The sequence below is a fragment of the Glycine soja genome, chromosome 12 (assembly GCF_004193775.1).
Source record: "Glycine soja cultivar W05 chromosome 12, ASM419377v2, whole genome shotgun sequence".
Lineage (NCBI taxonomy): Eukaryota > Viridiplantae > Streptophyta > Magnoliopsida > Fabales > Fabaceae > Glycine > Glycine soja.
In genome coordinates, this window is record NC_041013.1 from 39,791,145 (window position 1) to 39,935,323 (window position 144,179).

The 144,179-nt window shown below is 30.5% G+C and overlaps 11 protein-coding genes, 2 long non-coding RNA genes and 2 pseudogenes across 18 annotated transcripts in view; 6 read left to right on the forward strand and 9 right to left on the reverse strand.

Moving 5' to 3' along the window:
• Positions 1-2,503, forward strand: part of LOC114380096 (protein usf-like) — a 4,135-nt gene extending 1,632 nt beyond the window's left edge. The window contains exons 4-5 of the mRNA XM_028339024.1: positions 849-1,040; positions 2,069-2,503. Coding sequence (XP_028194825.1) covers positions 849-1,040; positions 2,069-2,278 — 402 coding nt within the window. The 3' untranslated portion in view covers positions 2,279-2,503. The remainder of the gene's footprint in view (positions 1-848; positions 1,041-2,068) is intronic.
• Positions 2,504-7,742: 5,239 nt separating this feature from the next.
• LOC114379021 lies at positions 7,743-10,130 on the forward strand (annotated as a pseudogene).
• Positions 10,131-14,811: 4,681 nt separating this feature from the next.
• Positions 14,812-18,672, forward strand: LOC114378081 (annotated as a pseudogene).
• Positions 18,673-26,970: 8,298 nt separating this feature from the next.
• LOC114379466 (mitogen-activated protein kinase kinase kinase 18-like) lies at positions 26,971-28,277 on the forward strand. Its single transcript, XM_028338133.1, has one exon. The coding sequence runs from the start codon at positions 27,035-27,037 to the stop codon at positions 28,223-28,225; it is 1,191 nt and encodes a 396-aa protein (XP_028193934.1). The 5' UTR covers positions 26,971-27,034; the 3' UTR covers positions 28,226-28,277.
• Positions 28,278-30,523: 2,246 nt separating this feature from the next.
• On the reverse strand, positions 30,524-32,578 carry LOC114379090 (B-cell receptor-associated protein 31-like). The gene is made up of 2 exons (XM_028337652.1): positions 32,072-32,578; positions 30,524-31,145 (listed from the first exon to the last, which is right to left on the reverse strand). Exons 1-2 carry the CDS (start codon positions 32,352-32,354, stop codon positions 30,763-30,765), a joined length of 666 nt encoding a protein of 221 aa, XP_028193453.1. The 5' UTR covers positions 32,355-32,578; the 3' UTR covers positions 30,524-30,762.
• Positions 32,579-33,877: 1,299 nt separating this feature from the next.
• Positions 33,878-41,357, reverse strand: LOC114380037 (DNA repair protein RAD16-like). Of its 2 annotated transcripts, none has more exons than XM_028338940.1 (16): positions 41,133-41,357; positions 40,628-40,774; positions 39,100-40,268; positions 38,684-38,806; positions 38,514-38,587; positions 37,845-37,905; positions 37,552-37,698; positions 37,387-37,472; positions 36,943-37,012; positions 36,399-36,524; positions 36,013-36,243; positions 35,158-35,262; positions 34,930-35,082; positions 34,487-34,575; positions 34,291-34,371; positions 33,878-34,201 (listed from the first exon to the last, which is right to left on the reverse strand). In XM_028338940.1, the coding sequence occupies exons 1-16, from the start codon at positions 41,176-41,178 to the stop codon at positions 34,129-34,131; spliced, it is 2,781 nt and encodes a 926-aa protein (XP_028194741.1). In that variant the 5' UTR covers positions 41,179-41,357; the 3' UTR covers positions 33,878-34,128. The 2 variants fall into 2 exon arrangements, with proteins under 2 accessions (XP_028194741.1, XP_028194740.1); XM_028338939.1 differs by having other exon boundaries at positions 40,628-40,777.
• Positions 41,358-48,655: 7,298 nt separating this feature from the next.
• On the reverse strand, positions 48,656-52,788 carry LOC114378563 (L-ascorbate oxidase homolog). Its single transcript, XM_028337188.1, has 8 exons — positions 52,311-52,788; positions 52,083-52,192; positions 51,708-51,978; positions 51,041-51,143; positions 50,604-50,949; positions 49,814-50,179; positions 49,567-49,645; positions 48,656-49,034 (listed from the first exon to the last, which is right to left on the reverse strand). Exons 1-8 carry the CDS (start codon positions 52,446-52,448, stop codon positions 48,837-48,839), a joined length of 1,611 nt encoding a protein of 536 aa, XP_028192989.1. The 5' UTR covers positions 52,449-52,788; the 3' UTR covers positions 48,656-48,836.
• Positions 52,789-54,123: 1,335 nt separating this feature from the next.
• On the reverse strand, positions 54,124-58,654 carry LOC114378291. Of its 2 annotated transcripts, XM_028336862.1 has the most exons (5): positions 58,473-58,639; positions 58,013-58,104; positions 57,016-57,081; positions 55,601-55,790; positions 54,124-55,090 (listed from the first exon to the last, which is right to left on the reverse strand). In XM_028336862.1, the coding sequence occupies exons 1-5, from the start codon at positions 58,569-58,571 to the stop codon at positions 54,854-54,856; spliced, it is 684 nt and encodes a 227-aa protein (XP_028192663.1). In that variant the 5' UTR covers positions 58,572-58,639; the 3' UTR covers positions 54,124-54,853. The 2 variants fall into 2 exon arrangements, with proteins under 2 accessions (XP_028192663.1, XP_028192664.1); XM_028336863.1 differs by lacking the exon at positions 57,016-57,081 and having other exon boundaries at positions 58,473-58,654.
• Positions 58,655-63,632: 4,978 nt separating this feature from the next.
• Positions 63,633-69,773, reverse strand: LOC114380121 (arogenate dehydratase/prephenate dehydratase 1, chloroplastic-like). 2 transcript variants are annotated; one of them, XM_028339059.1, is made up of 11 exons: positions 69,347-69,773; positions 68,348-68,397; positions 68,151-68,243; positions 67,863-68,063; positions 67,226-67,306; positions 67,040-67,135; positions 65,620-65,697; positions 65,448-65,537; positions 65,291-65,358; positions 64,906-64,987; positions 63,633-63,986 (listed from the first exon to the last, which is right to left on the reverse strand). In XM_028339059.1, exons 1-11 carry the CDS (start codon positions 69,585-69,587, stop codon positions 63,930-63,932), a joined length of 1,137 nt encoding a protein of 378 aa, XP_028194860.1. In that variant the 5' UTR covers positions 69,588-69,773; the 3' UTR covers positions 63,633-63,929. The 2 variants fall into 2 exon arrangements, with proteins under 2 accessions (XP_028194860.1, XP_028194859.1); XM_028339058.1 differs by having other exon boundaries at positions 68,330-68,397; positions 69,347-69,772.
• A 6,952-nt stretch (positions 69,774-76,725) lies between these two features.
• LOC114379291 lies at positions 76,726-80,154 on the forward strand. Its single transcript, XR_003659454.1, has 2 exons — positions 76,726-77,157; positions 79,626-80,154. It is a non-coding gene; the product is annotated as an uncharacterized LOC114379291 (long non-coding RNA).
• A 10,417-nt stretch (positions 80,155-90,571) lies between these two features.
• LOC114378151 (transcription factor MYB101-like) lies at positions 90,572-94,560 on the forward strand. Its single transcript, XM_028336693.1, has 3 exons — positions 90,572-91,120; positions 92,367-93,237; positions 93,955-94,560. Exons 1-3 carry the CDS (start codon positions 90,794-90,796, stop codon positions 94,188-94,190), a joined length of 1,434 nt encoding a protein of 477 aa, XP_028192494.1. The 5' UTR covers positions 90,572-90,793; the 3' UTR covers positions 94,191-94,560.
• Positions 94,561-102,607: 8,047 nt separating this feature from the next.
• On the reverse strand, positions 102,608-105,280 carry LOC114379631 (2-alkenal reductase (NADP(+)-dependent)-like). Its single transcript, XM_028338318.1, has 6 exons — positions 104,922-105,280; positions 104,480-104,663; positions 104,146-104,312; positions 103,798-103,880; positions 103,551-103,677; positions 102,608-103,079 (listed from the first exon to the last, which is right to left on the reverse strand). Exons 1-6 carry the CDS (start codon positions 105,189-105,191, stop codon positions 102,822-102,824), a joined length of 1,089 nt encoding a protein of 362 aa, XP_028194119.1. The 5' UTR covers positions 105,192-105,280; the 3' UTR covers positions 102,608-102,821.
• Positions 105,281-112,642: 7,362 nt separating this feature from the next.
• Positions 112,643-122,488, reverse strand: LOC114380447 (2-alkenal reductase (NADP(+)-dependent)-like). The gene is made up of 6 exons (XM_028339515.1): positions 122,192-122,488; positions 121,930-122,113; positions 121,570-121,736; positions 119,524-119,606; positions 113,731-113,857; positions 112,643-113,072 (listed from the first exon to the last, which is right to left on the reverse strand). Exons 1-6 carry the CDS (start codon positions 122,423-122,425, stop codon positions 112,815-112,817), a joined length of 1,053 nt encoding a protein of 350 aa, XP_028195316.1. The 5' UTR covers positions 122,426-122,488; the 3' UTR covers positions 112,643-112,814.
• LOC114380448 lies at positions 114,102-119,156 on the reverse strand. Its single transcript, XR_003659715.1, has 2 exons — positions 118,038-119,156; positions 114,102-117,933 (listed from the first exon to the last, which is right to left on the reverse strand). It is a non-coding gene; the product is annotated as an uncharacterized LOC114380448 (long non-coding RNA).
• A 9,999-nt stretch (positions 122,489-132,487) lies between the features above and the next one.
• On the reverse strand, positions 132,488-137,133 carry LOC114380425 (probable beta-1,3-galactosyltransferase 2). Of its 3 annotated transcripts, none has more exons than XM_028339475.1 (11): positions 136,673-137,133; positions 135,539-135,635; positions 135,332-135,405; positions 135,029-135,240; positions 134,864-134,927; positions 134,599-134,671; positions 134,310-134,430; positions 134,029-134,116; positions 133,804-133,947; positions 133,576-133,685; positions 132,488-133,158 (listed from the first exon to the last, which is right to left on the reverse strand). In XM_028339475.1, the coding sequence occupies exons 1-11, from the start codon at positions 136,708-136,710 to the stop codon at positions 133,010-133,012; spliced, it is 1,170 nt and encodes a 389-aa protein (XP_028195276.1). In that variant the 5' UTR covers positions 136,711-137,133; the 3' UTR covers positions 132,488-133,009. The 3 variants fall into 3 exon arrangements, with proteins under 3 accessions (XP_028195276.1, XP_028195274.1, XP_028195275.1); XM_028339473.1 differs by having other exon boundaries at positions 136,654-137,133; XM_028339474.1 differs by having other exon boundaries at positions 133,804-133,929; positions 136,654-137,132.
• Between the last annotated feature and the right edge of the window lie 7,046 nt (positions 137,134-144,179).

Here is a 144,179-nt window from a genome sequence, read left to right on the forward strand (position 1 = left end):
TGTGAGGTGTAAAATGAGCTAGTGTATGGCCATTTTTGGATAAACTTCTCAATAAACACAGAAAAAGAAAATGATTCTCAATAAGCACTTATACGAAAAGAAACTATGAAGGTAAAATGAATTAATTTTCTCCCATAAGTTGAAATTAGCTTATGCATAAGCTAATTTATAGAAGCTCTCTCATTTAGTTTCTTCAAAAATCGATTTTAACGTATGACAAAAGCTTAATTTATTTTACTTTTTTTTTTCTACAAGTGTAGTTGGAGAAATTTGTCTAAACAGGACCTAAGTCTTATTTTATGAAGGAACTGAATGAGTGAAAGGGAAGTTGCTTTAGTCCCTTAAAGATAGATCCTGTTTGTAATTTACTTATGATATCTCCAGCTTTGCTACTTTTATGTTGGGGGTTTATTATAAAACTTTATTTATACTTAATATTTTGATCCAATGGCTAGTGAAATAGTGAATCTGAAAATCGTATATTATGATCGTATTTATAGGTTGGTCTAATTAAGTTCGAATTTCTTTACAGGCATTTTTTATAAAAATCTATCTTTTATATAGTACATAATTCTGCTGAGATTTTGTGTGACTTACTGTAAATGTAGGTTTCTCTCAATAGTGGTTTTTGTCATACGAGTTTGTTGGGTTAAGATAATTATTGTGGGCAGAGAGCCAAGGTGTTCTTATAAAGTTTGATATGGTTGATTATATACTTAGATTAAAGCTCCAAATAACATAGGTTTATGTGTTGCTCAATAAAGTTTAATTTGTTTAACTGTCTCAATATTAGCAGTACACATTTTGTGTTAATTATAAAAATATTTCCTCATCATTTATTGCAACAGGCTGGTGTAACTGGATTTTGTATGGGAGGTGCTCTCTCTATTGCCAGTTCTGTCTTGGTTCAAGAGGTTGACGCTTCTGTAGCATTCTATGGAGTTCCTGCTTCTCAACTTGCTGACCCAGCACAAGCCAAGGCTCCTGTTCAGGCTCATTTTGGAGAGCTGGACAATTTTGTTGGCTTTTCAGATGTTACAGTATGAGAGTTTATTTGCAATTTATATCTTAATTTCACTCATATTTCAATTAGTAAGACATGCAAAATAATTTTCATTCATGAGATTTTCACTTTCTTGATAATATCATTGAGCAAAAGCAAAACCTTTCTCCCCATAACTTTTTATTCCCCACTCTGTCTTTCATCTTCCCATCATCAACCTCTTATACCAAGCATACCCAGACACCCTAAATAAAATTGAGGAAATTTTGAAGCTTAAATGATCCAGATTTCAATTTTCCCAAGTGTGGGTGTCTTTTAAGTGAGAAAACTGTTGTGATACAAAACCTTTATAAACTGGGTCTCTGACCTTTCTATCACTCAGCTGTTGCCATTGCGTTCATCTTGTGAAACATATTTTTTTTCATTGTTTTCATAATAACTAACATCAAAATTGTAACCTTGCTCTTCATTTTAGAACTTATTTGAAATATATACCCTTTATTTTGTGATGAGTATTTTGTTGGACAAGGTAAATTTCAGTCACTGATGCAGAACCAGAAAACAAAATATCGTAGATATTGTGAATGAAACATGGAGACCTTGATTGAATTGACAAGATAACAAGAACAAAGAAAAAACAGACAGGAATGGGTACCCAGTCTGTCCCAGAGCCAAGCTCCTCTATCCAAAATGATAATAATCCCCAAAAAACAGAATGATCCCCCTTCTCTCTCCAAATCTGTTACTAATAACCATAAAGATAACAAAAGGCAAAATGTCTAACTCCACACCCCAAAATACCCCTTCACTAACAATTATGACCAAATCACCCTTCTAATGTCCTTTCCTCACGTAAACATGCCCCCACCTTCCTTGGTTGCCTTCGTGTACTAAAGACTCACGTAATTCTTCACCAATGGTTGTATCAGTCACTTATTGTATTTTGTTGTTAGTAGACATCATGAATAGGAAAAGGAGAGAGAGCAGAATTGCGTTCATGTTCATAGATGAAAATGTTCAAATTTAAACCACTGAATTTTGTATTGACATTGTCTGACGTCTCAGGCGGCCAAGGCATTGGAAGAGAAGCTGAAGGCATCCGGAATTCCACATGAGGTACATATCTATCCTGGCAATGCACATGCATTCATGAACAGGTCAACTGAAGGAATCCAGAGGAGGAAGAACATGGGAATGCCTGATGAAGATGAAGCTGCAGTTCAGCTTGCTTGGTCTCGCTTTGAGACATGGATGACCCGTTATCTGTCTAGTTAGATAATTTCCTAGCTAGCTCAATTCCGAAGTCACATGCTGCATGTGTATTCCACCTTTTAAGTGGTTATATTGAACCCGTTTTAATGGCCCCACAAACTGTGGAGACCCTGCTGCTTGCTACACTTCATTTATTTCCTGAAGTTTGGATGCATGTGTGAAATTTGAGTTGGAAATAATATTGAAATATTTGTGGCTTTTCTTCAATTAAGTAAATTATTTGTGCTAGTGGTGGTGTGTTGTTCATTCTTCTTATCATTGACTTGTTTTGTGTGGTCCCCGTTACTCTCTTGTCATTCCGGTGCTGAAAAGAAGCGATGTGCATTTGGTAGAGAATGTTGTCTTGTAGAAGATGGGTTTGAAGAAGCTGTTGTACGAGATCATCTGTAGTTCATGAAACGTTGAATTCTTTGGACCAAATGTGCGTAATCACGTGATTTTGCCATTTTGGGCACCCATTTTTAACGAAGTCAAACTGCACATCTCCAATCAGCTCCGAACCAAACTGATTGCATTGTTTATTTCCATGCAATTGCATGCCATTATAATGCATTCACTAACTTTACTTTATAAACCAAATTTTAGATGAATTAAAATAAATCATATGTGTTTTGGTGAATTTGAAACATGTCGAGATACATGGTCATTGTTTTAGTTTATTAGATATGTGATATCTCTTATTTGTGGGATGAAGGTCTGATCCAAAAATAAAGCATTGTGTGCTCTTTTTTTCCTTTTTTAACAAATTTTTTTATTGACTTGAGTGTGAATAATAAAAAAATGTGTGTTTATTTAAGTATCACAATGGATGTAGAATTGTCTTTTGATATCGAAATCATAAATGCATATATTGTGATTTAAGCTTGCGGAAATAGCTTTGACTTGATTTGTTAAATCTAAAACCTATATTCAATTGTTGGATTATGGTTGGTGAGTTTTGTATATTTGACATGTGAATCAAGATTCTAATATATATTTTAAATAATTATTATATTATATCTTGTATAATATTTGGTGATTGCAATGAAAGTAAGAATAATATATCTTGATTGTCGTGTGATATTGAATTTGGTGTACATGTGATGTATTGAAATATATATTTGTTTATTATATATTGGATATAATAGTAAATTAATTTTTTTCACATATTGAAAGGTTATACAAATATAGATTAAATATGTGAATCGTAAGAAGAAGTAATATTTACTAAATGTAACATGTTTTAAGTAGCTTTGAAGATGAAAACTATTGTCTTCAACATTACTATATAAATTGATGACTTTGATATAATTGAGTATATAAAATGTTAAAATCATGAAAATGTGTCCTATTAAATGTTAATGAGTTCATTCATTTTAAGTAAAATTATATTTTGTATAATTCATAGAATGATTAAGTTCGACACTTTTCACTATAAAGTTGTTCACAAAATATACATTCAAAGATATAAAGTCAATAATATATGATATTATGTCCATGGTATGATATATATATATATATATATATATATATATATATATATAATATTTCTAATTATATATTTCTGCATAAAGATATTTGACTTACTACTTAGATTGTTATATTATATCGATAATATACATTAAAAATTTATTATATACATATTATATATATACTAAGAGTCTTTCCAATCTTCACACGTTTGAAACAAACAAAAATAAGTTACTACACTTTTTTTTAAAGGAAACACCAAAAATTTTTATTTTTCTTTTTTATTCTTTGCTTATCTCTTCAGACAGAAATTCTATTTCTATTTTAAACAACTAATACATTGAAATTTACCCTTGGGAGGGAGGTCTCCGCCATCCCATCCCAATTAAACCTTATCTTTCACAAGATGCCCCACGTCCACAAGAGATTGACTTCTTCTTCCCTGACAATATCAACAACAAAGATGACCATGAACACAACAACATATACAACCTTGACTTCATGCCTCATCTCCACTCTTGTCTATCTTGGAACCAAACTAAACCTAAGTCACTCACCCTTTGGTCTACAACAAAACACATGTCTTTTAATCATCACCCTATATGGTTACTTAATGTATCTATGTATTTATATATTGTGATGATCTTGATCGTGTGCTAGTTAATGAATTTGTGATTCTCTTAATAGACCGGTTTGAATCTTCTCACCATCCATCAATCTATGGTGGACAATGATATATCGCCTGATTGAGAAGACAAGAATAGATTTATACACTGTACTAATATACTGAAACCAATTAACCTTCCATTTGTTGTGAATAAGATCAAAGTCACCAACAAATAATGTAGAGGTGTCATCCTAAAAGAATTGGGGAAGGAAATTGAGAGGAAGGATAGTCCCTTGGATGGATGGGTGGCTGCCCTTAACAATGCTCCAAAGTTTAGTCCTCCTATAAATGTTGACCAAGAGGCTGATGACACCGTACCTAGAGTCACTTGTTGCAAGTTTTATTAATTTAAGGCCAACTTTTTTTATTTTATTTTTATTGTTTTCCTTTCAATTACGAGATTGTTGATTGTTTTATGGGGTGAACGGTGTGTCAATGAAGAAACCATTCTCCCATGTTTGGTATAGGTGGTATAGGTGTACCACCACATCAGCACACCCAATAGGAGTTAGGTGGAAGATAGACTATTACAATACAATATGAAAAATTAGGTTCTAATTATCATACTTATTATATAAAATGCTAAGTTTTTAAAGATTGACAAAATTTTAATTTGACCTTAGGTCTAATGAGTGACAACTTAGGCATTATTGTCTATACAAGTGACAAACACATAGTAGTCAAATTATATCAATAATCAAGTATAAAAAGTAAGGTATATATCGGCACAGGTGAAGCAAATCATTATCAGATAATACTAGTTACATGTTTATACATGTGACAACATATCATAGTCAAATTATATATCAATGATGTGTGGAGTGTTTGACGAAGAAAAAAAATTAATGGTCACATAAATAATAAATATTAGGAGTGATGAAGAGTAAATAAGAAAATATGTAGAATTCTTAATTAAATAATGTATAGCTTAACTCTCTTATTAGATAACACCCTCTCATGATGGCTGCAATTCTATAATGCATAACTTTAATAGTGTTGTCATAAACTTGTAGCTTACATTGTGCAAAAAAATTATAATGTCACAAATTTCTTGTGAATACATATTGTTGAATATCACAAACATTTGGTTCTATATTTGTGCATGAAAATTGTGATTACAACCACTCATGTGTGTAGTATTCATGAGTTATGTTTGCAATTAAAACATTTCTGCTGTCATTTTTGCATGCTCAGCTAACAGCATGTATTTTGTCCGGAAAAATGGAATAATAAAGTTAGTTATAATGTCTCATAATATTATTAAAAAGTATAATATTATAATTAATAAATTTAACGGTTATTTTAAAATAATTACAATATGACCACATGGTTTAGAATTTTAATTATTTCTTTTAAGATATCAAAATAATAGTAAGTTCTCACTTTTAACTGACTAAAATAATTACACTATCAACATGTAATTTCAAAAAAAATAATTCAGTTTTAAGGTTCTAAAATGATAATAAGGACTTACTTTTAAGAGATTCAAATAATAGTAAGAACTCCCTTTAAAGACTTAGATTACAGTACAAATTTGTTGGCACTAAAATAATTATACTATTAGTCGACTTTAGGACTTTTAATTTTGCCTAATAAGATTAAAATAATAACACCTAACACTTTTAAAAATGTATATCATATAGATAATAACCCTTGAATCCGTGAAACAATCATTTACTGATAATAGATTTAAGCCCTAGCTTATTGATCATTGTCCTGATAAAAAAATAATTATATTTTTTAATATTCCTATTCTGCGCATGCGCATTATATATATATATAGTTTATGCGATGTCTTATAAAGGTCTAAAAAATAAAGTTAATTATAAATGTGAAAAATAAATTTTATGAAAGTAAAGTATGTAACATTTTAACGGATTAATGATGCATTCAACTCATATACGTTAATTTTTGTTGAGGTTATTTGCTTAATTATATAAATAATTGATGACTAATTTCTTAAGAATATAACCAATTTATTTTAGAACAATCAATTATTTGATTTAAAATAAATCAATTATTTATATTATAATTATAATATTATTAATTAAAAATGAGTTATAATATCTCATAATATTAATAAAAAAAATATGATATTATAATGGCTATCTTAGAATAAGTACTGTGTGACCACGTGGTTTGGATTTTTAACCATTTAAGATATTAAAATAATAGTAAGTTCTCACTTTTACCTTACTAAAATGACTTCTTACACTTTAAAGGGACTACACTGAAATTAAGGATGGACTCTAGGAGTCTAAAATAACTACACCATGCCTAAGTGGTTTAGAATTTTAATTACTTATCTTTTAAGATATTAAAATAATTCTTTTGCATCACATTAGGAGTCATTTTTAACAACATCAGAAAACTTGAACATTAAATTGTGATAAACAAACATCACATGATCAATAAATAAAGTTAGTATATAATAGAAATTTAATGTAACACAGGCAAAGTTGAAAACAAATGTTGGCTAAGAATGTAAGTATTCAATAGATAATAGATAGGTCATTAAACACTTGTGCTTGGATTAAAAATGTATCATCGACCAAACCTTCTTTGAACAACTTGGATAAATCATTACAAATATTTTTGACTTAAAAGATTTCTCAAAGAGGGAGCTACATGGATTCTTAACCTTAACAAGAAGAAAGACCTATCAATCAAATTAGTAATTTTCTTTGAAAAAATTTCACCCAAGACCTCTCTACAACACAAAAATCCAATGATTAATATTTGGTAGGAAACAACAATCCAACATATTAAGTACCTTCTCTAAATATCACATAACTGTGATTTTAAAAAGACCTTCTGGTATGTGTCATACATATTGGCACATGACTTGTTGAAAATGATTGTAGCATACCAGATCAAAAATCACAAAAGTGGTTGAATCTGATTCATATGGTACCTAACAATGTAGACAACATATTAACTTAAACATAAATGGCATACATAGTACATGGACACATGTACACAATACATAAGGAGTTGAATAAGAGGATAAAGTAAAACATGAAAATAAGTGGCATAAATATTATGTTAAAACCACATTTGTGACATTTTTGTTGTATTTTTCACCCAAAAAAACATCTTCGAATCAAGGTACACTGACTTGTTGCATGTGCAAGTAGTATACCATCATTCCTCATCATCTACAACATGTTTCATAATACCGAAAACTACATAAGAGGTATCCTATAATTCTAAAATAAATTAGTATTAGAAATAACATAAATAATATCATTTTTTTTAATTTTATATCAATAGCTTTTACCTCAAAATAGTATTCAAGAACACCAATAGTCTTCTTAGGTGTATTATACAAAAAATCCTCTAACATACGTAATGCAGGTAAATCAATTAACTGGTTTAGACCTTGAGAAAGTAACTCAAGCATTCTTCAAAAAAATATGAAAAAAAAACATGAATAAATAAAATCAGTCCATAAAAAAACTCTAACATTACTCTATTTACCATTTTGCGCTAACATTACATTTTTGTTGATTCCTTTACTTCTTCACATTCAGCTTTACAATAACTCTTAGACAATTAGAAAACATTATTCAAGTACCTTAGAAACACTTCACTTTGGCTAGATGGACTATTACAACAACATTTTCAACTTTTCCAGATGCAAAAAATGCATTAAGTTCATTCACAAATGAACCAAACAAAGTACACTCTATGCTAAACTTTTTTTTTTTATACAAAATATGGAAAATAACAATGACTTAATAAATTTAAAACCATATAAAACACCATATAGAACTAAATAGAAAAAATTAAAAATACCACTTACCCATCAACCTCTATTTGGATGACATTCATTTTTGTCTTCCTTCAATTTTTTCTAATTTTCTCTTTCAATCCCAACACCTGTCAAAATACTCATGACATCTATGCAAATTAAACATTTTATCATTTTAACTTGTCCATATAGTATAACATCTAATTTAAAATTTTAATAAAATTTTATGATTGCAAGGAATAAAAACCTTACCAACTAAATAATCATTATCGTAACCACCTCCAACAATATCTCTTGTAGGTACAAAATCATAGGGAGAGTATGTGCATTATCCACCAATGCAACCTTAGTGGGGTATTGAAACATAATTTTGCACTTGTGGTGGATGGTTCGATATATACTGTCATTGTCAGCAACACAAAAATTGAATAGAGTACATTGAAAACATAAAGTAAAAAATTTATAAAATCATAAAATATCATAAATCAAAAAATTAAAAAAATTAAAAAATGACAAACCTTTGAGTCCACCCGCACCATCTCCATGGACAATGGTACTTTGCGTGCATATGTTTGTTTGTGGGTTGAAACATCATATGGCATCCGCAAGAGAACACCTCTAACCATGATTCTCCAACTCTCTTTCTCAGCAACAAAGTTAAACTGGTTAGACATATTTTAATTTTGACACACAACTTAATAAAAAAAAAATTCTTTATGGTTTCACGATCAACACACAAAATCAAAAATCCTAAACCATTATAAGGGTGATAGATTATGCAGACTTCACAAATAAGGCTCCAAGGTAAAAGATGTTAAATTTTAAAATATTTAAATATTAACATGGCTCTTGTCTTCACCATAAGGGTTTATAAGCTACATTTCCATTTTTGGCAATTTTTGCATCTTCTTTTACAACATGGAAAATGATGTTGCCATATGATCCTCCAAGAAGTCTTCATCCCACTTTGTCCCTTCCCTAAATGCCAAATGTAGCCCATTTGACTTTATTAGAATTCACATTTTCTTTGGATGGTGGAAGGAATTACCCATTCATGTGAAAACACTCTTCCGTATTATTAGGATCACCTCAAAAAGAGGATACATGTTTGGAACAAGAAAAGAATAAGTTGCACGCCACATATTCTTCTACTAAAAAGTATGATGAGTTTGAGATTAATTTAACAAGAGTAATAACTAATAAGTATGAAATAAAATTGAATTATGACTCATATATGATTCTTCAACACCTCAACAATAGGATAAAGTTGGCAAGTGGTTTGTATTGTTTGATATTTATAACTAGATGAGTGTGTCACTATTTATGTGTAACAGGTGCAAAGGTGTGTTGAAGACCAAACAATACTGATCACAACATATGAAGTGAATCACAACCACCCTTTGCCTCCAGTTGCTATGGCAATGGCACAAACCACTTCCTCGGCTGCAAGAATACTGCTTTCAAGATCAATGTCAAATGCTGATCGCCTGATGAAAACTTCCTCACAAGGACACTCCTCCCATGCTCCTCTGGCATAGCACCTATCTCAGTCTTAACTCCATTCCCAATTGTTACATTGGACTTGAATTAGTCTCCAAACCCATTACAGTTCCCAAAGCAACCAAGCCAATTCCAAATCTCCTTCCTTGTTGTCCCTTATAACTTTCCCAATTCACAAGCCTCATTGTTGCCTCAGATATTTGGCCAAGCACTGTATAACCAATCCAAGTTTTCTGGCCTTCAAATGTCTCGATGCAGACCCTTTCCAATTGAGTAATCAATCTCATCGGCCACCACCACACCTTGCTGACACAGTTAGTGTTGCCATTGCAGCTGACCCCAACTTCACTGCAGCTTTGGCAACAACCTTCACTTCCATTATTGGAGGTGCACAGCCGAACAACAATGCTACCAGTACTAATAATAATGGAACCACATCAAACCACACCAACAATGGCAATATTAAAACAAGCAATAACAAATAAAATCAACAATTCCAATCTTCTAAGGGAAATTGAACTAGTCATAGTTTCATAGTTCACATGTTACTCTCTTCCAATTTTTCTTCCCTTTAATTTTTTGTTTGATTAATTTGATTCCCCCCCCCCCCCCCAACCCATCAATTGGGCTCAAAATTTAGGTTGAGCTAAAGGATAGTTGATATATATTTTTTTTAAATATATGCCTCCTTAATATGCTCAAAATTGTATGTCATACATAAGCTTGAAAATAATGTTACATGTTACATATAAAAGAAAGTAGATTAGTTTCCCATGTTTTGTACGGATATGGAAATGAAAAGAAAAGGAAGGTTGGGTTTCTCTTGAATGAATCTTTTGATGCTGTTGATTCCCTTTTGTAATTTTGTTGGCTATGGAAGAGGCTAAATCTTGAAGAGAAAATAACAAGGAATAAAAGATAAAAGAAGGAAGGGTAGTAGTTGTTTTGTGTACCAAATGGTAGGATGTAGTAGGGAAGGAAAAAAAAGGGTTAAGAAAACGAGTGGTTGAAAGAGGATGTCATTCTTGGGACACGTAAAAAAGAAATTAAGATTGTATGGGAAAAGGATAAGAGACAAGGGGACATCTTCAATTTGTCTTATGTCATCCATAGCCCACTTGGTAACTTATTAGACAAGGGGACATCTCAATTTTACTTAATTATATTCTATACAATAACATGATATTAAGTTTTTTTTGTCATTTCAAATAAGATAAAATAAAATAGATTATTTTTCAATTTAATAAAATATGAAATGAAATCACTTTTATTTATTTTTTCATAAAATATTTAAATAATAAAAATATTTTATTTTATTTCATTTTTTTCAACCTAAACTCACTACGGCAAAAAAACACTTTCTACATCCGTTAAATTGCACATTCTACGTTGGTTATTAACTGTTGTTATAGGAGACGTCGTAGAAAATGTAGACTTTCTATGATGATTTCATAGACAACCATCTTAGAAAAAAATATCATTTTAAAACAGTTCTTAGTTAAAAATGATCTTAAAATAATACACTTTCTAAGAAAGTTTTCCATAAAACTATCTTAGAATGCATTTTTTTTTAAAAATTAAAATATATTGAGTATTCTAAGATGGTTTTTTGAAAAAATCGTCTTAAAATAGACATTTCAAAATGATTTTTCAGAGAACCGTCTTAGAATATTTTTTTTAAAAGAAAAAATTAAAAATATTTTGAGGATTTTAAGACGGTTCTTTAGAGAACCGTAATAGAATATGCTTTTTTTTTAAAAAAAAAAAAATTTCATATACCATTCCAGCTGAATTCTAAAATTGACTAACCAAAGGTACCTTCGATGGCCACAAAATTAAAATTTACGTATTTTGGCTCTTTAAATAACAATTGCTTTCCTTTAAATATCTTAAAATGAACTAATTCAAGTGTACATTAAATATAAGGACAAATGTACATCACATATATATATCTTTAATGCTAAAATTTTCAAACCAATGATACATGAATATGTTTTTAAAGTTTTGCAATATATTCTTAGTAAATACTATTTATAGTATTAAAAAACAAAATCAGATGTCATTATTTAATTTGATAACTTAATGACAGGAATATAAGGAACTTGATATACATTTTGTCCTAAATATAAAGCATATAATGCAAACATGCATGGGTGAGTTTGTTTGAAATTCATGCTTTTATATACTCCACTTGAGCTATATTAATTAAGGAATTCAATTCCCTTAAGCTTATACGAGAGAGAGAGAGAGCTCAATGCTTACCCAATATTCGACCAACATAACCACACTAAAGGGCAGATAATACACAAAAGCCTCGTCTGGATCATAAGTACGATAGTACCTCCCCTTTTCCATTTCATGTATGAATCTTCCCTCAGTGGCATATATGTCTTTGTTTAGACCATTGTGGAACAACGGTGACTCCCCTTCTTCATACACAAAAATCTTGAATACCTTTTCCATCTCTAGGTAACTCCTGTCAACAAATTACTAAAATTAATAGAAACTAAAGTACCACTAGTGAGATTATCAGCTCAACTTTTATATATGGCCATTTAATTTCCACTTCTTTTAGTTTTTTTTTTTCTTTCTTAATGTTCAAGAATGTGTAATTGTTCAAATACAAGGTGGTTGTCATGCAATAATTCACTCACTAAAAGAATAAAATCTCTATAGAACATGATGGTTAGCATGCATTAGTTTGATGCAGAAACTTGTGCTGGACCAAAAAATATACATTTATGTACCTATGAAATGCATTGGCGTTTCTGTAAATTGAACCTTAAGGAACATAGTCTGGATCTTGAAGGGTCGGTGTAAAATTTGGAATTTTGCTAGCTTCTATGATGGAATACCATGCTTTAGCCAATCTTGCTTCAATTCTAATAATAATAATAAAAAAAATCTGTATATTCAGTAAAGTTCATGGCAGATATCTCAACTGAGCCAGAATAAAACAAATGGAATAGGAAACTCAGACTTTACTCCATTATCCTCATTGAAGTGTTATGTTATTCATATATTTAGTTTTCTACATGATTTTTTGCAACAAGTATCTTTCTTATGGCTGAGCTATTTGGTGACTCTATTCTTCTGTAATGACCATCTCCTTCCATTATTTTTCTCTTTCCCATACATAAGAAGCATGATTTTCCATAAACTTAATTTCCTACTTTTCCACAAGGGTTAATAGTTAATACTCTCAGACAACTCCCCAAGTCAATCAGTATGCATAGATAAGCTACAAGTAGTCAATATTAAATTAGAAACAATAAGAGCTTTTCATTATCCGCAAAAGTCAAATTGCTATGAAAATGGAATTGAAAATGAAATTTCTAAATGAAGACCTAGTCAATCAGTATGCATAGAAGTGTATATGGGAGTTGTAAAGTCACATTCTTAAAAGATGATAATGCAATAATAACATTGGTGGTAGCCACCACTTTGGATAGCAAGTAAAATGACAACAAAAGCAACAAACATAATTGGTAGAATAACAAGACAATTAATACTAGTTGTTTTACTTATGATGGAGAAAGGGAAATATAGCTAACAAGTAATTATTCGTACCATTATTATGAGGAGGTGAAGAACAACGCATTTGCCTGGGCTGCAAATTTTCCTGGAGAAAGTCGAATGTGCATGAGTAAAAGTAGAAATTGTTAAAGAAAACAAAAAGTCCAAAGTTTAAAAAAAATCCTACATTTCGAATATTGTCATTTTGAATATGCAACCCCAGACATACTTTATGAATTGGCTGCCTGGGCTGTCGCAGTACTGGATGTTCAGGGCTTTTTTTCTCCTCACCTACCATAGAAACTTAATTCATGCAAACAATGAAATGAGTAACCAATACATGTAAAAGCATAAGGGGTTACATTTTCCCATCCAAAGCAAACCCACAGATTTATATCTTACTGTGACATGGAGACTCTGTAAATTCAGAAATGTTTGTGGCAGAACCATATTCAATCTAAAGAAAGAAAGAACATCAAAGTAGAGTTCTTTGTTTCATTAGCAGCACTAGGTGACACCCGAGTAGCTCTGAATTTCCTTTTCGCTTCAAAAGAAGCAAAACCTTTCAAGGCTAAGGAAAAGTTACTCTAAGGAGGAATAGAAGAAAAGGTGCTTGCTACAAGTGACAGTATGCTGTTTTCTTTCAGATGGTAGGTGACTCAACTTCTTCTTCCTCACTTCTTTCTTTCATTTTATTGTAATTATGTATCACGAAACTAACTACATCTAATAAATAATTGCGTCCCGTTACAGTGGCTTTACATACAAGTAAAGGAAGGAAGTTGAAAAACATATTCAGCTAAGCATATAACAACATTCGTGTAATTACTTGTTTCATCACTAGCAATAGTAATTCTTAGTTGATGTCAGTGTTAAGGGATTGTTGTTTGATACTTGATTATTAAGTGAAGGCTTAAGTATTTATTGGATTGTTGATCCTCCATATAATGATAATCTTTTTCTCATTGGAAGTGCATAGTTTGATCACTGTTAAAATCCATTTTGTTCAAAATTAGCAGATTTTATTCACCTAGTCTACAAGTCCAAAGGATTTTCAACTTAGGGATAAGATTAAGGATTAAATTCTGAAATTTATTTATCCAAATATTATCAACATACTAGTTTTTTTAAAAGACTTCTTTAACTAAATATGTTGACCTTTTGAGAAATATCCAAATTTTTTTTAACAAATTTATTTAGTAACTAGGAATTGTGGCGTACTCGAATTTTGTATAAGTCTTGTGGCTTCTACCTCGTAGCTAAGAGTTTTGAATTCAGGGAATGGAATAGTTATTTATTACTTTGACACAATAGTCTACCATAGAAAGAATGGAAATAAAATTATTATTGATACAAAAAGCTTACTCTATGGTATATAATGTTGACCCTGTGATTGGGAAATGATGAAGGGAGGGGGAGGGGGAAAGAGAGTGATTGCAAATTCACTGACATTTCTAACATAATTAGCAAACAACATCTACCGATAAAAATAAAAATAAAAACAAAATGCTTACTCTCTGGCAGCATATTGTATGTTTCATGCAAAAATTTTAAAAATATTACCTCACATAATATTAATAACTTGTATAGGGTGAGATTGACTTCTGTTTTCTGACTACGATATGCATTATCAACTTCTCAGCACAAAAAATGGGTTCCAAATATTGTTTGGTCGCCCTTCTCCTGTTACTTCTCCACCCTGTGGTTCTCTCAGGGCCTAGTAATTGGATAATTAGAGTTGGATAGAAAAAGAACAAATTTAATCAAAGGAAAATGCTCAAAAGAAATACTGATTCAGAAGGAGCAACATTGACAGAGGCCAGACCTTTTGGTGGCTATGAAAATTCTGATGACACAAGTATTATTCGATTAAAGAACTACATGAATGCTCAGTATTTTGGAGAGATTGGTATAGGTACTCTTCCACAGAAATTTACTGTAATATTTGACACTGGAAGTTCCAATCTTTGGGTAACTTCCTCCAAGTGTTACTTTTCAGTAAGTCTTCATAATTTCTCTACTTGATTATATTTAGTGAAAGCTTTCCTCAAAATGTAGTTTTTATTCAACTGGGTGAAAAGAAAAAAATGTGATTTCATGTTGTGTGCTGGTTGCTTGCTATTTGCACTCAAGGTACAAGTCAAGTCAATCTAGCACTTGCAATAAAAATGGTACAACCCTTCATTCTCGGTAGTTGGTTCAGGAAACTTCTCTGAAATTACCAATTCAAAATTAACATCGTGCTTTTTTCTTGCATCTCCTTTGTTCATTATGTATCTAACTACTAAACAAAAATTAAAAGTTATCCAGGTGCTCTTCTTAAACGCGATCAGATTCAGGCTTCATTCTTAATCATATTTATCTTGGAAATAGAAAGAAAGAAAAGAAAATGCAAATTTTAGACAACAGATGTAGTTATTAGTATTATCATCTATTCATTTATGTACAAGTAGGTTCATAGTACTCTTCTATATGAATAGAGGTTGTGATTGGCCTCTCAAAAAATGGCAAACCACGATTCAAATTTCCACTAAGGAGAGCGCCGACATTTAGTACTATCTAACTGTATCAACAAGCAGGACGTATGATGGGAAATTAAATAAATCATACCCTTCTATTTTAGAGTATCAAGGTGAATTTTTCATTGAAATCAGAATTTATGGAGAAATAATATACGTTTAAAAATATAATAATTGTATGATGAGGTTTTGAAACGTTTATTCCTTTGATATTTTTATGCAGGGTCATCAGCTGAAATCCATTATGGAACTGGGCATATTTCAGGTTTCTTTACCCAGGACCATGTCAAGGTTTGAGATTTGGTTGTTTATGACCAGGTAAATGTTGTTAAATACACACTTCTGTATTATTCTTCAATATAGGAAGTGTTTCATGAGTCTGTCTTTATTTAGTTTACTTGGGACTTGGCTTTAGGATTTTATTGAGGCAACTAGATGTTGGATTTCAAGAGATATCTGTTGGGAATGCTGCTCCAATCTGGTAAGTTTACGGATGCTTGCTGTTATGCAATTGAGAATAAGTAAAGTTTGAAATATACAAATGAAATTTTCAACTATCTCCTAATGGATTCATTATTAGTTGTTCTCTATTTCTCTCTAAATTGAAAAAATTGCTTTGTTTGTGTTATTGATGGTTATCATAGGTATAACATGCTTAATCAACATTTTCTCACACAGCCAGTATTTTCATTCTGGTTAAACCGTAATACTAATGAGGAACAAGGCGGCCAGATTGTATTTGGTGGAATTGATTCAGATCATTACAAGGGTGAGCACACATATGTTCCAGTTACTCAGAAAGGCTATTTGGCAGGTAACGCATAATGCAACTTTAGTAATAATATTTTTCAACATGCTATACAACTCAATGTTTTTATTTTTTCTCCCTAACTATTTTCCCTTTCGATTGCAGATTGAAATAGGAGATGTACTAATTAATGGCAAAACAACTGGTATCCATGATCTATGAACATACATAGTTAATAATATTGTTGAATGGTTTTTCATTCTTGAGAATGGAAACTATTCATTATTAATTACTGGTTAGCCTTAATTATTGATAAATCATACAAGATGTATACATTTTTCAGGATTATGTGCTGCCAAGTGCTTGGCAATTGTTGATTCTGGAACCTCTTTGTTAGCTGGCCCAACGGTATGAAAAGAAATTCCTTTTAATGTGTCAAACAAAATCAAATGTGCTTTATCTCGTTTAGAGAGCCAATAGTAATTTATTGGAATCTATAGTTAGCTCATTGATCTATTTGACTATTTCTGATCAATACATCAGTTGCTGGATATATACATCAGCCACTGGTGTGTAATGAGACGAAACTGATTCAACTTTAAACCGTTGTATATTTAAGGGGGTCATTGCTCAAATCAATCATGCAATTGGAGCGGTTGGTATTGTTAGCCAAGAATGCAAGGCATTGGTAGCTCAATATGGAAAAACCATATTGGATAAGCTGATAAATGAGGTATTTATTATTAATTTTCATATCTTTTCCATAATTCCATCCATATATTTTATACTTTTAACAACTTTTCTAAAATTCCTATTATTTCATAGGCTTTGCCACAACAGATCTGCTCTCAAATTGGTTTATGTACTTTTGATGGTACTCAAGGTGTAAGGTATGATCTGATCAACCTATTGTGTTCTGATAAATGCATTTGGATGATCAATTGTGTTGTACATGAAAGGAAAAATATTGACAAATTCTCCTATAAATTTTAGTATTGGCATCCAGAGTGTGGTTGATAAAAACATAGAGAACATCTTGTAGTTGGAATGATGCCGGATGCACAGCTTGTGAGATGGCCGCGGTATGGATGAAAAATCGTTTACGATTAAATGAGACAGAAGATCAAAATCTTAGATCATGCCAACGCGGTAAACCGTTCATCATATTCATATTTCTGGAAAATAATCAAGTCCTTTCAAGAATCTCATGCTGTGTATTCTCTATTGCATTTACAGCTCTGTGATTTGGTCCCCAGCCCAAAGGGAGAATCAGTTGTTGAATGCAATACTTTATCTGAAATGCCTAATGTTTCATTCACCATAGGGGGAGAAGTGTTTGAGCTTTCCCCAGAGCAGGTATAATCACTTCCAAGGTGTAGTATGTGGCATCTACTTGAAATTTTATTTCCTGGTTCCCCATAGTGTCTCAATTAGTTTTTATCAAGATACTAGTAACTTGCTAACAAGGCATATTGTATTTAATTTATCTTTCCCTAGCCTCCAAAAATCACACCCTCAAAATTCATGTCTTTTCTACTGTCCTATCTCAACCTCCTAGTGTTAGCCTGCCTTACTTAGCACATTTTTATTAATGAATACTTGTTACATGAATCAGTATATTCTTAAAGTGGGAAAAGGAGCCACAGCACAATGCATTAGTGGATTTATAGCTTTAGACATTGCTCCTCCTCGTGGACCTTTATGGTACGTTTCTGAATTATTTTTTTTACTTGTATGGCTGCTCTAGTCTCATAAAACATGTATAGACTCCGATTGGTAAGCATGTTACATACACTGAAAAAGGCCAACTTTTTTGGTAGTAGTTGAGAAGAAATAAAGTTTTTATGGGATGTACCAATGTTCCTTCAAATTTTAGAAATATTATGCCTATATTAATCTTTCAACTCATGAATGTTGCTTCTGAAATACAGGATTTTGGGGGACATTTTCATGGGTAGCTATCATACAGTGTTCGATTATGGCAATATGAAAGTTGGATTTGCTGAATCAGCATAAGACTGTTATATGTATTTTAAATTAATTGCTTGCTTGGGAAGAGACTATTGGTGACTTATTTCCCTAGAATATGATAAATAGCAAAGTGGGGGTAATGTATTATTTACATAGTAAAGTACAGTCTTATCCAATACATTGTGGCATGTGCCTTAGCCAGACACTATAACAAACCCTAAACTTGTCATAAATGTTTGTAAATACTCTAACTATTGTCGTGTATATTATATAATCAAGACCTTATAAAATAAAAGCTTGTTGTTTGAATGGTATTTATTCTGTTCATGCCCAAGAGATCATGGTTGGTGACTTTAGCCAGAAAGGTTGTTTTAATAGGATTGAAATAACCTGATTTTGAGTTTTTTTTTTTCATGTAGGGGAGTAAGGGAAAATAGCCTTATTCTTAGATAATCGAAGAAAAAGAGAAAATGGGAGAGGGTGATTTTACCTATTACTAAGAACTCAATAGATGGCTAAAACTTATAACTAAACTAAACTCCATTTTGTGGAAATTGTATCTCTAATAACTAATAACTGCACAAGAAGTACCTTCCTCATTTTTATAACATTTACACAAATTGCAATCTGAATATAATCAAGTTAACAATTAAGCTTGGACAATAGATAATGCTTATCATGCGTCATATTTTTTTTTTCATGAAAGCCTTTCCATTTATGTCACACCGCGACTGAATATTTTTCGAGGCTCAAGAACAACGCTCTTTTGTTGGATAGACAAAAATCGTTGAACCTTTGAAAAGGTAATGAGAACATGTAATTAGAGATCGAATATAATTGGCTAGTCACGCTTGGACATCAAATAACTTATGAGTGTCTACGACAATTTTCTATGTTGGATCCCAGAAAGATGTTCAACTATTGGAAGGACAGAGAGAAAATGAAAGTAGAGATCTCACTGAGGAAAAAGTTGAGGTGAAGGAAATACATTAAGATGACATTAGTTGTGTGGAATAACATAATTAGTTATAGACTTGCACACATAGGGCTTTGTATTTCCACATAATTAAGAAACCTTTTACTTTTATAATACAGTTTTTATATAATAAATATGTTTTCATATAAGCTACTTGTTTATGCAAATCGGCTGGAGACCCAATAAAGTTTAGGTGAGCCAATGTGTTTGAAACATTTAAAGCACTTAACTAATTTTTTTATTCATTTTTTTAGAGGCAGGGGTATCTACTAATAAAAGTAATTTTACTCAAACCGAGTGTGATTATTATAATGGCAAAACTTTTTCTTCCAATATTTAATGAAACTCAAATATATGACTTAAATTTTTTTTTTTGAAAAAATATTAATTATATTAAACCCAAAATGATACAACAATAAACAGGAGTATATTCCGTGGTTAGAGAAAATTAAAAGTCTCCATAATACAAGAAGATCTATATTAAAATATTAAAACAAATGCAACAGGTACACTTGTCTATACATAAGAAACTTAATCTTGCATTTGTTCCTGGACATTCAGATGCAATAAACTTTAATTATTATAGTTAGACAAACAAAAATTTTCATTGAACACCTTGACTTAAATTTAATATCATTATTGATTAAACTAAAACAATCCTACCTCAATTCATTCATGAGTTGGAAAGATAATTATTTGAAAATATTATAATTTTAAGTATTTCTAATTAAAAAAACTTATAAAAAAAACTATATGAAACTAATACTTGATTCTAGAATTTCCACACGTACTCCTGATGCTATATGAGAGAAGAGTGACGTGGTAACAAACTTGCAACAAGTGACGTTATACTTCAGGTGCCGCCTAGTTTGCAAAGCCCCATTTTCTCTTAAAAAGGAATAGAGAGAAAGCAATGAAGAATCGGTGATATATTATTATTCGTACTCATTTTAATAATTCCACTTTACTTTGTGAGAAAGAGAGAGAGAGAGAGACAGAATTACCTCCTTGAAGCAATTTAAGGTCCATGGCCATTGAAGAAGGGACAAAAGGAGAAACCTTTTCCGTTGGTTTCAATCGATGTTGTTTAATAACCGAACTTGGCAGTGGCACCACCATACATACCATAACGGAACGTCAAAGCAAGCATATATAAAACGTCATTCTATTCTTCTGCTACACATTTATTTATATTTGTTGCCTAACCAAGTCCATCATTGGAGGAGAGCAAAGTGGCACACTTTTTTCTTCTTTTTGGCCTTTTTTGAGTCTCACAACCAAAGCAACAACGTTCAAACTTCAAACCAAAACAATGCCCCTTTATCTATATTTCTCTTTAGTTTTTGTATATTTGAATCATTCTTTTCTTTTTCCAGTTAGAGTTAAGTAATGAGATTTAAGTGAAAAAGGAGTTAGGTTTTTTTTTTTAAAAAAAAATGTTTTGGATTTGAAGAGAGTTTTGTCCTTTGTCTTTTAGGTGATATTTAGTACAAGAAAAAAATTGTAGCATTCTTTAAAAAGTGACATAGAAATAATAAAAATATATATATTATGTTTTAATAGAATATTTTTTAAAACTAGAAAAGGTTTGGAAAATGTTAATTCATAAAGAAAAATGAATAATTTTTTTCATTTATTTTCATATGTAAGAGTAAATTTTTTCCTTAATAATTAAATGTAAAGTTATTAAACTTTTCTGTAATAATAATTTATTGTAAACATAATATTCTTATGAAAGTTTAATAGTATCCATGAAACAATTTTTGAAAGTTCTTAACCTTTTATTCCTGAAAATAGTATTCCCTAAAAAGTTGTTTAATTCAAAATGAATGATTGTTTGTACCAAAGTTATTTTAAATGAGTTTTACTAAAATCGACTAAAATTAAGGTTCATAGCGACTTTAGAGAGGCTAGAAGTATTTTTTTTCCTTTTATTTTATTCTCCTTTTTTTTCTTATTAAAATTAAATGTAACTTAAACTTCTTTTAAATTATTTTTTTATTCAAGCTGCTTAATTAGTTAATTTCCGTTTTAAAATAACTATCCTGCATTTAAAAAAGTTTTATTTTATTTTAATTTTTTAATATTTTGAAAATTAATAATATAATATTACTATGAATTTTATTCTATTTTTGATATTCTTACTAATAATTAAATAGAAAATCTTTCAAAAATATTAATAACAAATAATATATACAATGTTATTGTAATGTACTCTAATTACAAATCATTATACATGATAAATTTATTAACTTTTTGATAATTGCCTTTAGGAACTTTATTTTAATGATCATTTTGTAGGCAATTATCTTAATATGTCAATACATTTAAACTTGTTTGGCTTTGCTTATAATTAAGTTTTGAATAAATTATAATAACTTTAAAATAGTTTAAATGCTTGATTTTTCATTTAAATTTAATTTATTTTAGTGTAAGAAAGAAGATAGATGGTGTTAGGACCTAACTCAAGACCCTTATAAAGAAAAATTTTTAGGCTGGAGGGGTCAGATATGTAAGGTTCATAGCACACTTCAAGCTAAGAGAATTGTTTTCCTTGCACAGTATTTGGGCTCGGTGCACAACTCAAACTCAGCATACAGTCACTTACAACAATTCTATTTTGCATGCAAACTTAGCATATAACTTAGGCTTAGCTCATAGTCACTTAGACAAGTGCTTTTTTTGTATGCATGCTTAACGCGCAAACCATTATGTAGAAACAACAGTGCAACTTGTTTGGTCCTATTTAAGCTACAAGGTTGCAAATTTTAAGACAGATTTGTTGGGGGAGCAGTTTAGGGTTGAAGGGAAGGTTGAGAGGCTCTCTCCCTTGCTCTTCATGGCTTCCCTACCATTTCTCATTATATCTTTCATCTATTTTCTTCTTGTGGTTATGTAGTTATGTAGTTAGATTTAGTCATTTGGGGTTGGTGTAACTGAACTTATCCTTATATTTATATTTTTATTTTTAATCTATGTTTATTGTTTATAATTAAGTGTCATTTTTTATGCATTAATGTTTGTTTTTGTTTGATCACCTTTTATTTGATGTTGTGGTTGTCATTGAAAAATATTTTTGAACTTAGAAATGGACAGAAACACCTAATGGATTTTTTGTCTTAGGATAGAGCAAGGTTTGTCAATCATCTTTTAACTCATGTTCTTAAAATAAGTCACTTAGTTAGATTAGTGAATGGATTGATAATTTGATTACGGGACTTAGATTCTTTTCATACGAGGGATCAAAATTTGAGTATTTTAATGAGTTGATAATAATAATTGAGCTTTGAATTATATGAGTAACATTTGTTTTCATGAGGAGGTGATTTACTGAAATCCACCCCAACTCTTTTATTCTTGTTATTTAACTTTTCTATAGCACTCAAAGTGTTTGTAAAAATTATCCAAAAAGAGTTTCTTATTCTTTATGTTTGCTTAATTTCTTGTTATTTATATTGTCGCAATCAAATTATAAGCATTGTTTCTAAAAGTCATGATTAGCAAATATTGTTATTTTTTCAAATATTATGTGAATTTCTATGAATACAACATTCGACCTTAGTACTATGTATTACTTGTGTGATTTGATATACTTATCAATCAATTATCACTTTTATAATAATTATCTTATAAATTATACCCAAAATTATTTCTATTTATTTAAAAATGTAAAAACCTTTTATATTGAGAATACATGTCGATGAAATACGGTATTTATATATTTGAATTTAAAACATTCAATATTCTTTTTCATTTCCGTATAAAATATAAATCGCAAACAACAATTATTATGGAACTAAAAAGGAGCATTTAGGGATTACATAATCGGCGGTGCACCAAACACATGGGACGTTGGTGTCCTCATATATAAAACGTGCAGTTTTAGTTCACACGTGTTAGGAAATGGACCTACTTTTGTTCTTTATCCCGCAACTACGCGAAAACCCTTTTCATACAAACCAAAAAGAAAAAGGAAAACAAATAAACGAAGAAAATGGGACCACGTGACTGGCGTGTGATCCACACTAACACCATTCTTCATTTCTTCTACCACAGCTCAACCTTCCAGCTCATGCCATTCGCATTTTATTCTTTCTTCTGTTTTTTTCCTATTAACGGCATCTTTTAATCAACTATTTAAAATACATCTTTTTAAGATGCAAAAGTTATGGAAGTGGATTTTATTTCTCATCATTTTTGGTAGAGCTGTGAAAACTTCTTTTGGGTAGCATTTTCTTTTATCCGGACAAAATTTGTTCATGTTCTTTTTTTATTATTTATTTAAACGTGTTTGATTTTTAAAAGAAAATAAAAATAATAGCAATAATAATATCAGAGCAAATAGGATAGGTAGTTTTCAAACCAATATTCTATTTGTTTCATTAATTTTACACTGTACTAAGATATCAAATCATCCTATTGGACTTGATCATAAAGATAACATATATCTTTTACTAGTAATAAAGATAATCTTATTTGAATCAAGTAAATCACTTGATTAGGATAAATATGAGTAATAAAACTCTGTTTCTAAACATTTGACTTAATTGTTTACCCATAAATTGAATTTGAAACTACTAATTAAATCGAAATAATTTAACATCACTTAATTTTCACCTTTTGGTGGTTATTTCTCATAACTTAAAAGTGAAAACTTTTCTTTTTTTAATTTTAATTTATTATCAAGTTTAAATCCTTCAAGTTAAATTTTATTACATCATAAAAAAATCAAACCCTTAGAAATTTAAGAAATTATAATTAATATCTTTTTAATCATATATATATAATTGTGAAATATTCATTAATTTTACTGATAATTATCTTTTATAAAAAATTTGGTTGATCACTCTTATTATTAATGTTTCTTTTTTCAATTATACTTTTTTTAAGTACAACTTAAAATTTTAATTAAGATATTTGAGTATAATTTTACTTGTTTTCATCTAATGTTAGTATTGAGGCGTGTTTTGATACTGGATTTTTTTTTACTATTATATATTTTTGGTGACTGTTTTAATACTAATTTAGGAATATTGATGATAAAAATGCATCGAAACTAAATATAAATGCCTAAATAGAATTTCATTTAAAATTTTTATTGAAGAACTGTTCACCTTCTAAATAGTCCATTTAAGAAAGTTGCACTGTTCCAACAAACTGATGTTATTTGACAAAATCCACTGTGTGGACAGTTATTAGGTAACTGTAGCGAATTTAATTGGCTTTATGCTTTTGCTTGCTGCGTAAATAAGTAACACATAAATCCATACTTCTCACTCCTAACCCCTCTTCCAACCTCCTACCCCCACCTGCTTAGTTTCTCTGATTTGCACTTTCAACCTCTAAGCACTTTCTAAGTACTCTCCCCCTTTAGCTTCTATCTCACACCACCCAACCAAATGACCAAACCCCCCAAACTTTAATAATATATGCTTAATTAAACTATCATATTAATATATCTAATAATAAAAATAAATACTCGTAATCAAATTTGTGAAATTGAAAGAAGTTTAATGAATGTCAATGCCACACCCACCTTGCAATGATTTTTGATTGTTTCTGAAATGACACTTTTTGACCATAATTGATTAGTAAAGCGAAATCAGATACATTCATCCAATTATCTCATGCCATGTGATGATTCTTAGCTTCAAACTGAAAAATTGAAGGTATTTAGCGCATGGGGGGGGGGGGGGGGGGGAGGAAAAGTGATTAATTGTACTTCATTTTACTACTATGTGTCACTCTGAAAATTATCATGATTGCTTTACTTGGGAGATAATAACCACCCATTACAAAGGGTTGTTTTTGGATTAGCCAATCCACATTGCGATCTAGCTTCTAGAAGTAAGCGTGGAGTAAAGTGACAGTTGGTACTTTGGATGTTAAATTTTTTTGGGCACTGCCAATAAAGCTTGATAATTCATAAAGTTTTCAACAACTTATTAAAGTACGTTGCACTTTTTCATGAACGAATTATCATGACAAATGATTGAAATGCAAACGATGTTCATAAAAGAAAAATAAAAATTGGTGTTAATTTTACAACATATTGGCCAATCCAAATTCTTCGAGTACTCAGCTTTCAATGAGTTTGCTGAGTTAAAAAAAAGCTTTCAATGAGTTTCGTATATGTTGAACCCTATAGTTTTCTAAAGCTGCAAAATATCCACAGAAAATATCATCCTCGATCCAACATCCATTCATATGCACTTTTGCAGGACCATGTTTTGAAGTTTCTTAATTATAGATTTGCAATTTAGGACTAAAAAAATAAAACATTTATAGATAGAGATCAATTTATTCCTCTGGTCAAATAATCACCTAATCTCTAACTGATTTGTTATTAATTGATTTCCGTTAATGGGAAATCAACCACGAAAGTTTATGTAATTGTAAATTTAACTATGTCGATATCAACAAAAGACTTGTGGAAAAAAAACAGTAATATAACTTAGGAAAAGGCAAGCAAACCAATAACTTATTTGACATCGAACAGGGCAAAACTATGAATCTCTCTATCTTACTTTGACTTCTAACAAAACCCCACACATGTTGACAAATACTTTTTCCTCAGGCTATATTATTATAATTTGTCAACCTTAAATGTTAATAATACTATTATAAAAACAAAACACCTTCCATGAAAAACTTATGAAAAAAAAAATAATAGGAGAGATACTAAACTTCAACCACATTGGTGGTTGAACCCACCCCATTCACCTTGCCCCTAAAACCTCCCATGTTCACTTTTTCAAAGTCTAGCTAAGTATGATACAAAACAATGAATCCCTTCTTGAATGCCCCTCTTATCCACCTAACCCAAACTCTTAACCTCTCTCCTCCTTCCCTTATCACCAAAATAAATTCCAAATCCAAGTATTAATTCAGGCCAGCGCACTCAAAGACTTCATCCTAACATCTTGTCCTCACCAAGTCGTCACCACTAAAAACTCACAGCCACCCAAATTAGGCCACGTCTGTATACTCCCGTGGAAGGGATACTCACCTTTACAAGAGAGAGAAGCATTCCCCCAATTAAGTAAACCAACCAATAAAATAATAATAAATAATATATGTAGCTATAATATAAATATTTTTTACAAAGTTATCTCATAATAAAGTGTCATATTTAATAGCAGTAAAAAAAGTGTAATATATAATAATTTGTAATCTTGAATACCCCAATCAGTTAATATATCTTTCCATCAAAAGAATCAAATTAAGTTGATTAAATAAGATCCATAAGTGTTATAAATCTATTAATATTATTTTTTATTCCTATAAAACCAACATAACATTTTTGTTTTAACTTAACTAGTAATATTAAACTTGAGACTTGATAATTAGTATGCAATTATATTAAATGTGAGTGTTATCACTCATGACGCTTTTATCTTACTCAGAACATAATTATCTTACATAAATATACCGAAGTCTAGAAAATAACATATAATAATTTTTTTCCAAGACACATATAATAATTTTGATGACTATAATTTCAGATTAATTGAATATGTAAAATTTGATACACGTACCAAATAAAATCATAAAATAAACCCTTTTAACTCAAACTCAGAAGTGTGTCCTTGTATTATATAAAGGCCGCAATTACAAACCGAAGACTCTGCACTCTGAGACAAAGCCATAACACAAAACATGGAGTGGACTAGAGGCTTCATCATAGGACGTGGGTCATCGGCCACCGTTTACACCGCCACCTCATCCCACTCCTCCACCGTGGCGGCCGTCAAGTCGGCGGAGCTAACACTATCAAATTCAGAGCAGCTGCAGAGAGAACAGAGGATTCTGTCTTCTCTGTTTTCTCCTCACATAGTTACCTACAAAGGCTGCAACATAACAGAGGACAACAACACCCTTTGGTTCAACCTCTTCATGGAGTACATGCCCTTTGGTACTCTCTCTCAGGAAATTCACCGGCACGGTGGCCGCCTCAGCGAACCGGCCACCGTTTACTACACGCGACAAGTCCTGCAGGGGCTACAGTACTTGCACAATAAGGGTGTTGTGCATTGCGATATTAAAGGTGGCAACATTTTGATTGGTGAAGATGGGGCCAAGATTGGGGACTTTGGATGTGCCAAGTTTGCGAATGATTCCTCGGCGGTGATCGGTGGCACGCCGATGTTCATGGCGCCGGAGGTGGCGCGTGGGGAGGAGCAGGGGTACCCTGCTGATGTGTGGGCACTTGGGTGCACTGTGCTTGAAATGGCCACTGGTTTTGCACCATGGCCTAATGTGGAAGACCCTGTCACAGTGTTGTACCGTGTTGCATATTCCGATGATGTTCCAGAGATTCCTTGTTTTCTGTCTGAGGAAGCAAAGGATTTCTTGGGGAAGTGTTTCAGGAGGAATCCTAAGGAGAGGTGGAGTTGTGGTCAGCTTCTGAAGCATCCGCTTCTTGGGGAATTCAGTTCCAATGATAAGAAAATTCAGGAATCTAATTCGTGTTCTCCAACAAGTATTCTTGAGCAGGGCTTTTGGAATTCTATGGAAGAGGCAGAGGTAGAGTGTGTCTCTGCCTCTGCCAATGTGGTTCAGGTTAAAAGTTTTGAGGATTCTCCCAGAGGTAGGATCAGAAGGCTTGCTTCGTGTTCAGGGGATCCAATTGGGGAATTGGACGATGAAAATTGGATCACAGCAAGAGGCAGTGAAACGGGTGCTTCTTCAAGTTGTGATGGGTTGGATTTGGATGTTAATAGTAGAATTAGTGGTTATTTTTGTGATGATTATTATAAATGTAGGGATGTTAGTGTTGTAGTTGATAGTTTCAATTTTGAGAGAGGCAATTCTGAGAAGCTTCTCCCATTAACATTGGATTTTTTATAATTCAACTATTGGAGAACCTTTTTTCTTCCCTTCAGTGTGGAGAAACATTACATATCAGTGTTGCAATTAATGTCCAATGGCCTTTCTCGGCCACAGGCCTAACTTCAATTTATGTTTCGTGGGCACGTTTCACGTTTGGTTTAATTGCCAAAACCCTTTGCAAAACTGAACCTTTTTTTTTCATTTGGTGAAATAGGTGAATTGAAAAACAAATTACTAAATAAAGGCAGAGAAATAGAGCATGCAACGCATGGCAGGCCCCAGGTGGTGGTTCTGTGTTTTAAGTCTCAACCTCTCTGATCTTTATTTTTGTTGGTTGAATGAGTGTAATAGAAATGAAGCATGGGAACTAAAGTTACTGACTGTTCTCTCTCTCTCTCTCTCTTGGTGTTGGTGGCTATGCCATCTATTTTGACAACTATTTTATCTGTCAACGGTATTTGGTAGGTCTAAAAATAAAATTCCAAAGCCTTCAAATTAGTTAGAAGGTTAAACTACTGATCAAATTCTACTCTACCGTACCGAACCTATATAATAAAACAGGTCGTAGTTTTAAAAGCTAAGCGAATATGTAACAAATATTACGTTAGGTGGGTGAGGGTTAATGTCAAAACCAGTACATCATGATAAATACTAATCCATCAAATACAAATAGCACACACATGGCATGTTGAAATAAATTTGGAGTCGCAAAATTTGGTCAATGCGCTCTAGGTTGATTTATCTTGTATGAATGAATATTCAGTGCCCAAAGCATAGTCACCCCAAATATAATTCAAACTTTAATCTTTTATGGTTAGAGAATACAGTAGTAGGTCCCACCAAAAATTGTACTAGTAAAGTAACTTTGGTCAATCAAGGGACTGGCTTCGTTCAAAATTCGAATTGATTAGTTTATTACCATAAAGTTGTACTGTTGTCAAAGCCCCATCCACACTTTCCCCCCTAGAGGATTCTATTCACATTATTGTGATGCCCCTCCTTCTGAAGCATCTATGCTACTTAGGCCTCAAGTGTTCTTCAGAATTGTATAGGATTTGTCTTTGCCGTTTCCTCTTTTAAGCCCATCCGCACAAATCATCATGAGCTTAATTGTTTTGTAAATTTGCTTTAGTATTGGTTCTCAAAAAAAAAAAAATACTCCGTTATGGTTAATTTGATATGGATATGGGAATTATAGGCCTAGGTGCCTGATATAGCTAGGCTTTTGATTCTTGAAAGGTTACGCAATAGAAAAAGTATAAGAAAAGAGAACAACTTTGAACCACTGGCAGAAAGAGATGCGGGAAGAACAGGTAGAATATGATTTAAGTATTGTCGAACATTGTGAGTTTCTAGCCAAAAAAATACTTACCGTGTGTAACAGTAAATAGTTTATTAAGGAAAAAGTCTATGATGAAGTCTCATGTATTATATAGTTTACATAATAAAAAATCTAATAATGCGGCGGTAATTCCATTGAATTGGGTTGGCTTTTGAAGGGTTAGGTGATATGTATGCATGTAAACAACACGACAACATGCTCTAAGTTTGTTGACAAAAAATAGCATATTTTGGGTCCAAATATTCACCTCAATCAAAGACAATGGACCAAGACAAAAACTTGAAACCGAGACAATCTTCACGGTTTTTTATTCGTGTTTGACGAAGTTTAGTGTTGAGAAAAGTGAGAAGTATTGAGAGCAGAGACACCAAGACAATCTTCACATTTTTCTTGAATTCTTTCTGTTTCAGTTATATTTCTTTTATTTGATCTTACAGAAGGGAAATTGACAGGAACATGCAGAGGAAGAACAGCATCTAGGACGCGCTGAAATACTTACTCTGAAAGTTGAAATTCTACATCGTTGTTTGCTGTCAGGAGTTTACTCAAACTAGAATATGACCATATGTTGATATGAACTAACTAGTTGATGCAATCGTCTCAAACAGAAGAAAGTTTATCTTTGTTCATAGGAAATCTACCGTTTTTTAATGATAATACCCCGATTGAATTTTGATCTTTCACTCAATTGGATCCATTAATTTGATTGCAAAACTGCGTGAACATTAACCTTTATGTCCCGAGTTCACTGATTAAGGCGTATGCAACGATGAAAGTAATCTCAAATCCATCTTAAGCTATATAAACCCATTCTTTGAGTGTTACTTTGTAATTGTATTACTCCCGTTCGTCTTGTCCATGGAGCAATGCCCCATCCCCGCCATAAAACAAAAAACAAAATTACATCAATCAGAATTTAAGTTCAAAGAAACTTGACCAGATTTCTATGATTTACACAAATTAGCCGTGAGACAATCAAGAGGGAAAAAACCATGGGAGATTTTATTTTTTACATAAAAGGGAAACTTCATAAATTTAAATTTGTATACACAAAAAGTCTATATGTTAATAACACCAAGCATTTCATATTTTTACACCATTAGCCCATTCTATTATTTTATCCTCATCACATGCTCCAAACATGGCCTAATAGCATTCGTATAAGCAGAAACAGCTGAATCAAAGGAGAAAATTGCTCTGCATATCTGAACCTTCACATGCTCTTTTTGTTAACAGAATGAGGAGAGCTGTGGTCAATAGCCTGCAACTGACTCCGAAGATTCTGATTGTCTGCCAAGAGGCGATCATATTCCATAAGGAACCCCTCAGATTGCTTTCTAAGAGCTTCCACCTCGGTTTCCAAGGCCTTAGCCTTGCTTGCTTCCACCTCACACTCAGATTCCAGTTTCTCAATTTTGGGCTTCAACATGGCGTTTTCTTCCAACAACGCCTTGTGCTCTGCTGCACTGACACTTTTACCATCCTCGAAACTCCGACTCTGTTTCTTAGCAGCCTCCATGGCCTTCCTTAGTAACCTAAGTTCTCGGATGTAATGGTGCAATCTATCTATCATCAAAGACAGGAACAGCACAAACCCTGCCCACATCATCATATGTCAAAAATCAAATTCCGCAACTATTACACAAGAAAGAAACCCTTCAAATCAAATAACTTGGTTCACAAGACAATTTTTTAATGAGCATTTGGTTCAATTTTATAGTAGATAAATAATTATCTTTTCCTTAAAATATGAAGAATTTAATTAAAATGCATTGACAGAGTAACAGTATTTAGACATCTAATCAGATCGCTGAGGAAAAATTACTGACTCTTATATTCCTAAAATAATTTTTCATATGCATTAACAGTGTATGATAATTAAACTAAAAAGGGAATATATGTTTAATGGTAGTTTGACTTGAGAAAAAAAAATAATCTTTGAGTGTAATTTTCATATACTAATAAATTTTACACAGTCAAGCAGTTAGAAATCTATCTATTGGTGTGAATTTTAAAATAGTCATGAGAAAAGGTCAACAAACATTTGTAAATAATGTATTACTGGATTTAGAAACACTTTACACGCATACACTTATCTCTATTATTTTATTTCATGTTTACTAATAATAGAAAAGTCAAGTATTTCAAAAAGAGTTCAATGCCAGTGTAAAAACGAAATCATACATAAGATTAATATTTGAGACTAATATTTTAAAAGTCAACAAACATATCATACATACATAAGATTTACGATTGAATGATGGCACTAAAATTTAGTGCATAACCTTTCTCTTTCAAAAATAAATTAAACTTATAGCTTAAACGATTTTTTATTCTATTTTTTTACTATAAAATAAGTAAATAATAATATGATATCACAAAGCTCTAGCCCTAGCGTATCACAGTCACCATCAATTCATTCTTCAGATATAGACTTCGAATTTGAAATCATTGCATAGTGCATAGTTTGAGAGCATCGAATATTCCCCTAATTAACAGAAACGATAGAGAAACTAGATTACCCATAAGAGAAGCCTCGAGCATGTGCTTGGACACGAGTACTTGGTCGGTGGGGTTAACGACGGGAGCGTCGAGGTTCCGACGCCGGATCTTGGCGATGCTGTAGAGCGAGGAAGCGAGAACCACCAGCAGCGTGGCGGCGACGGTCTTGACGACGACGGGGCCGCGACCGCGCTTGACCCGATCCAATGTGATGATGACCAGCTTCCTCGCCGGAGTTTTGAAGAGGAAGCTCGCGATCACGAACATTTCCCCGAATATCACCGCGTACAGAAGCTGCAACATTTTTTTTTTCTATTTCTCCGTTATTGTGCGAAGGGAATGAAAACCCTAGAATGGAGTGAGAGGTATTAAGAGGGTGAGATTTCAGATTTGAGCGCGTGGGTTCGGTGTTAATGTGCGTGTAGAGCACAACTCGGAGGAGTCGACATAATGCCGGTAGAGGTGGGTATAGTCGTCAATTCAATACTGCGTTTTCCTTATTTCCCTCCCTTTTCTCTCTTTATTGCCTAACGGTCAACACTCATCTTCCCACCTTCCTCTTTTCTTACTCCACATCCATTTACTTGCTATTTATTATGCTTCATAAAATCATGCACTTTTTCTTTTCTTAATTTCATATCCTAATTTATTTTTTATTTTGTTACGTGCATCAAATTGGATGGATTATGGAATTCAACATCGTTTAATTATAAAATTAAATTAATACAATTGAAATTTGATAAACCAAATTCAACATTTCTTTTTTTAAAAAAGAAAAAAGTGTGTAACTTTTTTTTTTAAAAAAAAAAGGATCACATAGTACTTTAACATTCTTTTAGGGAGTCCCTTATTAGTATTAGAAATGTTCATAAGTGGGTCTAACCGCGAACCTAAATTGATCCAAACCGATCGAAACAATTTAGATCGAGTCATTTAAGTATTTAGATTAAAATCAAATTGAACTTCTTCTTATATTTATTTTTGTTATCATATTTATAATATTAATGGACCATATTTTATTTATTTATTTCAACAAATCTAGTTATAAGAAATAATTGTGTTAATTATTTTGATGAATAATTATATTGGATATTTTGATGAATCATAATATTTTTTTTAAAAAAATCAAAACTTAAATGATTAATCCACCGGTCCAAGGGTTGGATTTAAAAAATATATATAAAAATCAAACCGATCAAATTTAATTAGATTGAATCTTAAATTTAACCAAAATAGATTCAAACAAACCCACAAACACCCCTATCCAATATAGATATTGCTAGCAATTCTCATGAAACAACAAAATAACAACCTGAAAAATTAACCTACATAGCTACCATTTTAGAAATAACAATACACCATCTAATACACAATTATTAATTAAAATTTCCTAAAAAATATAATACAAATCTCGTTCCTCATTTAATAAATCTCACCCATGATTTAGTTTGGACATTTATATTAATTTGGACTAAAATACTATTACTTCCAACTAATTCAATGCAAAATTCACTAAAAACTAATGTTACATAGAGTACTTTGTAAAAGTCAAAAGTCATTAGCAATACTCTACTATAAAATAATTAACTACTCCATGTAAAGGTATTATTAGAAGTAACAAAATATGCAATTGCTAAGAAATTCTAAAATAATAACATAACCAAGTTTAGAAATAATGATAAAATGCTAAAACGACCAAATGAATACAAAGACCTATTCGACCAACACCTTTCTACTCCGTAACGGTAGTAATATCTACCTTGTGAGTTGTGGCTTGTTCTGTATTCTCCAACAAACCATAAAACGAGAGAGAGAGAGAGAGAGAGAGCTTTATATCTCGCATGAAGTTTACTATATTGTCAAAAAATTAATAGTTGACATTCCACGATTGAAATAGAAAACCTGAAGCTTCAAAATCCCGCTATTCAACAGCACAGTGCTGGGTTTCTTTGGCTGAGGCAACTACGGTGGGCCAATAATTTACAGCTAATGCTTTTTTCTATATATATAAAAAAAAAATCGAGAAATGAATGACCAGAAGCATCGAGAAATTTCTGGTCGAGATAACAAAGCCTGCTTAGGTAACAAATAAAAATCTCAAGTCTGCCTCTGTCAATTTCCCCAGAGCATCAGAAGAGCCACCTATAGTCCTGTTGAGGGAAAAGATAAAACAAAGTCAACGTAACACAAGATGCTCAGCATCTTTCAACCCTGTTCATACATCAGTGATCTCACTTACCCTTCAAACACTAGTTCCTTCTTCTCTTGCAGTTTCAGAATTCTCTCCTCGATTGTGTTCTCGATGACAAACCTCACAATTCTGTGCATATAAGAAGTGTCAGATCATGAAGAAAGGACCAACCTGTATTTTTAACTCTACTTTTCCATTTCCTAATTGTTCTAATTTGAAAGTGCTAGAGAACAAGAACTAAAACCTTATAGGCTTATATTGCCCTATTCGGTGAATTCTGTCTTGAGCCTGGCGCTCCACAGCAGGGTTCCACCAAGGGTCCATAAGGAAGACCTGACCATGACCAAGAAACAAGGCCGCAATTAACCAACTAAAGCTTAACAATGTTGAGAGATGAAAAAAAATGTTTGCCACAAAAACATTAATGAGGATATAATAAGTCATATAGCTTAATTGCAAGCAAATTTAGGCACAACTATTTTCATTTTCAAATCAAAGCAGCTCCTATGAAGATTGGAGGTGAATTCAACCAATGTTAAAGAGATGAACTGATTTAAGAAATAGAAGCCTTATCCTCTTAAAAATTCAACGCAAGACGTAAATAACAAGCGTATTTGTCAACAATTTAAAAATTCCAAACTGCAGAATACCAAAAGACTGACAAAAATTAAAAATAGGATTGCTTACATGTGAAGCTACTGTCAAATTGAGTGCAACACCCCCAGCCTTCAAGCTCATGAGAAAAATTTTGCAGTCTGGATCTTCAGTGAATCTCTTAATGGCAGCATCCCGAGCAGCCAATGACATGCTTCCATTCAACTGAACACAAGATACTCCAGACTGCAACAAGCACAAACATATCATCCCAATGCATTTTGAGGGTATTAATCAAACAGAAACTGACAATTAAATTACCTTGTGCAAAGAGTAGTTTATAAGATCCAAGAATGATGTGAATTGGCTAAAAACAATCCCTTTGGCAGAGCCGTCCCTTTCAACCATGAATCTTATTTCTTCCCTCTACAACCATTCAACTCATTCAGGTAGAAGTCAAGCAAGATAATAAAGGGTAAGCATAGAACAGAAGATATTGAAGTAAAGAACTAATTAATAGCATTATTTTTATTCACAGCTATAGCATTTGTTCAGCTTAATATTTAGCCTAATGTTAGTTTCTCACATCTTCCCTTTTCCTCCCAAGCAACAACAAAATTCTCAATGTTCACCTTCTTATCAATTTTCAGTAAATATGCTAGTTATGAGAATTTTTAAGAAGCTAAAAATCATATTTACTAACTATTTTGGTCCTATCAAACCAGCTTCATTTGAATTTCCAAGAATACACAATACATTTCAACCTTTACAGATTGTCAAACTCCATTTATCAACATTTTTTAATAGTTGTCCTCAAACAATTTGGCATGCCTGTATAATCCTCAATTCCTCATCCATCACAATGTCCCCATTATCACTCTAAAACTAAAGCTTTAGAAAACTTAAGATAGCGTTTAATTTAAAGGAATGAAAGAGGCGTGAAAGTGAATTGAGATGAAAAAAGGTGAAGTATTTGAATTAAAGTAGTGTGTAAAGGTGTGGGACCCACATCAATTTTTTAAATTTTCATCTCAAATGCACCCAAGTGTAATTTTAGCAAACACTACCTAAAAGAAAAGCATTGACTAAAGAAACCAAAAGCTAGCTGAACTACTCATACTTTTAGACCCATGGAAAAAACAGAAAACATGTGACTAACTACTTTGTGCTACATACCAAAGCTTCTATTTTAGTGCTTGTCTGAAAGTTCTCAAGGCAAATTCTATTCAAAATGCTTGAAGATCTGAAACCCTTAATTGTTGTTTTATTAGCCTGATCCCCAACATCCTTGTTGAATGTTAAATCAACAGTAAGTAAATTAGAGCATGTGGGGCATGAAACTCGTCCCAAGGAAGCAGAGAAGTCTATCAAGCATGCCTTGCAAAATGCATGCTCACAGGTGGTAACCTGAAACAATAATGACTAGATACTTAACACACTAAAATTAGCTAAAAAACTGTTTTCGGAAACATATAACTAGATCGAAAACGAAGAAAATAATTGAAACAATTCAATCAGAAAAACAGTTTAACAAAAAGTAAAAAAAAAAAAAAAAAACTTACCACAACATCTTCAACTGGCTCATGGCAAATGCCACAAACTTGTTCAACAGTGCCATTATTTGTCATAACTCCACTTCTTGATGCTGCACTTTGAGAGTATACCACAAGGTATGGATGATCAACTGCCTGTACATTTAAGCTTGAGTAAAATACAAATATGGACAATTCCAAAAAAAAAATATAAATCTGGAATGTTTTAGCAAATAAGGGAAACTGCCCAGTTCTTACATCAAAGGCAAAGGCTGCACTACTTAAAATATCTGATAAGAAGCTTCAAACAAATTATTTGGTTTTAAAAGGAAAGTATCCCACAACAATTTTTTAGCTGGTCATTATGATGTGCACAAAAATTTACTAACAGCAGTAATATAAAAGTTTTTTTCACAAGATTTTAAAGTTATATGTTATTTGAGTTTGAAATGATTACATATAAGGCCAATATTTTCAACATGTTCATGATCATATATAAGATCTTCGTCAACAAACTTGAAAGAGAAAAGATGGATCGCAGAAAAAAATGTTTTATTTCCAATAGAACAATCACCTGACGCAATCGTGTGAGGAGGTCAAATATATGTGCATAATTATTCATCAGAGTATTTGCTTCAATATATCTGTAAATAAGAAAAGATATCAATGAAACCAAGCCAGGATAAATGTAATCATTAAATAATAAAAGTCTTAGCACACAACTATTGAAATTGTGCATGGCCAAATCAGAATAGATGGGCAAGGTAAGGTAAAACAAACACAACTAGCCATATGTTTGGCTAAAATTTTCAAATGGAACACTAAGACCTACAAAGTTTTGATTTATCAGACTACCTATGTTAACAAAAAGGCATGACTACAGATGATTAATTTTACTTTCAAGATCTTTTCATGAATAATGTGATTAGGTCCTGGAATTCCTACCTACCAATAGCTTTTTGCTATGAAGAAGAATATGCTTTACAATGTTTTCATTAAGAAAAAGAATGTGACATACGTATTAAATTGTGCCTGACTTTCATTGTATAATGATTCATAATAATCTTGCTCTTTAATATCCAAGCAATCCCTTCTCAATGAAACCTGCAAGAATGTATACGAATAAGCATGCATTCTTTCAATATTTGAAATTGACCACACAACCACATAGAAAACAACTTACAATTCTTGGTGGAAGTGCAAGATCGGCGGCCCGGCCTATTTTAGTGCGCCTTAATACAATGTTCTTCAAAACTTTGTGTTTAAGCAATATCATAGCTCTTTTCCCAGCATCACCATTTCCATAAGATTGAATTGGACCGGCAACATACTAATCAAGATTAAAAAAAATAGTAAAAAACATAAACATATCAGCTGAAACGCTGTTCACAGAGTTGCAGTATGCAGATTTGGTTCCACTTTGTATCTCCCCTTTAACAAGAAGACAAAAAAGGACTAACAAACTGCAGAACTTACTTTATTCCACCAACAGAAATGCCGCACAGAACTGTGGGAGCAGACTGAACATTCTTTAGTGCTGTACAAAGGCATCAACATAATAAACACATAATTAACAATTGAAGACGAACACAACCATTTTGGAAATGTATGATGACAAGTGCATGTATGCTAAAGTGCATGTATGTTATTACAATGATAACTCTCCTAGACTATATAATATGATACTAGCCAGTAGCCACCTCATCCATATCTAGAATCTTCTTTTATTAACTTACCAAAAGAAATCAGAAAGAAATGGGCATAACAAAATCTACACCCCATTATACTATAACACACATGCAAACAACAAATAAGCATGATGGTACAATATTTGAAATCAGTCTAAAGAACCCAATGTTATGGAAGACACTAAACTGCTTATAGGTATAGCAATATATTCTCCTAAAAAAAACTGTTCCAAATGAGTGGCAGTCACTAGAGAATAGGCTCTGCATGAAATCATTGAAACAGCTTTCTAATTGACAAAAATAACATGAGGAAAGAATGAAATATTCCATACATCCAAGATAGGTAAAAAGATAATAAAAAAATTAATGATTGATTTATATATCAATCATCAAGTCCATATGCACGACTAGTGCCTACTATTCCACACAGCTTCATTGATGTAATGAATTATCATACCTATGATCAAGAATCCTGCAGTCACAGTCCTTGCACAAGTAATAGGAATAAGGAGTTATTTGCAGGAACCGTATCTGCATACAAAGAATTGCAATTAAAATATTTTAAAATACAAACCTGATACGTTACAAATTTTCAGCAAAAAGTGAGTGAAAAAACTGCAAAATTACCAGAGAATACAGTTCCCCAACTCGGTTCTGAAGGGGAGTGCCACTTAATGCCCATTTGTAGGTAGACTCCAAAGCAAGAACTGCTTTAGCAGTGTTACAATGTCTAGATTTTATATAGTGTGCCTGACAAAGAGAAACCGGTCAATAAAATAGAAGCGTGAACCAATTATAGTAAATTAAAAATTTACCACCATTACTCCATAACTCATACCCTCAATAATGTAAACAATATCAATTAAAGTCATAAGAACTAGTTTGAGCTATAATTCATTCTTTTCTTTATTTAATTTTCTCAATGAATAAGTACTGGCTATAGTCAAACAAGAAAGGAAACTTGGGTTTATAGAAATACAGAAAGTGATACTGATAAAAACAATGGAAAGATATAAAACACCTAATCTATTATTACAACTGACCTCATCCAATATGATCCGCTGCCATTTCACAGCATGAAGAATTGACCTATCGCTACACACAGGTGCATCTAAATCTTCTTCATCCATCCACAATTCCTCTTCCTTTTTCTTGTTAGAACTCCTTGACATCTTCTTACTGTCACATTTCTTGGTCTTCCCTTGGGTAACTTCTCTTTTCTTTTTCTTAGCTTGCTTTGATTGTTTTTCTGTTCTAACAGCATCAGGACCACAATAATAGTTCTGATGATATATCAACTTATTCGGCAAATATAATTTTCCACAATATGGGCATCTCTCTTTTGGAGGCAACATATGCTTCCTGTACTCACTCTCAACAACAGAGTATGTAGTTATCACAAAATCATAATCTGCAAACCGATTCCCACTCCTCCCTCTATTTGCCCCATGATAAATCAGCACCTTGGTGTTTCCTTTTAAAGTAAAGCGATCAATCTCACTAACCCACTGAGTGACAGCAACCACAGGACATATGACAAGTGTTCCTTTGATCGCAGGCTTCAGGCTGGAAGAACATGGTATGGATTGATCTGGTTCACAACTTTGTTCGAATTCACGTTTGGCAAGGACAAGAGCAATTGCTTGAACAGTCTTCCCCATTCCCATTTCATCTGCAAGTATTCCACCTTTACTCGCAGAACTTTCCTGTTTCAAACCCCAGGCTAACCATTCTTTTTGATATCTAAGTAAAGGCATAGTCAGATCAGAGGGCGCCTCAGCAGTTTCATTCATTACCTCACTCTGATGATCTGAGTCAACATCTTCTAACATATGCCGATCAATCCATTTCTCTTGCTCCTCTTCCCATGCATTCCACAACAATACTGGCTTTGAATCTCCTTTTCTTCCTTTTCTTGAATATTTCCTCTTCTTATTACCCTTAGAAACAGAGGGAACTGATAGTTGCTGAAACATTGCAAATTGAGCATCATCTTCTTTGTACTCCGCCACTCTAACCACATCACTCGGATCCCCATATTCTGTGTTGAAACTTTTTCTTTTCCCTCTGGACAGCAGTGTCTTTCCCCTTTTGGACGAAGTCTTGCCACCATCAGATGAATCAGAAGCATAATCTTCTCCACTAGAAACACTAATGCTTGAAAAAGGATCTTGATTCAAGTCAGGTAAAGAGCCCCGACCAAACTCTTCATCTATAAGGAATTTTTTTTAATTTTCAGACATACCACCAGGACAAAATTCACAGTTAAAAATCTGCAGTAAAATTAGGTTTCTAAGTTCTTCCAAAGATTAAAGGTAAAAATAGATCTCCAAGCCATTTCACTCTACATCTTTCTTCTCATCCCTAGTCCAATAACGAAGTTTAAACCAAAATCATACATATCGACACACACTAGATCTTAAAATTTCCTCAAGTCAGATCCTCAAACATCCTTTTGCTTCAAAATACAGGATGCAAGGAAGCATAAATCCCAAATCTTGCAGCCAAGCCACATAGAATGCCATAAAATGAAAACATTCCGAGTTTAAAACCATAGAGTAGAAAATTTACCTTCGAAATCATAATCAGAATCAGGACCAGAAACTATATCTGAATCTGAAGATGTAACAGCAACACCTTTATCTTTATTGTTACTTCCCTTGCCAGTAGTTGTTTCGTCTCCCCCAACAGCATCATCGCCAGGCTGTTGCTCCTTTCCTGCTTTTCCAATTCACACCCACAATGTTAATACCTTGTTTGGTAAAATGAAATAAAAAACGAAACGTAACCGGTAAACCACAACACTCAGTGGCTTCAACAACACAATTAACCGTTAACATCGCACTCCACTCTTCTTGTTTTCAAATCTTCCACGACGCTCAAACTATTCACACACACACACACATTTCACGTAAAACAAAAAAAAGAAAAGCGCAATAAAAAAAACAAAATAGATTCAATTAACGAACAAGAACAAGAGTAATGTCTGCATCCAAATCATAGAGTAAAACAAACAAAAAAGTTGTGAAACGGAAAGAAAAAGAAAAAAAAAAACAATCGGAAAGATTGCGAGTACCGGAAACTGAAGGATTGGAGAGGCGTCGACGAGAACGAAGCTCCATTGACGGACGTAAGTGAAAGTTAGGGTTTCCGATCGAAGCAGGGTTTCGAAGAATCGAGAGAGAGAGAGAGAGAGACGAAGATAATTGGTCAGTGAAAACAGTGTTTTCCGCTCTCTTTTCTTTCTCTATTTATGAAGAGTGAATGGATTTTGTGCCTAGGTTCGGTTTTATGACTGAAACGGCGGGAAGTGAGTGCCCTTTTGTACACAGTGGAAGCGCCACGCACGAAGTTCAACGTCAGGGGCTTCTAATCCTCTGCGGTGCTGAGCATCATACACTATAGAACAAAGTCATGAACCAATGGATATTAAATAGTCAAACGTATTAATGACACGAGTATATATAATCAACGGTCTAATTATCTTGATGTCATCAAGGATGGGTTGCTCTTGTAACTTTTCTCTCGTTACGCGTCCTTTTGATACATAAGCGCTTTTTATTCCACACCAACTTTTTCCTGGTTGAAATTTGAATACCGGCGTTCAAACAGCGACTACTACTTTGTCCTGTATTCACACTTTTATCTCTAATAGTAATAGTAAAGATTATGTAAGTTTCACTTCTTCTTTAAATTGATTATCTTCAAAAAAGAAATCTTTTTTAAATTAATTTCACCTAATCTAGCAAAAACTTTGAAAGTTGACGATAATAAATATGGAGAAGGGATTTTTAGGAAATAATTAATTACTATTCTTAAAATGTAAACAGTTTTATTGATTATATAAACACTATCTCTCTTTTTTCACATTACTTTAGTCTCTCCTCCTCTAACACTGCTGGTCAACGATTGAACTTTTATTGTAAATCCAAAAATGTCCCTCTCCTCTATTTCCAACAGAGACCTAACCCTGATTTCAATTCTCATCCACTAGGGAGCTGCTGATGGAAGGCAACAACGACAAGTAGTGCGGAGGGCAACGTGATGGGGTTGTTGCCCAGAGGTGAGCAAGATCGTAGCTTTTTGGTTTTGTGAGCATTTGTTTTGTTCTTCATTCATATAAATTGATTAAGTTAGAAATGTTGTTCCTGTTGCCTTGAATTGTTGTTGGTAATTGTTTCCCTTAAATTTCAAATGTGCTTATCTCGTTAATTGAATAATTTCTTTAGGTTGTTTCAGAAAAAAAAAAAATTATAACTATAAAGATTATTTAGGAAGCTCTTTGAAGAACTAGAGGGGAAAGAATTGTATAGTTTGTGTCAGTACTGGATCGAAAGCTTGAAGATACAAGATAATTGGAAACATCCTAATTGCTGAAGTGCTTTTTTCCCTTCTTTTAATTTTTTCATCGGCTTCTTATTTTCCAAAAAATGGAATCACACAAAGGTGGGTGGTAGGGATGATAAAATGAACTTAACTTCTACAGGTATACGTAAAAAAATATCCGTATTCGAGGTAGATAATTACATGTAATATGGGGATTACGTGCAGGTACTAGTACTATAATACCAAACCCGTCTTACCCCACACATATTAATGTGTGGGTAATTTGTCGCAAAAAATAATTAATTTTTTAAATTTCTAATCTCGAACAAATATTATTATGAGATAGTAGAAAATACTAAATATTTAGTTAGAATTTTTGTTAAACAATTATAACATTTAATAATTACTATGTTACATGATTATTTTTGTAATTTTATTTATTTATGACTTGAGTTTAAATGAACTAATATTATATTTATTTTTAATATTATGTATATATATTTTTGATGTTATGTTTGAATTATTTGAGAATGATTTTTTACTATAATTATAGTAATTGTTTTAATTAATTTTTTTTATTGATTTATTATTATTAACCTTATATACAAGTAAAGTGCAGGTCATGGGTGTAGATATGGGTTTATAGGCACCTAATGGATACTGTAATGGAAATTAAAATTGTTAATCCAGCAGGTGTGGATTGGCTATAGGTATTATTATTTTTAAACGTAGGTACGAAGACAGGTATTATAAGTAGATATAACAACGGAATGGGTCGGGGATGGATATTGTCTCCCAAATTCCCGACCCTAACTCCCCAACATATACTCATACATGTCCCCAATATCTGACTAGTTAAAATTTGTTATCTCATCCTTATACTCATTGGGTATCAAGTATCTATGTCCCTAGTTCAGATTCATAAAAAAGTTTTTTTTTTTTTTTTGCAAAAAAGTTATATTAAAAATCTGATTTAAAAAAAATAAATTGATTGTAATACATTTATTTTTAATTACTTATATATCAATCAATTCATTGTAGTACATTTGTCTACAAAAATCTTCAAGAAAAGAATCTTAAATTATGTAAAAATTATAAAATAAAATTAACAAATAATTAATAAAATTTTAATGATTTCATCATCGGGGTGGATATGAGAATGTGTATGGGATGGGTAGTGACATCTCCGTCCCCAACCCTGATTAAAAAAGTTAGATAATCACTGAACTCGACTTCATATCCGGTCAACTTGAATATTTTTCGTCAAAATTGAGACTTAAATAGATACCCACGGATACAGATTTCATTCTCATACCTAACCATAAGACCCTATGCAGACCTTACTCATGGTCATCCGTAAGGGGTGGAGACATTTTGGGAACAAAAAATAATTGAAAGATCATGTACTAATCACATGCACTGTTATGTTAATGAAACTAACACTTTTGGAATATAGGGGAGACTTGTTCAATGAGGATGCAAAAGTTAGGCAGTTTTGTGTAGGGTGAAAAAAAGAGGAAGGAATGCATGTGTAATTAGAGTATATCTAAAGGGAAGTTGTTGTAATTTGCTCTATACAAAATTGCTTATTATAAATCATTAATGACCTTTTTTTTTACAAATAAACTGTTAATGACCTAAATAATATTTTTATTATTTACTTCTTTTGTTCTTATTTATAAAATTAAGTTTGAAATTATGTTTGTTCATTTTTATAAGATTCACTCTATAATGTTTCTTGAATTAATAATTTTTAAACTACAATTTAAAGGAAAGAATGCATTGGTAAATAATTAGAAGAGAGGAATATTAATTATAATGATAATTTTGAAAAAAATTATGAATTTAAAATAAATTTATTATTATACATTAAAATAACTTTTTTCTAAGCTTGATGAATTAAATTATTGGGTCTTATTTTTTATCATTATAAAATTGATATAAAATATTCATTAATTTTATTGATGACTAATTTATATTAAAAAATCTGATTAGTTATCTTTAGTGACTCCTCCTCATCATATTTTTTCTATAAAAAAACTAGAATTCAAGATATTGCTTAAGGATGGAACCCATGAGACAAGTTACTTGTTGATAGTTATTGGGTCTTATATATTAAAACGGAGGAATTATAAAATATTAATAAGACATTGACAACCGACAAGTATTTATGTTTTTAAAGTATCATGTACGTGCAAAAATCTAAAGTGGTCTTCCACTGAGATGTGGTAGCATGTGCCGTTGTTTTTCTTGTTTGATCTCCCTTAGAGGGCGGTGGTAAAGGTGGACAGGGGTCGAGTTTTTCTTTTTTAGAATATATTTAGATTTAAAGTAATTAGGGATTCAGGATTAGATGGGATTTTTCAAAAGAAAAATGACAACCAAATCAAAACAATCTAATCATCTAGTTTAATTAAGTAATTTAGGATTTAAATGATGATTAATTTTTGGATATAAAATAACGGATAAAAATTAATCATTATCTCTAACAAAATTAATTGATATCAATACCATGAAAAAAAAAACATTCGGGATATTTCAGATTTAGTCATTAGGATAGGTCACATTATAAAATAATTATAAAATGAAAGAAGTGACTTAATTGGGCATTGCCATGGTATGGCATGAACTCATGAAGCATGGGTTATTGAGTAGCCCAGATACATGAGCTAGAATAGTTGAGTTGTGAACTTGACTACTAGTCCACTACACACTGATTTGAAGGGGAAAAGAAGAATTATAAATATGACAAAATATTTTTTTTTATCATCATAATATTAATCTAAAATATCTACTAATTTTATTAAAAATTAAATTTCGTCAAGAAACCAAATTTTCTACCTTTAGTGGAGTCTATGATAACATGAAACTATTATCTGATTTATAAATAAATTAAAAAAACACATTAAATGAACTTTTGAGAAATTAATATATTTAATTATTAAGTAAAATATATTTTGGGTCTCTTTCAAAATTTCTAAATTTGGTTTTAGTCTTATGATTTTTTATCCTATTTTTATTTTTCTAATTTAGAAATATTTCACTCTTGTGTGGTCTTTAGAGTATAGTTTTTCCTGTTTATAACCTTCATTTCTCATTAATGTTAAACCTATTTTGAACACCAAACATGAAATATTTCCAAGTTAGAGGAAAGAAATGTAAAACAAGAAAAACATTTAGCACTAAAAACGAATCAAATTTATAAAATTTTACAAGAATTAAAAACATATTTTACACTTAATTATTTTAAGGGATTGATAGGTTTTGAATGGACAATGCAACATATTATGGCACACTGTATTAGGAACTACTGCTAATAAGCTTTTTTTTCTTATTTTTGAGAACTGTTTATAAGGAAATAAAACAATTTTTATACATAATATTTTTTTATAATACTATTTATTTTTTAAAAAATTAAATAGAAAATAGAAAATATTGATACTGTCAGATATTTTTACAATTATATAATTACATATTACCATATGATAAGTTTATTAATTCTTACAATAAATATCTTAAATGTTATACCAAATGTAGTTTATAATTAGTTCACAGTGTAAAATTTTCTTTTGTCAATATATATTTATTAAACTTAAAATATATAAACAAAAAATGAGATGTTGTCTTTATTATTGTTATAAATTTAAATAATAATATATCTTTGAGTTTGTGGATTAAGGGTCTGTTTGTTAAAGGATTTTTTTTTATAAAAAAAACACATATTTTAATAAAATAAGTAATATTTTTTGTGTTTGTCTAAAACTATTTTTTTTTGTTTTAAAAAAAGTTGTATTTTTTAGAAGCAACTCCTACCTCATTCTTAAAAAAACTTTTTATAAATATTTTTAAAATTTAAACAAATTAATCCTAATTGGCATGGAGTTGTTATTGTAACTTAATTAGTTACCTTAAATTAAAGTTTTAGGTATACAAAATTGTTATGTTATATTTATACAATAGGTGCACTTTATCCCAAGATAGGACCATTTGGTGGAAGTGAAAGTAGTTAGATGTCAAATAAGAAATTTGATATATCTCCTTGGTTACACAAAAAATATATTCAAACGTAACCAAAATAATGGTCTTAAATTCAAGTCCTACGTCTTAAAATCATTATTGTTTTATATTTTAATCATTTCATTTGTTAAAAATTAAAATTATTTTTAGATTTACCTTATATTATTTTTTATTTTTAATGAAAATTAAAGTATTATTTTATGATGATAATAATTATTTGTTCTTCTAAGAAAATAATAAAAATTTCCTTTGACTGTATCTCTATTTAAACTACTTTGAAAGTTATTTATGCAATAAAAAAGATTCAAAATAAATAACTAAAAAAGTCAAAGATAATAGTAAAACAATATTATAACAGTCAACATCAAATAATATATTAAAACAATACTATAATAGTCAAACTAATATAAAATCATATTTAATATAATAGAAGTAGCAAAACCATTATGGAATTAAACAATGATAAAATTAATGATGCAAAAGAAAAGTTAAAACTGATAATATTATTACTCAATAAAGTAATGATATAGAATTGTAATAGTTGTAATAAAATAATTTAAAGGAAATAATACTTAAAATAATAGTATATATTTATGAAAACAGAAATAGTAAAATTGAAAATTATAAAAATTAAATGACTTTAATTTAATGGAATTAAAATAAATTAAAATAAATTCAGATAAAATGTAGAAGCAATCATTATATAATAATAATAATTTATAATTATTAGTTATTAAATTATACTATAAAAAAACACTATCCTTTGCATAAAAAATAAATCACATAGAAACAAAGTAAAAAATATATATATTTATAATTTTGAGTCAATCATTAAATAATGTTGTAATACTTGGAATAGAGATAATAAAATAGATGGAAGAAAATAATAATTAGCATAATATAATTCATTTAAGATTTTTTTTTGAAAAATATAAAATATTAAATTATTGTAAGTTAATATAATAAATAAATGAAAATAATTCAAGGTTAAAAATAAAGTATCTCAGTATATAATAAACTAATTTGCAATTATTAGTTGTTGAATATATTATTAATAATTTTCCTAGAAATAAAGTCATAGTGTATATTTATAATTTTATATACATTTGAAAATTATATTTCCATGCAGATATCATTATATAGACATGTGTTCTAAAAGTCTAAGTAAAATAAAAATAAAAATTAAGAAGTTATTAAATTTGATTTGTTTTTTGGTTTTTAAGTATTTTTGTTAAATATTTAATTGTTTCAATCAACATTAAATACAATATAATAATTAATTACTATGCAAAATAATATTATTTAAACATCATTTTGTAATTTTTGATATTTCTTATAAAAAAATGTCACTAACATTAAAATGAACAAAGTTAATTAAGAAATAATAAATTCTACTCTATGTTACAGTACTTAAAAAATCACAAAATATCTTACAATGATTATATAGTTTGTATATTTTAATCTTGATATTTTATTATAAATTCCAATGACCAGCATTTATTTTTCCTAAGGATGACTATTATCCTCATATCTTGTAATACCCGCGACAATATTTACAAATAGTTAGAATAATATCCGCTCACTACGAAGCACATGCAAGTTTAAAACGAGATGGGGAGTGGTGTGACATATGACGATACGAGTACTACGGTACCCAATTCTCCTATAATTGTAATATATATATATATATATATATATATATATAAAATAATAATAATAATAATAATAATAATTTAATTAAAATATCCTATCTATCTATATATATATATATATATATTGATAATTATATATTTTAATAATTAGTTTAATTACTAAAACATAATTTTGATTATTGAATCATATTCTTTTAAAATCAATAATATATATTCTTTATAATTTTGAATATTTTCTCTTTTCTTACTTTTAGATTCAATTTTAGTTAAATACGAGTAAGTTTTTTCATAAACGTAAAACATTTCCCCCCTCAAACATGGTTTAATATTTTAATTTATTTTATTACATATTTTATCAGATTTTTTTTTAAAATAGCTGCATAAATCATAATGGACACATCCTTATTTTTCAGTAGAAAAAAGTCATTAATATTACAGCAAAAATTTTAGACATGATAAAAACAAGTAATACTCCAACAGTGAAGGAAACCCAATTACAACGATATTTTTAACGTCATTGTCCGATATTGCTTGCCTGACAACAAATTCAAAGTCGTTGCTTTGAATGGTACGTAAAACAAGAAAACAGTTACTTATAGTTATATTCTAACACTCGAGAAGGTGAATGTTTTTATTGCCCACAGTAGTCATATTATTTGATTATAAAATTGCTAATAATAGACAGGTGCAAACGAAGTTGGTTCTAGTTATAACCCTTTTGAGTAGAAATGAATGACTCTTGTTGAACAAAGATCTCAACCTTTGTGGCTTTATAAAGACCGAAGTCAATGGCCTATAGCCCTGCCACACAACAAAGCATTACTTGGTATTGGGTACTCATCCCTCCAAGAATTGGCAGGGGAATAAACACCAATATAAAATTGTTGCCCTAAATACTGACGAGCCCAGTTCTCTGATCTCACATTCCACATTCCCACATTGTCCAAAGGCATGTATACTGCAGTCCATGACTTGGGATATACCTGTGAAAGTATAGTATAACATCAAAACACAAGACAAATGCATATTTTTTCACTCACAATTTTACCACGAGAAATGTTTGATAAATATCCAATGTGCTATCCAACACTTACGAAGAGAAGAAAAAAAAATATAAGTATAATAAGATTTGTGATATAATAAGAAAAAATAAATAGAAAAGAAAAGAAATATTAATAATATGTTTAAAATAAAATATAATTTGTATATCATTATTCTTTTCACCACATGACAAACTTAAATGTTAAATATTATCCTACGTCAAAAGTTTAGTTAATCATTTTAATATCTATAGTCTATACTCTATACTTAAAATTCTTCGTTTTAAGTCTATACGAACAATTTTTTGTTTTAGTCTCTATATAATTAATTTTGTGGCAGGTAGTGTAAAACTACCACAAAATAAAGGCATACGGCTTAAAACGTAGAATGCTTAGATATAAGGACTAGAACGAAAAGTTGGTACAATTATAGGAATCAAAACCACAACAAAATAATTTATCTGCTTGCATATACCTGAACTGTGCAACGAGAGATTGTGTCTCTCAAATTGTAATTTGACCTGCTTGAAGTTGACCATTGACCTCCATCCATTCTGAAAATATAGACATCATAAAAATGTGACATTACTATGAAGAGGAAAAAAGTGACAGAACTCTTCATTAGCACCACACGTCCACACATGCAGCTGAAACATTTTATTGTGAAGAGAAAATTAACGAACTCTATGTTTTACTATGGAGTTGCATTTGGAGGAACTTACCCAACAACATAGAAGTGGTGGCCATCAACGTGCCATGACTGGACAGTGTCTTCAGGATTCTCAAACACGATCTCCGCGTAACCTCGGAAATCGGCAGCCATGACAGAAGTCTGGAGGTAACAGTCACTGCCAGTAGGGTTCTCTGGGATGCTTCCAAGGTTGAACACTCCTGGGATCTTGAAGTAATCAGCCAGTTTAAGCGGTGTATCAGCAGGGATGAAGGAAACACTATTGACAGCATATCTCTGCTTGCCATTGATAATTCCTGCAGAATTTTGAAGTCTAACTGTACGAGTTGTGTTTATCAAACCATAATGGTAGGATCCTTGTGGATTAGGCCTTGGTCCACTTGCTGTCAGATTCCTCCTGGTTTAATTTGTTACATTTTGTAGTAAGTATGATATATTGGAGGGTTTTTTTTATAAAAAAAATAATAATAAGAACTTGATTTAAATACACCATTAATATAAATGTTTTTTATACTGTCATCTAATTATAGATTGTTAAGTATGGTTAAATAGTTAACTTCTATAATAAGTTAATAACCACTTTACAAGTTATATTTAAAATACCACATAAATTTTTTTACACTTTACAATTTTGCTTAATCTTGTTGTCATCTTAATATAGTTCTTGGCCATGGAATTAGACGATTATATTTCAAATACAATATCAATATAATTTGGTTGTGATTTGTGAAGCTAGAGAGAGTTCATATGTGTATGAAAGAGTTTATGTCATCTGACACCGCATGTATCAGTTAACTTTTGACTATGAATCAAAGTGGTACCTGAGAGAGCGAGCTTGGTCAAGAGACCAATCAATTTGAGTAGTTGGACCTCCTGGGGGAGGACTAGAAACACTTGTAGGTGAGTTACTGTAATGAAGAATGGAGGTAGCAGTCAACACTTGGGAGGTGAAACGTGTTGAGACCACAATATAATAGTCTTGAGGTGGTTGATCAGCAGTTACTAACACCGAGTAACTCTGCCCCAAATGAATGTCAAGGGAATCATAAGTGTTTTGGAGAGTATGGATTCCTTCCACCTCAACTAGCAGCATCTTATGCCCTTGGATTCTGAAATTGATGGAAGTTGTGAGCCCAACGTTTGATATCCTGAATCTGTAAGTCTTGCCTGCACAACAAGCAAGTAGTACATTGTAATTGGCATTCCCCATTATAGCTTCAGCTTTCAAGTAAACACAATGCTTGTAGTTGTACTATACCTTGATCCACTGTGAATGCGTAAGCATTGGAACCACGACCATTGATGATAAGGCCATCAGGGAAAGGAAGATCACTTCCCCCATCTAGAATGGCCCTCAGATCCTGCAAGAAAAAATACAAATATACTCATAGTTTAGGTTCCTGAGGCTTGGAAGATGACTTCCTTCTTTTTCAGGTTGTAATTGTAACAATTGGCCAAGAAAAAAGATTTCTTTTTGATTGTTACACCAAATATAGGAATATGTCTTTTTTCTTACAATGTTTTCCACTAAAATTTAGACTCTGTTTGGATACCAAGGTAGAAGTGTTTTTGAGAGTTTTTCAAAACTTTTTTCCTGGAAAAAACTGTATATTTTCAGTAGAGAAATGCTCTAAAACACTTGTGACTTGTATCCAAAGAGACCAACTTTCCACACCAAACCCCATAAAATACAGAAAGAGTAACCCCATCCATTATACACCTCTCGTTTTTCTTTCTCTTTTTGTCATATGATCACATAACCGATTATATCAATCACTTGTCTCTCTTTTCATCCTATTTCTCTAATAGTTGCATACATCCAAGAGATGTGAACCCATTTTTTTTTTTTTGCTAAAACCAATGTAACCTTGTTACAACACATGCAACAAAAGACCAACAGAAACTATGCAAATCAAGGTACTTACAGTGTGATTTCTCTTGTACCAGTCTCCAGCCAATATGGTGAAATCTCCTGCTGGAGGAGGAAAAGGCACAGGAATCACTGAGCGGCTAGCAATTTTGAATCCACCATAACCCCCTGCTGCCTTATGGAATGCAAGGGAAGGAAAGTAGAAGTAGCTACCAATCTGATCCTTCACTTGAAGAACATAAGTGAAGTTCTTCCCTGGTGGAATAGGACAGTTAGTACCATACACTCCATCCTGCCATGAATTCCTCCTCTGCTGCACCCCATTCCTATACACAAAACAATGACACCATGTTAACATTAGTTTAACATTAAATTCAGGACTCAAATAATATTGAACTCAGCAAGAAAGTCACCACAAAAAGAAACTAACCAGGAGATAAGAAAAGGTTCATCCAAACTATTGAAAACATGAAGGATCAAGTTATCATTGGTCACAGATTCGATCTGTGGCCCTGGAAACTGCCCGTTTATCAATATTCCCTGCCATTTCATTGACCAAATATTCATTACATTCATTTGCAAAACAAAAAGTGAAGAAGAAGAACAAGGGTTTATTAGAACAATACATTATACATAAAAGAAAAAGAAAACAAAGTACCTGTTGTTTCATCCCAAGAGGATAGATGTCTCCATAGGTGACATTCCAAGTGTAGAATCTATAAGGGTCCTCCCCACTTGCACATGTAACCAATAACACTACTAACAATAGAGAGTTCAATATCCTGGAGTAACTCATTCTCCCAATCTCTCTCTTAACTCTAATCTAAGATGTAGCTAGAAGTATGGGAAAATGATCCTCCGTTTCAGTTTCACCTTTTTTCTAAGTGTTTGAATCGAAACTAAAGAAGTTGGCAACTTCTCCTTTTTGTTTGAATAATAATAATAATAACTACTAGCTTTTATTTTTTTCTTTGTGCAAAGTGGTAACTTGCTGACACGGCTACACTTTCCTTTACACTTGGTTTGGATTTGGAGGTTTCGCTACCCGGATAAGATGAGGTAATGTTGTGTCGGTGCGGGGAGAGAGAGGATTTCTTCAACAGAAAGAAAAGATCAGTTACTACCTCTTTTCATGGATGTTTGTGAAATAGTGTTATCTAATGCAAATGCATGAGCTGTATCCATTTCAGTAGCATCAAAAAGAGTGTGAGTGTGTCTATCTGCACTGCCAAGTTATTGACACCTTTATGGGTTTCTAAGACTTACTTCCTCCCACCTTAATTCATGTCCTTCAAAAAATTTAAAGTAAAAATGATTTTATTCAAATTGAAACTTATATTGTTCATAATTTTTTTGTTATTCTATGATTTACATACTAAATATTTTTTTTTAATTTCTTAACTAATGCACTAAGGATATCGATTAACAAGACCTTGAAAATAATATGTTATATAAATATTATGTTTGACAAAATTAACTAGAAATTAAAAAGCTAACTTATTAAATTATAAGTATTGAATAAATCTAGTTATTAAAGTAGTTAAAAAATATAAAATAATAGAAAAATAATAAAATTATAATTTATTTAAAAATTATAGCTAAAAAATTAGATAAATATATTGAAAATACAAATGAAAGAAAATATAAAAAAATGAAAAAATAAAAGTTAATGTTTTAAAAAATATTAAAAATTATTAAGAAGCTATTAAAAAAATTTATTTACCAACCGTTAATTTAACTTTTAAGCTAATAAAAAAAGTTAAAAACTAAACATAACGAAAGTGATAATCTATTTTTTTATATGCGTTCATAATTTCTTCCCTTCAAAAATGCATTGTAATGTCTGGCTTATGTCCATGAAAATAGTCCAATGGGCTATTCATTATCTCAACAAATATTACATGTTTTGTACGTGAATACTAGATAATCTTCCCCAAATACAAATCCAATTAATATCTCCCAACTTAAAGAGTTGTAAGGAATGATAAATAATTACTTCTCACTTTACAAGAGATTCTCCGCAACTCAAATAACTTCTCACACTTGTGTATTCCTACTTAAAATGCATCAACTCTTCATGAGACCTCCTTTATAAAATCATAAAACGAGACCTTTTCTAAAAGCAGATAAAGTGCATATTAGTGGCTTCTCACCCTTGATCGTAAGCTCGTCCATAAGTCAAAAAGTAATCAATAACCTAGCAATTGCTCGTGCATTGAAAGTATGAGCATAATATAATTATACTTCTTTATTTTATTTTCAAAATTTAAATCGATAGTTCCCACAGATCTATTGATGCGTGCGTGTAAAAGAAAAAGAGAAAGCAATAAAATAACATTGAATCATGTTTGAAGTGAACAATTAATACAGAAATCACACGACTCATAATATTATATAATTAAAACACAAGCAAGAATTTCAACGTACGTTCATCAAACTTTCTCACATCTTAATAATCTACTCATACTACAAGCACATAAACTTCAATTTATTACATTTTTCTGCAAAGCTATAACTCATCGGTACTATTACATTGATGGAATGAAAAAAAGAGACTTAAGCTGTAATCAGCAAATTATATGATTAAAATAGTGTCAAATTTTGAAGTTGCCAAGGGGAACTTTCTTTAGCAGTACAATAACTCAGATCTCATGCGCTATAACAGGAAATGATTAAAAAGAGAAAAAACTATGTATTGATCATGTAAAAAGTTTTACACATTTATCCAATCCAATCACAATCCATCATATATGATAAATTTATTGATTTTTAAAAGATTTATTTTAGAGTAATTTAAACAGTGATTTGTGATTGAAGATAGTGTAAACCTATTTTACATTGTCAATGCATAAACATTAAACCCATGATTAAAATAGAGTCAAATTTTGAAGTTGCCAAGGGAAACTCTCTTCAGCAGTAGAATAACTCAGGATCTCATACGATATAACAGGAAATGATTAAAATAGTGTAAAATTTTGAAGTATCCAAGGGGAACTCTCTTCGGAAGTACAAGATTTCAGGATCTCATACTTAGGCTATAACAGCATATCATTAAAACCGGGTAAAATTTTGAAGTATCAAAGGGGAACTCTCTTCAGTAGTGTACAAGAACTCAGGACCTCGTTGAAGCAAATTTTTGTGTAGGAAGCAGCAGCAAGTACTTGATGGTTTAAGATCCTTGTCCCTGACAAAGAGGGTGCATTAATTAATTTGATTATGACCATCATCTTTTAGGAGCTTTAATATATAAAAGCCATCAATGAGGTCTGTGTGCTGGCAAAGTAATATATCTGTGAAAATAATAACAGTTTTGTGCAACAAGGGTGCTCTCATTTTCTGAGTGTTCAGCTCCTTATTCATTTCAACTGTGGCCTTCCCTGCCATGAGCAAACTATCCATCAGCTTTACAACTTGTTTAGCATAAGATACTGCCGCAGCCTGTGTATATAGCAAAATTGTAAAATAAAGTTAGGTTGTCAACAAAAGATGAATCACCAGAAAATTAAAAGCTCATATACATAGTTGGCTTAAATATGTTTGTGTTCATGTAATGTAAACATTTTATGATTTTAGTCCTTATAACTTTTTTTTTGGTTTTGATCTCTATAAAATTCTATTTTAAGGTTTAGTTCTTGGTATTATTAGTTCTTATAAAATTGTAAAAATTTAATATAGGCCTTTAAAAGATATTTATTTTAGTCCCTATTATTTAAGAAACATGATATTTGTTCTTCAATACACAATTGCCACGTCATCAGCAAACAACTGACATAGACTATAACCATAAAACAAAGTTTCAGAAACAAAAGTTGACAATTTTTTTTTATAAAAACTATAACCATAAAACTGATATATTATAAGATAAGAAACATATTTAAGCCATGCACATCACACCAACAAGTCAGAAACATATTTAAGCCATGCACATCACACCAACAAGTTATTTACCTGAAAGAAGCAATGCCAAAATGCATAAGAAGTGAAGCAGGGGTTGATAATTGCATTACATGCAACTTCATAGTTTTGAGCATGAGCAACATGCATCTTCAACTGTTGCTTAGTATGTTCTTTGTGAGTGGCAGGGTCCTCAATCTCATCATTGAGATACTTGTTGCTTTGTTGATCTTTATTAAGTCGGCTGAAATGTCAAGTATTAGAACAGCAGCATTCAATTGTGACATTTTTTGCGAGTGAACAACTACAGAAGAACACATTCATGGCTCTAAGGTTCATGTCCTTGCAAATTTTATATGCAAATTTGTCCCATTTTACCATACTACCAACACCTCCATCCACCTATCCATCTTGTCACAAGTAATTTGTAAGTTGTAACATAAGAACCTTAGAGCGTGCTAATGAAATGAGTTATTTTAATTTTAGCACTGCCTAAATGGCCGAATCTCAATATCATGAACGATAAAGGGCCTTTGTATTAGACTACGGGACACTGCTAGTACACCCAGCAGCATTTTTCTCATTTTATCTTTTCGTAAAAGGATAGGCTTACGAATCATATAAGCCCAATCCAAAAGTTTTTTTTTATTTTTTTTCAAAAATATTTGTGACGAATTAATTTAAAATTAATGATCCAAACAAGAATCAAATATGTGACTTTCAGGTTATTAGCACAACGCTCTAATCAATCAAGCTAATAAATCAATTACATTATAAAATAAATAATGTTGTTATACATAACACTAAAATTTCTAATGTATATTTAATACTCATGTAAATTTAAATTAATAAATTTTGTGACAATTAATTTTGATATAATTCATACGAATTATTTAATCCGTATATTTTTTTATAAATAAAAAATATTTACTATTCAAAAAATTAATATATTAATAAATTAAATAATAAATATTTTTTATTTAATATATTAAAATTTTTAATAGTAAATATTTTTTATTTATAAAAAAAATATACGGATTAAATAATTTGTATGAGTTATATCAAAATTAATTGTCACAAAATTTATTATTTAAATTTATATGGGCATTAAATATATATCAGAAATTTTAGTGTTATGTATAACATTATTTATTTTATAATGTAATTGACTTATTAGCTCAGTTGGTTAGAGCGCTATGCTAATAATCTGAAAGTCACAGGTTTGATTCTTGCTTGGGCCATCTTTTAAAAAAAAATTGAAAAAAACTTTCGGATTGGGCTTATACAGATCAACTGATCCGTAAGCCTCTGATCCGTATGAAGTTGATCCGTATAAGACCCCCGGATCAGCTGATTTGTATCCTTTAATGAAAGGGTAAAATGGGAAAAATGCAAAATTGCTGGGTGTACCAGCAATTTCGCTGGGTGCGTGTAGCAGTACCCTAGACTACGTACTAGTGGCTCAGTACCTGTGTTTGGGCCCAAAGCCCATCATGAAGGCATTTCCGTTCCCTGATGAGTTACATCTTATTCCACTGTACAAATGACAAACCCACATGTAAATTATAAAAAAAAAAACGCCATTAACGCTGATTTCCCCATTTTTAAATTTTTTTTTCTGAAGCACTAATAAATTATGCCAGCGCAACCATTTTCTTCTTTAAGAAACAAACATCCCTTTCATGGTTGAAAACAGTCCAAATTATAAACTATTATATTATTGCCACCGGTTAGGTACATGTTTTAATTTGTTACTAGATTAATTATATAAAAAGAAAAATTATCAATTGGAGGTAACGTGTCGCCGCCAATAAAGCGGCCACTGCCAGCATTAGAAATTTTGAAGATTCACGTATAACATATATATACACTTGGCACAAAGTAATTGGAAATGGGGGTTTTCAGTTTCCATCTATCGAAGTTAAGATCTTCTATATTTCAACATGTTATATTCAACTACACAAGTTCTGCTCAGTTTACATTGGCTAATTTTATGATAATAAATCAGTCTTGGAGACTTTAAACCTGAAAAACATTAGTCAATAGCGTTTCCGTACGCAAAATCTACAACCCACCAATGATAATAAACGCATCCTTATGCGTTTGATTGTTGATGGATCTTTTAATTAAAAACTACCATTTAAATCATGGGAGAATCTCTTGGTTTATTTACAGCTTTATTTCATTATTTCCGACATAGATTATACATCTAGTGTAATTCGCCGCAGATCATAACAAATAAAGTAATAAGAGGTAATAATATTCTTTAAAATGAATTCCTGCTGTATGATTTTGAAAAAAAATAAATTAAAAACGTTTTTCATTGGCATACACACGACGAAGGAATAGAAAAGACCTTCCTTGAGAGGTCCATTTAATGTACAACACACAATCCAATTGCATGGATTTAGCATATGGAAAAGAATATTCATAGAATCATAGAAAAAAGTAGCATATAAAAAGTACCTGAAAGCAACGGATATTAGGTTGTCTAGTTTGTAATGGATTGAGATCAAAACCTTGGAGGAACACTGCAAACTATAATGGACCAAGAGAACCTATCCAACAAAGCCGTACCAACAGATCAAACAAGATTTAATTTCTTCCATCAAAACACTTCCTAAGAACAATATCTAAATTACACCCATCAACACCAATAGATAAAAGTTTGCAACTTTGTAGTTCTAATACGTCTAAAGTGTTGTGATGAAAAGATCTGTCATTTTTTCTCCAGCTATGAAAAAGAAAGCAGAAAACAGCTTAAAACATAGCATTTCAGTTAAACACAAACTTAATTAATTCGTATCTTGCACTTGTTAGATAATAAGAACCAAAAAAGGAAAGTTCCTTTAAGTTTAAAGATGAAGCATATCTGCACACATGAATCATAGATGATAGAATAATGAAGAAGAAGAGAGAAGCGTACCAATGAGGGAAGTGGATGGAAGGAAAAGCCACAGTCAAGTTTAATTATGATCACGGAAATAAAGTGGTTGTTGGTACTTGTCCCATAGAGATCGATCATTGTTTCCCTCACTTATAAAAGAGACTTAGGTCTTAAATAATCATAATGTCGGAAAATGAAAAAAAGAAAAAAAGAAGAGGGAAAGGTGCTAGTGTATTACTCTCACTGAACCTGGACGAATACTGGGGAACATTACAGCAGTAAAAAAGTTTGGTATAGGCACGCCGCATCTGTCTACTGTTTTTAGGAAAAGAACAAAGCATAAAAGTAGAGAGCATCACCATCGTTCACAATGCATCTTTTTTTTCTTTTCAAAATTATAAATTTAATCCCTTATTTATTTCAGAATTTAATTTTGGTCTTCCAATAATTTAATTCACAAATTTAGTTTTCTTGTTTGTTCAATTTCCTTATTTCGGTCTCCAACCCTAAAATTAAAATTGTTTACCTTGACCGTCACGTGTCATACTTTTATTCTAATAAACGCACGACACGTGACAGTCAACGTTTAATAAAATTGTGACATGTAACGATCAACATTGACAAATAATAATTAACGTCTAATTTAGGGTTGAAGACTTAAATAATGAGAATGTAAAAAATTGAAGACTAAATTCGTGAATTAAATTATAAGGGAACCAAAATTACAAATTTAAAACAAATAAGGGAATTAAATTTACAATTTTATCTTTTTTTAACTAGGAGGTACGGGCATATAAAATATGACAAATATTAATAGGTATTCTTAGTATATTGGTTAAATTTAAAAAAATAATAATAATTGAATGTGCAAAATTGGTATTATTCTTTAATTAATATTCTAAATACACTAATTAGTAAAACCCTAAAAGTATATGAAGACTTTTATTTGACATCTTATTAATTTATTTTATTCGGTTCATTTTAAATATAAAGTGATACTTTTAATTACAATTTTATTTGCAAGGAAATGAAACCTTTACTTTGATTCGAAACTCAAGTGTGGATCTAGTTGTGCCAATTACTTTTACTAATATTTACTCTTCAGTAAAGTTTATTTTTATATTTTTTTTCCTTGTGTTAAAGAATATTATAATATACAATTGTTACATTAGTCGATATTTCAAAGTCATGTACGGATTTCGATAAAAAAAAAAAGTTATTACGATTGATTGCCTCGTGCATATTGTAAGATGAATAAATAAAGACAAAATTATATTTTTGGTCTCCTAATTTATCTTCAATCTCAATTTTAGTCTCCCTTTAAAATTATTGATGAATTTTGTCATCTTATTTTATCCGATCACTCACACAATATTGGTCTCTCAATCCATAATTGAACGTTGACTGTTTTAAAGGAATGTTGACTACCACGTGTCATGTTCTCATTGAATGTTGAATCCATGGAAGATGAAATGTATTGTTGTTGTCATTGGCCAATCAGAACATGACACGTGTTAATCATCATCTAATAAGAACGTGACACATGACCATCCAATTCTGAGTTGGGGGACCAAGATTGAGTGATTGGATAAAATAGGAGAACAAAATTCGTTAATAATTTTAAGAGGGGACCAAAATCAAAAATTGGAGACAAATTGGGGAACCAAAAATGTAATTTTGTCGTAAATAAATAAACATTAGTGTGTATTCATTTTATTTCTTGAAGAACTAGTTTTTTTAAGTTTATTTTTTAAAATAAGTATATTTTTAAATAAAATAAATAGTTTTATAATTTATTGATGTATTTATCTAAACTATTTTTATTTAAAATAAATAATTTTTTTTAAAAAAGAAAATCTTATTGACTTCTTAAAAATATACTTTTTTTAAAAGATTAAGTTAAAAAAAATTATCAAAAGTCTAATGTGTATATATAGATTCAAAGAAAACACAACAAGATACTTTTTAATTATTTCATACAAAGATATATAAACACCTCAGATTCAATTGACTTGATAGTCAAAGTCTTTTTTGTAGGTACTTCCCCCGTCACTGAAACTCAGTCGAAACATTTGGCAGGTAAACAGCTCGTTAGAACTCAGCCGCACCTCACCACAACTCAATCGGAACTCGACCATATCTCACCGGAACTTGATCAAAACATTTGACGCCCAGTGTGGATCGAGGAAATTTTTCTTTCGACCATAAGATGGTAGTAACAAGGAGAGGCAATCCCAGGTCGTCTGCACCCTCTAAAGAAAACACAATAAGGTACTTTTTAATCATTCCATACACAAATACATAAATACCTTGGACCCAACTGATTTGATCGTCATAGTCTTTTTTGTAGGTACTTCTCCCGACACTAGAACTTAGTCGAAACATTTGACAGATAGACAACTCGCTCGACCACAACTTATCGAAATTAACACTAATACAAATAACCATAAGACGATGAAGTTTATTTAAATATTCAATTGCTTATTTGAATATTTGAATTTAGTGATAAACAGTTGTTTTGAATTTTGAATTTAGTTTTTTTTAAGAATTTAGTTTGTTATGATCAATAGTTTGTTGTCATTAGATAATGACACTTATCCCTTAGTAGCTAGCAATATTGGAATATGTTTTGTTACCCGGTCATATACATTTGAGCCTTATTTTGTATAATGTACTATGATAAACACAAATTTCTTCCAAATAATTTAGTACATACCAACTTATACACTTTTTAAAAGGCTAATTAAATTTTTATTAAGTTGAAATGTGTTGATTGCAGCATAAGGTGGTGGTAATTTTTAAGAGTGAATTTTTAATTTATTTATAGTAATTTTTTAATTAATTTTTTATTGATTTATTAAATTTATATATAAGTAAAGTGTATATACCAAAAATTTATATAAATATAATGCAAATAACGGGTGTGAATATAAATATATAAATACAGAGATATAAATTAAAGTTACAATCAAACACTACCTATTCTCATCCCTAATTAAACACTAATTGACCCAATGTTTGAGCATTGAAAGCTTTAATATATCTTAAGAGGCCCTAAGCCTCATGCCGGATATTCCAGCTCATCTAATACCCTTATGTATACACCAAACATCACTAGAGTAGTTAGACATCTAATTATTATATTTCACCATTCTAGTGGAGTATCTATGGACTTAAGTGTTGAAATATCTATTATAAATACTTCCCCATTTTTCAGAGTTTTAGCCTTTTGAAGAGTTCGCTATTACTAGCTAGGAGACCTCATACCTTGACACACGTTGAAAGCACTTCGGTCAACATTATCCAAAGCTAAGTTCATATTAACATTTCACCTTAAACATGTTAGCTTGGTCCACCTCAAATACATCAGCTTAGTCCATCCCAAATAGATCAACAATGTTACCCTATGTTTGGAATCTATAAAATTTAATCATAGCTGTTATTTATAAACCCATTTTTGTACAATATTTTTTGCAATAATATTAGTTTTAAGAGTAACTCATGCATAAATTATTTTATTTGCAAGATTTTTTATCTGTAGCTATTCGCAATCAATATAGTATGACACGATTAACAAATAACAGCATCATTTAGTTACGTGGTTAAGAGTTCAGTATTCAAACTTCTGAGTATAATAGAATCTTTGTTGGAATTAATTTCTAACTCTAGATTGTGGAATATCCAAGATTAAATATAAAATATAAAACTAACTGTCACGAGCATGTTTACTATTCGAACTAGTGATATTTGTTCCCCATCTGCTACAGTAGGATCCAACTTGTTCAAATCAAATTTAACACGTAGATCTCCACGACGACCCCATAACAACAAATTGAGCAAGTTGTTTCTTTATGTCAGATTTTGTTATGGGAATAATGAGGTGGATTGATGTCAGAACAAATTATGGAAAAAAGTTAAACTTTTCATTGAAAAATATTAAGATAAAAAAGCTACAATATCACATTAGGGATCACATTCTGAAAAACAAAAATTCAGTTTAAGTTTTTTTATTTGCTTGCATTTTCCCTTCAATCTAAACTTCTATTTGTTATCTACTTTTTCACTCTCTCCACCGTACCAATCAGATGATTAAGTTTCCATGAATCGAAAGGAAAGATTTATTGAAGACATAGAGCATGTTTGATTTACCATTCAATTCAAGATAAAATCCAACGGATCAATGGAAAAAGATAGCGTGTTTGATTTGCCATCCGGGACATATTTTCGCGTCAAAACTGAAGCAGTTAGTTCTAGCTTCTGCATCAAAGAGCCTTTGGATGTGAATTTTTTTGGGTAAAAGATGTGGTTCCCAACTTACTTTGAATGCAAAAGAAAGGATGTAGATGTTTTTACAAAATAATTTTGCTACCAACGTCTGTTTGTAATGGTAAACCAGACATACACATATTTAATTTGTCTACTTGCTCAAGTCTCTGCAATGATGACATGTCACGACTTTTTAATATTTTATTCATTTGGTGCACATGAACACAATACACAATGAAATCAATAGTAATACTTTTGTACTTGTTATACTTTTACGTCACAAGTCACAAGCCCTCCGTTTAATCTTTGCAAAATTCGGGATTAGAATAGTTTTAATTTCGTTATGTGAATCGAATGTAGCAAGAACACGTGCCAACTTTGTGCCTAGGAACATGTCACAATAAGAATTTAAAGACATGACATTACATGAGATGATATGCGAACCAATTATGTTCTCATTCGTTATGGTGACTTCACAGTGCAACAATGCATCAGCAGCTCTTTCTTGCTTCTTCTGTTTGGTTTGACTTGTAATGGAATGAAAACTACACATTTGGCTAAAGGCACTTAGAATAAGAATATTTTCAATATATGAACAGAATATAACCAAAACACACTAACTTGGTGGGTGGAAGATGATAAAAATCAAGACATGAGATGCGAACCAAACATGTTCTTAATGATTATGATGACATCTCAGTGACAAAATACATTAGCGGATTCTTGTCCTTTTTTGTTAGGTTTGACAATGTAATAGACAGAAAGCTTAAAACTACATATTTTGCTAAAACCTCATACCTTGTTATCTTTCATGAATATCATCTTCAATAACCATCAAACTTCGTTTGATAAATTGAAGTTTAGATGAACTAATGGCACTGTCTAAAGGTCAGGATCAGCTATTGTTATCATAAATTCAAACGATTCAAGAAATGAAGAAAGGAGAAAGTTCTGAATATTGATTGAATGAAAAATTACAATACTAGTCTCTGCTTCTCTTATATATGTGTATAAGAGAGTTAGTATAATCACACGTGTCAATCTATAAAACTGACTAACAAAATGAATAAAGGCTAACTATTATGTAATGTAAATACATTTTTTACCATCTGACAGCTCTTGTTTTATTTGGACATGAAGGTAGCTGCAAATTCTCTTCAAAGTTTCAGGCTTGAATATAATGACATTCATTGAAAATTGACCAATAAAAAGCAGATAGCTATCTATAGACTATATGGTTGTATCTATGGGATAGCAGCCCAGCACCCGAAGAAATGTGGCGAATTCCTGTAGGGACATAAAGTGGTTTTTGATGTGTTAGATACTCATGACATGAAAGTTGAAGGGTTAATTAATTATTACAGCTGCCCAAAAAGGAGAAAAGTTACTGCACCGCACAGAAAACTTGAGGAAGAAAGTTTCTTAGAGTTATATGCATTTTAGATTAGTATTTGCTGTAGTAATGAAAAATATTGAGTTAAAATAGTGATTGGACCCTAATAGATATAACAGCACCATTGGAGACAAACCTCAGAAACTTTTGGCACTCTTCAAGACCCACTGTCTGGGGCACAGCAAAACATAAACCACAGGCCAATTTACCCAAAATTAAAGGGTTAGCAGCATTGGCCATTTAATATTAAATAAACAAGCTTAATAAAGATACAGTATTTTATTAGTTCAACATAATATCTTGACTTGGTGCTTTGTGGATCTTCAAGTTGACTGAAATATGGACAGCATTCAGATGAAACATTTTGCAAGTGAGAAAACTAAAGAAGGCCACATTCATGGCTTGCAGGAAGTGCTTCTGGCAATAGTCATTGCTATTTTTGTATGCAAATTTGTCCCATTTTATCATGCTACACCAACAATGACGTGGTTAAGGTGATGCAGAGGGGTCAAATTGAGCTGTGATTACTCAGGCATCCAAGTCAAGGACTTAAAGCTCTAGAAAGAAAACTCTATAAGCACAGTAGATTGTAGAAGTTCTAACCAAGGTTTGCCCATTGATATTAATTGTTGGCAAATTTTTATCGTGTTAGCATGCTAGAATCTAAAAATATGAGAGGACTACTTTACACAGGCTTGCTGGACTCCTTAAAAAATTGAAAAAAATGATCTCCTAAGAGGAGATAAAAGCTAAGAGAAGAATCAAAAGACATACTGTAGTTCAAATCATAAAATAAGAAGTCAAAGAACATACCTGCAGATGTCCTAAAGCAGTTTGTGCTCGGGGCTCAGTCATAGACGCATCAAAATCAATATAGAAAAGGTAATCGAAATACCTAAATAAAAAAATACAACAGGTTATTTTAATGTTTGCAACAGCATGTAAGAAAAATACAGTGTTTCAGATACCTAAGAGTCACTTTACCCTAAATTATTTAGCATAGGAATAGAAGAGAAAAAGTAATAGAACGTACACAATAGAAAACAATTTAGGAGAAGAGTGAAAAATCAGACATGTTTGAACACTGAAGCAATTAAAGACAAACTATCTTCAACCAGACATGGCATGCAGCAATACGATATGAAAGACAATGGCCAATTGTGGTGCTCCGTTATGAAAAGGCAAAAAGCTAACTCACTTGGCAGTTCCAGTGTTAGAGTCATCAACAACTCTTAATGGCCGATTTCTTTGTGGTCGGCTTTCAATCTGATTTCAAAATACATATTGTTACTTTTCATGTAATCATCATATATAAAGCTAGATTAACAAGAAGAAAACATCTTTCTAGAGATAACCTTGTTTAAATTTATGTCCCTCAATGCAAATACTGCCAAAGCCTTAAACAGTACTCCAGGTCCTTCATCCAGCGTAAACACAATACTTGTCTGAAAATAACGAATGATTGGTTCTAGAGAATCTTGTAGCATGATTATGAGACAATGGTCATAGATCAAAAGGAGCTTTTACCTTAAAGGGCTTATCAGCCTTTGGAATTATTGGATCCCTTGCAAGCACGAGATAACGACTGATGATTTCAGAATCATCCTGTACAAGACATTCAAACCAACACACACATTTCTTATTCACAGTAAATCGGTGATATAAGGCATATAATTTTAGTCTCTATTTCAGAAGTTTGTGTACCAATGAAAGACAAGAACATGTCTAATACACTTTTTTTACCCACATATATACTTTTTGTACTGACTAATTTTTTATCACATATCCTTGCATTGAAATTTGGAAGGAATAACAAGCAAATGTGTTGCAGTTGGCTTAAGATTATATTGATGTCACTTACTTATTACTAAATATTTTCACCTTATTAATTTAAACCCAGTTTTAGAAAAAAAATTCAACTTCAAAAAAAATTTATACACCATAAGAGTATATGGATGTAGCTTATCAGTAAAAAAAATTTTAAGGGTTTAAAGAGCATATTTGTGGGAACCATGGATTATAAATAAATGGTTAGAAAGGGGATCAGTTGGCAGATATTCAAAAGTGGATTTAAGCACTCTACCCTCCACATTATTCCTGGACAGAAGTGAAGCAAATGAGAAAGAGTACAACGAAATGGTTCAAAGCTTCAAACAGTTAGATAGCCTCAGAAAGAATGGTTCTGAACGTCTAAAGAACAAGTGAGGTCTAAGCTAAATACCACAATAATGGAAATTTGAAATATTTCTGTCTTGCATCTATTACTGTTAGAGACAAAAATCTTTCTCGGGGTTCCACCTAACAACATAACATTTTGGGAATTGTTCTTCAACATGTTGAAAAATTAGAGAAAATTAAAGGGTCTGAATTATCTGTAGACTATAGGAAAGGTACAGATGGAGGCAACATAGAAAGGCCATAGGTTGAATTACATATTGCCTCTAGTCAACAACTATATTTACACTAGAAGAAAGAGTATATGCAATTGATTGCTTCTGATTTCAGGGTCAACGCTTTCTTATTTCACAATAGTTTCCCTAGTATTTTGTGAGATTCGTACCTTTGTCTCGTAGAATGTATACACTCAGCTATATGGACCATCACTTCTCCTACTTCAACTACATTTTTAAGTTATAAATGGTAGGACAGTCAATGGTACATAGCAAGAGATTTTCGTGCTCTGGGAGCACCAAGAATTTCCCATGTTTACTATATTTATACTCTTAAACAAGATCACCACTACTTTATAATTATCACTGATTGTACAAAAGCTAAAATTCTTATTTGCAAATTTCTGGTACCATTGTCTAGTTTCTTTGCATTCAAAGTAATATGGCATGCACAAACTAAGCTCTCAAATGCATATTTGTTGACAATCAAATCAAGGGTAATGAGCAACAAGTTAATTGACAATTTCTTGCAGATGATGATTGGTAAGGAATTTTACTTGGATTCGTTCTGCGAGTACATTAAGCCCATAGATTTCTGCAGCTCGAACGCTAGCAATCGCACCGGCATCATACAGACCATTTGAAGCTATAATCTAATATCATGGACACATTAAGAAAAACAACAGAATTATTCTTTACTTTAGAGAAAGTCAGAAGTCACATAGGATATATGGATAGATTACCTGAGCAGCACCAGCTGTGTCATCAACGTTCTCTCTGGCAACACCTAATTTAGTCAGGAAATCATCACTCAATTCAAATGCCTGCAAGCAAAAACCTTTCAATTTTTCACTGCTTTAATGTGACTAGTCTAGGACACATTCAGGTATTCTACAACTTTCGGTATATTATATACAATACCACTCATAGATTCAGTTATATATAGGGAAGGTGCCCAGGCTTAAGCAAATAAAATCCAAATGCGGGTTGAAAACTAAATGATCTACACTCTACAATCTACTTGCTCCAAACTAGTCAATGACTCAATGTCAAACAAAACAGGCAATGAGAAATACCTTGTTATATGCCCCTCGTTTAACTAACGCGTAGAGCAACTGTTACACAGCTTTCAAGAGAACAATTCAACCAATTTGAAACTTTAAAATTCAATATTACTTTGAAAATTAATTGATTTAACCCAGTTCTATTCATGCATGGACCAGTGGTATATAAATTTTAAAACAAGAATAAAGTAATTGATTTCTTTCTTATGTTGCATAAGATTTGATGTCACACAACAATTGGTTTTCAATAATATATATATATATATCATGTCTACACTACCACATCTAAAAAAGTGCCAGTAACATGAAGCCTTGCCTGCGAATGACTTAGAACCCGTTTTAGGTACTCAGTTCTGACTCCAGGCAGAGCGAGAAGGGCGAGGTTAGTAGCCAATTGCACCTCACCAACAATGTGAAGCCTATGACGAAGAAGTAAATCATAGTTCCGATGAATGCTTCCCCCAGATGTATTTTCTATTGGAAGGATAACTTTGTCAGCCCACCATATCTCAACAGCCTGTAGGACATTTTTTTAATATATGGACTACTACAGTTTTATCCAAATATTAGCTTCAAGTATATTACAGATTATGTCAAATCAAACCTTAAAAGCTTCTTCAAAGTCATTGCATGAAACTGTTTCACAATTAGGGTAAGCTTTGAGTGCAGCATCCTCACTGTATGATCCCGGTATCCCCTAATTCAGTAATCCAAGCAAATAATGAACCATTGATATCAGATCACACTGAGGCAACCATCACATTCATCATGAGATGATCATACCTTATATGATATCCGTACTTTAGCATGATCATCAGAAGCAGCCACAATATCAGATATGGATAATGGCTCTACAATTAGTGACAAACACAGAAGTTTCAAAATGTGGCATCTTCCAGTAAAACTCATAACAAAATGCAAAATGGAAATGCATAAAGTTAAATGATAATGTTTATAACTGGTCTGAACATGACATAATAGCTCTTCAAACGAGTTCATAACTTTTTCCCAAGATGCATATTAAATATTGAACAATACTTCCCAGCATTCAAGAACATGAAAATAATGAGAAATATAAGAGTAGGTTAATGGAAGACCAAAAATCTAAACATCAGAATGGTTGTGTCAAAAACTATTTTTAACAAGTATTCAGATTCTTAATCTGTATTTGATAATAACAGTTTCCCATTAACAAGTTCCTTCCTCTAATGAACAAAATTACAAAAAGTATAATAAATAAAAGTTCCCTCATAATTTTCTAATTCTCTAGGGGGGAAAATAATATCCAAAACTCCAAATCTCTCATTGATACTGACCGTGGCTAGTCTCTTCACCCTGTAATTATATCACATTGTATGCATTTCATCAGTTTATTTTTGGCTTTAACAACGAATGCTAAAAGCAACAAAAGGGATTTTTTTTTTTTGCTTTATCCATTCTTTAGCTAAACAATGTTAAGAAAGTTCCTAATTTGAAATCAGAAGTTCATTTGCATAAAAGTATATAACTCCAAATCAAATCAAGTGTACACTATATTCCTGGCCCAGGACCCATAACAAAATAGCATTAGCCACAGTCAAGAACTAGTATGTACCCAACCATGGTCTCACAAGTGGTCACAAAAAGTGTGCAAGTCCAATTAACCATTTGAAATCAAACCCACAAAAAGCAAGCAACAATGGAATATATTAAATCCAATATGGATATTCAAAGCTCACAAACTTATAATAAGGTTTCTTAAACACTACACTAAAATTAATCATTTTGAAGAAAGTGAAATGTAAAAAAGCTAACACCCACTTGGAAGGGAGACCAAATCCTTGTGCAGTCCATAGGAGACATCACCATCCCTTGGATGATGATCAACCACACGCATCACTATCTTCACTGGCTTCCATGGATTCTCATCCCCACCACACTTCTGTGCTCTCTTCAGCTGCTGTTTTTCCCAACTCAGTGTAAGAGCCCAGTGTCTGGTTCTTCTAAAATTGTGACACCGAAGTTGAGAACTTGCTACGACAAGAGGTGTTGTCACAGCCATGGAGGTCAACGGTTCTCAATAGTTGAAGTGTGCTCTTCACTCTCACACCCAAAACCGTTACAAAAAAACATGTGAAGTGCAAGAAAAACCAAAAGCAACCGCTTGGACCAAACTACGAAGCTAAGCCTCTAATGTCCCCAAAAGTACAAAAATAACTATGCTGGTTTTGAGGGACACTTCACTTGTTCAGAATGCATGCGGCATTAAAATAAAAAGATATTTAAATAGACAAAACCATGTCCATAATAATTTTAATAAAATACTAAAAATAAATAATAATAATAATAATTTTGTCTTTTAGAATCAAAATCAATCTCATCCATTTTTGTCTTAGAGTGTCATCCTTTCCTGCCTCGTTTCTTGTAGTTTCTAAATTTCTTTTCCATATAGTTTTTTATTTAAACTATATGTATTTTTTTAGAGAGATAATCTTATTCCTGTTAAATAAAATTATTGTAACTTTTCTTAATGGATTTAAAGTTAATTTTTTTTGTTAAGGGAGTATTAGTCAGTTGGTTGAACAAGAAAACTTCTGATATGACCTTTAATTTTAATGAATAAAAAATTATTATTTTTTAATTTCTTAACGACAAATCAATGTGATTTAAATTAATATAAATATATATCTTAGTTATATTTAAATTTTGTTAAAACTATTTCTATTAAACTTTAAGTTAAATTGATAGGATATCTTTTTGTCCACATCTCATATTTTATTTATTTGATCAAATAATTTTTTTTATTAAATGTTTGGATAAGTGTGAGCACAATTATAAAAATGGGATTGACCAATAAGTTTAACCGATTTGATCAAGATCCAATGTCCTTGAAGGTCCAATTAAGGTGAAAGATCTAAAATACATTCAACTTAATTGGGTTTAGTCAAATTCGGTAACCTGAATCAAGTTGGCCTGGTTAGACTTGATTGAATTTTTTTTTAATTTTTATACTATGTTAAATTGTTAATAGTTAATTATTAAATAATATATAATATGTTTCTATAATATATTTTATCTTGGTAAGAATATATAATAACTAATTATTATTGTATTGATTATGATATGATTTAATATTTATGTATTTTATAAATCTTCAACATATTTATTTATGGTTATTCAATCTTTTCTATTTAATCTTAAAAAATAAGAGTTTTTTTAGTAATTTAATAATAATATCCAACAAAATAATAGTATTTTATAGTAATAAACGACTATATAATATTTTATAGTTTTATCATGACATTAAATTTAATTTTAAAATATAAAAATATGAATTGATTATTATGTTAAATATATTATATATATTTTTAATATGTATCAGGTGAATAAGTCACCCATAGATTAAATTTCTGGTCCATTGACTTAATATCTTGAATGGATGGATGACTAGATCAATTTTCATAAGACTAAATATGAGATTATTTTATTTTAATCATTAGTCTCATGGTTGAATATTGAATATATAACTACATTAAATATTTATAAAATAATTTTTCCGTCCAGAATAGATAATAGTCTGTCAAACTTTAAAATTATCTTCTCTGAATACATATGTCTTCGGTAAAAAAAATAATTATTTTTGTTATTTTCTGGTGATTAATGGACCCAGGCCCATAAAAACAAATGAAAACCATTAGTCTCATGATTGAATTTTATTTTAACCATTAATCTCATGATTGAATTTTAAATATATAACAACATTAAATGTTTATAAAATGATTTTGCCTCGATAATAGTCTGTCAAACTTTAAAATTATCTGCCCTGAAATATATATTTGTCTTCGGTACAAAAAATAAATTTTTGTTATTTTCTGGTGATTAATGGACCCAGGGCCCATAAAAACAAACGAAAACCAACCTCGAAACGAAGAACAGTCACGGAAGAGACCTATAGCAAACAAATGAGGATTCAAAATCAAAGGTATTAATTAATGAAAAAATGTTAACCAATAACTTAATGTATTGGTTCATAAACTTAAATAAAAACATTTTCATTTAAAAAACAAAAAAATATATTATTTATAAAAAAAATTATGATTTACACAATAATTTTTTTAATTAATATTTTAAAGATACTGATTAATAAAATTCATAATTAATATTTATGGAACATCATACTCAAGAGTCAAGACAGGTCCCCTTTGGCGGGCTACCCAACACAAGCATTGACTTTTCCATAAAATATGATTATTTGACAGCAACAAACCACCGGCTTCAACATTTATTTGGAGTAATGGTATTTATGAGATAAATTTTACACAAAGAAATGAAATAAAAAAATAAAGAGAGAATGTGTGATAGTATAAACAATTTGATAGAGAAAAATAAAAATAAAATTTATTGTAATTTTTTTTAACAAAATGATATTATTCGTATATTTAAAAGGCAATGCTAATAATATGCTTTTTTTTTTATGATGAACTCTATGTGTATTTCATTACAAAATCTCTGTTCATTCACCTCTCACTTCATCTCATAAAAAATATAGTCAACGAAAAAATGAGTTGAAAAATATTTTTTTTAAACAGGTTGCTAGTATTTTTCTTATTCAAAAGTACGATTAAGATTTATGATAATTAGTTTTAAGTATAAGATTAAGATTGAGTTTCAATTTTTACAAAAAGCCTCCCATGATTGAGAAAAGAGTGAAGAAGTTTCACCAACATGTTGGGAATAGAAGAAAACAATTAAAGAAAAACAAAAACAACTATATACCAATCTTATAAGGTTAATTTAACATATGTTTAAATATTTTTTATTTATATAAAATGAATGAGTTTTAATTTTGGCATTTGTAAATTTTTATTTCTCTAGAATTTGAAATTATTGTTTTTGGTCTTTTATAAATGAGTGTGGTTTTGATCCTTATAAAATGAGTGAATCGTGGTTTTTTTTTTTATAATGAATTGTGGTCTTAATCATTGTCAAACATTTTTTCATTGAGTTTCATCATTTCAAAGTCTATTTTTAACATTTATTTGACGATAAATAAATACTATTCATTTTAGAGTCCTATTTTTTTTAAAGCATCACATGTGTATCACACAGATTAACGAGTATTAATTGGAAATGATTACTTAATCTTTCATTTAACACATGAACAATTAATAGTATCATATAAAAATAATAATTTCATTTAGAGATGAAAATCAAAGAATTTTTTTTATAAAGACTAAATCAAAACTTGCTTATCTTGAGAATAAAAGTATATTTAAGTTTTGCAATACATTTTTTTAAGGTGATTGACAAACAAGCAAAGTCAGAGATAAAAAAAATGTTGATGCCTGGGGGTAGTTTATCCGATATTGTAATTTAGGGGGTTTTGTTATTTAATAATAATAATAATAATAATAATAATAATAATAATAATAATCTCAAACTCTTAGGAAAGCCACACCTTGAGCATTACTACATTAGCAAAGAGGAAAGGGCCAAGCTAGGTGAAGGATCAAGGTCCCTAAAAAAAAATACCAGCAGAATAGGATCCCATCATTTCCAACCAATCGGCACATTAAATGTTTTTTCAAGTATGTTGGATGAAAATAACCTAGTACTTGGCAAATATAATATTTAAGGCTTACAATATAATATTTAAGCTAAGATGTCAATCATATTTAGCAAATATTTACTTCATAAGAAAATATTTAAAATATTAAAATAACTAACAGTTATATAACATGCTCGTTTATGTCCAGGACCAAATTCCATGTAATAATTAACATTTCATGTATAATTGTCACAGACAGCATCCAAACATGGCATGCCGATGGCCTATGGGAACTAAATAGATAACAGTTGCACTTATAGAGATAAATTTAATATTATTTTAACTATAGGTACAAAATTAATAATGTGCTATATGTATAAAGAATAAATTATGAATATGCTATAGCCTGTTTCACGAGAGATTTGATGGTTTGAAGTATAAATTTCAACCTTCTAGTCCTCTTTTCCAAACTAGCATAGAGATAGATAGAGAAATAGAGAGAGTTCGGGCAGTCATCAACAAAAAAAATATGAATGTGCTATACATATAAGGATTAAATTGTTGTATATGTTTTTTTTTTTTGGAAGGCAAATTATCGTGCACGTATAGAGTTAACACAGATAGAAACAACGTCATGATAGTATGGACTAAATAGGTAACCGTTGAATATATTGAAATTGGTTTAATACTTTTTTAATTACAGAAATCAAATTAATTAAGAATTCGTTATATTACAAGGACTTTATATGTGTTAAAGCAAAAAAATATTTATTCATCCCCTGTTGCAATGTTGCTGCTCCAGAGTTTCATTTCTTTCTCCAATGTATCCAAAAGACAGTAGGATTATATTTTTTTTTCTTCTTTGGGTTCATAATATGCAATTGACTTATAAATGGTTGGATTCACGAGTTAACAGGAAAAAAGTCAAAAACAATGTGACATCCACTTTCAGAAGCAAAGCTCTTCGACTAATAATTAAAGTTGAAGGGTACTATTAGAAAATCAAGTAGAAGAAACAGTAAAACTCATTGTTCATTTAATCAGTACACATTATCAGTATAGACAGATTTTTCATGAACCAGGTGATGCAATTACTCGTCCAAAGTTACGGGTGGAGAATGACAAGATAGTATTACGACCCAATTAAGGGAATTGAAATCCTTAAGTGAGAAGAAACAATGAGTAATTAATGTTATGAAGAACACAAGCACAAAAGTTAAACTTTGTCAAACATAAAGGAGATAGATAGATATTGACCTCTCGGGAGGTTCACACATTCAAACAAACAAGTTATCTGCATCCACAACAACTGAAGACGTAGTAAGGGATAATCTGCACAAATTAGGTTAGGTGGGTAGGTGCCACCCCAAATATTTGTGACTCTGTTTAAAAGATTTTTCAGCAAATTGCGGGTCTCCACAATTTCGCCGACCATGTGATAAATATTATGACAGTAAGGATTTTTTTACCCAACATTGTTTTGAATGTTTCTTCGATCTACTACAAAAGGAGAAATCGAACTTAAAAAATTAAAAAAAAAATAATTTTTTGTAAAAAAAAACTTAAAAACTTATAGTTTTCATAAAAAGAAAATAAATATATTTTTTAAAAATTATGTAAAGGTACTGCAAATCTGTTTTCTAAATGATCTATATTTATTTATTTTATTCAGTTTGTACCTTCGTTTTTAAAAGAATTTAATTTCATCTTTTATTTTTCTTTTTTGTTTTAGTCATTTATCTTTTTTAAAAATTTATTTAGTCATTATTTTATTTTTTTCAATTTGGACTTTACGTATTTAAGGTTAACGTTATTAATTATTTAAAAATGATTTATTTTACTTAGTTTTCTCCTCTTTTCCTCCGCTTCATGTTTAACAAAAAAAAAATCATTATTAAATGATTATCAATCTTACTAAAATAAACTTATCAAAAGATAAAGGACTAAACTAAATAAAAAAAGATAAATGAACAAATTAAATTTTTTAAAAGATAAAAAATAAAATAAAAGATCAAGTATTTCATTTTATTTTTCCCCCCAGCTATATCTTTCTATTTCTTCTTACTCTCAACTCTCTTTTGTCCCGTCTCTTGCTGCTCCCATTCTCTCTCATTCCTCTACTTATATTTTCTTTGGAGAAATCTTTCTTAAGCTAAAAAATAGAAATAAAAAACCTTACATAAATATTACTCCAATTTAAGATAATTTTTAAACGAAAAGTTAGGCCATACATATAAACACGATTAAATGACACTAAGTGTCGATTTTAATAAAATGACAATCTAATAACGTTTTCAAAAAGTAGATATGTAATAATGTTCTATATAAAATGATACTATCATGATAATTATATTATGCATATAAAATTTGACATAATTTAGACATTGGCAATTATCTTAAAGATGTTCTGCCTCCCTGATATCATGATTCAGAAATTTCTCCCCCAATAGAGTGGGGAATCGAACAATATAGGATGGGTTACGTATTTTCAATAAGTAGTAACTTGAACTCGAGTGACCCAAGTTCGAGGTTTAATTTGAATGAAATTGGGGAAAGGGAATTAAAATGAATTAGTAGGGCCCAGCGAAGAAGCAAGTAGGCATGTATAATATGAAAATAATAAATTCAGATACTTTAAAAGCAACGTTAGTTTCTTTTTTAACTTTTCTTGTTTTGTAAGTTCTTAAAAATTGAAAAAAAAAACGTTATGCTTTTTTAATAAAAATAAATAAATGAAAAATAAAGCCAATTACACCTTAGGAATCCTACAAGGATAATTATTTAAAAGAATAAGAAAGATAATGTCTGCATAAAATAAATGTGTTGCATTACATAAAGTTATAAATAATAAATTTTAAAAATAAACTATCATACAAATTTTATTTCAATAACACGACCCCATTTTATATTCTGCAAGTGTTAGAAGGCATTGTCCTGCTGTCAATGGTCCAGAATGGTTGGTGTAATCCATAACGACTTAATAAATAGAAAATTTATATATTAATATAATAAACATATAATATAATAATGTATACAAATAAAAGAGAAATTAATTAAAATTAATGAAAAAGAAAAATTGAACTAAGATAACTTATGCAAGAAATATAAAATTTTATAATTTGTTAAATAATTTTATTATATAAATAAGTGTAAGTATATATGATAAATATGCATATATGCATGTACTGGGGAGCGAGCAAGGTAAATGGAAATTGAGTCATGAACTTGTATTTCGCCTCATTGAAGGCATCCATGCAGGTGAAATTCCACAAATACCCTCAGCGTCTGAATTGATTCGAGGCAATATTTTGTTGCGACTTGCAAGGTAGTTTGGAAATTTTGATAAACGAGTACGTGGACGCAAAGCCACTGGAGGTAGGTATATACTTGAAACACTTGTTAAATATCACTTTAGTTTTTAAATTTAAATTTAATATTTTTTTTTATTTATCTGATAAGATTAATTTTATAAAATTATTATTATTTTAATTATTTATTAATATTTCTTAATGTGTATAAAATAACTTAACACGATAATTATTTTAAGATGAAAAAGTATATATAATATAAGTAATAATAGTTTTATGAAATTGAGGAGGGGAGGAAAATTAAATTAATTAATATTGGCAATCGTGGAAGATGGAAAAGTGGTCTTTAGTCAAAGAAACAGTGGAGTCGCACAACGCAACACTACATTAGCACTAGCGTAGCCGGTTTGGTTTTTGATGATGACGATGTTGTTTTCCACTTTATTTTGCTTCCCCACTGGCCGCAAATTGATGCGTGTCTTAATTTGCAAAATACAAGCTAGAGAGATCTTAGAAGGGAGAAAGAAAGATGCAGCTATCCACACTCTCATGAAGAGATCAAAAGGAATTAATTGAAGAAAGGATCAGCTAGCTGGGCATGGATGGAGGTGATGGGGAAGTGCTATATTATACGAATTAGCACATGACAAATTAAGGTATTGGCGTGCCTCAATTTGAATACATGGCTATTATGACAAATCCAGCCTTGTAGTTTGATTGAGCCGCGTCAATATCTTATTTTGCTCTTCTTTTCCATCTCCTATGCATATACCCAGGTATTCATGTGTATGCTTGTATAGTTGTTGTTAATTTTCTCTTTGCATTTTTTGCTTCTTGTTCCTCCTCTCATAATCATATGATTTAATTCAACCAAAATAAAGCAAATCAACAAAAACCCAATACTTGTGTGGATTGATTAGAATTAGAAGGTTTGGAGAATTAATTAAGCAGAATTGATTTGCAGAAACATGTTAAGAAGTTTCATGGTTATTTGACTGGGTAAACCAATTGTTGACAGTTATAGGATCGATGTATAATTAAATATGATTGTTATAGAATCCCTAGTCTGGTTGCTTGCTAGTGTTAACCTTTCTTCCCTTTCCTAGAATCAAGTTTTTTCTTCTTCTCGTTTTCCAATGAAATATATACACTTGAACAATAACATGGATTGGATAGAAAGGGTAATTCTGGAACCAGAACATCGCCATCACCATGAATATTAATCAGAATTTTTGCTTCTCTTCGAGAGAGGTAGATTAGATCGATAGATATAGCATGATTATATGACCAATACATACATAATTACCTATTATGTATATAACGTCAGTAGTAGGTAAAATTGGGGTTGGCCATTGGAGCTTGTACCAAACCATAAATATTTATATATTGTTATCTTATCATATACATAAAATGATATAGATAAGGAAAGCATGAAGAGAAAATAAGGTCGCCTTTGTGCTCTTGTATATATGTATATGATACATAAGTACAAAGTTTTCAATTCCTAAGTTTTGTTAGCTCGTAGCTGCACAAAGATGCGGAGCTAAGGCATACTGTCCTGAAACGGTTGAAAATAATTGACCGCATATATATCAGATCATCATATTAATAGTGAGAAATATTTATTAGTGTCATAATATAAGGATATTGATTAAAAAATTTAGAATATTTTTTTTTTAGAAAATGGAAAATGATATTATTTTTTTTATGTTCTTTTATAATGGAAAATTATATTATTTTTTTATGTTCTTCTATAATTTACATAATAAATATATATATTTTTTTAATTTTTTAACCAATGACCTAAGACATTAAGGACTCATTACTTATTAAGTCATCTTAAATGCTAAATATTCCCCGATATCTGTAGTTAGCGAGTCCAAATTAAAGGGAAAAAATATATATTTTTTTAGTAATTAGAAACATTTAATACAATGTATTTGATGCTCTTTAATCAGTTTTTATAAGCAAGCACGCATTAAAAATTGGGCAAGAGAAAGTCTTTCCCAGGAAGGATTTTCTTCCCCACATACAACTTACAACTTTTGGATTCACTTAATTTTTTTTATTATGTAGATCCCACAATCATTCAATTTAATAGCTAGATTGAGATGCTCCCAGGATGGGGAAAAAACATTTCTTCCTCCATGTGAGGTAAGAATTTCCCTCGCAAATAGTGCAAATATATGCATATAGAGCTATAAATTCCGCATGGTTTTGGAGGTTTGGGGGGATGCTACTGTAGAGTGATATAGTAATTGAATATTGTGTTAGAAGAATTATAGTGAGAATGATAGAGACTGGTTACAGGGAGGGGACACGGGAGAATTAATGAAGGGAATCCTTCATTTTCGAACTCTATAGAAGCTAGCTAAGTCATTGAAGATGCAAACTCAAGTGGGGTCTGTTGTTACCCTTTTCTTTTCGCTTCCTCATACATGTAGCTAGATAGCGCCATGGCCTGCCCTTGTTTTCTCCAATTGTCATGTATGTCCTTTTAATAATTGTGGCAACCAATATAATAAAGTAAGGTTGAAATCACCCAATTGGGAAGTCTTCAAATATTTTGATATCATAAAAACTATAGTCTATAGATAAACGAGACAGATGAAACAGTAATTACATGAGATCACAATGCAGTTGTGAAGACTTCAAAACTCCTAATATGACAATCCGATTTGTAGATTTATTTTGCAATTTCAAACCTTGATAAAAAAAAAATGAAAGACGGAGAATTTGTTTTGTTAAGGTAATAAGTGGAATTCTTAGAATTTGAATTTGGGTCAACTCCACCTTAAAAATATTTAAGTGATGAAACTTATTTCATATGTATGTGTGTATTATTTTTTTGATCATATTTCTGGTTCGTGCGAATCTTCAAAACATCTTCTTGTCTTGATAATTGAACATATTAAGCATAAAACCCACAATCTGTAAGTGATCTAATAACGAGTAATCCTATTGGCCAAACAACAATTGATATAATAGGTTCTAAGACACTTTTGGCCACCATATCATTGATAAAGTGTAAATACTCCATTGGCATTTCTGGCATACTCTCTCGGGGTGTAGATGAGGATTGAGTGTTTGAAGGATCTTTTGTTATATATTATCTCTTAACTTTAGATAAGAATCTTTTAAATTTGAATGTCAATAGTACATAGGCTTTGTTCGTTCTTCTTCTTAATTAGTTTCATAGACTAACTTGAATTGAATTAGACTCTTTCTTCTCCTTTGTCGTTAGGGAACGGTTCCCTCTCTTACTGCGAATCTGCTATGTGCCTCTCCACAATTAGGATAGATAGATAGGCATATATGAGGAATTGAAGATTGCATATACCTCAAACATCAAATTAAGTTCAAACATGTGTGTTCCTTTCCCTTTTTCTTAGCTGAGCGTGCCTGTTCTCGTGGTACTGTTGTTAGTATCTGCAAACGGTTTTGCACTATGCATGATAACGTGGATCTTTGTAGAAATGGGATATTGATATCCACGTTTGTGAGTAAGTTCATGTCAAAATTGTGATTTGTGAAATAACGCAGAAGCAAATATTATATATATGCTTCAAGATTGACCGAATCAAAGGTCTTTAACGCGCTCAACCAAGGCTTATATATATATGAGAATAAAGTGAAATGACTAGCTAGACTTATTTTACCTCATTTAAGATTTAATTTTGAGGAAGAGAAAAGAGAGAAGTGTTAGATAAAATGAGTAATGTAAAAAAGAAAGATAGCTAGAAAAAAAATGTGATGTTAAAGTTTTTTTTTTTACAGGGTGATGTAATTAAAAGTTATTGCATAAATAATGTTGCTATTTATTTTTTATCAACTCAAAGGGGTTAAGTTTAATTAACTAAAGGGAAATTATGGTTTTCATTTCTATTAAAAGAAACACTCATTTTTAATGTCCAATTATGTTTTAAGTAAAATTGTCTCTTATGCAAATAATTATTTTTGAGAAAAAGAATTTTATTTTGAAGAATAAAAATAATAAATATTGAAATCTAGATTTATAAAAGTTTGAATTGTGAAGTAAAAATATATAAATAATTAGAATCTAATATAAAATATATTGATATAATATAAAATATTTTTATATGATTATTAAATCACAAATTATTACGCATGTTAAATTTATTGATTATACTTAATATTAAGAGTCGTAAAGTGCATTTCATACAAATAATTATATATATCTGACTAAAAGGAAATTTAGAGAAGGTTTGAGATACTGTAGCTGTACCAAAAAAGAAGATTATAGTCGTGGACCTAATTAAACCCTGATGACTATTTTTCGTATGCTATTAACTTCTTTCGAAGGAAACCCTTAATGATTAGATTATATACTGAGTGGATTCACATTAAACGTTAAAAAGCTTCACCTTTTTGCATATATCAATCTATGCGGTGACGTGAGAGAAGCATCATAAATTCATCACACCGCCGGGGGGTTTTACATGTTTTTGAAGGAAACCATATGTTATTTTTCCACTAAATTAATTCCCATTTCATTTTTGGGGGTCAAGAACTGGAGCACCCATTTCAATTGGGTTGATTTAAATGGTGCGACAAGTTGATGATTTGATCATAATCTTACTCTCTAACCTTTTGTCTTGACTCCAAACAAAATCATAATCAATGACCCCACTAGACCGATACGATTGGATTTGGACAAAATCATAGGCATCTACATTATCCAACTAGCTCTTTGCTTTCCCATTTAGAGGCCCTTGTGTTTCGTTTTATTCATCAAGAAATTCCCAACTCACTATTATCACTGCAAAAATTATATATGTTACAATAAAAAGATCAGTAGGGTCGTTAGGCCAACAGTGCAAATTATTAGAATGGTCTTCGGTAAATATTAAATTTGGAGACTGACTTAAACTTTTTTTTCGAACACATATATTTTGTATTTATAAAAACAATTTATTAATATAAATAGTGTAGCTTCATGGTCTCTTAAGTTAATAACCTCTATTTAAAGATGGCAAAATAAGTTATCTGATCTATTACAGACCAACCCAATCCAAAATACAAGCAGACCCTACCTGAGTTATAGATTTTCTGAGTGGATCTGACTTTTTTTTATTCTTCTTACTTTTTGGTTGTTTTTTTTTTCAAAATTCATTACTAACAATTACTATGGTAATTATTTTTACTGTCGTATTTATTTCAGTATAATAAATAATTATGTTATTCTATTATTACATTGAGAAAAAAGAATGAAAAGAGACTAATATAAGCCTCCCAAAAAATCTTATGAGGATCATACTTATTTTTCTGTGGGGGAATTTTTTTTATTATAATATACAAATAAAAAAATTCTTGTGCAATTACTCCAATACATAGGTCCACCATATTTTATATATATATATATATATATATATATATATATATATATATATATATATATATATATATATATATATATACACTCTGTGGCAAACCTACACTATGCCTAGGAGGTGCACGTTCTCATTTTTTAAAATTAAAAATTATTTTTTTTACAAAAAATTATAAGCACAATCATATATTTTAGTATTTATTTATTTTATATTTAAATTTTTGAACCCTCTAGTTTTAATTTTTATAATTGTTTTCTACTAACTCAAGGTGCTAGCTACGTCACTATATATATATATATATATATAGAGAGAGAGAGAGAGAGATTTTGTTAAAGAATAATTCTAAAAAATCCTAATTTAAAAGATATTAATTTTCACATATTTGTAGTATAAATATTTCTTACGTGCAAATAATTAAAAATCATTTTAAATAACAATATAAGAGTTATTTATACTATCATTCTAATCAAATTTAATTTAAAAACTCTACATACATGCATGCAGTGAACTATAAGGTGCAGTCGAATAATTTCACACATTTTATATTCTCTCATTCTGTGTGTACCACCCAAAACAAAAATGTCTACATATCATACCCACTCTTAAAAACCCACCGCGGTATTTATGGGTAGCTGAACGTTTCCTCCAAGGAGGCCAAGAACTGTAGTTTTCAAATCTGCTTGCTTAATAGTTAATACTAAACGAAAGGATTTGCTTTTGTTCTACCTGTTCACTAAAGATGGTAGCCCCGACCACCTTTTACTAACAACCATGCGAGGGACATTCAACTTTCTGCAAGTCTTTTCCGTACGTCCGCACCTTTACTCCTTTAGCAATAGCTCACCATCACAATCACAATTAGCACATACAATAATCTTCATACATATATAAAAAGAAAGGTCACTAGCATGTTTGGAAACGTGATGGATCACGTTAAAAACTGTAGTAGCTAGTCTTAAAGTTATTCTTTTCATGCGGTAGAAAAACCGTCATGGAATCATGGTTTCAACGCGGTTCAAATATATTAGTAGTGGATCCTAAAAATAGTGTTTACAGTTTGAGTTGCAACAGGGAAAGGCTTATATTGAAAAAAAAAAAGTTTAATTGTACTTATAGTCTCTTTTAAGTATTGTAATTGTGCGATTTATTTTCTCAAATTTTATTAGGCAAATTAAATTTTCTAAGTATAAAAAATTATGTGATTTTCATTCTTTATTGATATTTTTATAAATATTTAATGAATTTTACTGATAGACACTTTATGATGATATAACAACTTACATTTGTTTGACATATATGATGATGTGACCTAATTGTACTTTTTGTTAGCTTATAATTATGATATCAAGTGAACCAAAAGGATAAGAGAGTGAATTGCATAATTAATAATTTAATTTGATACATACACACACAAACCTTATGTTTCTCTTGTGCTTGTGAGAAAAAAAAAGGTAAAATAAATTCATGGTTTCACTAAAATTTCTCAAGTTAGATTTTAGTACTCCAAAAAATTTTCTTATTTTCATCTCTCTAATTTGAAATTACTCTAATTTTGATCCTCAAATTGTATTTTGCGACTATTTATAACTATCATTAAAATTTTAAATGTTAATTATAATCACTTTAAGGAATAGAAGCGAAGTATTTTTAAATTAGAAGGATTAAAGTAAGATATTTTTTTTTTTATGGAGGACTAGTATCAATTTTTTTCAAAATTTTAGAGGGAACAAAATATGTTTTACCCAAAAATTAAAAATCGTCAAATACTTAAATTTTCTCCTAAAAGAACTATGTGACTTTAAGTTCTATTTCATGGAAGGATACATATGAAGGTATGATCTGTTGTAAATTGTTTTTATACCCTTCTTTAATTATTTTAATGGTTGTAATTTAAGTATGGGCTAAGAGTGGATCTAGACTATTTATTGGTACTCAACCAAAAATCTAAATCTATTTTCCCATTTTTTTTCTGTTGTTTCTCAACTCAGCAAAAAGCTCTCAACTTTTCCTATTTTTTTCTCGGATGTTCACATCATTTTCGGCCTCAAGGCTGCAAATTGGAAAACCAAAACGATTAAAATGTTTCTCACTTCCTATTCTACTTTTTCCCTAAAGATTTTTCTTGGAAAAATCTTGCCTTAATCAAACCCTACCTTGTAGATTTATATTATTTTTGAACACCATGATTATTATCTCTCAATTAAACCACTCTGATATTTTCTTTCCACTTATCTTGCTCAACAAATTAAAACCCACCGCTTTGGGCCTTGTTGGAAATTGTCGACGATGACGAGGATCCCTAACTCAATTTGATCTCACTTTCACTACTTGCATTTAGTTTATCTATGATGATTCAATTTCCTATTTTTTTAAAAATTTGATTTAGTTTTAAAATATTTGATTTGTTGGTGCAACGATTGAACATGCTCTCCTAGGACAGTCAATGTTAAGCATGGTGAGTTCAAGCACTTGAGTTGGAGGGATTGCAAAAGACACGTAACTGACCAAACACTTGGCATAAAATAAATCGGAAAATCTGGTCAATTCAAATGTATTCCTATCATTCACAACACATTCCTAATTTGGTTGTCGTGTTAGGAAAAATGTTGTTGAATAATTTGTTAACTACATATGTTGTGTGATGGTAGAGAACAACAATTTACAACAACAAAGGTATAAATTTCTTTTTTCCATTTTATTTGGGTATTATCATTTGTTTTTTGATTCGTTTTTACCTGTTATATATTTGTGATGAAAGATTGTTGATTATGTTATATGTGCATTATTACGTGTTGTCGTTCATTTATCAGTGTTTAAAAGTTTTTTTTAGTTCTAATTGTGTTAGTGAGTAACTTTGAGTCTTTTTTGTCAAAGTTTGTATAAGTCTGTTTTTTTTTTTTTTTTTGCGTCAGGTTAGTATGTTGTTTTGGTTTCTGTTTATCTGTTGGGGGCTACTTAGTCTGTTTTTTTTTTTACCTCAGGTTAGTATGTTGTTTTAGTTTCTGTTTTTGTATTGGTTACTTAGTATTTAATTGTGCAATGACACAGTAAATAAAGGTAACTATCTGATCAGGGGAACAACTGTGTAGGGGATTTTTGATATATGTCTTGTACCTGGATTAGGTATCCCTTGTACTCAATTTTAATATATACTTTCTTTTGGCTGATAAAAAAAAGTCTGACTTTTGAGTTCAATTTTTGCAAACTCTTCATAGAATAGTTACAAATTATTTCTACGATGATTACACAAAATAAATACATGCAAATACATAATATTGATTGAAATTATAAAGATATTAACTGTACATTATTTGGAGTTGCAGGAGCTTGAAGAAAACTTCAAATATGCCATATTGGTATTATGTTGTTTTAATGAGATTTGCAATGAAGGGTTGAAATTTTTTTTTCTCTATATTTTTGTGGTGTAGTTTAGGCATAATTGATTTTGGTGTTATGTGTAGTGTGTTTGGATTAGATTTAATCTCCCATAATCAATTTGAATTTCATGTTGAAAGCCAAAGTAACAAATAGTTGCTTTTTACTTTTTCAAATTTTCACCATGATTTTAGGATCATAATCGATTCTGGTAACTATCCAAACATACCATATTTAACATAGTTTCCTCTAATGTAATTATATATCTTGGTGTTACATTTTTTTTAATTATTAAGCCTTTTTTCAAAGGACCGTTGCATGTATACAATCAACCTCAAGTCTAATGCATTATTAATCTCACCACATATCCAAGGTATTGTCAGCTTTAAATCTTGTGTGGACCTCATAATTATATCCTTAAAAGACATTTTAGTAGGTTAAAAAATGATATATTTATAAAATATGCATGACCTTTATTCCTAAGTAATGCAAAAAAAAAAAAAAATTTGTGTACAAGAACTTGATGCATATAGGTTTATATTTACCTAAAACAACTACAGTCCAAAAATATGTATTTAGTTTTTAATAAAAATAATAATATAGCATATTTATAATTTCAGTTGATAATGTTTTCTTTTTAAAATTTCACAATGTAACTTGCATAGGAAAAGAAAAAGAAAAAGAAAAGGAAGAGAAGATAAAAAGATTTTTTTTTCAAAAAAGTTGAAGAAATAGAGTTGGATGTTCTCACAATAAAAAAAGGTTAGGGTGATGCTCAATGTATCAAGGAGGTGATGTTAATTGTGCTTGCTGTAATTTACATTAGGAATCTGCAAATCACTTGTTTTTCAGGTGTAACAAAGCACAAGACATATGGAGCAGATGTTATCAATGGATTGGAGAGACAAGAGCACTACCAGCAGATTTGGAAAGCCATTTCTGGCAATACGAAGGGACCAGATGCTAGACTAGCATGGTGGGGGGTTTGGATCTCAACAATCTGGAACATATGGAAATTAAAATAGGAACAATATAGTGTTTAATCAAGGGAAATGGGAAGCAGAAATTGTTTTTGATGGAATCAGGTTCTGCGCGTGGTACCGGTGCAAAGCAAACATAAAGGATTTCAATTTCTCTTTGCATGTGTGGCACCTGGATCCGGTTTACTGCTTGTCTCAGATTTAGCAAATTATGCAAATGTTGATTAATGTGGGGAGTGGAGCTTTTACGGAAAAGAAGGTACTATGGGGTGTTTATACAGTGAGAGAATAATGTTATTATACATATATTGCAGGTGGATATATAGGAATGGGGCAGTGATATTAATTATCAAAGGACTTGCGGGTGAAATTTTCGAATTTAGTCTTGATCCTATCTTGTAAGTTGTATACGTATTGTATCTATTCTTGAGTGCTGTGTGATCTTTGACAGATTGTGTTTTTTCTGTTATGATACAAAGCATTTGTAGGATGACTCGGTTACGGTTTAGCGATGTGTTACAACTTGTGGCATATCCTAAACTTTATTATACATAATGTATATACATACTTTGGTTGGTTGTTAAAAAAAATTATCTAAGAGAATATCAAGTGTCACCGACATTGATAGCCAGAATCATGGTCTTGCTCTGTTTACGTAATTAATATATTATCCATTTCCGTCTTGGAGCAAAGAAATCACAAGTAATGGAGCCATAACAATGATAAGAGAAATATGGGGCACACCACTAATTTTCATAAACATCTGCTATCTATTTTCTAATACGAGATGTTCGCTAAATCACCATTGATCATACAAATAAAAGACAGTGCGGCAATTTATTTTTATGTATCACTCATGTTCTACAAACTCCACAACCATATATATATATAGAGAGAGAAAATGCAAATTGATTCCATATATTTGAAGATAAATAGATACACTTAAGTGAAAAAATGAATTTATAATATCGGTGAAAAGGAGATATTGTCAATGCTTGAAGTATATATTAATTTGAGGAAGAACACCAACAATTATCAACACGTGAAGTCTTCGATGGAGTAGTTAATTAACCTCACTGAAAAGAAAAATTTAGAACGAGATAAAATGCGAAAAAGCACATGAATTTTGAAAGTGACTCTAATCTCTAAACTATAAATTTGACAAAACACAAGAACAATTGAATAATAATTAAACCTCAATTACTAGCTAGAGTTGAGTCGAGGACGACGAATGATATTCAAGGTGACCAATTAGTGCTTCGTGACAAGGGAGATGAGTGTTGTCCAAATAAAAGCAGTGTTATATATATATATATATATATATATATGATTTGTAGCCTTCTAATAACAAGTTCCTTAAGAGGAGGTAATTGCCCAAATCTTCAACAAACAATATTTACAATCACTAATATTGAGAATTGTCCAACAAGGAATTATAAGATTGGATTTGATGATTGAAGAAAAAAAAAAGGATATAAGTATCAATTTTATCTGAATTTTTCTTATTAACATTTTAACAAAAATTAATAATTAATATTTTTTGATAAAAAAATAAATTATCCAACCAATTTGGAAATCAAGTTTGTATCACTATAGAATTTAACGCTGAGTTTCTTTAATTTTGTTGAAGGTTGCATGTTGTTGAGTACATTTTTTACAATTTGGAATATTGTGGGTTACTGTCCCACTCCAACATAAGCTTAATCAACTATTCTAAAAAAATTTACATTGTCAACCACTAATTAATTACTATATCATTGATTTTTTTTTAATTTTTCTAATAATTATTTTAAACTCATATTTATGATTTTATTTATTTGGCTGAAAATATATCAAAATTAATTAAAATTTTAAAATATTAAATATAAAAAGCATTGAATCAAAATATTGACTAATATTCATTACCTGGGAAAAAATATACAATATATATATAATAAATTTTATTATTGAGTAAACTTAATTTAATATATATTATATTTTAAAAATAAAATTATAAGTTGACTTTGAAAAAAAATTATGTGTTATGTAAATGTGTTTCAAATATGTTATGAATGTATATTTAACACTGATTTTTTAATTTAAAAGATAAGAAAATATTTATTAAAATAAAATTAAGTTTGACTATTTAAAATTATTCTAAAATTGATAAAAGGTAAAAGGGATTGAGTGAAAATTATATGATCTTCTATGTCATAGAAAATATTATTATAACATCATAAAATAAATTAAAATATTTTTTTTCCTTTGTTATACTGTTTAAAGAAGCTAAATATACATATTAAATAATGTATATATTAATTTCAAAACAAAAGTGTATAAAAATATATCAACTATGAACTATATATACTACCAACTCATTTAATTATGAAATTTTGCATGAATTTATTTATTATACTTTTTTGCATTATAGCCATTTTTAAACATTTAATATATATACTTAAAACATTTTATTTGAATATTTTCTATTCAAAATAAATAACATCAATTTATTAAATTTAATTAATTTGTGGAAGTCAATGGAAAAATATATTCATTTATAAATAAAATTAACTTGACAAGCATTAATGGCATTATTGATTACTAATAATTTTTTTAAAAAAATTTAATGGCATTTTTTATATCATTAAATATTATTGTCAAATGAAAGACTTTTTTTTTACACATAGGTAGAGACTAGAGTGACTGTATTAACTTTAGATGATTTTCATAATTTTAAAAATAAAAATATATTTAAAATTCAACCAAAATTGAAAATAAGACAACATAGAGTACAAGTTATATAAAATTTTCACCTGTAAGAGATGTCAATATCAAAAAGTGCAGTCATTTTTCTTCTTTTACTTTATCCTGTCACACAATTTACATATATGTATAAAAAATAAATATTTCGGTAAAGAAAAATAAATAAAACAAAACCAAGTAAGACAAATATTATACTCCTCTTTAGAATTATTAATATATATATATATATATATATATATATATATATATATATATATAATTTTTTTACTCCCTTCATCGCAAAATAAGTATCACATTTAAAAAATAAATTTTCCTAAAATAAGTATTATATTAACTTTTTAATATAATTTTTTATATCAATAAATATTAATTTAATAGTTTTGTTAGGTATATTATTTGAAGAAATTTAAACCTCTGACCTTATTTTCTTTCCTTTCTCCTTTCACTCTCCAACCATTAGACCAAACTTACATACACTTTATTCAACCCAATACTTTTTAATACAAAAATTTATATACCTACATTTTTTATTCATTTTTATGAAATTATTCATTATATCTTTTCTCTCTTCACTTTTTTTTTTTATCTCTCTTCCAAAACAAATAATTATATTGACTTACCTGAAATTGAGTTCATATCTCTTAAATAGAGTTTTGTGTTCAAACTTTATAAATAGAAAAAAAAAATTATTAAAAAAGTAAACTCCACTAAAGGTAATAATAAGATTTCTTGATAAAGATTAATCATTCAATCTCAAACTCTAGGATAGGTTAAATTTATTGACTTTTATAATAAATATCTTAAAAGTTATGTTATCAATGATGTGGTTTGTAATTAAATAATAGTATAAAATTATTTTATAATTTCATTAGAGAACTATTAAACTCTTTAATAGGTGTACATCTATTTTTTAGATATTACTCTCTCCGTTCTTAATTATAAACATCTTTCAACTAATTTACATTCTTTAAGAAAATTAGTTAATTTAGTTAATCACATTAAATTAGTTAATTAATTATATTATCATTTCAAAATTATTATTTTCTTATTTTTCTATTTACTTAATTGTTTCTCATTGTTTGAAGGGAGGATAATTAAATAAGGGTATGTTTAAAAAATAATTAATATATTTAGAAATTAGAAAAAGACCCTTTAAAAAAGGTCAAATAAATTTTTAAAAAAGTCTTATAGGTAAGAACATAGGGAGAGAGTAATTGAGAAATTTTTAAGAATAGAGGGAATAATAGAGTTTTTTTATATATAAATATGTGTATCATGTATATATTTAGAGAGTATTAACAAGGTCTAACACAATTGGTAGATGGCTTGGTTTCTTAAATATATTGATAAAAATTCAATTTTATTCTTGTGAGTATGAAAAAAACTTTGTTAAAAGATGAAAAATTTACTTTGATGATCTTTGAAGGATTAATCTAATGATTTTCGACAATAGAGATACCTTACTTTTGAAAAAAAAAAAAAAAGAATGTAGGAGTTAAAAAAGAAGTGAAAAATAAAAAAAACAAGAATATGAACGTAGCACAAAGCATGCAACTCGGAGCGAAATGATAGCTCACACCTCTAGTTACATATTTCACCCACGCTCTCCCTCCCATCGTAACTTTTTTTTTTTTCGTGTTTGTTAATTCCAAACACCAAATTAACCTTTGCAACGCTTAGAGCTGGGCCCCACACCCCCCTTTCTTATTCTTTCTCTCTCTGTATCTCATAGTTTCTTCTTCTCCCCTTAAAAATCCACTGTCTCTGTCTCTCAACACCAAACCAAAAAAGAGAAGCAAAGAGAAGACAAAGGGCATAAGGGCTTGTTCCCTTACAACTCTCTCTGACGCTTCTTCACCACCATTTCATCTCTCTTCTCTCTCTTTCTCCTGAGAGGAGAGAGAACAACAGAAATTCTCAAAACAAAACTACACAACACACATTCTTCACCACCTCATCACATTATGTGTCCAATGGCCAGAACAGTCTCCAACAGCAATGAAACAGCAGCTAAAGAGGAGGGTGAGGTGAGAAATGGCGTAAGGAAGGGGCCATGGACCCCAGAAGAAGACGCGATCCTGATGGACTACGTGAAGAAGCACGGCGAAGGGAATTGGAACTCTGTGCAGAAGAATTCTGGCTTGTTAAGGTGTGGCAAAAGTTGCAGACTCAGATGGGCCAACCATCTCAGACCTAATCTCAAGAAAGGTGCATTCTCTCAAGAAGAAGAACAAGTCATCATCGACCTTCATTCCAAGCTTGGAAACAAATGGGCACGAATGGCAGCACAGGTATGTGTGTGTGTGTGTATATATATATATATATATATATATATATAAGCATGCTTACTTCAAGTTATGTATTTTTTTTTTCTTTTTTGTGTGTGTGGTGTATGTTCATGTCATCGTTTCTCTTCTGTGTTTGTGATTTTTAGTGCATGCAATCATTTTATTTTATTTTTTGGTTTTGGAAATAAACTTGCATTGTTTTTTTTTTTTTTCATGCGATGTAATTAATCGTGGTGTACTGTGGCGTGGATGGTTTTTTTTACATCCTCGCTGTTGAGATGATGTTACGTCTTGGAAACACGGTGAATCACATTGAAAAAGTCATGATAGCCTTAAAATTGTTTTCTGGTGCGACGGAAAATCATGGTGTGTTACTGCAGATTTTGGGTCCTCAAGGTCAATCCAAACACACTTATACATGTTTTATGATGTAGCGTGTTGGAAACGCGGTGTATCACGTTCTAAAACCATGATAACCTTGAAGTTATTCTCTTGTGCGATCAAAAATCATGAGTCATCTCGATTTTTGGGTTCTCACTCTCAATTCAAATACACATATACATGTTTTATGATGTAGCATGTTGGAAACGCGGCGAATCACCTTAAGATAACCATGGTAGCCTTAAAGTTATTTTTTGGTGCGATGAAAAAATCATGATAGATCAGGGTGGTTTTTGGTTCTCATCGCCAATTCAAACACAATTATACATGTTTTATGTTTCTATCGTCTTTTTCTATTTTTCAATTTCCTGATTTGGATCTGGATTAAGATCTGCTAATTAAATTGGATTTCATAGAAGAAACAAAGAAGGGGAAGGGTAATTCGTATCCCTTCCTGTTCTCTGTGTTTACCTATTTTTGTTGTGCAACATTTTTTACATGGTTTAGTTTCCTCCAATTTTTTTTTATTGATAAAACATTAAATGTAGAAGCTTTTTGTCATCATTCATCAATCAATAAAGAGAATATCGCTTTCTTGCCTTTTGCACTTCAATGGAGTTTCTTTCAGCCCCCATTTGCCTTTTGGTTTTAATTAATTACAGTTTTCTGCATATTGTCAGATTTTGGATTTTCTATGAGCTGACCTAAGTCTTTCTGTCTGATTCTATCAAATTGGCATACTCCGTGAGGACCCACCTTAATGTTTTCTTTCGAGGCCAAAGATATTCTCAACTTTGTTATGCCTTTACGTGATTTGGTTCCTATGACTTGTTTCTCTCACCATCCTTAAAATGTTTTCTGGTTTCAGTTACCTGGTAGGACCGACAATGAAATAAAGAACTTTTGGAACACCAGAATGAAAAGGCGTCAGAGAGCAGGGTTACCCCTTTATCCTCCTGAAGTCCATGCAGAAGCCACTTCATACCTTCTACAACACCACCGTTACTTGGAACAACAACAACAACAACAACCTCATTCATCTTCATCATTTTCTCTTCTCCTATCTTCATGTTACCCCAATAAACTCAATGATCCAAACCAAACCCATCATCATTCCAATGCAAATCTTCTGCAAAGCCAACCTGATCATTCTGCCAACCGTTACATCAATCCAAGCCAGCAATTCAAGTTTTCCAATGAAAACAGTGGAAGCAATGGAAATTTTGCTTTTCCATTGTCCCCTCTTTCTCCATATGGATCCTCCTCCTCCACCCTTCTTAACCACAGTTTAGGTGGTGGTGATCATGGCTTCATAGCAGGATCTCCCTATGAACCCTTTTCTTTGGTGCAAGGCTCCACCACTGACATCTCTTCCAACCAGACACCAACCCCTGCTTCATCCTATGCTAGTGGTGTCGATGGCTTGATGGGAGCTTCAAGCATGGTTAATAACAACAATAACAATAATGATTACTATGAAGTTGCACCATTGTCTCCTCCTCAAGGAAACAGTGGCCTGTTGGATGCTCTAGTGATGGAGGCTCAGGGACTTTCTCACAATGAGAAGTCAAAGAGTGAGGAGGACCCAAACTTAGCTGGGAAGTTATCTTGTAAGAGAAAGAAAATGGAATATGCTGAGGAGGGAGGCACTGTGCCAGCCATGAAGAAGAACAGTGGCAACAGTACTACTAATGAAAGCCAGAGGGATGATGATATTAGCTCCTCTCAATTGGCAAAAGGTGAAACTTTTTAACTCTTGTGTTTGTTAAATTGGATTCCTTGTTTTCACTCTTTGCAATTATATATATTTGGTTGAGAATGACTTGCAATACATTTTTTTATTATTTGTACAAATTTATTAGAAATCATCAATGATCTGATTTCTTATTCAATCAGTCTCACTTATAATTTTGTATTTTTTAAGAAAAATTAATTTCAGAGTAAGAGTATCTTAAAAAAAGGGTCTTTCTATAAAATATATCATTAACATATTTGTTTTAAATATGTTAAGTAATTTTTGTAAACTATTTTTTTGGCTTTTGATTCTGTAAGGTTTGTTGACACTTGTTTTGATTTCTATCATGAATTCATTGCTAGTAACATTTTTTATCTCCTTCTAAACGTAACAATTGTGTTTTTATATGACAAATTTTATTTTTAATCCTTACAAATATAGTGTTTTTTTTATTTTAATTTATGTCATTACATCTTCACAAAATATAGTAAATTTTGTTTTTAGTCGTTGATGTAGGTTTTGTTTTTTATTAATGATATTCATTCATGATTTTGTAATCTCTAATAAATTTTATTCAAAAGTAAACAATATTTTAACTGCAATATGTTATTGAAGTGTAAAATACATATTTGAGCATATATATTTCTCCTTTGCATCAAAATTTTGCATGCTTTTATATGATGATTCCCTAAACTCGTGAAAATTTTAACGCATAATACAGGGAAGGAACAAATTGGCGAGGACCCGTTGGAAGAGATGAATGGGATGGACGATGACCTGGTTAGCCTGCTCAACCATTTTCCCTTAGAAATGCCAATGCCTGAGTGGTACCGTAGAGGGGAAAATCAGTCATTGGGACTTGAAAATCAGCCCAAAGCTTCACTACCAGATCCTGCTGATCAAGAAGATGCTTGGACTCTCGGAACTTGCTGGAACAACATGCCTCGCATATGCTAAACATAGTTTCTAGACAAACAAAAAAATCGTGTATTCTGTAATGATTACAGAACGAAAAGTTCATCATAGTGATCGAAGTAGATGGAAATTAAACTCATGTGGTATGTGTTAGAATTTAGAGATGTTGAGTTAGCTCTAGCTAGGGTGATCAAATTCAAAGCAATGCACACCAGCCATATTCCATACATATTCCCCTATCCCCTTATAACAAATGGCTTGGTGTGTGAGTTAGACTTTCGGATTCAAGTATTTTTCATTTGTAGTTAATTTTTAGTGGTTTTGTGCTATTAGAACTATAGTGCAAATTTGAAGCTTGCTTTAGCATCCTGGAATGCTTTGTGTGCAAATGATAATATCATGAATTGCCCGATGCTTATTAGAATTTAGACTTTGGAAAACCAAGTTTGCTAGAACTATAACATATTCACAGTAGTGTATTTGTATTCCACTTCCGCGAACCAATTTTGCACTTAATTTTACACCTAAGATTTTATGCTACCCATGCACCCGTTAAGAATGGATAGATTATTTGTTACTTGTTAGTAACCGCCGCATTCCTAGGTTGATAATGAACTGATTATGAACTAATAATTTACTAAATGTTGAAAATCTCGCGTAGGAATAATAGAATTGTTTTCGAATTACAATACTTCTTCATGAGATTCAGTTTTGATAAAGAAAATCATTTAAATAAGGGACTTTATTATCTCCAAAGAGCTAAGTACGGAAGAGGCCAAAAAGAGGATTCAATCATGGCGCACCAATGAACAATTGCTTGTTGGCAAAGTCTATGAATACATTAGAGGTGTCAAGCCTACTGTTAATTGGTGTTCTGTTATATGGAACCCAACAATCCCCTCTAAGATATCTTTCATTCTGTGGCTTGCTAAAAGGAACCGGCTGCTGCTTACTCTTGACAAAGTTGCTTTTTTGAACAAGGGTTCCCTCTGCCCTTTATGTTCAAATGAGGCTGAGTCAAATGCTCATTTGTTCTTTTCTTGCAGAAAATCTCTCCAAGTTTGGGCTCACATTCGTGATTTGGCTCCTTTCCGCAGGCGTTTCACTTCTTTACAGCGCATTACTGACTCTTTAATTAGGGGCAAATCCACATCAGGTGTTCAAGGAAAATTACGTTGTCTGGCTATAGCAATTACAGTCTACTGCATCTGGCTGTCTAAGAACAAGCTGATTTTTGAAGATTATCAATTTTCTGTAATAGAGGTTATAAGCAAGATTAAGTTTCTTATGTATAGACAAGCGCACCTGTTGCATTCGTTTTAGCATCTTGATATAGGTCTTCTTGTATTAGGGAGACTTTTGATTTTCTTTAACTGCAGGGTATGCCCCGTTTATTATTGTATCATTTTGGGTTTAATATAATTTACATTTTTTCCAAAAAATAAAATTGTTTCCTTTTATTTGCTAGATTGGATAGGACTTGTTAAGAGCATCTTAAGTTAAATGGAAGAATTAAATTAGTGTGTTTTACTCTTTTTTAGTAGTATCACTAAAAAAGAAACTCTTTTTTAGTAGGTCTCTTGTTACTGTATAAGATTTTAAAATATTTACTATTTTCTTTATCTTTTATAGCTCTCAATATATTTTTAAATAGTGGGTCTCATTATATTTCATCACGCACACAAAAATCCTATTTTAACATGAAAATTTGTTTATTTTTTATGGTTAAACAACTAGTTATAGTTGCCTACATGAGCAACTTCTATAAGTCATTTGGTTCAATAACCTTCTCAAGTATATTGCTTAAATTTAACCAACATAATCTAATGAGGTCAAATTAACATTTTTAATTATTCTTATTCAGGGCTGAAATGAATTTTATTTTATTTTTAATAATAATAATAATAATTATTAAATAAAAGAGACTCTCAATCTTACTTAATATCTAAATTTATTTTTTCAAAATGTTATAATTAATTTCTCATTTATTGACTAAAACATAAATACCTAAGGACAAAATTATTTGATTTATACTAAATGACTTGTGCATTTTACAAAGACTTTTAAAATATTAGGATACTAATTATAAAAATATTTAATTATATATTCAATGATAATATAACAATATAGTTTGAAAACATTTAAAATTATTAATAAAATAATTGCAGTTAATTAAAAAAATCATTGAAAATTTAAAAGATGAAATGTATAAATGACACACTTAAGAATTTTCAAATGTGTGAAATCTAATTAAATGTATTCAAAAAATTATTCAGTTCAGAATTTAAAGATTTAATGCAAATAAAAATTAATATTTTTAATCTAAGGAGACACTGAATTTTCTATACAAAAAATAAAGGATTTGACAAAGACAAAACCATTTATTTGATATTTGATTTAAAAATTGGTCATAATATAAAATAAAGTCTTATCTACAAGTGCTTAATTAAGCAGTTATTAAATAAGTGTTTTTCATATAAGAACTTATGCAAAAAAAAATATAATCAAAATAAAAATAAGATTAATCTGATTTTTTGTAATATATAAGTTGTTTATAGAAATTATTCTCAAGAGCTTATATATTTAAATAAGTTCAAAATTACTTATAAATATATTATATATTAATTATTTTCATAAATTCTGTTAAACACATAATTGTTAATTCATTGACAAATGCATCAAATTATCTCAAGTAGTAAAGTATTCGAAAATCCAAGTGTCGTACTTAGATTGATTCAAACTCAATTTACAAGCAAGAGATAGAAGATAAAAAGAGGTAGGAGATAAGATAAAGATTTAAAAGAAAATATAAGAGATTTAAAGATTAAAAAATAGAAGATAAAATAGATAAAAAAAATAAAAATAAGAAAAGTAAAAGATAAGGTAATGATAAAAAGATAATTCAAAATGCAAATATATTAGTGTCATGCCAAAACTACTTGTGATGCAATGTTATTTTCTCTACTTAATGTTATACTAATTTCCACCCACATTTACTATGATACTCTATCTTTTGTTCCCCGCACGAAGATCCTAATTTATCTATTATTTTCTTTTCTTCCAAAATTCTTTGCAAAAATAAAAATAATAAATCGCATTAAGATTAGAGATGCATGAAATAGGTTAAACGAATATCAATCTATTTTTAGCAACCATTTCATTTAGATACTCTTTCTCAGTTCTTTAGAAAATAATCATTTCTAATGCGTTATCCCCTAAACACTATATAGATGGCCCTGACCATAATAAACAAACAACTAAGCGTAGAAAAGAGCAATAGAAATAGGATTGCATTAATATTAAATATAATAAGAAAAAGTTATATTACAAGAGTTAGCCTGCGAGGCTCCCAGGATTTTAGTCTCTTATTGTCATGAAAAACTTTACACTGTAGAGACTGATGTGGATCGAAGAAGCCGCATGGATGAACGAAGAGAATGAGATAATGAACATAAAAAGAGGATTTTTCTAGTAGAGATACTCAGGTTTACTATGTATTTACTATAGAGCTCTGAGTCTTCGAGGTGGTGTGTAAGGTTTGTTGTGTTTCTCCTTTGCTTCCTACTCTTTTTATATGTCTAAGATAACTTAATTTTCACGCGACCTCGCGCTAAGCGCGCTTTGGACTTCTTCATGGGTCTCCTTCACGTTAAGTGTGAGCTTACCGCTAAGCGTGGATACGTGTTTAACCTGTCTTGCGTGCTAAGTGAGTTGTCTCAATCTTCAATTTTTTCTTTCAAGGTTTTTTTTTTAGTTTTTGCATTAATTTTCCTTCAAAATATTTGAAATCTTTTCCTTTTAAACTCTGCTAATCAAAAACTACAAAGATATTAATTTCTTTATTATTTTATTAAAAAACAATAAAATAAAGAAATTATAATCATTTTTAATCAAAATTGACTATCAAATTAACTTAAATTTTGTAATTATTAATTATAAAATAATATAAATAAATTCTTGCACATCTTTTTTACACAAATCAAGAAAGGACTACGATCTTGCATTCCATATAATATCAGTACATCACCTTAAATTAAAAAAAGAAAAAGAGAAGAAATGTTAGCAATATGGAGTGATTTTTAATACTCCAACTCAGCTGTACTAATATATATATATATATATCTGAAACTGTTTGATGCATGCATCAAATTACTAAACAACAAACAAAATAACATGCTGTGCTACAACTCAGCTGCTCTTTTTATTATTATTATATACTTCTAATCAAAACAACGTTAAAATAGTATAGTAACCGATTATTCTTTTTTGACAGATCGTAATTATTCTTGGAGTCGAGAGATCGTAATTATTTATTGGGTTAATTAAGGTTTTAGTTCTTAAATGAGATTTTAAATTTTTGATCCCTAAATTATTTTTAAAAAAAATTCGTCCCTAAACTATTTTTTAAAAAAAATTGGTCCCTAAAAATAATTCCTGTCACCTAAATTTTATTATATTTAGGTAAATAATTAGAATATTGTGTTATTAAGATTTAAAAGGAAAAAAATAGTCATTATTGAACCAATACTCCAAACACAAACCTAAAACAATCACTCATAGAACAACAATTCACCCTCCTCATTTATCATTTAGAATGATATTCGTGATCACTTAAATAGACAACTTAGCACATAATAGAGATTATCAACCACAAAGACTATTTTTAATAACGACAAATTCAGGAACCAAATTTTAAAAAAATAATTTAGAAACCAAAAATTCAAAACCCCCCATAATTAAAAACTAAAAACTTAATTAAATCTTATTTATTATATAACGAGAATAGTTTATTTAATATAAATCTATGATGATAAGAATAAAAAAGAAAACGGTCTTGAACACAAATACAATCCGCGTTGGATTCTCGTGATATTTCATGAAGAGAGTAGATACCGTGACGTTTGGCGATACAGAATTACAATACAGAAAAAGTTGGATCTAAGAAATGCAGCAATTTATGAAAATTCATCATGATTAATCCACTTTTAGATATTGTCTGTTTTTAATTTAACCCCGTAGAGTGCTAAATAAAGTGGTTTATCTTATCCCAAAATTGGAGTTCCTAGGATATTAGTAATTTCTTCATATCGAGTTTTTGCTATAATTATACTAACTGTACTCTACATATATTTGGCTAAAAAAGAAATGATCCAAACCACTAGATGCAGGTGGCAAATTAAGTTTTATAAAAACTGTATTTTAAATAATTTACGAAAAAAATTAAATTTATGAAATTAATTTATATTTTTCATAAACCTTTTCAATTAATTACAACGAATTTTTTGGTGTAGTTTATTAAAATAAAATTTCTTAACTTATTTTCATAAATTTTTTGTACAAATTTTATTATATAAACCTTGAAACAAGACTTATTAAGTAAATATTGATTTTTTTACTGCAAATAATATTGTATTAAATTATTCTCGAATACATTTTAAATATATTTTCTTTATAGTAAAAGAATTTACAACATAAATAGTTTATGGTTGGAGAAATGATTAGTTTGACTACCTATAAATAATATAGAGAAAACTTATTTCCCTCCACAATGCTTCCAAGTTACAGGATAATGTAAAAGATGTGGGGTGTAGGGGTTAATACTAATTAGGCCATTTCTCTCTCTCTCTCTCTCTCTCTCTCTCTACAAAACTATATGGTTTTTCATTTTATTTTATGTACATTATATATCTATATGGATCTTTAAACTTGGTCTGCATAAAATAGTAAAATACTAATTGCACTTTAAAATCACGTAGATTGCATGAGTGAAACAGTGATTTTTATACTTTGTCCATAACGTGTGCAAAAACCTAAGGAAACTACTTAAATTTCGCTCACGCGTCCACTTTTTTCCACATGTAACCCTCGTGTTCCAAAGAATACGATATTCTTTTCCTTTTCCTAAATTCTCACGTGTATATATATATATATATATATATATATATATATATATATATATATATTAATTAAAATTTACTGATAATACAAATATTATTTAGAATACTATTGAGTCATATATTATCATAGATCATAAGATTATTAACTTTATAATACACTTACTGTCTTACTTTAAAAGTTATATTATATATATATATATATATTTGAAAAATTATTTTAATAACTTAACTGGTAAGTTCCTAACTATGGCTATAACTTTTTTTATAAAAATTTTAAAATTATTTGATATTTTATTAAATAAATTCATATAATATACTTTTAAAATACAAATAAATAATGTCAACATAAAGATTTACATAACTGCAAATATCTAATATATCTAAAACTTCATGTGCATGATTACTGAAATAATATATTCAATGCAATTAAATTATTTAGATTTAATATATACAAAAAATTTATTGAATTGAGTAGCTCCTTGAATAACTAAATTAACACATTCTCAAAAAAAAAAAAAAAATAAGAAACCTAAATTGACACTATATGTGAATTGTGTGGGTGGTTGCAGATGTGTGTTTTAAAAGTTCATATCATATAAACTATATGTATAAAATTTAATTAACATTATAATTTGAAATGATATATATATATATATATATATATATATATATATATAAAATTTAACATTATAATGTTTTGTCTTTTGTCCTATATCACACTTTTGTATTTCATGTGCTCAAGTTTTTTGATAATTCTTTATTTATAAAAGAACAAATTTGCACAGAAAAATTAAAGGGAGACAAGTATATTTCTAAATTGGATCTATTATTGTCACATCATCCTAAAATCACTAAGCTATGTGGGAGGCGCCCAGACTTCTTTCTAGTGTCATATCTTTAAATATATTGTGTAAACTACTTCTTCTTCTCCTTTTTTAATTTTAAAAAAATAAAATTAAATATAATTTTAGTTCTCTTAATTTATTTAATTTTTTATTTTTAAATTCAGACATTTATTCTTCATATTTTAGAAAATTTATAATTTTGGATCAATTTTTAATTTTTTCTACTTTTACTTTTCTATCCAGGCCTAATTAAATCCTACATCTAACATATTGAATGAAGATATCATAAAAAATCATTTAATTAATTAATTAATTTACATGAAATAAAGAAATAATATAGACAAAATTAATAATTTGATTAAATTATGAGTTTTTTAAAATAGAGAGATCAAAATGGTAGATTTAACAAAATAAGATGAAAAAAATTGTATTTAAGCCTAAAAAATATTGTTACTTAGATATCATCCAAAAGAACATGGTGACTTAAATAAATATTTAAATTTAATAAAATATTATTAAATAAATAAATTTAAATAATATAATAATTAATATGAATAAATAAATTATTAATTAAAATGAATAAATATATACATTTTTAATTAAAATAAATGATAAAATTAAAAATTTAGTAATTAAAATAATTAAACAAACTTAAAGAAATATTTAATTTTGAAGATAAATTGGTTAATTAAATTAAAAAATGATAAAATATTAATTATATAATTATATTATTTATTTATAAAATAATTATATAATATTTTAATTTCAACATAAAATAAATAATTAAATTTAAATAAAAAATTGATTAAAGTAAATAATATAGCTAATTAGTAAGTACTATCATAAATAAATAAATAAATTATAACGATATACTGGGAAGCAATGAAGAATTTTTATCATAAGTTTCAAATGAAAAAGATACAAAAAAAGGGAGATACATCATGGTATGATGAGTACTTACATAAAAGAAATTGATGTTATGAATAATTGCTCTAGTGTGTGTGTGTATATATATATATATATATATATATTGTAGTTATAATATTTATTATAATTAATATTTTATAGAATAAAAAAACTATATAATTAATTTTTATTTATTTTGCATGCAGATTAATAATTTTTTTGTTTATGGTTATGTATTTTATTTATATATTTATTGTAATATATGTGCAGATTTTATTTATAATACAATATGTACATATTTAATATATATTATATTATTTATTTTTCAATGAAGTCAACAATCAAAATTAATAGCTAGTATGACAATTGAATTGACTCAATCAACGGTCAAAATAGTCTCATCCCAATAATATGTTTAAAACCCCATTTTACTATGTCTAGTTTGGCACAGAATAATTTTAACTCTTAAGGTGTTCTATTTTTTTTTTCTATTTTGGGGATGAGATGTTTTGTATTAGACTCAATTGAATTCTGAAAGTTAATTCATCTCAAGAATGTGTTACTTTACAGTTTTTACCGATACTCAAAATAACTGGATTCTGATCTCAAGAATGTGTTACTTTAGTGAAAGTGCCAACTAGCCTAATATTTGATGAGTAGAATAGACTATGTTTAATTTTTTTAATATCTGACCGAGTGCAATGTTCTATATATCAACTTATTATTATGTTTATTATTTTGATTTATATAAAATGAACTAGACCCATGCATATGAAAAGATCATAAGGAGGGCAAGAGAAAAAGCCAATTATTGGGAAATAAATTTTATAACATGTATGAAGAAACACAGAATTTATTACTTGCACTAGTTAATGGAAGAAATTCAAAATCTCCTTCACACAAATCAAATAATTATTACACAAATTCTCTCTTCATGCGTGAAATATAAAATAAATGACTGGAAAATGGGAGAGGGGGTGAAATATATTGAAGAAAAATTATAACGGCAACTTGATCAAGCATACTTAAGCCTTATTAACTTGAATAACTACTTTTCCAATATTAGAGCTAGAAAACAAGGAGTTCAAGCTATCCAAAAAGCTCTCAATTCCGAAGTTTATTTTAGTCTTGGGCTTAAGCCTCCCTTCTTTTATGTGGCCCTCAATCTCTTTTGCAAAGTCTCCAAAACGATTGAAATGTGTTTTCAGCAAAAACCCTTCCATTCTTACTTCCTTGCCCACCAAATTCAAAAGATTCCTGACGCCTTCTCTTTCAGTCCAAACCTGCACCACGAGGTTTGTTTATTGTAAAATCAAAACATGTAATGTATAGAAGGTAAATTCTTAGAGTGAACCATATGCAATATACTCGAAGCTTTAACATGCAATTGACCAAGAAGATTTAGCTAGTTAATTAAAACTAAGTGTGGACGTGATCCTATCAAAATGAGCTAGTAAATTGGGCCTAATATATGCTGGAAATATATTTGCCTGTAAAAAATATGTTTTGGACTAATATTAATTTTGTTTGCTTAGCCCAACGCAAGTTATAAGATCTAGGTATAATATATATGGACTTCAGTACAAGAGACATTTGTCCAATATTTTCATCCCCTTATGTTATATATATCATGGTGTATGGTTAAGATAAAATTCAAGTATAAGATCTAGGTAAAACGCACAATATAATATGGACAAACCCACCCACACAACACATATGTGTAATGAACTCTCCCAATTGACTCAGTTGATCACCTGGTTATATTGAGATATCATCCCGCAAAGTGGTATCCTGGCAAACTTGTTGACATGATTCAGTACAGATTCAAGCATCTTCCCGCCAACATTGTCAAGGTAAACATCAATACCATTAGGAAAGAACCTGCAAAATTCCAATTGTACGTGAACTGTCATACATTTGCTTAACTTCATACAATTGACATATATAATGATTTCCTAGTTAATTGGTACGAATTAGGGGAAGGGATATGATGTCCCTTACTTGCTTAGAACTGCATCAAGGTCCTCTTCCTTTTTGTAGTTGAATCCATCATCATACCCAAATTCCTCTTTGATTAGCCTCACCTGAGAAATCATTCATCATATTTCAAAAATACAAATAAGTTTAGCCAGGAAATAATGATAAGAAAGGTATAAGTTGACAGCAATAAGAATATTCAAGTTGAATATGTCAGTAAATTAAAAAAATAACAATTGATAACTATCATTTATCAATAAAAAAATATATCGATAAATTTTATTAGTACTTTCTTTCAATTTGTTGATTTGGATCATTATTGTAAAATTTCCCCCACTCGAGGATATAAATTACAATTTTTAAAGATATTACTTTTTCATCAGATCCCGTGCTTCCGATGACCCTACAACCTCTGATCTTAGCCAATTGACCAGCAATCATTCCCACACCACCTGAAGCTGCAGATATGAACACATTTGAACCAGGTTTGGGGTCTGCCACCACCTCTATCCCCAGCCATGCTGCAAATCCAGGCACTCCTGCAATGCAACTTATTATATATATATACACCACAATATAGATACAGTAGGCACATCACATGGTAACATTAATTTGTTCTATTTATGCATGTCTTTGGATATTTCTCATACCCAAATAAAATGTTATTGAAAATGTTAGAGAGAAAATCCATTTAGTAACTCATCACCTAGAGTGCTCAGATAATCCGGCAATGAAATCCCACTTGCAGCATCAATTTTTGCATCGATCTCACTGGAGGGCATCACACAATACTCAGCAACAGGAAAACTTGCACTCAAAACAATATCTCCCTCTTCATATTTACTGTCATTTGATCGTTTCACTCTTCCAATCCCAAATATTGTGATCACCTGTAACATAATTCCCATTACCAAAAGTCAAAAAAGGTTTATATATGCATGTACTAATTACCACTATGGTCATCATTATGAATTACAGTAGTAACAAATATAATAATATTTTTTTATAGGGTTGACCTGATGATAAAAGGAAAAGGAAAGAAGAAAGATTTTTTTGTTAATAAAAAAACTAACAATTAACAACTAATATTTACTAATAAAAAATATTTTCATTTTCAATAAAATTCATTATGAAATTCGGTCATCTACCTGGTTGAGTTCAAACTGCGGAAAATAAAGGCCATCTAAGGTTCCAGTGAATCTGCCTCGAAGATATGGATCTACAGAGAAAAGCAGCATCTCAATGGCAACATGGGCGTCAGGGATTGATTCAGGTGCAATTGATAGACGAACCTTGCGGAGTTTAAGATGATCGGTGGTTGGAACACCGTGTGGAGCATAAGATACCAAGTACCATTCTTTGCTTTCCACCACCCCCATTTCCTCTTCAACAACCAAGCTTTTCACCTCTTCACCCATTCTTCTGAATTAATCTGATGCACTCTTTTTTTTCTTTTTTTCTTTTGCTAAAGGATAAATGCACTCTCTGGTTATGCCATTCTGTTATGAGCATAAGCTCCTTTTATAATGAAATATGCTTCTCACGTAAAGCTCATACAAGATTGGTCCCTCTCCCCCACCTACAAAATATTAAATACTTTGTAGGAAAAGGGGGTAAAAGTCTACGAGCCATTATTAGGTATCTTTTTCCGCCTAAAATAAGGATACTTTTGACATTTTTATTTTAGATATTTGATTTTTCATTTATTTAATAAATTATATTAATTATTGTAACATTTAATAAAATGTTGATTTTAGATGCACATTATGAATCTTTTACTATAATATAAAGTTGAAAAAAATTGGGCCGCACTTATACCGCCAAAGTAAGGGTATTTCATATAATTTCTTTTTTACTTGTTTAATTTTTTATATATTTAATAAATCATATAAGTTTCTCAATTCCTTTTTAATTGTCATATTATTTTAATTTATTTGTTTTTATTTATGTGTCATTTACAAATTTTAAGATCACATTAATTACTTTTTTAATAATGAGTATTTCCTCTATTTTTATATATAAGATCAAATTATCTAACTCATCAGATTAAAAAAAGTGATTATTTTAATTTATAACAATAAATTTATCTTAAATTTATAATTTTTTTTAAAATTATTCTTGTCATTAATATTTTTCTCTCGTCTAATGATTTTGTTAATATATTTTATTTCTTCTTTTAATGAGTGGTATTTCTAGTTTAAATATAATTAAAGCAAAAATATATTTTTGATCCTTATAAATATCAAAATCTATGAAGTACCAACACCGACACAGATACCGGACACGACACGGACACGGACACGTGGACACCTGTAATGTCCAAAATATAGAACGTAGTACGGGTGTCGTGTCGGTGTCGGACACTGACACGGACGCGTGTCGGACACCGGACACGACAAAAGGCTGAAGTGTCCGTGCTTCATAGATCAAAATATTCAAAATTTCTTTTTTCAAAAAATAAATTGACTGTATTTTTTCAACTTTATCAGTTACTTATAATTATGACTGATGTAAAAATTCCCAAACGAACAATACTCACTAGAGTCACTTCTGTAATTGAAAATCCAATATGTTGCCTTTCTTCGTTAGAGCAACTTTTGTAATTGGCCAAATCAAAAAGAGAAAAAAAATTAAGATTTTGGACATCAAGATGAAAAAGACCCAATAATCAAAGCTGAAGATGGAGGAAGGCCACATCAGGTTCTACTTCTTCCCTTGCACAGTCCCCTTAGGGGGAGATAAGGTTGATGGTGTTGAATTTGAACCACTAATTTGTTTGGTTCACTCGCTAATGCTCGCTTCTCTCGTCCTCATTGCTTGTTTTCTATCTTGTGAGTCTGATGCCTAACTTTTGTTGGGTTCAATGTCACAGGAAGAACACAAGTGCACATAAATCCTGCAACACAATAATAAACCAACCTATAACCAAATCATCCAAGCATAAATTAATCTCGTGAACTTGAATCAAGCTAAACTTTCAATTGAAACTCAAGAATAAGCTTTTGACATCTCTCTCCACAATGATGACGAAGGATGTTCACGGCATGATGTTGTCAATGTGGGAGAGGAAGACGCGGAGGGGAGGTTTTGATTGTTGCGGTTGATGAAGGACTGGGTCACACAGACAAAGAAGAATCATTCGGTGTCGGTAGTGGTGGCGACGGAGGGAAGGTCGTTGACGTGGTAATGGTGAGAGTTGCTGATGCGGACAAGGAGAAAGAAGAAAGCGCCAAGGACGGCAAGGACTCACAGTGGTGCAGATCTGAATATAGATAGAAACAATAAAAGGGAAGATCGAGCAACTCAACAAAGGTGCGAGGAGGTTGGACGCTGTGGTGGTGGGATTTGTAGTGAGGTCAAGATCAAAGAGAAGAGCACTACAAGGAAAGAGTTGCACCATTGCTGTGAAGCAGATCGGGAAAAGCAGTGAAGGGATCACAAAGATGACATGGACGCTGATACTAGGAAGAAGAAGGTGCATGCAGAAAGGGTTTTGTCATCCGCAAATAGGGGGATAGAGTTCTGACACATGTCCATGTTCAATTGACTAATGATTTAGCTTATGTGCCCAATCATCAGACACATAGGTTTGGGTTATCCAAAGTTACGTCTATGTCAAAAAGTAACGTATTTAAGTTTTTCAAGAACAAAAAATATTACAAAAATTTTGTATGAATTTGACAAATAAACAAATATCATTTCAAACTTAAATTTTATAGGAGCGGGAGGGAGTATATTCTTACTGATCACCTATCTATATTAATTTACATATGCATTTCATGTGGAGTAAAAAGAAAAAAAGGTAAAATAAAAAACTCAACAAGTAGTTTATTAGAATCAAGAAAATTTATTACATTTCTTGGTTTCTACATAAAAATATTAAAAGGAAAATAAGAATGAAAGGAGAGAATGATTAATAAAGAGTTTAATGCATACACACTGACAATATAAAACAGTTTTACATTATTATCCAATCACAAATCACCGTTTCAATTACTTTAATATAATTATTTTAAAAATCAACTAACTTACCATAACATGATGGATTATGATTAGATGAATGTGTAAAACATTTTATACTATGAGTGCATAACCCTTTTTTCTCATTAATAAATATTTAATAAAAAAATTACTTTTAAAGCACATCTATTATCAAGTATTAGGGAAAGGATAATAGATTTTAATGATGTAATTAATAAGTATTTGAATTCATGTACTTCTTCTAGACTCATATAAGCAAAAAAAAAAAAAAGTCTTATATGTTGAACTTAAATATAAGTAAATCTAACTAATTTTATCTTATTTAATGTTATCATTTCTAAAATACCATTCATTTAATTCTAATTATATTTTCAAAAACTCTTTTTTTTATCCATAATATCAAGTTTCAATAAAGGTCATTTTAGTAATAACCTTACTTTTTACTTAAGATTAGTAAAATTAAATAATGTCAACTAACTTTCTTAATTAGTGTGAAATTAGTTATTTTTGTTAATATATGAGTTGATAATTGTCTTAGAAACATTATTTTAATGACCATTTTATGAGCAATTATGTCAATATTTCATTACATTTAAGCTTGTTTGGCCTTGTTTATAATTAAGTTTCCAATAAATTAGAATAGCTTTAAAATAGTTTAAATGTTTGATTTTTCATCTAATTTTAGTTTATCTTATTGTAGAAATAAATGAAGAAAAAAAAGAGTTAGTGTTGGGACCCAATTCAAAGCCTTTTCAAAGTAAATTTTTTAGGTTGAAGGGCTCAAACATGTCAAGCTCAGTGCGCACCTCGAGGTCAGGTTCAGCCTGCAACCACTTGAACTGGTGCAACTTTTGTATGTCCGATCAACGAGCAAGTGCATGCTAAGCACACAACTCAATTACACAGAAACAGTAGTGCAATACGTTTGGCTCTATTTAAGCACCAAGGATGCAAATAGAAGGCAAATTTGGTTGGGGAACTATCTAGGGTTTTAGGTTGCAACTGGGAAGTTCTCCCTTACCCTCCATGGCTTCCCTACCATTTATCATCATCTTTTTCATCTTTTTTCTTTTTTTATTCTTTTAGTCACGTAGTTCGGTTTACCCATTTTGGGGTTGATGATGTAGTTGAACCCATTCTCATGTTTATATTTTGATTATTAATCTATGTTTACTGTTCATTATTAAGTGCTCTTTTCTATGCATTAATGTTTGTTTTGGCTTGATCACCCTTTTCTTGATGTTGTAGTTTGAATTGTCACTGGGAAATGCTTTTGAACCTAGAAATGGAGAGGAACACCTAATGGGTTTGGTATCTAGGGATAGAGCAAAGCTTGTTAGTCATCTTTTAACTCTTGCTCTTAAAATAAGTTATTTGATTAAACTAATCAAGGGTTGATAGTTTGGTCAATGAACTTAGATTATTTCCATCTGAGGGATCGGGGTTTGAGTATTTTTGTGAGTTAATGATAATAATTGGGCTTTGAATTAGATTAGTAACCTTTGTTTGCATGAGGTGGTGGTTTAGTGAAATCAATCTCAACTCTTTTATCCTTTGTTATTTTACTTTGTTTTATCACACTCCATGTGTTCATAAAAATGCTAAAAATAGTTTTTTGTTTATTTATACTCTTGTTATATATATTTCCACAATCCAATCATTATAATTGTTGTTTCCAAAAGCCATAGCTAGTGAACATTGTTATTTTATCGAGTATTACATGAGTCTATGTGGATACGATACTCGAACTTCTCATTTTATACTATTTGCGTGACTTGGTATGCTCGTTAAGAAGCTAACGAGCAAATGAGTCTAGAGGCAGTATTCATTAATTGATTTTTACGCATTCATTTAAAAATAACAATACTAATTTTTTTTAAAAAAAATAAAACAAATAGAAGTAAAGATATTAATTCATAGCTATTGCTCCATAATTATGACCTTTGGCTTACTAATGGAACTCTGAGTATTTTTACAAGCTTTGGTCCTAAGCATGACAAAAAATCTCATGCCAGTAGCCTCGAACTCACCCTGACTTTAATGAAAAATATATGCTTTAATCGAAATATGGGTATAGATACAAATCCCATGCCACCATCACATTTATTTTATAATTACTTTTCACAAAATATATATACATAGTTTATATTAAATATTTTATTATTATAATTTTTAAAAATATAAATAAATTAGCTTAATAGTTAAATAACTAAATAACAAACTTAAAAATATACATTTAACTAAAAATATAATTGAATTCTTAATTTTTATCTTTAATTTCTTTATTGTTCATTATATTTATATATTTTTTGAATTAAAATATAATTACAAACTTAATATATAATTTATTTACAAAAATATCTGTAAATTAAAATTATAAAAAAGATTATAATGGGTTACTCATAGATATATCCAAACCTGATAAAATTTGACGGGGATGTGAATGGGTATTAAAATTTTAAACCGCCTCTTTTATATCCCTACTCGTCCCACCTTGTAAAGTTTCAAGCCAAAAGATAAGGTATATGCATATTGGAAATTGAATTTTTATCACTAAGGTTTAGGTGGCTTAAATGCAAAGTGAAAGATTGCATTTTACTAGATGAACCTTAGTTGAATGGATGCATTGAAAGTTGTTTTTGTTTCAACTTCTAAGAGAGTTTATTTATTATAGTTGATGGCAATCTTCACTATAAATAAAGAAAAAAATTAGTGAAGAAAGTGAGAAAAGAGATTGTGAAACAAAGTCATTCACTGACTAATATAACTTGGTCATGATAAACATAACGACCGAGAAAAATTTGGATCTATTTATTTCTTATTTAAATGTAATTTGTCATCTAGTTAGAGATTAAAATTGCGACCAAAGTCAATTATAACTTAGTAACTGAAACATCAGTCATTAACATAAAAGTGTTGCAGCCAATTCTATTTTGTTACTGAGTATATTAGGGATCAAATGTCTTCATATAGCGACTGAAAATGTTGGTCTCACATTTTTTCAGGAGTAAACTAAAAAAACATAAATAGATAAAGGATTTTTTAACAAATAATTAGTACATGACTAAGGGCGATTATATTATGAGATTAGTTTACTAAAATAATTGTTTTTATAATGTGATATATATATATATATATATATATATATATATATATATATATATATATATATATTTAAAGCATATATTATCAATCAACCTTTAAAAGAATATAGATCATATTACAATTTTTATTATTATCATATATACAATTAATTGATACGTGCCTTGATAATAACCAAAAAAGTTTCTCCTTGTGATTAATGATATTTTTTTATACTTAATAAGTTGGTTATTTGTTTAAGATTTATTTTGATCCTTTATTTAAAAAAAAATTAGTTTAGTTTATAAATATGTTAAAAAATTGTGTAAAAAGTAAGTCTAGTATTACCTATTATCAGTGTAGTTTTTATTTATTTATTGGAACTGAATACAAGAAAATTTGCAATAACTTACTGATCATATCCATCCAACTAAGTTTTAATTTGGTCAAGTTTATTATGTATTTTTTATTGTATTTTAGATAAATAAAGTAATGAAATGTGTAAAGTGATAATAGGAAAAAATATTAAATAAATTAAATAATAATTAATTGAAGAATAAGAAATATTTTTACCTTTCAAAAATATATAAAAAAGATAATAAGTAGAAAAAGAAAAACTTAGAAAAATATAATAATTTGCTTTTTACCATAACCTGATGGGTTTAGATTTAATTTTATTATATATTCAAACCAATCAAATTCATGAAAACCCATAAATGCCTCTGATTTATCATATATTTTTACTCATAAGGAAAAGCTATATTTTTTTTATAGATTACAGGTCAACCACAAGTGTAGGGGTGGTACAATTAATTTGTTACATGTCAGGTAGAGGATATAGTGAGCAATCCCAAACATGTTCATAATAATTTTAGCACTGGTTCCTGCTTGAATTAAACCATATTAATTTTGGTGTGCTTGTTTTACCTATATTTTTGTGGGGGAAAAGTCTTCATAAATTTATTAAGTGGGTTTCCACTCTCATCCTTAATAGTATTAACTTCAAAGCAGTTGGGGTGTTAACGAAATATTAAAAAGGAAAAAGAAAACTACTTATTAATGTTTCTTTTTTTTCTTACAAAGTATCTGTATGACACCAACATTAAAATGGGTTGTATTTAGTTCAGTTGCAAACTAAAAGTCTAAATATATTTTTTAATCAAACCATTTTCTTTCACTTCAACATCAAGATATGTCATGAAATGAGAGGCGAAACTAGTTTTGAATCTGTAAATTTAATGGCAAAACTAGTCCCTTGTTTTATTGCCTTTAGTCCGCATTAACTAAAAATTGGCAATAAATACGATAGTTTAACTTCATAAAAACTAATTATAAGCGATAAAAATAAGCTGACAAACTAAAAATTCAAAAAAAATTCTAAGAATAAACAAAACTCAAAATCTAAAATTTGATAGGAATTAAAAAAATTATTTAATCCTAAATAATTTAAACATATTTAAATCATCCTTCAATGAAAAATATATTGATCAAATATTAAATAAATAATATGAAAAATGATTAACTGTTTTATTTCATTACTAGTATTAATTTTCATTAACATTTTTTATCTTATAATTTTAACGAAATTTAAATTATATATCCGCTAAATCTATTTTCTGACGTAGTCCAGGATTTATATAAAATTAGTTAGAGAATTAATGGTAACCAGTATTTAATTAACCCATATGTATTGCACGGGTCAAATTTAATATATAAATTATATAATTATAATTTTTTATTAAAAAAATTGAAAAAATATTCTTATAATATCATATAATTAAATTAAATATATATCAAATGATCTCGATAACATTTAATGAATTTTTTTTTATAGAAGAACATTAAATTAAATATATAAAATACAACAATTATTACGTGCATATTCCTTCTTAGACGAGTTTACAATAAAGGACAGAAATATGGAAGAGAGTTCAATATCTGGTGCTGAAATATTATTGAGATCAAGATCAAGCACATTACTAGGCCTTATTAACTTGAACAACAACTTTTCCAATATTAGAGCTAGAGAACAAGGAGGCCAAGCTATCCAAAAAGCTCTCGATTCCAATGTTTATTTTATTCTTGGACGTAACCTTGCCCTCTTTTATGTATCCTTCCATTTCTTTAGCAAAATCTTCAAAACGATGCCAATACGATTCCAGCATAAAACCCTCCATCCTCACCTCCTTGCCCACCATATTCAAAAGATTCCTCACGCCTTCTCTTTCAGTCCAAACCTGCTCCAACATTGACTATTATTAGTAATTGAAAAACCAAAAGTTATGATAGACTCAAGATGCTATTCCATCAAGCTACCATTAAAGCTACAAAGAAAACTATAAAGAAGATAAAATAGAACAACTCAGATTTTTCACTGATACTTCAATAGTGTGCAGACTTTACATTAAATAGTAACTCTAATGGATGACAACCATACATGTGTCATCATTTAGTATTTTTAGGAAAATAAAATAAAAACAAAAAATATTAAAAGAATAATGTCTAGGTTATTTAGTGTTAAAAGTCACCTATTAGGATCTTTCTAGACCCATCCTATCAACTTACCTAGATAACTTGTTGAGTTAAGCAAAAATATGACTTTCATATCAAGCTCTATGGAAGTTTATCTAGCCTTATAATAAAAGTACCCACGAAAGTGTTTGGCAAAATCTATAAAATGTCACCCATGGCCCTCAAATATTTAATTTTTCTTTTAATTTGCTCTAGTGGTTTTATAATGAAGATTAATAAAATAAGCTTATTGAACATAACAATATAAATTCTCTTACAATGAACATTCTTATTTAATAGTACTTAGTTAAGTTATTTAATTATCTAAATAAATCCATGTATGTATTTAAGTAACGAAGGGTACTATATATAGCCCCAATTCACCTTATTATATTGAGATATCATCCCGCAAAGTGGTATCCTTGCATACTTGTTGACATGGTTAAGTACAGATTCGAGCATTTTACCGCCAACATTATCAAGGTAGACATCAATGCCATCGGGAAAGTATCTGCACATTACAGATGAAATCTTAGAAAACTTCATTCAAACAACTAAATAGTTATATAGTATAATATATCCTTCTGAGAATGCAAATTTATGTCAATCTTTTAGGTGCAAATTTATACTTAATAATATTAGGAAATATCTTCTACATGATTGCAAATATGCTGTGTATATATTTACTTTCCTATGTTACCTTGATTCTATATTTATTTACCTTATAATGCATAGAATAAATCAGATGCCACTGATTATGGATCACGTCTGTCATGCCTTAGAATTGGTATAGAACATTCTTGTACATGTATTATATATATCATGCAAAGGATCAATGAAATAATAATATACATATTCTATTTCAATTTGCCTTGCTATTATCATACCCTACATCTTTACATTGCTGTCTTAAGATGGCATCAGAGCACGATCTAGAAAATGAAATACCATCAAAAAATTCACCTCAAAAACAACCAAATAGCAGTAGCAACAATTCAAATAACAACAGTTCTAATATGGATTCCTCAAATCCATACTATATCCATCCTTCAGATCACCCTGGTCATTTGCTTGTCCCAATAAAACTGAATGGCACCAATTACCCATCATGGAGTATATCGATGATCCATGCCCTCACAGCCAAAAACAAAATAGGCTTTATCAATGGATCCATCAAAGCACCATCAGCAGTAGATCAATCTGCAGAGCATGCCCTATGGAATCGGTGTAACAGCATGATTTTATCATGGCTCACCCATTCTGTAGAACCCAATTTAGCCAAGGGAGTCATTCATGCCAAGACTGCACATCAGGTTTGGGAAGATTTTAAAGATCAGTTCTCACAAAAGAATGCTCCAGCAATATATCGGATTCAAAAGTCCTTAGCCTCTATATCCCAAGGCACCATGGCTGCCTCAACGTACTTTACAAAAATCAAAGGCCTTTGGGATGAATTAGAAACATACCGCACTCTTCCTACTTGCAACCAGATGAAAGCACATGATGAACAAAGGGAAGAAGATCGCTTGATGCAATTTCTCATGGGTCTTAATGATACCTACAGCACTGTTCGCACCAACATTCTCATGATGTCACCATTACCCAATGTGCGACAGGCCTACTCTCTAGTCATTCAAGATGAGACACAGCGCCAGATGACTTCCGAAACAACGGAGAATTTCTCCATTGCCGCTGCAATCCATAGTCATCCAGACAGCCTCTCCAACAAATTTGTCAAAGACAAACACTGTGAGCACTGCAATAGAGATGGCCATACAATTAGCAATTGTCGGACTCTAAAATTTTATTGCGATTTTTGCAATAAAAACGGGCACACAGAGGATCGATGCAGAATTAAAAATGGGACTTACAACACAGGAACTCAAAGCAACAAGCACATCCAATCACAACAGCGACAACAAGGGCCTCGAAGCACTGCACCTAGGACTTTCTCTGCTGCCAATGCAGCAGATTCTTCCAAAAATGCACTTGAGCTATCTGCAGAACAGCTTCAGCAACTTGCCCGCGCATTGAATATGATGTCTCCAAACAATACCTCTGGTAATAGCAATGCTCATGCAAATGCTGCAGGTCTGTCTCTTTTCTCTAATGCCTCAATTAATTCTGTATTCACCAAGCCTTGGATTTTGGACAGTGGAGCTACCGATCATATCACATCTGATTCTACATTTCTCTCTGAAACAAAATTTCCATCCATACCTTCTGTCAATTTACCTACTGGGTCTTCTGCTCCAATCACATCTATTGGAGACATGTCATTCAATTCCAATATAACCTTAAAAAATGTTTTGTGTGTTCCTTCATTTCGGTTAAACTTGATGTCTGTTAGCAAGCTCACCAAATCTCTAAATTGTTGTGTCATTTTGTTTCCTGACTTTTGTGTGTTGCAGGACTTGGCTATGGGGAAGACGATTGGCTCGGGTGAACAATGTGGTGGTCTTTATTACATGTCTCCATTACAAAAAATACATGTCTCTCATCAAGTTTCTCAGCCCTCAAACATATGGCACATGCGTCTTGGACACCCATCTACATCTCGCCTCAAATTATGTTCTCCTTTATTGTCTCCAAACAACATATCTTTTGAGAATAATTGTAATGTTTGCCCTATGGCTAAACAGACTAGATTTCCTTTTCCTTTAAGCACTATATCAACTCATGCTCCTTTTGATTTATTACATTGTGATATTTGGGGTCCTCATAAAGTCCCCACACATTCAAGGGCACGTTTTTTTTTAACTATTGTCGATGATTTTACAAGATGCACATGGGTATTTCTTATGCGATACAAATCAGATTCTCAAAATATTTTGAAATCCTTCATTAATTTTGCTTATACCCAATTTCAAGCTACTGTTAAAGCAATTAGAGTTGACAATGGTTCTGAATTCATGTCCATGAGAGAATTCTTTCAATCTCATGGGATAGAATATCAACGAACTTGCGTTTACACACCACAACAAAATGGAGTTGTAGAACGCAAGCATCGTCATATTCTAGTTGTGGCACGAGCATTACTATTTCATTCTCATCTACCTCTTGCATTTTGGGGAGAATGTGTATTAACTGCTGTTTACCTTATAAATCGTTTGCCATCCCTATTGTTATCCAACAAATCACCTTTTGAATTATTATACAATAAGCCACCATCATTTGATCACTTGAGAGTGTTTGGTTGCTTATGTTATGCTACTATTGTCCAACCTACACATAAATTTGATCCTCGTGCAAAAAGGGGTATCTTTGTTGGATATCCTACTGGTCAAAAAGGTTATAAAATTTATGATCCTGAGACAAAGACTTTCTTTGTGAGTCGTGATGTCAAATTTTGCGAAACCAATTTTCCTTCCATTCCAAACACATCTGAACCCAACCTAACTTCATCTCATCCTTCATATGAGGCCATTGATGATTGGCCTTCTCCATCTCATCATCAATCACAACAAACTGGTATACCTTCTGCACATGAGCCAAATTATCCTTCACACCTAACTACCGAAACATCTTCCGCTGCCTCACCTATAGTTGAACCAACTCTACCTACTTCCCACACTTCAAACACTCCAACTCCCTCCATTCCCCAAGTTCGGCAGTCTCTCCGTGACAAGAACCCCCCGATATGGCATAAAGACTACCACATGTCCACACAAGTCAATAAATCTCCCTCAGAGCCAACTTCTGGGTCAGGTACTCGGTATCCTCTTTCACATTACCTTTCATATTCACGCATTTCTTCTTCACATTGTGCTTTTTTAGCTAACATTACAGCCCACACAGAACCACAGTCCTATGATCAAGCTGTCCATGATCCACATTGGCAAGATGCAATGAATGCAGAATTAGAAGCATTAGAACAAAATAACACATGGAGCCTTGTACCTCTTCCTTCTGGTCATAAGCCCATTGGTTGCAAATGGGTATACAAAATAAAGTACAAATCTGATGGCACGATAGAGCGCTATAAGGCACGCCTTGTTGCTAAGGGATATACTCAAGTTGAAGGCATTGACTATCAAGAAACCTTTTCCCCTACTGCCAAGGTCACTACTCTTCGTTGTCTTCTCACTGTTGCAGCTGCTCGTAATTGGTTCATACACCAATTAGATGTGCAAAACGCCTTTCTTCATGGCGATTTGCATGAGTTAGTGTACATGGAGCCTCCACCTGGTCTTCGCCGACAGGGGGAGAACGTTGTATGTCGGCTCAATAAGTCACTCTATGGACTCAAACAAGCATCAAGAAACTGGTTCTCTACTTTTTCTGAAGCCATTCAAAAGGCTGGTTATCAACAATCAAAGGCTGACTACTCCCTCTTCATCAAATCTCAAGGTACTTCACTCACAATTGTTCTTATTTATGTTGATGACATACTTCTCACGGGCAACGATCTTCAAGAAATGAAACGCCTTAAAGAGTTTCTTCTCAAGCGTTTCCGTATCAAAGATCTTGGAGATTTGAAATATTTTTTGGGCATTGAGTTTTCTCGTTCCAAAGAAGGTATCTTCATGTCTCAAAGAAAATATGCTCTAGACATTTTGCAAGATTCGGGACTGACAGGCGCTCGCCCTGATAAATTTCCAATGGAACAAAATTTGAAACTAACTCCCACAGATGGAGTGGTACTAAATGATCCAACCAAATATAGAAGGCTTGTTGGTAGGTTAATTTACCTTACTGTCACAAGACCTGACATTGTATATTCTGTCCAAACATTGAGTCAATTCATGCATGAGCCAAGAAAGCCTCACTGGGATGCTGCATTGAGAGTCCTCAGATACATCAAAGGCACACCTGGACAGGGCTTACTATTTTCATCTGCTAATGACCTTACCTTAAAGGCTTTTTGTGATTCAGATTGGGGAAGTTGTCATGCCACTAGAAAATCTGTTACAGGATTTTGCTTTTTCCTTGGAAATTCTCTCATCTCATGGAAGTCTAAGAAGCAAGTTGTCGTCTCTAGATCATCAGCCGAATCTGAATATCGAGCTATGGCTAATACATGCTTGGAGTTGACCTGGCTACGGTTCATATTACAAGATTTAAAAGTCCCACAAGATGCTCCAACACCATTATTCTGTGACAACCAGGCAGCTCTACACATTGCGGCGAATCCTGTATTTCATGAGCGTACAAAACATATTGAAATTGATTGTCATATAGTACGGGAAAAACTACAAGCTGGGATGATCAATCCTTCTTATGTGCCAACAAAATTCCAGCTAGCAGATGTGTTTACAAAAACTTTGGGAAAAGATCAATTTGTGACATTGCGCAACAAGTTGGGACTTCACGATATTCACTCACCAACTTGAGGGGGAGTATTAGGAAATATCTTCTACATGATTGCAAATATGCTGTGTATATATTTACTTTCCTATGTTACCTTGATTCTATATTTATTTACCTTATAATGCATAGAATAAATCAGATGCCACTGATTATGGATCACGTCTGTCATGCCTTAGAATTGGTATAGAACATTCTTGTACATGTATTATATATATCATGCAAAGGATCAATGAAATAATAATATACATATTCTATTTCAATTTGCCTTGCTATTATCATACCCTACATCTTTACATTGCTGTCTTAAGAAATAAACAGTCATCTGAGAGGTAACAGGGTGCCTTATGGTGGCAGTCTTAGTAGGAAGAATGGAGAAAACCATCAAGTTTTTCCTTTGAAGTATATGCGATAGTCCTTCAAACATTGTCACCAAATTACTCAAAGAAACAAAATGTCAATATATCAATCTTTCAAAGATTTTAACAAAATTAATCATTTAAAGAATTAATATGTCAACAACTAGTTTTTTTTTTAATTTAAATACCATTATATTACTCCTTAAAGAATACAATTAAAAATGGTAAAAAAAAAATTAAAGATATAATTTGGTGACAAATTAAATCTTGAAAAAAAAATCTAGAGTATCACCTTATTAATCATGATAGAGGACTAAAGTGATAACAAAAAGAATTTTGAGACACTAATTTGGTGACAAGTTAAATTTTTTAAATAATAATTTGATGACAAAGTCATCTTTGAAAACTAAAGTAGTAAAAAAAGAAAATAAGATTAATTTAATGACAATTAAAAAGAACCTAACATGATGACACATAACTTTGAAGAATCAAATTGAGAGTACTGTATTACTTGCTTAAAGCGGCATCAAAATCTGATTCCTTATTGTAGTTGAATCCATCATCATACCCAAATTCCTCTTTAATGAGCTTCACCTGATCAGAAACCAACCATTGAGCTATAAGTTGAAAGTAATATGAAAGCCTAGAAAGTTAAGGAAAGGGGATAAAAATGTTACTATTTATATTTAATCATAATACCATTAAATATATATTGTTTCTCTACACGCTTCTGCCCTTATGGCTGTGTCAGGCCAGACTTAAATCAATTCAAATTTAACTTTGTATTTTGATTTGGTTTTTCTCAAACCCGACGTGCCATGAAATGTCTAATGCATTTAGCCACACGATATTTACCTAAAACATATGGTTTTAAATATTATGTATAATGAAGTTTAAAAAGTTGTCAAAAAAATATTTAAAAGTAAAAATAATAAAATAAAATCAAGAAATATTTTACATTATCTATTAAAAGAAAATTAGATTAGTATAAAAATATTATATTGTAAAGAATTTCATGTACATATTATGTACGTGCTAACTAGTAGTATTATATTAATGATGTAATGGTAAATTATCAAATTGAATAAGAAAGTTGAACTAGTGGACTAGTTTCACTTGATACACATCACATAAAAAGCTTGTTCGAAATAGTAACATTATCAGCCCACAATTTAGGATTTGTTTGTTTTAAAGTTAGCTAGATAGAATTGATTTTAATAAATTTAATATTGAATTACTAAATACTGTTGGAAATATGTGTCTAAATCAATTTTAATCATAAATCTTTCATTAGAATGTGTGTTATGGTGGAAAAAATTGATTTTACTGTATAACTAATCACTGATCCAACTCTATCTGGCTCAAAAATACGATCACCTACATGACAAATTATGAAAAATATAGGTATAATAAGATTTATGATTGGATAAAAAAATAAAAAAAGATAAAATATAAAAGATGTTGATGGGATGTTTAAAATAGACAGATATTTGTGTATCATTACTCTAATCATATTTGACGGCTCACAGCATGCAAATATTAACATTTTAATAAAAAAGCACGTTTCTAGGCAATATGATCAAGTTGAAGTAGAACTTTTTTTCTCGCAAAATAAAATTGATTTCAAAAGGAGCAATTTTTTTAACTATTTTATTGATGAAACTGATTCTAAGTCTGATGCCTATAAATTATATTTAAATATAACTATATTTACATGATAAAAATAACTCTATTTCATCATTCAAATAAAAGTAATACAATTTAATTTTTATGTCCTGCATAAAAAAATATATTGTCAACTAATCAAATCAATTTATAGCTATGACTTAGTTAGTAAACAAATCAATAAAATAATCATATATGATGACTTGTAACATGACAGATTAAAAATTCTTTACACTAGTTTTTCCTTTACGAAAATTTTCTTTTAATATCATTTCTAAACAATCTTATTCTTTTTATAACATCAATTTTCTTCAAACCAATTATTTTAATATTTTTAAATTAAATTTATGACGATATAGCCCAGACAGATTCAATTCAAAGTGAGTGTGGCCACCTAACAGGCCCAATTTGACGACAGTACTATAGTCTATATAGTACGGGGCCAGCAAATAGGCCTGGGCAGGTAAGTGGGGCTTCGTTTCCTCAAATTTGAAAGATGACGAAGAGCCTTTAAAAAGGAAATAGCTGAACGACGGAAAAATTCACAATTAATGATAACCACAAAAAAAGCATAGAAAAATGTACAAGATTTCATCCTTTTAATTGAGTTTTTTTAACGTGGAAATTGACCAGATCACGTGGAGAAAAAAATGAATCCCAACGGTCCAAACCAAAGAACAATTGTGTTGATCATGTAAAGATTTATTTTCAATAATACTTATTTCAGAAATTTAATTGAAAATTGAATCATTTTCTTTTTTCAGATGCAATAATGAAGATAATAGCATTCATTTTCTGTACAGGAAAAAGAGGAGCTCCCGTGATGCACGTGCTGGTGGACATAATAATAATAAAAGTTTTTTAAAAAAAAAAGCATTTCAGTAAAGTTTACCTTTTCGTCGGAGCCAGTGCTTCCGATGACCCTACAACCTCGAATCTTAGCTAACTGGCCAGCACTCATACCAACCGCACCGGACGCAGCAGATATGAACACATTCGAACCAGGCTTTGGGTCTCCCAGAACCACTATACCCACCCACGCCGCAAACCCTGGCACCCCTGCACGCATCACATATATAATAAACTAAAAATACTTCTATTAAAAGAAAAGAAAAACTGTGTTATTTACAATCTATTTGAAGTTTTTCTATAATCTTAATCGAATAACTTAACAAGACCTAAAATATAATTAAAATTATTTACTAATTACTTGCAAGGAATGGAATGAATGTTCTTAATTGAGCATAAATACCTAAGGCACTTAGATAATCCGGCAGCGAAATTCCACTAGCAGCGTCAATTTTTCGAATTACACGAGAGGAGGGTAAGATACAGTACTCAGCCACTGGCGCAGAAGGAGTTAAAATAAGATCACCCTCCGTGTACTTGCTGTCTTTAGATCCTATTACCCTGCCAACTCCATATGCTGTAATCACCTAAAATTAATCCAAAATAATTATTATCTAACTGAAAAATTCAATACAAATATATATTATGTTATGTTATTATAGTACCTCGTTGAGTGGATATTGCTGAATGTAAAGACCGTCGAGGGTGCCGGTGAGTCTGGTGCGAAGGTAGGGGTCTACGGAGAGAAAGAGGATCTGGAGGGACACGTGGCCGTCGGGGATTGAATCAGAGGATAATGAGAGAGCGACGGTGCGGAGTTTCAGATTATCGGAATTTGGTACACCGTGAGGGGAATATGCAGCTAAGTACCATTCTCTGCTTTCTACCACGCTTCCCATGCTTTAATAGAATGATTGATTCACAAGTCGCAAGGGAGCACAACTCCTTTTAATTTATAGAACTGGTAAAAAAAAAAATAAGCGCTAAAAGGAAGACTTGAACTTTCGACCCTGTGGTACAGAGTCACATGCTCTAACCAACTGAGCTATCGCAGCACATGACATTAATGTTTGTTTTATTTTTTAAATATAATACTATATAATACACCAGTCAACCTACATGGCTACAGTTTCTTTTTCTACAATTTATTTATGCAGACAACTCCAGTTTAATTCAGAGAATTTTGGAAAAATTTACTGTATCATACCAATTAAAATGTAAGGAAATGTCTATTTATTAAGAACGATTATATATGGTTTATAAAAAAAAAATGGCCATGAGCTGAATTAACGTTTCCAATTAAAATTTGTGCTTGGGCCATCGACATATTTGGACTCTCTTCAAACTTAGGCATAGTTTATCCATTACATTCCGTTTCTGCTTTAGATTAACAGAAGCAAGCCTAGACATGTTAATTAAAGAATGTTTGGTAAAAGTTAACAATTAAACTAACTTAAAACGTAAAATTACATTAAAAAACATATTTAGAGATTCTGTATAAAAAAAATTATTTCTTCAAACAAAAAAATGTATTTTTAAGTAATTGCAATTTTAGGTTTTTTAATAAATTATGAATCCTTACTAATTATGTTGAGTAAATCATAAAAATGTATTTGCAATAGTGCGAAATATTATGGATTTTACTTTGGTTAACTTGTCAGTTTCATGACAAGTCTTTTTAATTTTTAAATCCGTTGTTAGGTTAACTCGTTTCTTAGTCAAAAGTTAAATTTTTACACAAGTTAAGACTTTTAAATTTATTGAATTATAAATGTGAGATAAAATCTTATATTGGATATAAATGAGAAAGTTAAACACTATAAGTAAAAAAAAGACTCAAATTTAAATCTTAAAGTTTTGAATTAAAATCATATTCATTTTTATAATTATTTATGATTCATTGATTAAATATTTCAAGTATTTATTCCCTCAATTGCACATTAATTAGTATCATCCGATGGTTCGACCAGTTCAATACACAAGTTTATCATGCTTGGTCACGCTCATGAGGTCACACTAATAGAATAAAACGGGATGCAGAATTCATGGCACGAACTACTAACTAAAGAAAAGAAAGTGATGTTTTGACTCCCCCCTTTCTTTCTTTCTTGATAGTACTTTACATTTCAAGTTAAGGAGAATTAAGATTCTATTGAACTGAAAAAAGCAAAGATGAGCGCAACTCACTCGAGCACATGCATTGAATCATACAATTAAACAGACTCCGTTTTTCTTATTTTGGTGAACAACATATTCTAATAAATGAATAAAGGATACAAACTACAGAGTTACGTGGACAAAAGATTATGTTAAACCAAATTCTAAAATCAAACTTTAGGTAAGAACTAAGAAGGGAATGGGATAATCATTCATTTTTTATCCCAATACTAACTATGTCATAAAAAAGAAAGGAAAGAAGGAAAGATATTGACAAAAAAATTAAATTAACAAATTAATAATTAACATTTATAGTTAAAAAGAAAAAAAAAACTGTCATAAAGTTTACGGGATATTTAGTTTTGGTTAAGGAAAGTTACATTCAATCATTGTTGATAGAAGCGCACAGGTATATCATCTTCTCAGGATCTTTTGTTAAATGCACGCATCTGATTAATTTAAGGTTATTATATCTACTGAACAAAAAGGACGCTATATATCATCATGCACAAAGGGCTACGACCCCTTGTCCATTGCCTGTAAATACTCTTTTTTTACAACCTCAAGAAGAAATGCATCTTTAACACAGTGTCGTCACTCTACCATATTTTAACTTGGGCATTAGAGTTTTTGCAGGTACACACCAAATCTGTCATAGACTTGAAGTAGGAAGACATAACTGTTCTCTAGCACTCACTATATATACACTACAAAAGATTAGTGTTAAATACTTCGTCAAACTAACTATTCTTAGTCCTCCTCAACACAGTGCCTTAGTATGTGTCATGACATCATTATATGATTAATAAACATAGGAGCTTCATGATACCATACATAATTGCATGCTTGCATAAACCTACAATGAACGAAACTATTGCATTGTAAGCCTTAATTAGTCTCTTTCTCTATAAATTATCTCTTAACGCATGAAATAAAATTTCAAGAATCAAATTTGTGGTCTTACATGATATCATTAAATTTATTAAAATATGAGCAATATAATTTTAAGAAACATGTAATTTGCGCATACTATTTAGTAAGGACTTATTTACTCAGACAAATACTTTTTATTTTATTTTGTTCACTTTTTAATTTAAAATTTTCAACTTAATTTTGTTTTATTTCTTGATCTCAAATTAAAGATTTATTTAATAAATGGTGAAAATATTTTTCCTTATTTTTCTTACTATATGTACAATTTTTTAAAAACAAAATAAAAAAAATGCTAAGAAGGCACTCTTGGGCACATTATTGTGAACACATTCTTACTTATTAATTGAAATTTATTAAACATAACAAAATTTTGAGAATCTCACATCACATTATCACATTTAATGTTTTTCCATAAAGATTTTATAATTTTAAATAAATTTTAACTTATTAGAAATGATGTGTTCGAAGGAGTGTATTAGAGAGTATACCATTAACATCTTTTAAACCTAAAGTAACATTTCAATAGTCAAAGTTATAAAAAAAATGAAAATGAAAACACAAAAGTGCAATCCATTTTCTCTAATTCCCAATACTGACCCTAAATGATTTTATCCCAAGGTACTTAATTAATCGAAACGTGCCACTTGTGCGGCCGTGACGGAAGAGTATGCATCATGCTAGGAAGCAACAGTGAAAGAAGGTGCCGGTGGATGCTATTCAAACCCTGCGGAGGAGCATTCATCGTTTATTTCCAAACAAATACAAGTCCAACTGTGCCAAGTGTAGGGTAAGTTTTCGTATAGTCATGCCTCCATAATCCTACACCTTACACCTCATTTAGTCCTTCCAAACACCCCTTATAACACTTCTCTTTCTTACCCCATTATTTCCATGTCTAAACTTGTTACGTCACTTTTTCAAAAAATTATTTCATAATCATAAAAAAATTAATTTATTTTCGTGGAGACTTTAAATATAGAGAATTTCTATGTTATTGCCGGAAAATAAATAATATCGAAGGAGAAATTATGTCACCATGTTTTCTTTGCTGTATCATTGAGGAGACTTGTGGGGCCTATCTAGTTCTGTGGCTTACTTGCTTTATAGTGTTTAAAAAAATCAAAAAACGTGGCTCCTTAGTGAGTTCTCTATAAAAACCTGCAGAAGATAGAAAGTGTGGCACGCAAGCAAGCACGTAAACACATACAGAATACAGAATATCTAGGTTGGAGAGGTAAAGAAGTGGGAGATTTGAGAACCAGTTTTTGTGGCAAAAAATGGCTCGGTGCATCTCTACAAGAGTTGAGAAAGGTCATCAACGACAATGTTCGAGCTTTGGAAGAAGGAGATTCTCTGCTACGTTGAAAGAGTACAGAGGCAGGTTTTACATACTCAGAAGATGCCTAGTCATGTTATTGTGCTGGCACAAATATGAATGACACGTTATTGTATATGGTGCTTTTGCATGCTGGCTTAAGCATAATGCGGTTTAAACCCTTGCTTTAGCTCTTAGAAAAGAAACTATTTAGTATTAATATTTATATATTTATCGTTAGCTGATCTATCTAGCTAGTATAATGTATAATGATAATTAAGATGTACTTTTTTATTGGCAAAAAGATTTAAAGTTTAAACCCTATACTTTTGATGTTAGCCACACTGATCTAATAGTTAATTTCAATTTAAATAGATTATCTCGTAATATATTTATATATATCGAATAGGTTGTCTCTTAATATATAAATTATCACTAAATTTAGCTTATAAAAATGTTCTTCATTTTAAAAAGTCTCATTCTCAAAATTCTAAATATGTGGAGCGGTGGTACTGGTGTTATATCATTACCAATTCGAAGGTTGGAAATTACTCCCCTCGCTCCCTTCTTCTTCTCATTGACGTGGTGTATGCATGGAGGCTTGCAGCACTATTTAATGGCGCAGTGTAGTGTAAGTCCTTCTCCCATGTAGTGCCTACCTGATATATCATATATTTTTATGTGAGTATATATATATATATATGCCGGGATGTGTATGAAAGCAAGAGTGGAACCCAGCAACTCTCTGTATGGTTATAGTTTTGCTTCAATTGCACCCTGCAAGTCTTTTCGTTTTTGTGTTGTAACAATATAGTGTCAATATTAATCTGCATATATATAACTAGGCAAATTTATTTGAACTCACCCGACATGTCTTCAGACCTGATATATATTATAGATACAAATCTGGGTATGTATTTTTTTCTTTATCTTTACGGTCTGAGATGTGTTAGTTAATTCAAAGGAATCATCAACTCTGATGAAAAGTCGTTTGCATAAGTTATTATTAATGATTCGTAATTTACATAAGAGTAAGCTCTTTCTTCGATATTCAAAGATATATAGTTCTTTGACAGTAAAATGTGAAAAGAATTATTCCTTTAAGGAAAAGGACATGAATATAATGTGTCTGAATGGAGAAGACTTTATTGGAAAAAAAGTAAAATCCATTTTTGTAATTTTTACGTCTTGGATGTTAATCCAATGACTTCCTACTTAAAAAATACCTGTTTCCGAGAAGAAGAAAAAAAAGAGATATGAGTACAAGAGATAGCCACCCTTACAAGATAACTATCCTCTAACCCAAAGTAAACGTCCAATAGAATTGTACCAAAAAACTCACCCTAATAATCGGAATTTAATCAGATACGGACACACGGTTCTTATTGGGTATATTAGCTCAATTATTTTAAAATCTAGACCTAATCCAGTTATGGCTTGGGTATAGAGTTAATTCATCAAAGGATTGTTCAGTTTGAGAAAGAAAGAAAACAAAGAAAAATGAAATAATTTTTTAGACTATTTAGTTGCAAAAATGAAAAAAAATAATATCTTTCTATGGTTTCTTTATATAAAAAGTAAAAAAAAAAAAAACAAATCATGCGCATTTAAATTAACATAAATATGTTCATTTAAAAAAAACATAAATATGTTAAAGAAAATATTTTATTTTTATATCTCATAAACCTTCCATCTCTCCCATCTCCTATATGTTATCATATTTTGTTTATATAGGACCCATGTGATAAGTTATGATCTTTCTCTTTTTTTACTTAATCGTTCCGTATTCAACTAAAACTAACAAAGGGAAAATTTTGTCTAGAAATATAAATTTAGATAATATGCATGACTAAATCATAAATTTTAAAATAAAAAATAATGTTAAGAGGTATTTCATATTTTACTTTCTCAAAAGAAATATGTCAATCATAAAAAAAAATAATGTTGTACAGAAAAAAATTAATAAAAAAAAGTACAAGTTATTCTAGAATGCTCTACACTAAATTATTATGCGTGCCTCTACCCAAAAATTGACCAGACCAAGGATTGTTCTAGAATATTCGTATTCATATCGCGGTCCCACTTATTCAATAATAATCTTGAATAGGCAAAATCAATAATTAGACACGCTCACTTTCCTGATTTTTTATGGAGGAGCACACGGGGATAGCACCTTTTTTAGAATTAATTTTTTCTATTTAATTATTTATACAATTAAACGAACAAGTTAACATTTCTTTTACGATTTTGTGTTCCTCTTATTAAAATTAAACTAAACTAAATTAAGGATGGTATATAAAATGGGCCAATTAGTCCATTTTGGTCTATCCAATCAAAAATGGATTGAGATAGACCGGTTCTCTTTAGATATACGTTTTAAAAAGTACAACCTACACCATTTGTGGTTAGTTTTAATGGGCTAACCCACTTAAAAAAATTTAGAAAAAGGAAAAAGTTTTAAAATTAAAAAAAAAATCAAAGAAAATAGTTAAAAGTTTTCCAGGTTAGTATCTGCTTATTTAATTAATAATTTTAAACTATTGAAACTACCTGCTCTAACTGCTTTATGTCCAATACTGATAACAACAGAAAAAGAAAATAAGAGAAACACGTATATTTTCATTCATCATCTCCTAACTTAAAATACCGAGTTTTAAACATATTATGATATTATTAACCGAGGTCCTCACTTTATCGACAACAAGATTCAAACTAGACCAATCTTGATTCGCATGTTTGCCTTTTTCTTTATTATACAAGAAGAGTTGCAAATTGTCCTTGTTACTATTTCTGATTTTCCTTTGCACTTGTCGTTTACACGAGAGTATCTGGCATTTTCTCTCTCTCTATATATACATATATATATTAGAGATGAAATAGTATGTTCCCCTTTTCACTCAATTATATTCTTTTGAGTTATGGTGGATATAATTAGGGACCTAAAAGGAATCTAAACGGGAACATATATTCGTTACTATGTAAGTCCTGCCTGTATCATGCATCTATTGCATCACATAGCTAACAACGTGCCAATTGATGTTTCATATAGACTGTAGAATAGAACACAGCTTGGGAAGATCTTTAAGCATTGTTTGTCTCTGTCTCTCTCGGCCTCCTTTTTCACTTTTTTTTTTATGAAAATTAGGTTGAATTCATCTTCATTTTTCCAAATACTTATATTCCATTTTACGTACCACAAATATGTTTCTTACTTTCTTTACCTGTGATATGAATTCATGGATACATCATACATAGAAAATAATTCATGGACAGCAAATGTTGAGAATAGTAGATATAACAGGTAATATGATAGGAAGAGAGATAAAAAATAATAATAAATGTTAATAAAATATATATTTGGTAGCCTTTAAAGAAAAATAGAATATACATTTGATATATAGAAGTGTTTATATAGTATCATTCTATAACATAATGTGCATTTGCACATAAAAAGACTAAGGATGCACCAAAATTATAAATTGTATTATAAGAAAAATATTTATTTTTTACATGTTCACGATTTTTTTATAAAGATTTGTTATTGTTTTCGGTGAAAACAATTTTATACCAATATCATGTTTAGAATATATATATATATATATATATATATATATATATATATATATATATATATATATAATGTTATTTTCATACATGGAAAGACAGAAAGGGAAAACTCATTCACAACAAGAAATAATTCATAGATGCACATATATAGTTTATTTATTTAATTGCTAGAATGACCCTACTTATATTTTTTACAATTTTTTTGAGAAAAAGCATCAATAATTTTCCAATGTCTTGTTTATTTCGAAATTGCAATTATATACGGTAGGTGGAAGAAGGGTATAAGTAGGGCAATTAATGGCGGATATGTTGGGTAGGGACATCATTAAGTAAAAATATATAATTTAAAATTTAAATCTCAAGTCGACCCAAATATAGGGTAGCCATAACCAGGGGCGGAGGGATGTTTACTAGTGAAGGGCAGTTTTGTAAATCATTAATTGTATTATAAATAATTGAAAGTAAATCAATAAGTAAAACACTGCTAATGGTGTATGCAATGCGTTCCGTGATTCATTTCAGCTGCAAATAGAATTGTCCATGCTAGTTTTGTCTTCAAACCCAAAATAGAAAAATAATTTTTTATTTCATAAATTTTACTGTCAATATTATTTTATAATATTTAAATTAAATAGATATCATTAATGATAATTATTCTACAAGTTGAATGCAATGCCGCTAAAATGCAAAATGGCCAGTCGCACAAGTAAAATAATCCTTTTCTAATTTATCTAAGTATTGAATCTTAAAACAGAAATTGATGTCCTTTTTATCATGTCAGTAAATCGTAAATATAATAGTTTCTTATTAGATTATTAGTTGCATTTATTATTCATCAAGTTATTACATATCCTTGAATCCTCAAATATATAAAAAAGTTCAAAGCTAAAACTATTTTTTTTAAGTCTTGTTAACAAATGTTACAAATCTTCTTAATAATTTTTAATAATAAAACCTCCTCAAACATGTGCCTTCTTCAATTAATTATATTTGAAAGGACGAAAGGATTATCATAATTTTCTAATCTTGTTGCTGCAATTTTTCTTTAACCCTTAATTTGAAGGAAATTTACTATTTCTTTGACCAGTTATTATGTATGTTAGGTTTACGGGAGACGGTGTTAATTTTTATTCACATCTGTTATACATTAACTAAATTTAATTATTTTAATTTCTGGTATTGATTTTGTTTATTATGCAAATCATCAAAATAAGCGTTTTGCAACAACATATCCCCCCCAAATTTAAGTCTCGCTCCGTTAAACCCCCACATTTTTTAAGTCCTTCTCAAGAGTGAAGCCCAAAGTTGGTGTAAGATCAAAAGAAACTACTCGTATCAACATTCTACTAATTCTAGTGTTAATTATGGGAACTATTTTTCCTGTTAAATTCAGGTAAGATTTGTAATATATTTGTTTAAATTTAAGTTTGAAATGAGAGAGGTAAAATTATTCAAAACAAAATGTATATTGTATAGTATAAATGTTTATTTTTATATAATTAAAATTTATAATAAATATTTTTTAATATATAAATTATATAATAATTAATTTCATAATAAATAAATATCTTGACTGTATAAATTCTATTTCAGATTTATAATGAAATAATGAATAATTTAAACTGCTGCATAAGATTATTCTCAACTATTGAAATTTTTAAAAACACTATTGAAAATTAATTTAGAGATAGAAATAAAGATAAAAAGGAGAATAGTTTAAGATGATGAAAGGGAAAAAAAATAGCTAGTGTTAAGAATAGTGTACGAAATATACCCTCCAAATAGGAGGAGTGAAAACAAATAAAAGGAAAAAGAATTCTTATTCAAAATCCTGTGGTTTTCCAATTAATTTTCGTTGTTTAGTTAGTATTCCTGTTCAGAAATGCACATGCCATTATAAGTCATGATTATAGTTTTTCTCCCTTTTTCTCTTCTAATCTCCTTTCCAAAACATTGTTTTGAGTCTGTGGGACACAATGCTCAAATTTTTAAGGAATTTTTTAGCTGCATCTTATAGTAATTAAATATTTGGTTCTGCACATGTGTTCTGCTACTAGCTGCAGTGAAGTTGCAACATACTACCGTGTTAATTAATGAAAACGGGAATTTACTTATTACCTTATGTGTCTTCTTGGCACAAATGGTAGGCAAAAGTAGTAAGCCTTATTCTAACTTCTAAGTGGATGTTTTGGTTTACGGTTGCAAGCAAATGTTGGTTGCAAAAAGACTTTTACAAAAACATCTACATCCTTCCTTCTGCTTTCAATTTCTGTTTGTCTGTTAAATTTTGTCTCAAAATTCATACACAGTAAGTTGAATGGTAAGTCAAACATGCTCCTAGAAGGAAAAGGATAGTTGCAACTTCAACAACATTTCCTGTACCCCTTTCTTTACGCTTATGGTTTTAATTTGATTAATTAATAGTACTTTTTTACTACTTGTACCATGTCCGTTGGGTAGGGTAGTTGGGTCCACCATCTTGGTGCCAGTAGAGAGCTAAATCCCTAAACTTGTAATTTTCTCACTTTGGACTTTTCTAAATCGTTGACCCAAAAAAAAAAACTTTTTCCATCCAATGTCACATGGCCACTGAAGCACCTAACTCCACCATATATTTGTTTTGTTTGTTTTAAACCAATTGCTTGCAATTTTCAACACCTTTAATGACTTACAAAACATACACTACTTCAGAAAAAAGGTAATACAAATAATTTAGGAAATGCAGACTTTCTCCGGCAGATACCAGGTCCAATGTGTTTAGGTTTTTATATTCATGGCAATTCAAAGGTTTGAATTGGCAATGGCCTAGTTGGAACTTGGAAGATTTTGGGACTTCCCTTTTTACATTGGTGTGGGAATTGGGATCCATTTAATGTTTGGTATTTTATGTTGGGTGGCTCCAATAAAATTAGTATTTGGTAAAAATAACAATTGCTTTCTAATGTTTGGAGTTTATTAGATATATATAACTAATAAGACAACAAAAAAGTGGTCAGTCACCTAGCTTAGTGAATTTGCTCTTATGGAATTACATATTCTATACCGTGCCAAATGTAGAATATGACTAGTACTCACAGCTTGGCCAAATGGAAAGCTCAGAAGTAAATGAAAGGAAAAGAAGCAACAACCAACCAAATCTATATCTACATTTATTAGGAGCTTGATAGGTATATGGAACTATTAACACATAGAGTGTCCCTTCAAGCATCAAAGAATTGGTGGGGTGGGACTATCCCATGCTTCCTACTATTCTGGCAGTTACCATGGTCAATCTCCTTTATTAAAATGCAGAAGGGCCATGGGGAAAGTCCTTTTTTTCTCTTTCTTTCTTTTTTGTTTTTTTTTATTTTTCTCCCCTCCCCTCTTTCCTTCGCCTCTCGTGTAAAATGAAAATTCTCTATACTTTACCAAAACTATGCAAAAAGAAAAAAAGAAAATTCTCGCAGCCTAGTTGCATAGCTGTGTGGTTATTTCCTCCTGAGTTAGGAAGAACTCCTAGCTGCCATGCCACTTAGAAAGAGGCATTCCACAAGGCTTTCTCACCTTCACCACATCTCTTGTGAACCTCTTTGATCCTTTCAGCAGACCTGCAAATTCCGCTGCACGTCCAATCAAATGAAGCAACACAAACATTGCCTGCCTGTGCTTTCCATTCACAATCTGAAAGAATTACCAACTCAAGAATTTCAAAATGTAGACAATTACTAACAAATAAACAAACCAAATAAATAATGAAGTGATATTGTGATAATATAAAAAGTTAAACTACTCAATTGATTCCTATAATTGTCCTCATTTAAGTTTTAGTCCTTATATGAAAAAACTGCAAATTTTAATCTATACATATAGATAAAAGTTAATTTTTTATCCTTGGTATTTAACACTAGAGAAAACTTTCTGGAGTGTAAAACCACTACAAAATCATTCTGATGGTGATAAACTGCTACAAAAAATTGTGTTAAGACTAAAGCTTAAAATGATGACAACTATATGAAGATCAAATGAATAGTTTGACTTAATATAAATGATTCACATATACAAGTCAATATCATCTTTAAATGCAGGAAAAACCTTCACCTGGTGGTGTACCACAGCAGAGTCTTCGATCATCTATGTGGTCCACATCTAGTCCAATAAACCAAGAACCTAGTGAGACATCCTCATTGGCATACTTGTGGAGAACGTGCCTGAGACAAAGACATGCACAATAAGCCATCATGTGGATCACAATATTTGCACCACCATTTTAGTCCATAAATGTTATTTTAATTGCTTTTTCCCCCACAAGTGAGATGAAGCACTCACTTGTTATTTGAAATATATGTAGCCAGATCTTTTGAAATGGCATACAACTGTCCTGTGGCGTGGCGGAAGTACTTGTTTCCGGCCTCTCCAAATTTCCAGTATTCTGGTTCATGGTACCTTACCCCTCTGCAAGAAAGTGGCAAACTAAGAAGCTAGAAATGAAAACACTACATATTTATGACCCTTTCATGAAATAGCACAAGGATACAAGAATATGATTCTCACTTTTGAGAAAGAACAGGCCCAGATTTCATGCATCCTATGTACACCCGCGGTTTTGATCGATGTCTCAGTAGAGTTTGTCCCAGTGTCGCTGAAAAAGGATTGAATAGGGCATACTAAGAAAAATATTAAGATAGAAATTACATGATGCATACTAAGTATGTACGGAACATGAATCCATGGATGATAGTTAGTATGTGGAACAAGTTAAAAGGATACAACAATTTCAATTGCAAACTCCTCATGCAAGGTTAGATAATTAGAGATTGAGAAACTTTATATACCTATATTTACATGAACATCGTCATCAACTTTGATATAGAAGTCAGCATCCCATAAGTTAACAGCAGTGGCAAAGTATGTCTTTGTCTTTGCTGACAATTCAAGGTATCCTTCAACATGATCCTGAAAAATCAAAACAGAGGTTTGAAACTTGTTGCATTTCTTTTTTTTTATTTAATTTTTCCTTCAAATAAATGTGACCATGATATCTTATCAAGTGATTATTCAAGTAGAGACAAATGATAGAAGAGACAACGGGGAAAACAGCAATAAGACAAAGAGGATCATTACCAGTCTCAGGAAATCTCCATGCTTCCTATCTTCTGCTTCAATAGCTCTGTCTAAGATACCCCCTGATGTGGCACTGGTGAAAGAAAGAAAGAAAAAAGTTCAATTTACAATTCATTCCATACTAATAATACTCACAGATGAACCACAACGGTATCTGTATCAAATAGTATATTATGCTTCTTGGATATGTCACATAATGGCAACTAAATGATGGCATTTACAATTGAGATCAAAATACATACAAGAGATAGTTGGCATGGCTTACCTATGACCAATTACAAATCGGATGATAATTCCCTTTTCTTCCTCTAGCTTCTTTCTTTTCTCACCTATTTATCAATTATCAGAAGAACACATTATAAGAAACTACGGCCAATAAAATAGAACAAAAAAACAGAAAATAACTAGGAAACAAGGAACAAATATGAACCTTGTGGCATCCATGTCTCACGAACTGAGTCTCTTCTTTTTCTGCTGCTGAAAGCAGTGTTAATTCCTACGACCATTAGGTATCTTCTCCTACCAGATGATTCACTCATCTTGATATCTTCTGCTACCGGAGCACCACTTCGTATAGACTCCTGAGCTGCTTTTGCAGCAGCTAATTCCATCTCCAAGTTTGAAATAGTTTTGTCCAGGGTTCTACATTCCATGCAGTTACACATGTTTAGCATGAAAATACAAAAATAAAATAAAATTACAACACAACCAATGGTATATAAGTATAACTTACTGTATGGCATTTTGTGTCTTGAAAACCTCACTATAGATGCCTTTGGTTTCACGCTTCACTTCCTTCTCTTGCAACTAAGGAAAACCAGCACACAAACATAGGGATTTCATATGATTTACATCATGCACGAAACATTAAATTCAAATTATACTGTCTTTGATAACTACCACGCAATTATGGAAGAAGAAAAAAAGTAACAATTCTTACAATTCTTGAATTGCAACCCTCTGAAACTACATTCAATTTTTCAGCTTCCATAGCTGTTGTCCGTGCAAGTCCTTTAGGTTCAGGAATAGTCCACATCCTGTTACACATTTAAATTTCTCATAAGGACCACAATAACTGTAACAAAGTACACCACTGTAGGTACATAAACATGATACATGATAGTCAAATCAGAATCAAAGAACAAATAAATATGTCAAGTTGTTAGAGAAACTATGAACGTTGAATTACATTTCTTTAGTAACCACACTTTCATGGATCCATCATGTTTTTAATATGATGAGCAAAGACAAAAAAAAAAGATGCAATAAAAAAAACTAAAGCAATCCCAAATACGTTGGACCATCAATGTATAGAAACAAGGCAGATCCCAAAATAAAAGATCCATCATGCAACGTTTCAACAACTTGTAAATATAAAAATAAGTGCTTCAGTTGCAACTACCGTGGGAAAGACTAAGAGTGTCAATCAATTATTACATGTCAGAGGTCTTCTTCACCATTGATTAGTGAGAATGATATGACACGGTATGATGTGAGCAACGCAGTAACTAAGATAAAACAGTATTTTTTTCAACCGTGAAAACTACTATTCAAATAAACTGGCTAATAGATTTGCGAACATCAATGGTGAAAAATGGACCAGGACTTGGAAGTGTTAACAAAAATTGACAGAGATTGAACTGAGGCATAGTGTTATTAAGAGCAGAATTGACAAGTCACTAGAATTTAGGAGTCAATCATATAAAGAAGAAATGGAAACTTAAACCGAAAATTGAAATGGTTTGGGTCCTTCATTCATACCAATTCAATTCAGATCCATTCTACTTCTTCTTTAAGTTTTTATGAACATAAGACTGGTGAGAAAAAATAGAGTTGACTTAAAAAAACTGAATTCATGAAAATTGTAGAGATTTATATATATACTCCCAAACTCGATGAATTAAACACTTGAAAACCAGCTGAAATTGTGTATGTATTATAAAGATCTGAAAACAGGAAATATAACATGAACAGGATTAAACAGAATCTATAAAATCTCTGAAGCAACTATCAATCAAAATTAGGAGACAGGGAAAAAAAAGAGAATTGATGTACCTGTTGGTGAAAAACATACCAGCACAGAAGCTTCCAACACAGAGAAAAATCATCCATTTCTGAGACATAACACTTTTAGGAAGCAGGTCTCCCCTGCTTTTCCAAGTCATTGTTTTATATAATTTTTTCAAACCAATCTTCCAGGTTTGCACTCAGAAGGCAAATACCATGTTCAAAATTATGAGCCAAATTGAAGAAACTTGAGAAGAGGCAATAAATGGTGCAGGAAAGGAAGAAAATTTGAAACTGGGCACCTTCGGAAAGAAGAAGAAGATATGGGGCGGGCAGAGGAACAGAGAGAGAAATAAGAACAGAGAGGTGCTCTGTTTTTTTTTACTTTGTTTGATCCTTTCTTTATCCTCTGCCACGCTATGCTATGCTTTGCTTTGTGTAATTGTGTTATTTTTTCTCTCTCTATTTGGTATGTGTGAGTGTGTGAGTCTTTGCAGGTAAGAGACGTTGAACAACACAAATGAGAAGACTGACTTCCTAACCGCCCAGTTTTATAATACCATATTACCAAACGGTCCCTATCGGAGTCATCCTTAATTTAATGATACTTCAGTAACTGTTTCTTGCCCTCCATCTCCACACCCTTAAACGGACCAAGATGCTTTAAGACATACCACTAGTTCACTACTATGTCATGTTATAAAAAAACACACAAAAATTAAACCATATATCTTATTCAATTAATAATATTGAGACAAGAATATTATGAATTATTTTATCAATCACTTATTATTGTATATTATTTATTTTTTATTTTTAATAAAATTATCCTAAAATTACACTCAAGTGAGTTATGATTAGATAATAGTGTAAAATAATTTTGAAAAAAAATATTGACATACAATGTTAATTTACACCTTGAAAAAGAAAGAGAACAAAATGTATGTACATAGGTAACATGGATTGATAAGATGAGGGGGGAAAATAAGAATGTTAACTGGTAACATGGATTGATAAGAAGAGGGGGAAAAAATAAGAATGTTAACTGGTGTTTGAAATTTATGGATGTAAAAAAATCAAGACTCAATAATATTATATTGTCAATGTATTACGATTAAATTTTAACAAATTTTATGGTAATTATGAAAGCAAATAGATTATATATTAATAATATAAAAATTACTGTTATCTTATTATAACTGCCCATTCAAGTAAGTTTATTAATTTTTATAATAATTATTTTAAAAGTTATATCAATAAAAAAAATAGTCGTATCAAGCAAGTTTGTCATTAGTTTTTTGTTTTTGTTTGTAAAAAAAATTATGAAAATGTCACAATTTATTTTTATCTTATTTTTTAAATAATTTGATGAATAAAATATTTAAAACATTAAAAATGTAATTATTTGTAAAAATGAGAAAAAAAATAAAAAAAAATTACTAAACGTGTTCTAAGTTTTATATGACAACAATTTTACATTACAAAAAAATATTTTATCATTTGTTATTAAATACTACTGATTAATAGATGAGATTTTCTCTATATTTTTTAATATTTATTATATATATATATACACAAAATTCACATAATAAAATTAAATGAAAGATTAGCATACAAAAATTAACGTGTTTTTTAATTTTCTTATTTTAAAAATAATTACTTTTATTACATATATTTCTAAAATATATAAATATTTTTTCCAAAATAATTAAATTTCAGCATGATTCTCCACTCTCTTCGCTGGCACTTTTCTGCTGAATATGTGCCTTGGAAACCATCCCTTGACACGCGTTCATGTTCTTCCATGCAATTGATGGTGTCTAAATATCATTCACTAATTGCTACTAGAACTTGATGCGAGGCCGAATATAATTTTAAGTTTAGTGTAATTTGGTACTAAAGAAACCATTGACCCATCTAATTACACCTATGTTAATGAGTTATAGTATATTGCGAATTATTCAAATGCAGGAATATATTACCACAAGTTGTTATGAAAAACCTTGCCAAACACTTGAAAAGGTTTTGTTCTTTATTTTTTTTGCCCCGTGTTTCTTCGAGTAATAACATAACGTGGCTTGGTATCCTTGACAAGGACGTACATGTGCATATTATCCGTTAATTTTTTTTTTCCTTTTTTGATTTTTCGAGATAAAAAGTTCATATGCTTAAAGAATAAAGAGCAAAGAGATAATGGACAGTGACCCAGTTAGAAAGGTTCCCACAATTTGCATGACTTATTCATGTGGGCGTGATTTTTTTTCCCAGTACTAAAAGAGGTAATTAAAAAATAAAAATTGAAAATATATACACAAAAATGATCGAGACTAGTAGTAGCAATATTTAGTAAAAAAAAAAGGATAATACGAAGTGGGTCTTTTTAATTTTCCCACGGTTTAATTAATGTTTAATTTAAAATTCAGAGCAATGGAATCACTGTCAGACAAGACAAGCAAATGCATGCATGGGAACAGAGTTGGTTTTGAGCTTTGAGGCCTCAGTGTCTCGTCTCTGAACCTCATTAATTGCTCAGAAACATAGACGAATCTTTTTTTAATATTCTAAACATTAACGAATCTTATCTAGGATGATTATTAATATTAATTAATCTTGCACATTAACCTATTCGAGCTTGCTTATAAGTTAACTGATTGTACCGCTAAACATTACGCCAATCATACTCACACATATATAGGTATATAGTACATATTAACCTATATATTCTTTTGTTTTTCTGTCATCAGGTCTTAACGTGTCAGATTAAGCGAAAGTACGTACTATTTCTAGGCTTAACGAACCAACGTATAAGAATTTCATTTTTCAGCTCATAAGAAAAAATCATTTTTCATCTCCGAAACTTTGCTTTGTCCTTATTAGGAAAGAGATTTCTTTTTAGGGAAAAAAATAAAACGTCCCCGTTTGAAAAGAGTTACTTGTAATTTCCTTTTGAAGTAATAAAAAATAGTTTTTTGGTTAATTTAAAGAAGTTGCATGCACTAAGTTTTTTCATGATAGGAACAATAAAAATTGATTTTGATTATTGTATTTTATATATAAAAATAAAAACATTTGGTTATCACTAGGTAAAATTGATTTTGTTTCAAAATCTCAGTTTGATTAGAAATAATAAAAATAGTTTGATTAGAAATAATAAAAGATATTTAAAAATTGTTAAATATTATCATTTTGATTTTGATTTTTTTTAATAATTTTTGTTATTATTTTATAACGATAGAAACTTCACAAAGCCTTGATGAATGAAGAATTAAAAAAATGGAAACAAGAAAACAAATGTACTTTAACATAATAAATTGAGAAAACAACCATTCCGCGAGTGTCATCCCATACATGATTTATTAAGGGAAAATAGAAGAATAGTTTTTGTTTTCTTTTTAAAAAATGCCTTGGGACAACTTTTATTATTTTCAGTTTTAATTAATTTTTTTAATTTATATAAAAGGTAAAGTTAAGTTAAATGGAGATAAATGCACATAATGTTAAGAATGATAGATACTACTTTTGTCTTTATTTTAAGAAAAATGCTACAAGAGTATTTTAATGATAGTGATTACGAAATTAAAAATAGAAAAAAAATATTAAAAATATAACAGTTCATTTTTTTTCATTTTTTAAAAATATTAAATCAACGTCTTAATGATCTCGAGTAATTTTTTTTAAACAGAAAGTTTTCTATAGTCTATACTAGGGCATCAGATTTTCTGATTCCTGACTCCCTGAGCTTTTGGGAACTTGTGGAAAAATTGTCTCGCCCTAAAGTTAACGAGGTTTTTTTTTTAAATGGACTTTTATTATTCATGGTAATATAGTACTATGAAAATATTGAGTATGAAAAATATTTCAAAAAAATATTAAATGATTTGTACATGTTAATAAAACAATTATAGCAGTGTTTAAAAAATGTAGTAATGAGAAACTCTACCCAAAAAGTAATAAGAATAAAATGTTTTTGATTGTATTATACTATAAAAATCATTACGTATACAATTGAATAATGAATAGTACTCGATCAAAGACAATGGACACGTGACGCAGATTTAGTAGCCTGCAACGTGGCAAACTTCTGTTGGATGGGACCCTTAACCTCGACATTAGTCACGTGACGTATTGCGTTTCCGACTCACGTGGGTACTGTAAAAGCGGAATCAAGTGACCAACATCACGAGGATCCCCGACACGTGTCATTATTAGGTGAGATCTCACGGAATCTGACGTTTCCTCAGCCAATGAAAAAGAGACATCCCTTCACATACGGAACACATCTTCGCTTTGTGCGTCGAGGTCATTTTCGTCATTCCGTCTAAGCAAAAAGGTACGTACTTAGATGACTCCTAAAGTATTGGGATAATTATTTGCCTTGGAAAACATACCTTATGGACATTTTGCTTCCAAATAATGTTAATGTTGGAGTTTATGAATGTACCAAAATTAGATTAATAAATAATAATCGTTCTGATTGAACCATGTTCAGTGGTTGGAATGGAATATCTGAAGAGCTTGCTACGTTAAAAGTTGTAGTGTTCATTGTTTTCTTTCTTTAGTGTCGTTGACAATCTTGGTGGAATCAAAAGCTTCTTTATTTCTTTTTATTATGAGTACGTGATAAGATTTATTTATTTTTCATTATATATATAAACATGTTTAGGAGTTCGATCGATTATACGATGCTTGAATATTACTCAATTAAGATTCCCAACCGCATCTTTGTTATCGAGGTACGTAATCGGACGAGATAAAAGAAATCTTTTTATATTATTTTTGTCCTTATAAATATTTTAGGTAATTAAACTTAATTTATAAGAAACTTCTTTGATTCCTCAATAAGCTTTTAGGATTGTTTGTTCGTGATAATAAAGTATGAAAAATGATAATGGTTTGAACCACATCAATTCTAAAATATGCTCATAGAATTGTCTTTTATAATATTATATATCACATTTCCAATTCTCCATCAAACGTTGAAGAAACTGTTCGTGGGAGAAATTTTTGCTTAATTTGAAAAATGGAATATCTAAATCATGTAATTGTATTAAATCCCAAAATGTGTTTTTTTTTTCTTTAATACATTGATAACCCTGCAGTTGTTGTTTGCAGAATATATAAAACAAACATATCTGAACTTGTTTTCACGCACCTCGATCTATTGGAACGTCCATACTTTGCTTGCTTACCAAAATATATAAGTCTATTTTTTGTAAGGAAAAATTTAATTAATCATAGAAAATAGATATTTTAAATTCCTATACGAACAAGCAAAAACTAATAAAATTGTTTAATACTGGACATTTTACAGGACAAAGTCACCAATCTGAAAACCAATTTAATGAGAAGAGAACCAATTTAATTACTAAGACCTAACTTTAATGAGATCCAAAATAAATTGAACACAACCTCAATAGGGTACAAATCAAAATATGAAATGGACCAAAAAAGCTGAAAAGTGAAACCCATAAAATCTGCCATAGTTCTACATTTTACCACCCTTCACCAATCCCGTGTTTTGCATAAAGTGATCTCCAAACTAGTTAAATAAGGTGCCCTTCATTCTCTAAACATGTTCATTATCTCTTCTCAAAGTAGATGACCCCACATGCAATTTAGAATAAAACAGATCAAGGGGTTTATCAAAATTAATTTTCCGGTCAAACACTAATTAAGCCATAGGACAAAACCATAATATATAATAATTTAGAAGCAAGATTACCATCTCGACTCGAGCGCGCCATATGATGGGAGTTAATGTGACCATGTTAATGTGTTCCGTTATGTGCATGTTGTTATTTATTAAATTTTAACTAACTAATGATTACATGAAGGGGCCAATGCGAAGTTTATGTGCAGTGGTGCATGTGGTGCAAAGCATGAAAGCACGTTAACAAGACAGAGTAGGGTAGTAAGGAACTCCATGCATGTGATGTGGTTCAAACTAGTTTGGATACAAGTTTCACATGTTGTGTATTGTAGGGGCAAGGGTGTGGGGAACATTTAGATATGAAGATTATAAAAAGTTAACTGCCTTATAATTTCAGCTGCTCCTGCTGCATATGCTACACATAACATTCCAGCTTGTCATGGCTCACAACTCAGTGGTGAAGAAAAATCTATTATTTTTGTGGGCGTCCACCCTCGTGAAGTCAATTTTTTTTAAGGGAAAAAAATAACATTAGCTAAGGAATTAGCAAAAGTCAATAATTACAATAATAAGTCTGGCTAAGTGTCTAATGATGATTGTATAGAAAAAATATCTTGTTAAAGTTAACATGACATGAAGTGAATCTCGAGTATCACACATCCACTACCTTTAAATTTTGCTTTTAAACAAAAGCACGTACATATTTATAATTTGGGTACACATATAAACGTAATTTCATGTAATTTTGCAAATTAATCTATTTCATGTCAATAACATTATATAAACAAAATTGATAGTCAAGCTTACATATGTTGCATGTGAAACTAGTTTTTTAAAAAAAATTGCCAATTCGGTCTTCTGTGCCAATTAAATTTTCAAAATTTGATGATATTAAATTAATCGTCAAATGAAATATTATTTTGGTCATTCAAATGAATCAATTTGGATTTTAATATTTGATTTAATTTGATTTGTCCACGAGGGATATGAAGATGAAAGTGTGGACATGGTCAGACAGATCTAGTTCTAGAGATACCTTACGTAGTTAGTTGCTTGTAACATGATTCTTCTGTCACTTTTATAGTACGATACGACTAATTCTAATTCTAATTCTACAAGTACCGCTTCATTCTCTTCTCAAGCAATCCAAAGCTGCCATTGCACGAGACAGTACTATAACTGTAGGTTGTTGTTGCCTTCTTGCTCATGCTTCTGTTTGTTACAATACTTTGCCTGACACAATCTCAATAGTTAAATCATTTTTCATTTCTTTCTCCACAAGTATGAGTCAGAGAGGCTATGTTTTATGTATGCACTCAAAGGGGAAAAATGAAAAATAATTATATAAATAAATCAAAAGTGTTATAGAGTTCATAAAGGTTCCTAACAATGAATATTAACCAAAGGAATTTAAAGAATTTTTTTGCCTATTTGCTACTTTAGAGCGACCGTTTTTCTACTCTTTAGTAATAACTAATGTCTAATGATACTTTTTTTGTTGGCAAAATGGGGCTTATGATCAAAGCATGATTGTACACGTTGCTAATCAAATTGCACTTTTTTTTCATAGATTGTGCCATTTCCGTGCTAAGAGGGACTCCCTGAGCCATGATTCTATCTTGTAAAATTCTACCGTAAACAAATATGAAAGGGTACTGAAACGGGGGGTTCTAGGACCCACTAATTAAAATTACTCGACAACCAAAACTTTTTCAGATATGTTCATTAATTTTAAGAAATAAAGAAAACTAGGTTGCATTGCACACAGCCAAGTCTAAAGTCTAACATCTGGGTGGTTCTTACTTTATGGCTTAAGGCATCCAATAATAAATAAGATTACAGTTCAACAAACCAAAACAAAGCCACCCAAGTATTGACAAAAAGAAAATCCTTATATTACAGCACTATATCTTATATTTTTTAT

What these genes read in the sequence shown, in the direction of transcription:
- LOC114379466 (XM_028338133.1), top strand. Translation starts at nt 27,035, where the DNA reads ATGGAGTGGACTAGAGGCTTCATCATAGGACGTGGGTCATCGGCCACC.
- LOC114379090 (XM_028337652.1), bottom strand. Translation starts at nt 32,354, where the DNA reads ATGTTGCAGCTTCTGTACGCGGTGATATTCGGGGAAATGTTCGTGATC. An exon ending in GCTCGAGGCTTCTCTTATGG is followed by an intron (nt 31,146 to 32,071) that starts GTAATCTAGTTT and finishes TGATGTGGGCAG; the next exon opens with GGTTTGTGCTGTTCCTGTCT.
- LOC114380037 (XM_028338939.1), bottom strand. Translation starts at nt 41,178, where the DNA reads ATGGAGCTTCGTTCTCGTCGACGCCTCTCCAATCCTTCAGTTTCCG. An exon ending in AGCCAGTTGAAGATGTTGTG is followed by an intron (nt 36,244 to 36,398) that starts GTAAGTTTTTTT and finishes TTATTGTTTCAG; the next exon opens with GTTACCACCTGTGAGCATGC. An exon ending in AAGGAACTAGTGTTTGAAGG is followed by an intron (nt 34,202 to 34,290) that starts GTAAGTGAGATC and finishes TTCCCTCAACAG; the next exon opens with GACTATAGGTGGCTCTTCTG.
- LOC114378563 (XM_028337188.1), bottom strand. Translation starts at nt 52,448, where the DNA reads ATGAGTTACTCCAGGATATTGAACTCTCTATTGTTAGTAGTGTTATTG. An exon ending in GGTACAAGAGAAATCACACT is followed by an intron (nt 51,144 to 51,707) that starts GTAAGTACCTTG and finishes TTTTTCTTGCAG; the next exon opens with GATCTGAGGGCCATTCTAGA. An exon ending in TCTCTCGTTGCACAGTTCAG is followed by an intron (nt 49,035 to 49,566) that starts GTATATGCAAGC and finishes ATACTTTCACAG; the next exon opens with GTATATCCCAAGTCATGGAC.
- LOC114378291 (XM_028336862.1), bottom strand. Translation starts at nt 58,571, where the DNA reads ATGATCGATCTCTATGGGACAAGTACCAACAACCACTTTATTTCCGTG. An exon ending in CTAATATCCGTTGCTTTCAG is followed by an intron (nt 57,082 to 58,012) that starts GTACTTTTTATA and finishes TCATTTGTACAG; the next exon opens with TGGAATAAGATGTAACTCAT. An exon ending in TTTGGCATTGCTTCTTTCAG is followed by an intron (nt 55,091 to 55,600) that starts GTAAATAACTTG and finishes CTATATACACAG; the next exon opens with GCTGCGGCAGTATCTTATGC.
- LOC114380121 (XM_028339058.1), bottom strand. Translation starts at nt 69,587, where the DNA reads ATGGCTGTGACAACACCTCTTGTCGTAGCAAGTTCTCAACTTCGGTGT. An exon ending in ACTTTGAAGAAGCTTTTAAG is followed by an intron (nt 68,064 to 68,150) that starts GTTTGATTTGAC and finishes AATGTCCTACAG; the next exon opens with GCTGTTGAGATATGGTGGGC. An exon ending in TCTAACACTGGAACTGCCAA is followed by an intron (nt 64,988 to 65,290) that starts GTGAGTTAGCTT and finishes TTTTTTATTTAG; the next exon opens with GTATTTCGATTACCTTTTCT.
- LOC114378151 (XM_028336693.1), top strand. Translation starts at nt 90,794, where the DNA reads ATGTGTCCAATGGCCAGAACAGTCTCCAACAGCAATGAAACAGCAGCT. An exon ending in GGGCACGAATGGCAGCACAG is followed by an intron (nt 91,121 to 92,366) that starts GTATGTGTGTGT and finishes TTCTGGTTTCAG; the next exon opens with TTACCTGGTAGGACCGACAA. An exon ending in CTCCTCTCAATTGGCAAAAG is followed by an intron (nt 93,238 to 93,954) that starts GTGAAACTTTTT and finishes CGCATAATACAG; the next exon opens with GGAAGGAACAAATTGGCGAG.
- LOC114379631 (XM_028338318.1), bottom strand. Translation starts at nt 105,191, where the DNA reads ATGGGTGAAGAGGTGAAAAGCTTGGTTGTTGAAGAGGAAATGGGGGTG. An exon ending in GCACGGGATCTGATGAAAAA is followed by an intron (nt 103,881 to 104,145) that starts GTAATATCTTTA and finishes ATGATTTCTCAG; the next exon opens with GTGAGGCTAATCAAAGAGGA. An exon ending in CTTGATGCAGTTCTAAGCAA is followed by an intron (nt 103,678 to 103,797) that starts GTAAGGGACATC and finishes GGAATTTTGCAG; the next exon opens with GTTCTTTCCTAATGGTATTG.
- LOC114380447 (XM_028339515.1), bottom strand. Translation starts at nt 122,425, where the DNA reads ATGGGAAGCGTGGTAGAAAGCAGAGAATGGTACTTAGCTGCATATTCC. An exon ending in AGCAATATCCACTCAACGAG is followed by an intron (nt 122,114 to 122,191) that starts GTACTATAATAA and finishes GATTAATTTTAG; the next exon opens with GTGATTACAGCATATGGAGT. An exon ending in GCACTGGCTCCGACGAAAAG is followed by an intron (nt 119,607 to 121,569) that starts GTAAACTTTACT and finishes GTTTCTGATCAG; the next exon opens with GTGAAGCTCATTAAAGAGGA.
- LOC114380425 (XM_028339473.1), bottom strand. Translation starts at nt 136,763, where the DNA reads ATGACTTGGAAAAGCAGGGGAGACCTGCTTCCTAAAAGTGTTATGTCT. An exon ending in AAGACACAAAATGCCATACA is followed by an intron (nt 135,241 to 135,331) that starts GTAAGTTATACT and finishes CATGGAATGTAG; the next exon opens with AACCCTGGACAAAACTATTT. An exon ending in CGATGTTCATGTAAATATAG is followed by an intron (nt 134,117 to 134,309) that starts GTATATAAAGTT and finishes ATCCTTTTTCAG; the next exon opens with CGACACTGGGACAAACTCTA.